Consider the following 144179-nt stretch of genomic DNA (forward strand, 5'->3'; position numbering starts at 1 on the left):
TGGGTTGGCGGGGAGGCCTCTGCAGTGAAATTTCCAGGCGCCGAGCTGTCGGCGGCGCCCACAACAGGCAGCATAAGATTTGGTGACTATGAAGAACTGCATGGTGTGGAGTGTTGAGCCTCCGTGGGTTGGCGGGGAGGCCTCTGCAGTGACATTTCCAGGCGCCGAGTTGTCGGCGGCGCCCACAACAGACAGCATAAGATTATGTGACTATGAAGAACTGCATGGTGTGTAGTGTTGAACCTCCGTGGGTTGGCGGGGAGGCCTCTGCAGTGAAATTTCCAGGCGGCGAGTTGTCGGCGGCGCCCACAACGGGCAGCATAAGATTTAATGACTATGAAGAACTGCATGGAGTGGAGTGTTGAGCCTCCGTGGGTTGGCGGGGAGGCCTCTGCAGTGAAATTTCCAGGCGCCGAGTTGTCGGCGGCGCCCACAACAGGCAGCATAAGATTTGGTGACTATGAAAAACTGCATGGTGTGGAGTGTTGAACCTCCGTGGGTTGGCGGGGAGGCCTCTGCAGTGAAATTTCCAGGCGCCGAGCTGTCGGCGGCGCCCACAACAGGCAGCATAAGGTTTGGTGACTATGAAAAACTGCATGGTGTGTAGTGTTGAACCTCCGTGGGTTGGCGGGGAGGCCTCTGCAGTAAAATTTCCAGGCGCCGAGCTGTCGGCGGAGCCCACAACAGGCAGCATAAGATTTGGTGACTATAAAGAACTGCATGGTGTGCAGTGTTGAACCTCCGTGGGTTGGCGGGGAGGCCTCTGCAGTGAAATTTCCAGGCGCCGAGCTGTCGGCGGCGCCCACAACAGGCAGCATAAGATTTGGTGACTATGAAGAACTGCATGGTGTGGAGTGTTGAGCCTCCGTGGGTTGGCGGGGAGGCCTCTGCAGTGAAATTTCCAGGCGCCGAGTTGTCGGCGGCGCCCACAACAGGCAGCATAAGATTTGGTGACTATGAAAAACTGCATGGTGTGGAGTGTTGAACCTCCGTGGGTTGGCGGGGAGGCCTCTGCAGTGAAATTTCCAGGCGCCGAGCTGTCGGCGGCGCCCACAACAGGCAGCATAAGATTTGGTGACTATGAAGAACTGCATGGTGTGGAGTGTTGGGCCTCCATGGGTTGGCGGGGAGGCCTCTGCAGTGACATTTCCAGGCGCCGAGTTGTCGGCGGCGCCCACAACAGGCAGCATAAGATTTGGTGACTATGAAAAACTGCATGGTGTGTAGTGTTGAACCTCCGTGGGTTGGCGGGGAGGCCTCTGCAGTGAAATTTCCAGGCGCCGAGCTGTCGGCGGCGCCCACAACAGGCAGCATAAGATTTGGTGACTATGAAAAACTGCATGGTGTGTAGTGTTGAGCCTCCGTGGGTTGGCGGGGAGGCCTCTGCAGTGAAATTTCCAGGCGCCGAGCTGTCGGCGGCGCCCACAACAGGCAGCATAAGATTTGGTGACTATAAAGAACTGCATGGTGTGGAGTGTTGAGCCTCCGTGGGTTGGCGGGGAGGCCTCTGCAGTGACATTTCCAGGCGCCGAGTTGTCGGCGGCGCCCACAACAGGCAGCATAAGATTTGGTGACTATGAAAAACTGCATGGTGTGTAGTGTTGAACCTCCGTGGGTTGGCGGGGAGGCCTCTGCAGTGAAATTTCCAGGCGCCGAGCTGTCGGCGGCGCTCACAACAGGCAGCATAAGATTTGGTGACTATGAAAAACTGCATGGTGTGTAGTGTTGAACCTCCGTGGGTTGGCGGGGAGGCCTCTGCAGTGACATTTCCAGGCGCCGAGTTGTCGGCGGCGCCCACAACAGGCAGCATAAGATTTGGTGACTATGAAGAACTGCTTGGTGTCGAGTGTTGAACCTCCGTGGGTTGGCGGGGAGGCCTCTGCAGTGAAATTTCCAGGCGCCGAGCTGTCGGCGGCGCCCACAACAGGCAGCATAAGATTTGGTGACTATGAAGAACTGCATGGTGTGGAGTGTTGAGCCTCCGTGGGTTGGCGGGGAGGCCTCTGCAGTGACATTTCCAGGCGCCGAGTTGTCGGCGGCGCCCACAACAGGCAGCATAAAATTTGGTGACTATGAAGAACTGCATGGTGTGTAGTGTTGAACCTCCGTGGGTTGGCGGGGAGGCCTCTGCAGTGAAATTTCCAGGCGCCGAGTTGTCGGCGGCGCCCACAACAGGCAGCATAAGATTTGGTGACTATGAAGAACTGCATGGTGTGGAGTGTTGAGCCTCCGTGGGTTGGCGGGGAGGCCTCTGCAGTGAAATTTCCAGGCGCCGAGCTGTCGGCGGCGCCCACAACAGGCAGCATAAGATTTGGTGACTATGAAGAACTGCATGGTGTGGAGTGTTGAGCCTCCGTGGGTTGGCGGGGAGGCCTCTGCAGTGACATTTCCAGGCGCCGAGTTGTCGGCGGCGCCCACAACAGGCAGCATAAGATTTGGTGACTATGAAAAACTGCATGGTGTGTAGTGTTGAACCCCGTGGGTTGGCGGGGAGGCCTCTGCAGTGAAATTTCCAGGCGCCGAGCTGTCGGCGGCGCCCACAACAGGCAGCATAAGATTTGGTGACTATAAAGAACTGCATGGTGTGGAGTGTTGAGCCTCCGTGGGTTGGCGGGGAGGCCTCTGCAGTGACATTTCCAGGCGCCGAGTTGTCGGCGGCGCCCACAACAGGCAGCATAAGATTTGGTGACTATGAAAAACTGCATGGTGTGTAGTGTTGAACCTCCGTGGGTTGGCGGGGAGGCCTCTGCAGTGAAATTTCCAGGCGCCGAGCTGTCGGCGGCGCCCACAACAGGCAGCATAAGATTTGGTGACTATGAAAAACTGCATGGTGTGTAGTGTTGAACCTCCGTGGGTTGGCGGGGAGGCCTCTGCAGTGACATTTCCAGGCGCCGAGTCGTCGGCGGCGCCCACAACAGGCAGCATAAGATTTGGTGACTATGAAGAACTGCTTGGTGTCGAGTGTTGAACCTCCGTGGGTTGGCGGGGAGGCCTCTGCAGTGAAATTTCCAGGCGCCGAGCTGTCGGCGGCGCCCACAACAGGCAGCATAAGATTTGGTGACTATGAAGAACTGCATGGTGTGGAGTGTTGAGCCTCCGTGGGTTGGCGGGGAGGCCTCTGCAGTGACATTTCCAGGCGCCGAGTTGTCGGCGGCGCCCACAACAGGCAGCATAAAATTTGGTGACTATGAAGAACTGCATGGTGTGTAGTGTTGAACCTCCGTGGGTTGGCGGGGAGGCCTCTGCAGTGAAATTTCCAGGCGCCGAGTTGTCGGCGGCGCCCACAACAGGCAGCATAAGATTTGGTGACTATGAAGAACTGCATGGTGTGGAGTGTTGAGCCTCCGTGGGTTGGCGGGGAGGCCTCTGCAGTGACATTTCCAGGCGGCGAGTTGTCGGCGGCGCCCACAACAGGCAGCATAAGATTTGGTGACTATGAAGAAGTGCATGGTGTGTAGTGTTGAACCTCCGTGGGTTGGCGGGGAGGCCTCTGCAGTGAAATTTCCAGGCGCCGAGCTGTCGGCGGCGCCCACAACAGGCAGCATAAGATTTGGTGGCTATGACAAACTGCATGGTGTGGAGTGTTGAGCCTCCGTGGGTTGGCGGGGAGGCCTCTGCAGTGACATTTCCAGGCGCCGAATTGTCGGCGGCGCCCACAACAGGCAGCATAAGATTTGGTGACTATGAAAAACTGCATGGTGTGTAGTGTTGAACCTCCGTGGGTTGGCGGGGAGGCCTCTGCAGTGAAATTTCCAGGCGCCGAGCTGTCGGCGGCGCCCACAACAGGCAGCATAAGATTTGGTGACTATGAAGAACTGCATGGTGTGGAGTGTTGAGCCTCCGTGGGTTGGCGGGGAGGCCTCTGCAGTGACATTTCCAGGCGCCGAGTTGTCGGCGGCGCCCACAACAGGCAGCATAAGATTTGGTGACTATGAAAAACTGCATGGTGTGGAGTGTTGAACCCCGTGGGTTGGCGGGGAGGCCTCTGCAGTGAAATTTCCAGGCGCCGAGTTGTCGGCGGCGCCCACAACAGGCAGCATAAGATTTGGTGACTATGAAAAACTGCATGGTGTGGAGTGTTGAACCTCCGTGGGTTGGCGGGGAGGCCTCTGCAGTGAAATTTCCAGGCGCCGAGCTGTCGGCGGCGCCCACAACAGGCAGCATAAGATTTGGTGACTATGAAGAACTGCATGGTGTGGAGTGTTGAACCTCCGTGGGTTGGCGGGGAGGCCTCTGCAGTGACATTTCCAGGCGCCGAGTTGCCGGCGGCGCCCACAACAGGCAGCATAAGATTTGGTGACTATGAAGAACTGCATGGTGTGTAGTGTTGAACCTCCGTGGGTTGGCGGGGAGGCCTCTGCAGTGAAATTTCCAGGCGCCGAGCTGTCGGCGGCGCCCACAACAGGCAGCATAAGATTTGGTGACTATGAAGAACTGCATGGTGTGGAGTGTTGAGCCTCCGTGGGTTGGCGGGGAGGCCTCTGCAGTGACATTTCCAGGCGCCGAGTTGTCGGCGGCGCCCACAACAGACAGCATAAGATTATGTGACTATGAAGAACTGCATGGTGTGTAGTGTTGAACCTCCGTGGGTTGGCGGGGAGGCCTCTGCAGTGAAATTTCCAGGCGGCGAGTTGTCGGCGGCGCCCACAACGGGCAGCATAAGATTTAATGACTATGAAGAACTGCATGGAGTGGAGTGTTGAGCCTCCGTGGGTTGGCGGGGAGGCCTCTGCAGTGAAATTTCCAGGCGCCGAGTTGTCGGCGGCGCCCACAACAGGCAGCATAAGATTTGGTGACTATGAAAAACTGCATGGTGTGGAGTGTTGAACCTCCGTGGGTTGGCGGGGAGGCCTCTGCAGTGAAATTTCCAGGCGCCGAGCTGTCGGCGGCGCCCACAACAGGCAGCATAAGATTTGGTGACTATGAAAAACTGCATGGTGTGTAGTGTTGAACCTCCGTGGGTTGGCGGGGAGGCCTCTGCAGTAAAATTTCCAGGCGCCGAGCTGTCGGCGGAGCCCACAACAGGCAGCATAAGATTTGGTGACTATAAAGAACTGCATGGTGTGCAGTGTTGAACCTCCGTGGGTTGGCGGGGAGGCCTCTGCAGTGAAATTTCCAGGCGCCGAGCTGTCGGCGGCGCCCACAACAGGCAGCATAAGATTTGGTGACTATGAAGAACTGCATGGTGTGGAGTGTTGAGCCTCCGTGGGTTGGCGGGGAGGCCTCTGCAGTGAAATTTCCAGGCGCCGAGTTGTCGGCGGCGCCCACAACAGGCAGCATAAGATTTGGTGACTATGAAAAACTGCATGGTGTGGAGTGTTGAACCTCCGTGGGTTGGCGGGGAGGCCTCTGCAGTGAAATTTCCAGGCGCCGAGCTGTCGGCGGCGCCCACAACAGGCAGCATAAGATTTGGTGACTATGAAGAACTGCATGGTGTGGAGTGTTGAGCCTCCGTGGGTTGGCGGGGAGGCCTCTGCAGTGACATTTCCAGGCGCCGAGTTGTCGGCGGCGCCCACAACAGGCAGCATAAGATTTGGTGACTATGAAGAACTGCATGGTGTGTAGTGTTGAACCTCCGTGGGTTGGCGGGGAGGCCTCTGCAGTGAAATTTCCAGGCGCCGAGCTGTCGGCGGCGCCCACAACAGGCAGCATAAGATTTGGTGACTATGAAAAACTGCATGGTGTGGAGTGTTGAGCCTCCGTGAATTGGCGGGGAGGCCTCTGCAGTGACATTTCCAGGCGCCGAGTTGTCGGCGGCGCCCACAACAGGCAGCATAAGATTTGGTGACTATGAAAAACTGCATGGTGTGGAGTGTTGAACCTCCGTGGGTTGGCGGGGAGGCCTCTGCAGTGAAATTTCCAGGCGCCGAGTTGTCGGCGGCGCCCACAACAGGCAGCATATGATTTGGTGACTATGAAGAACTGCATGGTGTGGAGTGTTGAGCCTCCGTGGGTTGGCGGGGAGACCTCTGCAGTGACATTTCCAGGCGCCGAGTTGTCGGCGGCGCCCACAACAGGCAGCATAAGATTTGGTGACTATGAAGAAGTGCATGGTGTGTAGTGTTGAACCTCCGTGGGTTGGCGGGGAGGCCTCTGCAGTGAAATTTCCAGGCGCCGAGCTGTCGGCGGCGCCCACAACAGGCAGCATAAGATTTGGTGACTATGAAAAACTGCATGGTGTGGAGTGTTGAGCCTCCGTGAGTTGGCGGGGAGGCCTCTGCAGTGACATTTCCAGGCGCCGAGTTGTCGGCGGCGCCCACAACAGGCAGCATAAGATTTGGTGACTATGAAAAACTGCATGGTGTGTAGTGTTGAACCTCCGTGGGTTGGCGGGGAGGCCTCTGCAGTGAAATATCCAGGCGCCGAGCTGTCGGCGGCGCCCACAACAGGCAGCATAAGATTTGGTGACTATGAAGAACTGCATGGTGTGGAGTGTTGAGCCTCCGTGGGTTGGCGGGGAGGCCTCTGCAGTGACATTTCCAGGCGCCGAGTTGTCGGCGGCGCCCACAACAGGCAGCATAAGATTTGGTGACTATGAAAAACTGCATGGTGTGTAGTGTTGAACCTCCGTGGGTTGGCGGGGAGGCCTCTGCAGTGAAATTTCCAGGCGCCGAGCTGTCGGCGGCGCCCACAACAGGCAGCATAAGATTTGGTGACTATGAAGAACTGCACGGTGTGGAGTGTTGAACCTCCGTGGGTTGGCGGGGAGGCCTCTGCAGTGAAATTTCCAGGCGCCGAACTGTCGGCGGCGCCCACAACAGGCAGCATAAGATTTGGTGACTATGAAGAACTGCATGGTGTGGAGTGTTGAGCCTCCGTGGGTTGGCGGGGAGGCCTCTGCAATGAAATTTCCAGGCGCCGAGTTGTCGGCGGCGCCCACAACAGGCAGCATAAGATTTGGTGACTATGAAAAACTGCATGGTGTGGAGTGTTGAACCTCCGTGGGTTGGCGGGGAGGCCTCTGCAGTGAAATTTCCAGGCGCCGAGCTGTCGGCGGCGCCCACAACAGGCAGCATAAGATTTGGTGACTATGAAGAACTGCATGGTGTGGAGTGTTGAACCTCCGTGGGTTGGCGGGGAGGCCTCTGCAGTGACATTTCCAGGCGCCGAGTTGTCGGCGGCGCCCACAACAGGCAGCATAAGATTTGGTGACTATGAAGAACTGCATGGTGTGTAGTGTTGAACCTCCGTGGGTTGGCGGGGAGGCCTCTGCAGTGAAATTTCCAGGCGCCGAGCTGTCGGCGGCGCCCACAACAGGCAGCATAAGATTTGGTGACTATGAAGAACTGCATGGTGTGGAGTGTTGAGCCTCCGTGGGTTGGCGGGGAGGCCTCTGCAGTGAAATTTCCAGGCGCCGAGTTGTCGGCGGCGCCCACAACAGGCAGCATAAGATTTGGTGACTATGAAAAACTGCATGGTGTGGAGTGTTGAACCTCCGTGGGTTGGCGGGGAGGCCTCTGCAGTGAAATTTCCAGGCGCCGAGTTGTCGGCGGCGCCCACAACAGGCAGCATATGATTTGGTGACTATGAAGAACTGCATGGTGTGGAGTGTTGAGCCTCCGTGGGTTGGCGGGGAGACCTCTGCAGTGACATTTCCAGGCGGCGAGTTGTCGGCGGCGCCCACAACAGGCAGCATAAGATTTGGTGACTATGAAGAAGTGCATGGTGTGTAGTGTTGAACCTCCGTGGGTTGGCGGGGAGGCCTCTGCAGTGAAATTTCCAGGCGCCGAGCTGTCGGCGGCGCCCACAACAGGCAGCATAAGATTTGGTGACTATGAAGAACTGCATGGTGTGGAGTGTTGAGCCTCCGTGGGTTGGCGGGGAGGCCTCTGCAGTGAAATTTCCAGGCGCCGAGTTGTCGGCGGCGCCCACAACAGGCAGCATAAGATTTGGTGACTATGAAAAACTGCATGGTGTGGAGTGTTGAACCTCCGTGGGTTGGCGGGGAGGCCTCTGCAGTGAAATTTCCAGGCGCCGAGTTGTCGGCGGCGCCCACAACAGGCAGCATATGATTTGGTGACTATGAAGAACTGCATGGTGTGGAGTGTTGAGCCTCCGTGGGTTGGCGGGGAGGCCTCTGCAGTGACATTTCCAAGCGCCGAGTTGTCGGCGGCGCCCACAACAGGCAGCATAAGATTTGGTGACTATGAAGAACTGCATGGTGTGTAGTGTTGAACCTCCGTGGGTTGGCGGGGAGGCCTCTGCAGTGAAATTTCCAGGCGCCGAGCTGTCGGCGGCGCCCACAACAGGCAGCATAAGATTTGGTGACTATGAAGAACTGCATGGTGTGGAGTGTTGAGCCTCCGTGGGTTGGCGGGGAGGCCTCTGCAGTGAAATTTCCAGGCGCCGAGTTGTCGGCGGCGCCCACAACAGGCAGCATAAGATTTGGTGACTATGAAAAACTGCATGGTGTGGAGTGTTGAACCTCCGTGGGTTGGCGGGGAGGCCTCTGCAGTGAAATTTCCAGGCGCCGAGTTGTCGGCGGCGCCCACAACAGGCAGCATATGATTTGGTGACTATGAAGAACTGCATGGTGTGGAGTGTTGAGCCTCCGTGGGTTGGCGGGGAGACCTCTGCAGTGACATTTCCAGGCGGCGAGTTGTCGGCGGCGCCCACAACAGGCAGCATAAGATTTGGTGACTATGAAGAACTGCATGGTGTGGAGTGTTGAGCCTCCGTGGGTTGGCGGGGAGGCCTCTGCAATGAAATTTCCAGGCGCCGAGTTGTCGGCGGCGCCCACAACAGGCAGCATAAGATTTGGTGACTATGAAAAACTGCATGGTGTGGAGTGTTGAACCTCCGTGGGTTGGCGGGGAGGCCTCTGCAGTGAAATTTCCAGGCGCCGAGCTGTCGGCGGCGCCCACAACAGGCAGCATAAGATTTGGTGACTATGAAGAACTGCATGGTGTGGAGTGTTGAACCTCCGTGGGTTGGCGGGGAGGCCTCTGCAGTGACATTTCCAGGCGCCGAGTTGTCGGCGGCGCCCACAACAGGCAGCATAAGATTTGGTGACTATGAAGAACTGCATGGTGTGTAGTGTTGAACCTCCGTGGGTTGGCGGGGAGGCCTCTGCAGTGAAATTTCCAGGCGCCGAGCTGTCGGCGGCGCCCACAACAGGCAGCATAAGATTTGGTGACTATGAAGAACTGCATGGTGTGGAGTGTTGAGCCTCCGTGGGTTGGCGGGGAGGCCTCTGCAGTGAAATTTCCAGGCGCCGAGTTGTCGGCGGCGCCCACAACAGGCAGCATAAGATTTGGTGACTATGAAAAACTGCATGGTGTGGAGTGTTGAACCTCCGTGGGTTGGCGGGGAGGCCTCTGCAGTGAAATTTCCAGGCGCCGAGTTGTCGGCGGCGCCCACAACAGGCAGCATATGATTTGGTGACTATGAAGAACTGCATGGTGTGGAGTGTTGAGCCTCCGTGGGTTGGCGGGGAGACCTCTGCAGTGACATTTCCAGGCGGCGAGTTGTCGGCGGCGCCCACAACAGGCAGCATAAGATTTGGTGACTATGAAGAAGTGCATGGTGTGTAGTGTTGAACCTCCGTGGGTTGGCGGGGAGGCCTCTGCAGTGAAATTTCCAGGCGCCGAGCTGTCGGCGGCGCCCACAACAGGCAGCATAAGATTTGGTGACTATGAAGAACTGCATGGTGTGGAGTGTTGAGCCTCCGTGGGTTGGCGGGGAGGCCTCTGCAATGAAATTTCCAGGCGCCGAGTTGTCGGCGGCGCCCACAACAGGCAGCATAAGATTTGGTGACTATGAAAAACTGCATGGTGTGGAGTGTTGAGCCTCCGTGGGTTGGCGGGGAGACCTCTGCAGTGACATTTCCAGGCGGCGAGTTGTCGGCGGCGCCCACAACAGGCAGCATAAGATTTGGTGACTATGAAGAAGTGCATGGTGTGTAGTGTTGAACCTCCGTGGGTTGGCGGGGAGGCCTCTGCAGTGAAATTTCCAGGCGCCGAGCTGTCGGCGGCGCCCACAACAGGCAGCATAAGATTTGGTGACTATGAAAAACTGCATGGTGTGGAGTGTTGAGCCTCCGTGAGTTGGCGGGGAGGCCTCTGCAGTGAAATTTCCAGGCGCCGAGCTGTCGGCGGCGCCCACAACAGGCAGCATAAGATTTGGTGACTATGAAGAACTGCATGGTGTGGAGTGTTGAGCCTCCGTGGGTTGGCGGGGAGGCCTCTGCAGTGAAATTTCCAGGCGCCGAGTTGTCGGCGGCGCCCACAACAGGCAGCATAAGATTTGGTGACTATGAAAAACTGCATGGTGTGGAGTGTTGAACCTCCGTGGGTTGGCGGGGAGGCCTCTGCAGTGAAATTTCCAGGCGCCGAGTTGTCGGCGGCGCCCACAACAGGCAGCATATGATTTGGTGACTATGAAGAACTGCATGGTGTGGAGTGTTGAGCCTCCGTGGGTTGGCGGGGAGACCTCTGCAGTGACATTTCCAGGCGGCGAGTTGTCGGCGGCGCCCACAACAGGCAGCATAAGATTTGGTGACTATGAAGAAGTGCATGGTGTGTAGTGTTGAACCTCCGTGGGTTGGCGGGGAGGCCTCTGCAGTGAAATTTCCAGGCGCCGAGCTGTCGGCGGCGCCCACAACAGGCAGCATAAGATTTGGTGACTATGAAAAACTGCATGGTGTGGAGTGTTGAGCCTCCGTGAGTTGGCGGGGAGGCCTCTGCAGTGACATTTCCAGGCGCCGAGTTGTCGGCGGCGCCCACAACAGGCAGCATAAGATTTGTTGACTATGAAAAACTGCATGGTGTGTAGTGTTGAACCTCCGTGGGTTGGCGGGGAGGCCTCTGCAGTGAAATATCCAGGCGCCGAGCTGTCGGCGGCGCCCACAACAGGCAGCATAAGATTTGGTGACTATGAAGAACTGCATGGTGTGGAGTGTTGAGCCTCCGTGGGTTGGCGGGGAGGCCTCTGCAGTGACATTTCCAGGCGCCGAGTTGTCGGCGGCGCCCACAACAGGCAGCATAAGATTTGGTGACTATGAAAAACTGCATGGTGTGTAGTGTTGAACCTCCGTGGGTTGGCGGGGAGGCCTCTGCAGTGAAATTTCCAGGTGCCGAGCTGTCGGCGGCGCCCACAACAGGCAGCATAAGATTTGGTGACTATGAAGAACTGCACGGTGTGGAGTGTTGAACCTCCGTGGGTTGGCGGGGAGGCCTCTGCAGTGAAATTTCCAGGCGCCGAACTGTCGGCGGCGCCCACAACAGGCAGCATAAGATTTGGTGACTATGAAGAACTGCATGGTGTGGAGTGTTGAGCCTCCGTGGGTTGGCGGGGAGGCCTCTGCAATGAAATTTCCAGGCGCCGAGTTGTCGGCGGCGCCCACAACAGGCAGCATAAGATTTGGTGACTATGAAAAACTGCATGGTGTGGAGTGTTGAACCTCCGTGGGTTGGCGGGGAGGCCTCTGCAGTGAAATTTCCAGGCGCCGAGCTGTCGGCGGCGCCCACAACAGGCAGCATAAGATTTGGTGACTATGAAGAACTGCATGGTGTGGAGTGTTGAACCTCCGTGGGTTGGCGGGGAGGCCTCTGCAGTGACATTTCCAGGCGCAGAGTTGTCGGCGGCGCCCACAACAGGCAGCATAAGATTTGGTGACTATGAAGAACTGCATGGTGTGTAGTGTTGAACCTCCGTGGGTTGGCGGGGAGGCCTCTGCAGTGAAATTTCCAGGCGCCGAGTTGTCGGCGGCGCCCACAACAGGCAGCATAAGATTTGGTGACTATGAAAAACTGCATGGTGTGTAGTGTTGAACCTCCGTGGGTTGGCGGGGAGGCCTCTGCAGTGAAATTTCCAGGCGCCGAGCTGTCGGCGGCGCCCACAACAGGCAGCATAAGATTTGGTGACTATGAAGAACTGCATGGTGTGGAGTGTTGAACCTCCGTGGGTTGGCGGGGAGGCCTCTGCAGTGACATTTCTAGGCGCCGAGTTGTCGGCGGCGCCCACAACAGGCAGCATAAGATTTGGTGACTATGAAGAACTGCATGGTGTGTAGTGTTGAACCTCCGTGGGTTGGCGGGGAGGCCTCTGCAGTGAAATTTCCAGGCGCCGAGTTGTCGGCGGCGCCCACAACAGGCAGCATAAGATTTGGTGACTATGAAAAACTGCATGGTGTGTAGTGTTGAACCTCCGTGGGTTGGCGGGGAGGCCTCTGCAGTGAAATTTCTAGGCGCCGAGCTGTCGGCGGCGCCCACAACAGGCAGCATAAGATTTGGTGACTATGAAGAACTGCATGGTGTGGAGTGTTGAACCTCCGTGGGTTGGCGGGGAGGCCTCTGCAGTGACATTTCCAGGCGCCGAGTTGTCGGCGGCGCCCACAACAGACAGCATAAGATTTGGTGACTATGAAGAACAGCATGGTGTGGAGTGTTGAGCCTCTGTGGGTTGGTGGAAAGGGCATTGGAGTGACCTGTCAACAAATTTAATTTCAGAATTAAAAATTCGATCAAATTATGGTGGGTTGAAATATGTAAAGAAAACTGTATAATTATTGTAGGACCCGAGGCTAATATAGGGTCGATATCTGTATAGATATTGTTGAGACTTTAAAATAGACACAAAATGGAGTTACTAGTTTATAAATATTGGCACAAGTGTAGTAAAAGAGTGCAATGGCAATATATTTTATATTTTTTTTTGTTTTCCAGATATGGGTGTAGTGAAAGGATGTCTCTGTCTCCCCTACTCATCAGCTCAACATTTCTAAGTATTATTGAAACGTTACAGTAGTTTCCGCTCTATAAGCAGTAGGTTTCGCTGCTCGCTCGCACCGGCAAATAGAAACAGAGGCGGCTCCGCAGCCAATTTTATTATACGACGCGGCTGGCCGCGGGTGCAACAGGACCCATGTGGACGAGTGGAAGGAAATGTGTGAGGCTTGTTAATACGTATTTAGATGTGTTGTGTATTACGCATTTCTTGTACGTGGATGTGAATCTGCACATGAACTTTCCTAATCCTCCTCACACTTTTCCGTAAAGCGTGGCCAAATCTTTGTTGGGAAGTAGTTCTGTAGTATAGTAGTGCCAACCTTACTCCTGGCTAGGGGATCAGAGAGACAGCACAGGCAGGTAAAAGTCAAAGACTTTCCAGTGTCGCAAGATTTGGGGTGGAGAGGTTGGTCACGGCCAAGTGATTCGACCACCCCCTCCACCGGGGCCCAGGAAGACCTCCGGGTGCCCGCGATATGCAAGTGGTGTGTTACAGATGACGGGTAAGTGAGCAGAAGTGCCGTCAGTGCGTCTGTCTCAATGTTCACGCATGGAAGAGAAGTATTTGAATATTTGTACTATTTCTTTTTATTTCCAGCTTCGGATTGTGTAAGGTAATGAATGTGCTCGTTTAATTCCGGAAATTTGACCCTCTGTGTTAAAGTATCTGGTCCCCAGTTTGCCCGTTATCCTCCTCACATAGTAAATGTCCTATGTAAAATATTGGGAGGCTTAGGTGGTATACATTTGGCCAACGCAATTCCGCCTTACCCGTATAAATGTGCGTGCCGATTAGTATATAATATACTCGAGCTATAAGTTGTAAAATTGTAATATCTGTAAACTGAAACAATTGCTGCTATCGCTGTAAAGTCGAGTGATAATGTTTAAAATAAATAGGAAATCAACTGTCATCAATCTTGAACATACCTTAAAAATCACAAAAAAGTCAAGTTAAAGGAATTTATTTGAAATAAAAGCTATAGAATGCAGGGACCCACACATCTGCTTGTGAGCCCTCCAGCCCCTTGCTTAGCATCGTACAGGAAGGACAATCTCTCTAGGTAGCGCTCACAAGCTCCTCTCACCAGATATCGGTTGCGCAATTTTGATTCAGGGCTTGACATCAACTTTCATTTGGCGTCGCTAGGCAAGGAGGTAAGACGATAACTTTCATTATGAATAAGAATTTAAATGTGAGATCTACCAGCAATTACTGTTTGCCTCTATCCTGTTCCCTGAGTACAGTTCCTTCTGATCATTGTATCATGATGGCAGGTGGCTGTCACAAATATGAGAATAGTTCTACCTTTATACCTAGCATTAGACTAAAATGTGTTTTACTCATAAAGTAACCAAGGCAACTGAGACAGCTGGTATATGCACTTATGCCAGAAACGTAGAGTTTATTAAACAAGTTCCCAAAATGTTGAACTGAAATACCGATTGTGTCATGGATAATTATGTGACTGAAAAGAAAACCTTGATGCAGTGTAATAGAACAAAACCAAAAGACCAGCGTACGATAAACAGCGTGAAAATGTACTGAAAACTTGGTAACACTTCCATGGACAGTAGGAGATAAGATTGTTTTCTGAAACCCCCTCATTACTGTGAAAGGTTAAGCAAGCATATTGTACCGTTCATTTCTAAGATTACGTAGAACCTAGCAATAGTAGGGCGAAATAACACAGTCGAAAATGGCTGCGTATCAACTCACAATTCAAAACCGTTACAGAAGAAAAGTATTGCAAGCACCGTGATAACCTCCTACACAGCTCAGTACAACAGAATTTACGGTTCGACCACAGAATTTTGCATTTTGTAGGCTTGTCTCTGTACCTAAGGTGACATTATGCCAGTGATATTGAAAACGTACAATTGTAGAGTTGGAAAACTAACGCAAACGCAGGTTACCGTTCTGAAGGTAGTTACGACGTGACCATAAAACCAGATATACTCTTAGAAACTAAAATCTGCAGATTGAAGTTTCACTCACCGTAACAGTGTGGCTTTCCTCTTCTCACTGCAGACGTCTCTGCAGTAACTCCTCATAAAACGCGTCAAGCGTAAACTGACGCTCCTGTTGGAAAAGAACTTATTAGTTTTCTGATATCCAACATGTAGAGTAATACATAACATGTGCTAGACTCTAAGATGGCCGCTTTTTACGAAGTGTTACATTTATCAATAATTTTTCTAGCTACATTTATTGATAATATTTATACAGTGATCGGTTTTAATATTCAAGTAACATCACTACTCAGTCCATATCTGACCAACTATTAATACTAAACAAATACTAATTTCTCATGATGTACATGTTTTTTGTTTGCGCGATTGGTTATTGAAGTTCTTCTGGGAATTATGCCGACTTGTTGTTCTTGTTGTATGTAGAATATTTCAATGACCGACCGAGTCGTGACCTTCAGGTCGTATGACATTCCCTAACTAGATGGAGTCCAGGATCGAGTGCACATAACGGCAAAGCTCGCTGCACTCCATTCGCGGTCATCGAAGCATTTTGCGCAAATCGAAATAACTCGACAAAACATCTGAAGGAGGGCACTAAGTACTATCACTTTCGTTAGAGAATATTGGTCTGAACATGAAACGAGTAGTACACGTTTAAACCTAATGCCATTATTCCCTATATTGAACTAATTTACACTCACCGGAGCAACACGGACTTATTCTTCTTCCTGCAGCCGTTTCTTCAATAGCTCCATGAAAAACTCGTCAAGTGTAAATTGACAGTCCTGTTGGAAAAGAAATTTTTAGTTGTATGATCTCCAACGAGTGTAATTATACAGGATATATGCTATTTGCTAATATGTCCGAGTGTAATATAGTTTTATATTTATCGCGAATTACGCAACCTTCAGTTATTGGTTTTTTGGTTGGTTTGGACAGTAAAGAGAGTGAACTACATGCTCATCAATTCCCATTTCCTTATTCAATAGGGTCTCGGATTAAAAACATTCCCAAAAAGAATCTAGAAAAGTAAAAAAGTCGTAAAAGTAACGGGGCACATTACTCAAAGAGGAAACGGAAGAAGGAAATCAAAAGAGGAAAACGAGCCCTGAAGGAAACAAATGCCGTAGGATGTATTAAGAAATACATCAGATGGCGTCGGCTGGCTGATCACAAGAATAAAAAAGGATGAGCCAGCCACTCTGAAACACACTAAAATCCCAAGCATAAAACCATAAGGTTAGAGAAAAACAGATAGGGAAGAGACGAACATCAAGGCGAAAAAACAGCAAAGAAAGAGCGGGGAAGAGTTAAAATGGAGGGAGGATGAAGCCCTGGCAGACAAGGGCACAATTGTATCCTTACGTTGATGCAAACAGTGATTCACTTTAATATCCAGGTAACGTCACTCTTCTCCACATCTCGGCAGATAGTAATTCTAATACACAACTAATATCCCGTGATGTCTAAGGTTTTCTACGCGCGATGGATTAATGATATACTTCCGGGAATTTAGCTGTGTTTTTATCCCTATTTTGTGCACAATATTTCAACGACTGATGAAGCCGTCTTCTTCATGTCGTGTGGCGTTTCCGGACTGGTGGAGTGCAGGCAGTGAGTGCACGGAACAGCAAACCTCGCTACACCCGAGGAAGACGCCTGGGACGATCATCGAAGAATTGTGCACAAAATACAAACAACAACTCGGCAAAATACCCAGAAGCACAGCATCAACTAGTATCACATACGAGAGTGAGTGATCATGTGAACAGGGAACGAAAAATACACTTTGAAACCAAACGCTATTATTCCACATAGAGATCTGATTTACACTGACAGGAGTAGCACGGATTTCTTCTTCTTCTTCTTGCAGCCGTTTCCGCAGCAGTTCGACAAATAACACGTCAAGTGTAAACTGACGCTCCTGTTGGATAGGAAATTATTAGTTTTATCATAGAGAGCACTTTTATTATTGAGATATAGCGCTACTTCTTAATATGTACAGGTGTTAAGAAGTGCAACACTTATTAAGAATTTATGGGCCTTTAGGTAGCGATAGTGAGTATTCATTGTTTGGCTGTAATAGCTACCATTATGTTATGGGCGAACTGTTAAGCTAGAGGCCTACAGAGGAATTTTCTGAGGTACAGTGTCGTCATGACCTTTTGATTCCATGTTTTGGTGTGTTCTTTCTCTGGAAAGGAATGTAACTGGGACTGGGACAATTTTTACTGCCAGTTCCCATTTCTCTGTTCTCTGACTCCTCCGAAAACAACACTGTGGCGTAAATATTCTTATACGCCATGTTTTGCGAGCACGTTATCTTTTAATCAGAAAGCAGAAGTCAATTTAAGAGGTGGCCAGTCATTTATTTTCTTGAAGTCGAGATATGGTAAATACGAAAAATTTTGTGTATTTCTGGAGACGATGTTGAAGGCTTTGCTGTGTTGCTGAGTGACCAGCAAATTTCATTTCCCTCCAGTGATGAAGAAATCCCTCCATTCGCCACTGACGTTCACCTGTGGCTGTGTTTTCGATACGCTCACGGAAACTGACAATGATCCCTCCATATCTGCAGCCAGTGAAGCCTATCTGTTGAGTGTGACGTGGCGGTCGGTCAATACCGTTCGGCTTTCAGAGGCTCGTTCTGACGTAATAAATTTCTTAGTTGGTACTTAAGATCATTCTACTTAACTAGTGAATCGCAACCACATTTATTACCAGGTCGAGAAATCGTATTAAATATAATTTTTTAATTATGTGTGTGTGTGTGTGTGTGTGTGTGTGTGTGTGTGTGTGTACGTGTGTGTTGTCGCGCTTCCTTGCGTGTGTGTCCGTATGTAAGTAAGGGTTTTAGACATATTTTACATTTTATTATTTGATGAATTTTTACTGTTTTAGAACATTGCTCCTTACTCTGCTCATAAACGTACTGTTTCCTTGCACTGAAACCAACGTCATAGTCAGTTCTGTAGTAAGGGTTCCTTTCTTAGATGTGTTAATCGTAATGACTTGTCACATGGGATGTTTATAGCGAACCGCAGATTCATTTACAGGAAATCGTGACAGTCTATAATACCTGTTGACCAACCCATGTATAGTGAAGTAGCTCTAAAACTTTGGTGCTTTGCTTATTATGATATCAGTAATGCAACGTGACGTGGCGCACCTCAAAGGTACGTCGAGCAGAGACCAATGTCTTGTCCAGTCGCAGACCTTCGTCTTTCTCCCCTCCCACACACCGGGAGGAAAACGTCTTGATGCTTCGGAACATTGCTGCAACGATAATGGGCAGCAGGTTAGATACGACCAGACCGTGTTGATGAATAAATCTTATTGCGATGTCTCACAAGTCTATCTCAAGGAAAAACTTGGGACCGTTATGTCATGTCTTGAAATTTAACTTCTGTAATAATAAGCGCTGCCAGTGTTACTAAGGATCTCTAACATCCAGATCGATTAAATGTCATTGATCTGTTTGAAAAATATTATCCATTTTTGACTGGTGAGAAATTCATTATTTTAATTCAATTTCACTAATTCATAACAGATGAATTAAGATAATACCTGTTCTTCGATGACAACCAAAGGTATGTTCATTACGAGGTAAATTTATTCTGCAATGAATAATTTTGTTTAGATAGCAGTTATTTAAAGCTATCACTATTAGACAGAGAGATAGTACTATTAGCAAGACAGTGCATCGCAACACTAGTTTCAGATATACACCAAGTATAGTTATTTAAACTTCGCATTCGGGCAGACATTAAGCAGCGATTTGGTTACTACTATCCGTTCGTTCAATATGGCAACGTGAGGCAGGATCGGTAATTTAATTAGTGTGTACTTAAGGGAACATCTCGTTGATGATATGAAGTTACTGGTAAATAATCTATGCAACAGTGTGGTGGTTTAAATCCCAAATCTCACCGCAGTGTCTGAGGAGATTACGATTTTTACAAATACCCCTTGTCTGAGTCAGTGTATTCTCATCGGGCTGCGCCTTTCCTTCTTTGTGGCAGAGTCATCAACAACCTAAGCTCAACAGTAAACCTAAAATTACTCGTCAGCGCCATGTGAACTATTCAACTATATGTACGGCGTAACAAAAACAGTTAGGATTAAAATATATCCAGCGACATTTGAATGTAGAAAACCCCAGTACAGCTCATAAACTTCCATAGAAATTAACACTTAACGATGTTCAAAGGTATTAATTTAATTTCGTAGAGTAACAGAAACAGAAAATACTTTTGATATGGTGCCATGACAACTCATTATGACTACAAGCAGCTGGAACTTGTTTACGTATTGCCTTCTTCTTCACTGAAGGTAGAATATAACAGATTTGGGAACAGAGATAGGTGACGCCGCTCTCGTTGTGAAACTAAATAATAAGTTAAAGAATAGAGAATTGCAGCAACTAAAATTGTGGAAATCTCAGCAAAGAGATCTGTCCCTAAAAGTCACGCTCCCTCGTAACCTTTGTAGCTGCATGACGTATTGAAACAATGCACTGGAATGTGAATGGGACTGTTACTTTTTTTTTTATTTTACATACCGCGAAATCACATCACTTTACTTCGTGACGTTTCAGTGTTCCGGTACTTCGCCGCTACACATCCAGTCATTTATTATAAGCTTATACGATATTGAAACAATGCACTGGAATGTGAATGGGACTGTTACTTTTTTTTTTATTTTACATACCGCGAAATCACATCACTTTACGTCGTGACGTTTCAGTGTTCCGGTACTTCGCCGCTACACATCCAGTCATTTATTATAAGCTTATACGATATTGAAACTTCATCTGATTCTGTACGGCAAGTAAAGAGAAGACACTTAAGTCAGTAGTTCATACCTCACCCGACTACATTGCACCTCGCTTCTGAAGCTGGGCGTCCGCTTCGTTCAAAGCTTCTAGAAGTCATCAAAAACTTTATAATGTTTCGTTATTTGAACTCGAAACACAGTGTAAGAGTACAATATATGAATCAAAACTGGAACCTCTTTAATTCAATAACTCACACGACGAATTCGTATCGTTATTTCAAGTGCTCGGGTTAATACGCAAGTAACTGCTAGGCAGCGGTCCTCTATGGTTTAGGTAATAGCATCGGTGTTAGCATATCCTGTGAACAACATTAAACAGCAGCGCCAGTAGCTGCAGAGCTCTACACTGTTTAGCAACGTCGATAGGAATGGGTAAACGAGGAGTGCCGAAAAATTTTAAATATATCATTGTATGTACCACAAAATAATGATATTTTACATGTGGGAGGTATCCAGCAGTATCTAATGAAAAACCTGAATAGCTAATCAACTCCCAATGGGTTTAACAGCTAACTACATTCCAAGATATTAATTCAATTTCCTGGAGCAACAGGAGATGAAAACTCTTTTGTTACAGAGCCAGCTCGACTAAATGTTACTCTACACAGCTGCCATCACTTTCCAAAGCGTCTTCTTCTTCACAGACGGAAGAAGGTTCCAAGGGCACGACTGTGGAATGATTACAGCCAAATTGTATGTACAATTGAGAATCAAGGACGTTGATGACACTTATCGTTGTGCAACTAAGTGAAACATTTGTGAAGGTATGACAAGCGTAAGTGAACTTCGTCAGGAACTCAGTAAAGTGGTTCGTCTCTACATGTCAAGCACCAAACTTATGAACTTGTATGAAAAATTGTGACAAAGTGTTCCGAAATCATAACACGGTCCGTCGTAAAACTTCAACTTGGCAGTACTTCTCCACTAAATTCACAGTCATTTAAATGCTTGTAAGATATTCTAACTGCAGATGGCTTTGTATGGTAAATAAATAGGGTACATTTCAGTGAATGTCTCATACCTCTTGCGGGTTCAATGCACCTTGCCTCTGTAGCTGAGCGTTTGCTTACTTCAAAGCTTCTAAGGGTTCGCAAGAAATTTAAAAAGATTCCTTAGTTGTTCTTAAAACACAAACTTCGACGCTGCAACACTTGAATCAAAGCTGAAGCTTCTTTTACTGAATAACTCACAGAACTAATTCGTATAGACACTTCTGGTAATGGAGAGAATACGGAAGTAATTGCTAGGCAACGGTCCTCGATGGTTTAGGTGACATAGCATTGTTGTTAGCATACCCTGCGATCAACATTAAATAGTAACCCCACTAATAGCAATCGCAGCAAATACAGAGCACATTATTTTATAGGAACGTCGATATCAATAGGTAAACAAGCACTGCAGTAAAATTTTTTATTAAATTAAATGAACGTCCGAGGAAATAATCATACCTTGCTATTGAAACATATACAGCAGTGTCAAAAGGATGAAAACTCCAACATAACTAATAAATTCACAAAGAATTTATAAATTAAAAATACTCCAAGCTCTTAATTCAATTTCTCTCTTGAGTTGCACTCCTTTGTTACGATGGAAAGTCAACTCAGTATGACACAAAACCGTTGGCATCAGTTTCCAAAATGTATTCGTTATCACTGAAGGAAGAAAATTCCAGCAGCATGACCCTGTTATGACTACAGACCCTATGCATGTGTAATCGACAAGCGAGAAAGATCGCTAACATCGTTGTCGTTGTGAATCATAGCAACTGAAGTGAATAGACCATAGAGCATGCTACAATTCTATCCGTCTGCTCTGACCCACGACGTCATATTTGGAGTAAAGTGGATAGTTTACACGAGATACTACGACAACCACAGATAACATTTAATAAGAGCACGATGACATTTTTCAAGACGGCGATGGCAATATTGACCAATATAATTAAAAAAACATAAAACAGTTTGTGGAGGTTGTTTTGTACAGCTTTAATGAGTGTTAAGAACTGTCATACGCATCACACAACTATAACGGCACATTTTGTTTTTACAGACGATCGATTTCGGTCTAGAACCAGAAAATCATAGGGTCCAAAATCCATCTCTCGTATGCGTTTCTTTAATTGGAATAGCAGTTAGCAGATGTACAAAGCTCCATCATTGATATTATCTATATACATCGAATATTGGGGAAAAACGTTGCCGAGGTAAAATGGATTTAATGTTAAGAACGTACAGCTAGTATCAGTGACGGAACATTGTACATCTGATAACTGCGATTCCATTTACATAGACGGATACCTGAGACGGTTTTTAGACACGATGACGGTCTGCTGCTAGACCGATATCGATCGTTTCTGTTAAAACATACCGCTGTGTACTGTGCAAATAACAAATAAAAAACTATGTGAATTATTTGAATCACCATACGAAATGAAATTATCGGGACAATAGCAGGAATGCGAGAGTTGAGAATGGGGACATACTAAAATGCTTACTAAACCGAAGATCAATTAAGAACTTCTCTAAAATAAACCGAACGAAAGTATGTAGTAAACTCAAAATTGGATTCGAATAATTCGCTTGACCAATGCAGATGAAGTGAAGACAGTGGTACTAGACACCTCCTCAAAGCTACATAACTGGAGAACAGCACACACAGACAATCTTCCAGAATGATCCAAATAAAAAAATAAAAAAAGTCTATTCGCAGCGTACGTTGTGCCCATATAGCTTTAACAGAAAGTCATAACAGATACCCTACAAATGTCTCTAACTTAAACAGAAGAAAACTGCAAAAATGGCAGAACTGGAATCGAATTCTTCGACTGACCTGTAGCTCAAAGGAAGACAGCGATGTCACACACAGGTACACAAAACGACATAATCGAAAAATATCGCATAGGTACTTTTCCGTGATAAACCTAAAAATATAAAAAAATAACACACAAACGGTATCGCAGTATATACAAGACTCTCCCCCGAAACACACACACGCGCGCACACTCACTCACACACACACACACACACACACACACACACACACACACACACACACACATGAATCTCATTATGCAAGGATAACGCACATGACTTTCTCCAGAATAAAGAGAACAAAAGAAAAAAGAAAGACATACATGGACAGTTGGTATCATATTTCGAGTGAACTCTATTCCTAAACCGAGGACAGAGATATAAAGCAAGACCCACATAACATCAACTTAATCGAAAAATTATGTACACAAATTCCTTTAGAATAAACCGAAAGAAAAGTACAAACAACTGGAATCACACTAAAAACGGAAATAAATAGCTCGAAAACCGAAAACAAATAATTCACCAATAAGTACCAAATCCTCGATCCAATTCAGCTAAACAAATACTACGAACCACAAAAAAAAATAAATAATTATGCAGTGCGAGAGTGAGCGACCGCTAAAAACAAATTGAGCCTCTTGGGAACAGTGAATTTCATTAGCGCAGCGTCTCATACGGTCACATTCGAAAAACGGCCAAATATTTGTAAATTAAAAAATTATGAATAACATTACCACGAGTAATGCAATTTCGTTAGGGCTAACCTCACCCTCAACGAACTTCGCAAATTAAAAAGACAGCTAAATAAATATAAGAAGCAAATGATTATCATAATCACTAATCGTTTCACTCAAAAAAATTATCTTATGCTCTGAACGTTCTGCTTACCCTTACGCTGGGAAATCGTGCGATATGCAGAAAGAAACAGACAAATATTTGTCAGGAAACAGAATAAAAATATAATCGTTACTGGTTTCTGCACGGCAGTTTAATCTGTGGTGTCAGGTTCCACTCAAACCAAACCCTCGTATGTCGCGACGTATTTGGAAAACAGCGTAGTTTACAGACATCACAGATTACACTGGTAAGTAACACAACCACAGGGTAACTTTTAATAACAGTCCGCTTACATCCAAGTCAACATAAAGTCATGACGTCACATAGGGTATCACGGGTCAAAGCAAACGGGTGGAAAAGGACAATGCGCTTGACACATTTGCCATTGAGGATCTAAGAAATTCGTTCTAGAATACAAAATGAAAGTGCATGAACTACGCCAAATTTAAGGTATAGAAATCTGCGTAGAAAAGCAAGCACTTAATATTTGAATCTCCATGAGAAACTGAAACAAAATGATGTTTCACGTTATATACTGTTAATAACATCAGGTTGTGTAATCACATCAGGCTCTACCACATGCTTCTACCTGCTAGTATTTGTCCACTAAGTACGCAGACAATTAAAAGCTTCTCGATAGTCTGACTAGATATGATTCCGAAAGGTGAATAAATAAGTGACAGAGACGTGCATAGCTCATACCTCCTGCAGGTACAATGTACCTCGGGTCTGAAGCTCGGTGTTCGCTTCGTCAAAGCTTCTAAAGCCACTCAAGAACTTAAAAATGTTTCGATAGTTGTTCTCGAAACACAAAATTCACTCTACAGCACTTGAATCAAAGCTGAAGCTTCTTTCACACAATAACTCACACAGCGAATTCGGATAGGCACTTCTAGTATTCGAGAGAATACGGAAGTAATTGCTAGGCAACGGTCTTCGACGGTTTAAGTGTCATAGCATTGTTCTTAGCATACCATACGACCAACATAAAGACAACAGAGGACAACATTTTATAGGAACAACGACAGAAATAGTTAAGCGACCACTGAAACAAAATTTTTAATGAATTAAATATATGTTGCAGCTTTTCAGATTACAGCATCGCTTCGAAGCGACGTCGCACGCTCGTGTCCTCGATCCCGCATCACGTAATATGTTTAAATGTTTTCACACGCTCAAAAATTAATTCTCTCAGGGCAGCGAACATTCACCATTTTTCTATGTCCGTTTGTGTAATACCACAAACACATTTTCTTCTATATTAACTCCCTATATCTTTCGGTGAATCTCTCCGTCATGAAAATAGGAGATTTGTCACTGAGACGGATCACATGAGCAATAGGTACTTTTATTCCACATACACTGACGGAAAAAAGCTGAGACAACTCAGTAGCGCCACTACGAGAGTGCAAATCATGTTTGTTTTAAATACACACTGAAAATTTCGTGAGATTGAACGAGGTGAGTTGATGTTAGTCAAGAGATATTATCGGCTCCACAACCAGTAAGAATGAGAAATGTAGTAGGAGTACGAAAAGCTGGATATTCCTTCTGCGATATTGCTGTCTGTGGTGTGATTTTGTATGGGAGCACGAGCGGTATTATGGTTATCCCATTAATCTTGACTGCAATGCTATACGCCAGTCATGAACAGCATTCCGGCCTGTGTAATGTAACACGATAACGCTCTGCTACCTACCGCTTCTGTAACCCAAAGTGCTTTACAAAATGCCGTCATGTTGCTTTGGACTGTTCGATCACCAATTCTGTCTCCAGACGAGCAATGTGGGACATCACTGGGAAACAATTCCAGCCTCATTCCACTACCAGGAGTAACCGTCTGTCTATTGTCCGACTAATTGCGACCAATACCAATAGCAATAGCAAACGCCAGAAACTGAGAGAAGCCAAATATGCATTAAGGAAAGATTAGTCACCTCAAATGGTGGGTCTTGTTGCGACCGTTTTCCACTCCTTGCAGTAACTCATTTGACTAACTACTACGAACAAGGGGAACCAACTGCCAATACGACCATCCGTCGGCACGTGGCACCTGGCAATGGGAGAAGAATAAGATGAGAGAGGTGTCGACACGCAGTTAAGATAATTTTGCCATCTCTTCCAGCTTCTGTAACGCAGCACCACTACCACAGTAGTAATAAACGCTTAACAGGGATATGTGAACTAGTGAGGGCATCACGCAAATCGCCGGCCGAAGTGGCCGCGCGGTTCTGGCGCTGCAGTCTGGAACCGCGAGACCGCTACGGTCGCAGGTTCGAATCCTGCCTCGGGCATGGATGTGTGTGATGTCCTTAGGTTAGTTAGGTTTAACTAGTTCTAAGTCCTAGGGGACTAATGACCTCAGCAGTTGAGTCCCATAGTGCTCAGAGCCATTTGAACCATTTGAACCATCACGCAAATATCTACGTCGACTGCTCCAGCAAATGCTATGCAACTGCTAACTGTAGACAATATGTACGTAGATGTGTAGAGCTTTCCAACTGCAATGAGAATCCGGGAAAATATAACGAAGTTGTTCTGAACAGCCAACGAAAAAAAAGGAATGTATTTTCATTCGAAACTCTCTGTGCAGAGATTATTAACTCCAAAGAAAATTCAGTTAAGTAAGGAAATGTGGAAAAAACTTAATGTAAGGCCCTTTTCTAGAGAACATCTAAAATGTGAATAGTCGACCATTAGTCACATTCACCCAACCTCAGTAGAATTACTGCTTCTTTATGTAACGACGAATTCTGAACCTTTCAGACTAAGAAACTATTAAAAACAGTAGTTGCCTACACAGCTGATACAAATCGTAACTATAATTGGAAAAGAACAAAAAACCTACGGGTCTACCACAGTGGTATTTAGCCAAATGTTACGGCTTCGACGGTCCAAGTACCAGTCCGGGATAGTCCAAAGACTTTTTTTAAACGTAACTGTTCTTTCACGTTCGACAATGCTTTGTTACTGTTAGTAATCAGAGGTCCAATTATGACTCGTATTCCCTGTTAAACTGCACGGCCGCTTACAGCAGACTGGGTAAATGAGTTGAGAAGTCACAGAAAGCAACGGGACCATGGCTAGAAAACTACTGTGGAGTTCGAACCACTTTCCCAGGTTGATGCCTGTTTTATCGCTATATGTGTACGTGGCATAGATTTCCTTTGTATCCTTGGGTAACATTATTAAATACTTTTGAGTGATAAACGAAATATATAATCCCACCAACCAAGCAAATGAATAAAATTACACTAAATAAATATCCTTATTTTCTGAAAATTCGGATAAAATAATATATCTGGGTCGTGCATTAGATAATACCTCAGAAATAAACGAAAACTTAACTGCATGTCTTGAGGTTTATACAACACTCATCCACTTTTCCACTTCTTAAATTGTTAATAATATAAGTCAGATTAACGTTATCAAATAATAAAAATAAACTCATTACTGGTGTAAAATAGACAATTATTTGCACCAATACATTTACGATGAGGAGTAAAGATGTAGAGGAAAGTCACTAAAACCACGAATATTAATATGACAAAGATGGTCGTTTTTCACTCTAGTCCACTACATTTTAACTGGTATCATTTTCATGATTTTACATTTTAAAGCCAGATAACATTTTCCAAATCATATTTTTTTCCAAATAGAAGTAAATTTCATTTAATCAAGAAAGTAGATAAAAAATACGGTTGTGCTTCTATAGGTACCACACTAGACATGCATATGTTACTGAGAGGGGGATTTTCATCCGTAAACGACAGAGCAGTCACTGTAAGACTCAAAGTTTATTATCATGAAGCATCAACATATTTTTCACTGAGATAAGCAAGTGAACATTTAATGAAAGAATGAAGGATTGTATTCACGAAATCTAACTTTGTGTCAGGAGAGAGAGCCAGTAAATGTATAATCATGAGAATAAGTCATGGATACTGCAAGAATAGGATGTGGTTAAAAGCAAGAAACCGGAAAAAAAGAACGAACACCAGCAGAATCATTAAAGTGCGTAACCGATGCAACTTTATGGCTGAGAATGTTAAAATTATGCAGTTAGGCCCTCATGGAAGTTAACTACAATCGACTTGGTGATTCTATTGAAAGCTGATTCTTACCACTCTCATGCAGCATGAATGCAGCAGGCAGTGGTGGTAACAGCTGAGTCTGGCTTGACCTCTGCACTCGGAACTACATACGGGTGCAAGTGTTATCTGGCAGCAGGTATTTTCTTCTCAGTCGCCTGTTCACAAATATTTATTCTTCATTCTGCTAGCACAAAGTGTGACCTGTCTTAACCACATGTAACTTACTGTTTGTACAAGTGTAGGAAAATCACTGGCAAATTGCTGCGGACGCTGCGAGTTCCGTTCAGTAATGGTTTTGTACATAAGGTAAACAAACTCGTACTCCTGTGGATTTTGTTATCGTTAATCAATAATTACAAGGTGTAAGGAGGAAGAAAGAAAACTTCTTCCAGTCCATGACAGGATTCTGAAGCTGAAGAATTGAAAGACTTACTTATAGGTACACACAAGAATGAACGTGCTCTCCATTCTGAAAATCGGTTACCAGTGTTTTATACTAACATTCCTCCGTAGCACGTCTGCTGAGACAACAGGTTGTACTGGGGGTCTACCTTCTCTGAAAGCTGGAGCTCGCTTAGGTTTCAATCTTTCCTGAAAGGAATCCCCTCAGGGCCTCAAGCAAGACTGTTTTTTACGCAGATAGCAGCTCCTCAGTCGCCTGTAGAGGGGAATTGGGACCAACCGAATTCTACATTCTTTACCGGCTTTCAAGGGTAGCTATTAGGCAGCATTAAAGGGTCGACTACATTGACCATGATGATGTGCATATAACATTAAACGCGTCGTAAGAGTTTAGGGATAAACTTCTGTGTAACATCATCTTCTCATTGTGAATAAAGTGGATGCTGATGAAATTGTGCTAATGATTTATGTTTTGTTTGTGGGACGCTCAGCTGCGTGGTCATCAGCGCCCTTACAGAGTCCCAATTTTTACACAGTCGAATTTCTACAAAAGCCAAGCCACCCGCTGTCACGAATAATGATGGTGACGATGGAATGATGAGGACAACACAAATACTCAGCCCCCAGGCAGCGAAAATCCCCAATCCGGCCGGGAATCGAATCCAGGACACGTGGACTAGAGGCAGCAACGCTAACCACCCAATCACGAGCTGCAGACAAATTGTGCTGAGCTTCAACTGTAGCACAAGTTCGTCAAGTACATTTTAACTGGGACATGGGTATCATTTTTGCTTTTCGTTCATGTACTCATCATCTGATGAGTATCGTGCCTGGATTATAAGGGTAAAGCTCGTTCCAAAGTAAACGCCAAGAAATTACACAAGCGCACTTCTCTACACGCCTCCTCACATTCGCTTTTATGTACTGGTGTACCGGTAAATTTATTTCTGGATACATATAATAAGAAGAAGAACACCAGGCGCACAATATTACACAGACTCTGATGGTTCTGAGAATACTCATGAATGAAGGCAGTGGGTTGATAGCCTCACATACATGGGTGGCTGGTTGTCACAATCTACAGATACTCAAATCCATCTACAGTTAATTACTCCTTTCACAGTCTTCATACTGCAATAGCAAATCATTCACTCAGTTATAACCACAGCCTTAGGTTTGACGACCTCTGAAGCATAACCTCGTTGCCTGACAGATGGTTGGCACGAAGCTGTCTTAAATTTGTCAGGCAAGTCATATGCATCTGTGGTGCAATGAGGGTCTGAAGTCGAGTTGAGTTAGCTGCCACTCGTGGCAAGGAACCAGTCACAAAGATGTCACAAAGGTATGAGCCGACAGATACATGGCTCTCTCCAGGCAGCTGAGGTGAGAACGGGTATGTTTACTGCACACAAGTCGCTCTGTGAGGTGCAACCTCCATGGTATGTCACTCAGTCAAGGTCGCATCACTTTCACTGATCTCACGCGCACACATACACATACACGCAAACCCACCTACCCGCCCACACACACGCACACACACACACACACACACACACACACATACACACACACACACACATACACATGTGTGTGTGTGTGTGTGTGTGTGTGTGTGTGTGTATGTGTGTGTGTGTGTGTGTGCGTGTGTGTATGTGTGTGTGGTTTTCTGTTCAGAACATCTGCCTCATGTTTGCGTGCAGGTAATGTGCCTTATATGAGTTGTACAACCCTGAAGCAGCAGTACTTGAGAACATTTGACAAATAAGATTTACGTAAAACCATTACGTACAATTATCTCGTCTAATGCGACTACCAAATTTTGGCCACTTATTCGAAAATAATAAAAATGAAGTGTTCATTACTTTATAAACGTGACTGGATTCCAGGGCCTTTAAAATTGAAACATATAACCTTAGCCTTCTGGACCTCTTAAAAATGAAAGAAAACATTTAACGAGCAAAACATAATACTGGCTCTATATTAATTAAACTGTTATAACTCTTACCGATGAGGATCACTGGAAGAAATATGACAAATTTCGTACACGTATTTTGTGCATTCACGATATATAAATTACTGGTGCGCCATGCAGCTAAACACTAAGGCAGTACTTTGCATGTACATACTACCTGTTTAACATGATGGAATTTCCTTTTTATCTCTCCCTCTCCTTCTCTCTCTCTCTCTCTCTCTCTCTCTCTCTCTCTCTCTCTCTCTCTCTCTCTCTTCTGATGCTTCCTTTTGTTTATTGTCTTGGAGTAAAAGTATTCTCTTTAATAGGCATCTCGTACCAATTTTCTGAAACACATAAGGGTAAATGTACAGAACTTTGATACTATAAAAACGCATAATGTTTTATCTTGATATTCATTACATCTGTAAAATATTTCCTTATTGTAGTTACCGTACCTGTATTTGTGAGCTCAAGTTACCTCCTTTTTTCACATTATAGTGTTCCTCACCAAACCACTGCATTCAAGGGTGGTATTCGTATTGCTGTTAAACTCTTCTAACATCATAAAGGTGGGCTTCCACCGGATGACAGTTGCATTCCCTGTGAACAGTAGATACAAAATAGTGAAACAAGTTCTGCATCTTCAGTTTCTTGATCACACGTACCTATATCTGACGTGGCAAGTTAGTACGCAGCAGCTTGGTGCCTCATACTACCGGAGTATTTTGCACTATCAATCCACATTTCCCCGCCGCTCAGTGCATCTCACTAGTGGCATCAAATATTAACTACAACACGCAATTCGTCCTTGTGAGGCAAACGTGTCCTACGTCTCAACCAATACACTCATTGTCTTTCAATACTGCCTCAACTTACAAGTACTCCACATACATTCGTCTTCTTCATCTTCCTTCTGCACCAGCCCAGAGTTATGAAAGTGGTTAACACTCATTAAACGAATCTCTTGAGGTGTTAGATGTGTAGTCGACCTTTTGATCTGATACTCCTGAGGGTCGCACACTCATGATGTTATTACGAGAAAGTTTCCTCACTCTACCTGCACAACAGCGTACATAAAGAATTTTTACCTTAGAAACCAGCATCAGGTACGTCATTTTAATTTATTACGTATTTAATATCCGCTTTTTGCAACACATGTATCAGAGAGTATCCATATATACCACTGAATGTACGTACCTTAAGTGACGTATTACATTTCATAAATAGATACGATGCCAGTAGTTCTTGTAGAATATCTCAATAGGTCTCTTCGCTATGACTGCTGACGCTTTTGAGAGACACCCATCCCTTCTTTCATCATCACTCTACAAATCAAGCGAAATATCATCATAATTTAACTTCTTATCCAGCATATGGAGCATCGCGTTGTTCTGTTAAGGGGATGTAGTTCTTTCAGTCGGTCTCTGTGTACAAGCGTCACTCATTTACACAGAAATCATTGCCAAGATTCTTCATAATGGACTCGACATAACTACAAAATTCCATTTACCTTCTTTGAAGGAATAAAAATAAAACAGTATCGTATTTAAGCACACTTTGGAATTGTAAAACAGATTTCATCCTTTAAATCAAAAGCTAAACGCCCGATTTCTTGTTTCAAAGAATGTAAATCAAGAACAAGAATCGTATACACCCCGTCGAAAGAGAAAACTGATTTCGGTTTGAATATCTCCCTCACTGTCCTCAACATGGTCGCCATTGTATTCGTCTTTATTCGCTATCTCATTTGCTGTATCTGCATTCTTCCACTGTCGCATACAGCCCATATAGCAGGTGGTAAAGTGTACGATAAGGATCCGTTTCCCTTCGAGATGATTCCATCTACATTTGTCAGACAAAAATACAAGTCCGTCGTGTCGTCCATTGTTTCAGCCCAAATACTGTGAATGACAATGGACATGTGGCGCACTCATTTTAACCAACCTGTCAGGAGTGTAGTACATGACGAACAGCATATATGATGACAGAAGTTTTATCCTCGCCCTTGGGCTGATACCTTAATTACAGATCATAGCACTTGTTTACAAGAGGGCTTTGTTACCATTTAAACATTTTACACCGTTTACATATGCATTTGTTCTTGTCATTTAACACAAAACATGGACCATAAGCTCACAAATTAGAACAAGCAGTCAAATAACACACCTATCTAAAGTGTCAAAAGTCAGATGCGTAACTCTACTTGTTCAAATGAGGATCATCCGCAGAGCTGCTAAATCACTTTCATTTCTTGGAGGTAGCTTTCCAAATTGAGGATAAAATGTAATAATTGCTTAAATATATTCAGTTTACATTTCTGGAATGAAATTTGTAGAATATTTATGCTAAGACACAGAAGAATAACAAATACATAAAAGTTTCAAGGATGTAGATAGTCAGTAGGAAGGGTGTCGCAAGAACACTGATCCTGAGGACCTAAACCTGATTTCATTTTCAAATTCACCATTTATGACGAACAAGGAATTCACCTACATTCTTTGTAAGAAAAATGCTCCTAATCCAGATGATTTTCTCTCCAGAACAAAACTTAATGTCGGTAAATTTTCTTACACAACTTCACTGGTCTCAACACAATGTCATTAATTGACATGCCTGCCTGCTAGGTACCTTGTGATCTCATTTTCATTCTGAATATGTGGAAATAAACTAATTTCAAATGTGTGATGGCTGTGTGAATGATACATTAAAACATACATTTGTTGAACCCTTTTAAAAATAAAGGTGTTATGACTGATGTCTATAATTGTAAGAAATATACGAAAGTGATGTCAATAATTACCAAGTATTATGAGAAAGTAATGAACTCTATGGAATGTTCCATCTTCACAGGAATAATATACTTAGCAAATGAAAATATACATTTCAGAAAGTTTTCTCAGCAGCTAACGCTGTGTGTACATTCATCCACCAGGTTTTTAACGATTGTGTCTTATCATGTATTACAAATTGAATGATGAAATTTATACCTCATAATTCATCAGCCGTATAAATGGAATATTTTTCTTATTTGGGAAAATAATTAATGAAGACCAACACAGTCCATTAGTGGGTTTTATAACTGATGCAAGTAATACAGTGAGCCCCAATAAGATACAATAACGGAGAAATATTTTAAAAAATAGGCTTAGATGTGATATTGACTCGATTTCTGCAAACGGCCTCTCTCTCAGCAACGAGGTAACGCTCCACTTACAACTATTAAGCAGGATAAAGGTTTCAAAATTTCTGGAAATTTATTTTCATTGAAATTTAAATTGGAAATAAACATTTTAGACCTGCTAAAATTTATTTTTTCTGTGACTCTTGAAGTTCCTGTTACTGTAATGCTTTGAGATGTGATTAACACATATTGGATGTTTTAATCCAGTGATGCCTTATGGAATCCTTCCTCTGGCAAAACAAATATTTAAGACAGAAAATCTTCATGTCTCATCAGAATAATACTGGTGTACAACTAAAATCATCTTGTAGACAAGTTTTTGCGGGGCTATGTATTTGAAATACTGCATAACAGTTTGTATCTTCTCTCACGAAATTGTTGTAAGTAGTCTGTTATAAAGTTTTGTTGTAAGTAATCCATTATAAAGTCTTGACGTAATGAAGACTCATAATTACACTACTGCAATGTGAAATTCCCTCCTTTAACTCTGCTCTGTCCAAAACAGGATATCCATGACAGTAGTCCTGCAGTCTACAAATCTCACCCGAAATCAAAAACCAAACAGGTATCTTAATCTATAGGATACTGCACGCCGAGAATTAGTACATTTTTTTTGAAACTTGAAGAAATGATAAAATGGTGGACGTTTGAAACGAAGATGTACTTTTTTGGTGTATTTTTTATCACTTTTCGCAGTAATCGATGGATAAATTAAAAGAATTAGATCATCCCTCACTGGAGAAATTCATAAAGAGTAATGGAGCCAAATTTCAGAAAGATATCTTTATTAGTGTGCCCGCAGTTCATTTCGTCAGCTTGAAATATATTGTGTGGTAGGTACTAGTAAAATTCGAAGATAGTTTCAAGTGTCTGACTGTGTTTTTATTTCGTGGCTCTGTTGGTCCAGAGTGAACTGAAGAAAATCATTGCATAGAACGCAGGACTAAAGAGGTGGATTAGGTGTTTGGTGTTTTACAGTGTGGGTAGTAATAGATTAGAAGTTTCCAGTGTGAGTAAGGTTTGGTCATTAGTATATTCATATACTACCTTTAGTAGTTCCGTATCAAGTGTAGTTGTATCATTTCCCTAAATATTGTATATGTGCTCTATGAGAAGCATTCAGTGTTGATGTAAAATTTGGAACATTAATAAAAATGAGAACATTAGAAAATTTTCAGTACCTTTTGGTTAAGTGGGCAGTAAAACGACGGCCGGAGAGAGCATGGAGAGACGAGAGGAAAAGTAGGACGGTTCTACACGCTACAGTCTGGAACCGCGGGACCGCTACAGTGGCAGGTTCGAATCCTGCCTCGGGCATGGATGTGTGTGATGTCCTTAGGTTAGTTAGGTTTAAGTAGTTCTAAGTTCTAGGGGACTGATGACCTCAGATGTTAAATCCCATAGGGCTCAGAGTAATTTGAACCATTTGAATTTAGGATGTTATGTTTTTCACATAACTTCTTCACCAAAACCCGCAAGTAATGGTCCTATGTTCTCTGTCACACGGGTAGTACCTGTACTTGGTTTCACAACAATTGTGACCTGGTAAACCGAAATTTGTTGTTCAGTTCCGACCAGGGTAAACTTCGCATCAGACATCTATATAGCAGGAGCATTAATTTCCTTCTAATTCTTTTCTTTACAGTTCCGACTCAGTCCTATATATGCTTCTGTCGATCTGCGGCACTATACGGGTTGTCTCTCCTATCAGACTTGAGGCACATTTTCTCTGTTGTTTCAACAAAGATTTATAAATTCCTTTCTGCATTGTGCAGAGGGTGTCAGCGCAGACAATTGCTGCTCATCACGTCTATCATGCCACGCTTATTGTCGGCAGAAAACGTCGTTTTTTCTTACAAAAAGAATCTTTCCTAAAACTGAAATTACCTCACCCTTTCCATCGAGCGCTCCATGTTTAGCCTAGTGTGATATTTGTTTTATCAATATGTATTAACAGACACAGTAAAACGAGAGGAAGAAACAACAGCCCAGTAGCGACTCAGAAGCACTGCGTGCTTGACTGTAACAGACAGCGCGGGCCAGGGCAGTGCTGTGGCTGCTAGAGCTCTGGTTATTCTTCGAGTTTTATTTCCATTGGCGGCTATTGTGTAAGAGTACATGAACACCTTAACTTTTGAAAACTTGTGGATTCGTTTCTTATTTTTCTTTGAATGCTGTTAAACGTAACAGAGATGCTACCAGCTGGAAGATACGGCACTTAAATCTACCGCGCTATTCCTCCTCTGGTCTAGCATCAGGGACGCAAGGAGACCTTCAGCTGAGCACGTCTTGAGGAGCTTCTGTGCATGCGCTACTCGCGTGATATAATTGCGTTACGGATCAAATAAAGACGTATTTGATAAAGAAAGCGCTCGGTTCACGATGCGCACTTAACTAGAAGTTTACGTCAGTGCCACCAGGTGGTAAGACATTGCGTTAGACTTTTATCCCCGTTCGCTCGGCATAAATCCTGTTAGATGATAGGACATTCCTGAGACACGCTAATTCGCTCACTGTATACTGTAATAAAATTAGGTCAGACGTCAGTATGTGTTAAAGTTGTACTATAATATATGTATTTTGTGGGTTTCTGAATGATTTATAGTTTACTAAGTTGTGAATTTTATCATACGGTGATCCATTTGAGGCACTGAGAATCTTAAGGGCTTAAAGCACATGACTGTATACTGTGAGGTTGTGGCATTTATTCATGCTTCTGAAATCTGTTGATCTTATGGTGAGTCACTTTATCTGTGCTGAAGGCCCACATTGTACATACTAAAATTCACGAAAAGCTGTATGACTGATTCCCCTGATATTCACTTACATGTCGGACCGACGGCGGTGTGCTTTAGACCTTTGTGGATCTCAGTGTTTTATTTGTCTTCTAGTCAAGTGACCATGTTGGTAGACTTTACTACTTAAATTTAATCATTTCCAGAAACGGCACTTTGTGTTTGCAGCTGGTTGTTTATTGTGTAGGAATCGGCTTTCATGTGCAGTGTAAACATGAACTATGTTGAAGGTTTTTAAATTCTAACAGAAAAGTAAAGCTGTGAGAACGGGTCGTTAGTCGTGCTTGGGTGGCTCAGTCCGTAGAGCACTTCCCCGCGAAAGGCAAAGAACAAGAATTTGAGTCTCGGTCCGACACACAGCTTTAATCTGCCAGGAAGTTTCGTATCAGCGTATCTCCACTGCAGAGTGAAAATCTCATTCTGGGAACCGAAAAGGAAATTTCCAGAAAAAACTAGCTGCAAAGCAGCTTGATCATTTGATTGAGACGGTGACGAAATCGGATAAGCGTGACTACAAGCGAACGTTTAACAAGGAATTGAAAACCGATTTAGATAAGATATCGGTATGGTGCGAAAAGTGGCAATTCACCCTGAATAAAGAAAAGTGTTAAATTATTCACATGAATACTGAAAGAAATCCTCTAAATTTCAATTACGCCATAATTCACACAAACCTGAAGGCGGTAAATTGAACTGAACCCTTCGGGGTTACAATTACAAATTACCTAAATTGGAACGATCACGTAGATAATGTTGTGAGTAGAGAAAAAAAAAGACTGAGATTCAATAGCAGAACACTTAGAAGGTGCAACAGGTCTACTAAAGAGACTGCTTACACTACACTTGTCCGCCTTGTTCTGGAGTATTGCTGTGTGGCGTGGGATCCGCATCAGGTAGGACTGACGGATGACATTGAAAAAGTACAAAGAACGGCAACTCGTTTGTATTATCGTGAAATAGGGGAGATAGTGTCACAGGTATGATACGTGAATTGGAGTGCAATCATTAAAACAAAGGCGTCTTTCGTTGCGATGGGATCTTCTCATGAAATTTCAAAAAGGAGTTTTCTCCTCCGATTGCCAAAAAATTTTGTTGGTACCTACCAACTTAAGGAGAAATAATCATTACGATAAAATAAGAGAAATCACGGCTCGTACAGAAAAATTTAAGTGCTTATTTTTCCCGTGCGGCTGTCGACAGTGAAACTGTAGAGAGACAGCTTGGAGGTGGTTCATTGAACCCTCTGCTAGGCACTTTATTGTGAATAGTATAGTAATTGCGTAGATATAGATGTAGATGAAGTTGTTGTGAGGGTGCAGCGTAAGAATATCTGATTTTTAACCCGGCAGTAAATTCGTGAACTAATACATCTGTTAGGGATCTTGTATATTTGTCCGAAAAAATGGTAAAACACGAAAACTCGCACCTAATCAAAAACGCGAAATTGAGAGTTGCGACAGCTTGCACAGTTTTTCGTTATTGCCCTAATCTATCCTTAATTATGTTCAAAACAACATAATTCCACAAACAATATCTTTCTTTTGCCGCATAAGTTATGCGTCTTATTTCTATTATTATTATTATTATTATTATTATTATTATTATTATCAATATTATCAATACTGTTGTTTTTATTACTGGTGAAACATCCCCTTAGAAAAATCATACAAGACTGTGCTTAAAGTGACACACAATATTTTTAGCGCAACGCAATCTGACTTTCAAAAATCCCTACAAAAGAATGGCCCTGACTAACATTAACCTATACCTTTCACAAATCACTTACCTCACAAAAATCTTCGTTACTCAAGCTACTGTAATACAGCGAGCGCCTCTACTGCCAGCTAAATAAAAGATTCAGACTACTGAAGGCACTAACTACTGATAGGCATAGTTAGCAAATCAAAGATTTTGATAGAGAACAAACAATGTATTTACCTTAATAGTCATAATTGACATCCAGTCTTACAAATTTCAAAACTCCGCCATCTCTCTCCCCACATCCACCACTGCTGGCGGCTCACCTCCAACTGCGTAACGCTACGCGCTGTTCACATCCAGCTGCCCAACACTACAATGGCAGACAACAATGCAAACTAGCCACAGACTGCACACAGCACAACCAGTGATTTTCATACAGAGCGCTACGTGGCGTTACCAATAAGAAAACCTAAACAGCCTACTTACACTGGCTGTAGTTGTAGTATAAACTTGTTGATAAGCATTTTATACAGCAGATGCTTTTAATTTCACACTTTCAAATTTATCTGAATCAAGAAATTTGTTAACACTCGGTACTCAAGATCTGCCACTGTTTATTTTCCCTGTTAATACATGTCGACAGTAGAAATTTAACACTATACTAATCAGGGATCGATCGATCGAATGGGAATATTAACTAATGCTTTTGAAATAATTCTGTTTGTAACCAGAAAGAAACCGACGATTTCCGTCGACAATGCGTGTCGCATTCAATGCACGAATATTACTATTTGTTTAGGTTGACTCCAGGTATTCAAAGCACAAACGAAACTGCGATTTTCTGCTTAAACACCAGAGAAAACGCACCAGAGCACTCTTAGGAGAGACAGCCTGTGTGTCTCTGATAGGTCTACATGAATCTCCTCTCAGGACTGACGTGGCGTACTCCACGTGTTTCTCGGCAGCCCTACAGCTTTTCCACACCGCGAGTGACGGTGGGGCACACACAACAAGCGAGACTTGAGGCACGTGCTGTAGCGCGATGGCGCCTAACGTGGAGACACCGAGGCCTAAGTTAACAACAACGCAACATGCTTCACGTTGTAGGCCCTAATGGAACCCTCTGCCTGTGCACCGTCGCTGCACGTTGCGAGTAAACTCTGAAAATTGGGGCAGTTCGCTCACGTGCGAGAGTCGTGTCCGAGTAGCAGAGAAAACTTTCTTAGCCCGTTTCACTACACGTTACGCAAAAAATTCGACTGCACATCAACACTAATTCACAAAATTGTTTAAGAGAGCCGTTGTTTCAATAACACAATATAAAAACAGCGACAAATACTTCATAATTGTAAAGTGTAGGAACTATATATCGGTTAAACGTCTGAACAACGACTTGACGACTGCCGTATTTTTTTAATAAACTGAAGGGACAGGTGGGTAATATACAATATGCACAAGACGCAAGGGGAAACAATATGAGTGGAAGACTATGAATGAAATGCTCGGATTAAAACGTATGTGACACAGGGATGCAATCTTTCACCGCTGTCGTTTAAAGTGTACACGGGAGAAGCAATTACGGAAATAGAAGAAAGATTCAAAGATAGGATTAAAATTCAAGATGGAGGGTTCAAAATGGTTCAAATGGCTCTGAGCACTATGGGACTTAACTTCTAAGGTCATCATTCCGGTAGAACTTAGAACTACTTAAACCTAACTAACCTAAGGACATCACACACATCCATGCCCGAGGCAAGATTCGAACCTGCGACCGTAGCGGCCGCGCGGCTCCAGACTGTAGCGCCTTTAACCGCTTGGCCACCACGGCCGGCTCAAGATGGAGGGATATCAGTGATAAGATTAGCTGATGACATTGCTGTCCTCAGTGAAAATGAAGATGAATTACAGAATTTTGTGAATGGAATTAACAATGTAATGACTTAAAAATGTACTGAAATCAAAACGGAAAAAGACGAAAATAATGCTATGTAGCACAAATGAGAGTATCGAGAAACTTAATATCACAGTTGATTACGACAAATTAGGCTAATTCAAGGTATTCTGGTACCTTGAAAGCTAAATTATTCATGACAGATAAAGCAAGGAGCGCATAAAAGGCAGATAAGTCCAAGTAAAGCGGGCGTTCCTGACCAATAGAAGTCTATTCGTATCAAACGTACGCCTTCATTTGAGAAAGAAATGTCTGAGGATGTACGTTTCGAGGACTTCACTGCATGGCAGTGGATCATGGACAGTGGGAAATTCGGATCAAAAAAGAATCGCAGTGATTGATGTGTGGTGTTACGGAAGAATGTTGACAATAGGTAGTAGGCTGATAAAATAAGGAATGAGGGCGCTCTGCGCAGAATCTATGAAGAAAGAACACATGGAAAACACTAACCTGGAAACCGGACACGATGAGAGGACATACGTTACGATATCGGGGAATAATCTCCATGGTACTAGAGAGAGTTGGAGAGGGTAAAAACCCAAGGGAACAGACGATTGATGACTCAAAAAAAAAAGTGGTTATAGGTAGTATTGTTGGGTTAATTAGATTAATCACGACCATGTATTCTTATAAAGCATGCATCTCAATTAACTGAAAGAAGTATTCTTATAAAGCATGCATCACAATTAACTGCAAGAACTGTTAACGGGTGAAAGCATACTATAATAGAGTAGAAATGTTCCGGTAAACATTTGTCCACAAATACGATATTGCAGTGCCTGTGACATTCTGAATTACGATGCAAAGTTCCTTTGGACATGCATGCATCGTAATTATGAATAACTCAGACACTGGACTATCGTATTTATCTGCCGACACCGGGCAGGAGACGTTCAAGTACAAAGTCTCACCTGTATATGAATATATACAATGGATGTTCGAGTACAGGTTGTAAATGCATGGTTGATGACGTGGAAGTTTGGGTCTGGCTGTTAGTCGTGCACGGGTAGTGAAATGGTTCAGTCCGCCTTTGGCATCGGAGCATCTCGGACGTGTTTGCGTCCCGGCTCGAACGTTCGCGGAAGATGCGGTGTTCACACCGTCGTTACTCGCGTGTATTACTGTTTGAATCGAACGCAATGGCACACAATTTTCGAGAAACCACGATACAGTTCACGTTCTGTAACGAGTATGCACGACCGAAGGCTTTCGAAATCCAACGTTTCTTGAGGGACAAAGTGCATCTTAACTACACTGAGCTTATTGGAATTCACTTATCAATCGAGAGCAGTACTCTTTACGTAAAGGTGACTGATGTCGCAGCATGCGAAAGAATTATTGAAGCCGCCAAACGAGGATTCCAGTTCCGACACTCCAATGGTCATATTGGCGAAGTTTTAGTAGCTCATTCGGGTCTGGGCGTGCGTACGATTCGAATCTTCGAGCTGCCTTTCGAGGTACCCGAGTCATTGGTCACTGAATCACTCCACCCATACGGCAGAGTTATTAGTCATACGACCGAACGTTGGGCAAGTTTTAGCACGTATCCAGTGCTCAATGGTGTCCGACAGGTGCGAATTGCCCTTACGGCTCTGAGCACTATGGGACTTAACTTCCGAGGTCATCAGTCCCTTAGAACTTAGAACTACTGAAACCTAACTAACCTAAGGACGTCACACACACCCATTCCCGAGGCAGGATTCTAACCTGCGACCGTGGCGGTCGCGCGGTTCCAGACTGTAGCGCCTAGAACCGCTCGGTCACTATGGCCGGCTGAATTTCCCTTACGAAATTATGCCATCGTACATAAACATCGGTGGCTCTAGAGCTGTTCTCATCTATGATGGACAGCCCCGGACATGCTCCGGGTGTGGTAGTGAAGGACATCTTCGATCTGCGTGTGTGCAGATGCGACTCGTGCAACTGTCCAGCGGAGACTTCCAGAATCCTGCTACACCAACGTCACTGGCGCTGACTTACGTGACGGCGCATCGCGGTGAGGTGACGCCGAGGTCGGAGCGTAGGCCTACTATCGAACCGACGCCGCCGTTGGTTGAAGCGCCTTCGGGCCCCACTGAAGAAGGACTGGCCCCGACGAACCTCCAATCCCTGAGACTGTAGGTGTTGGAGAAAGAGGATGATAGCATCACGCAAGGCATGGAAGCTGAAGTGGAACGGCCCCAAGACGTTGTGGCGGTGGCGGGACAGCAGGAGATACAAGATTCGACAAGACCACAGGCCGAGGTTAGGACCCACAAACAACGCTCGCCGAAGCGCCGCATGAAGAGCCGACTAAACTCTGCCGAGACGCTCCCTTTTCTTCTTGGGAGCCCTAATGAGTCTAGCCCTATGGACCTGTATGACTTGAAACCACAAGCTCTCGGTTGTTGCTGACCGTATCAATTCGCACACTGAAAAGATGTCACTTCAGACGAAGCATCCGCTCATGGGCCCGACACCCATTCTGCGGCGGAGTATAAAGCTGCGATGCGCAGGACGAAGAAATCACCGATGCAGACCCTTCCATTGATGGGGACTTGCATCCGTCCGCATCTCAAGAAACCTTATGCCGCAGAGAGACATCCGTCTGGCGACCCTCTGCGAATGTACATAGGGACTATCGATACGCCGAATTTTCGTCATTTCAACATTATGAGGAGATGACAGCTGATCGAACCCAGGCATACAGAATAGGGACAGTGAACGTAAATACCATTGATCTAATTGTGAATGGTGGAACACCAATTGTTTAGGGACACGATTACGCGTCGGATGTTGATATACTAATGGTGCAGGAAATTTACATTCCTGAGTTCCAGTAAGTTCATGGATACATCTCCTATACCTCGCCTCACTCGGACAACGACAGTGGAACAGCGATATTGGTCCGGGACGGGATTCCGGTTCGCGACCTGGATTATCTGCCTTTGGCACGAGAACTGGTGATAACTGTTAATGGAATTCGTATTCTAAATGTTTATTCCCCTTCCTACACAGTCAAGAAGGGCGCGTGCGAGATATTATTCGTAAGAGATTGGTCCCTTATTTACCGGCAGATTCGATCATTTTATTATAGGAGGTGACTTCAATTGTGTTTTAGCCCCAAAAGACCAGACTCCACATTACTATACCTGTCGTGAACTGCAAGTGCTATGCCAGGACCTGGAGTTATGCGACACCTGGGACAGGATTCATAGGAACAGTGAGGGATATACTTTTTTTTACCAGTCACTCGGCGAGCAGACTTGATCGAATATATGTTTCTGTTGGCCTACGGGATAAGGTAGTCTACGCGGAACGATGGCCTGAGGCATTTCCTGATCATCTGGCTCACATTTGTACCATATCACTCCCTCAGCAAACTGTGTGGAGAAGCCGGGGAACATGGAAGCTCAATTCGTCACTTTTGGCGGAACCCGAATGTCGTCAGAGAGTCGAGGAGGTATGGGCCACATGTCAACGCCGTCTACCAACATATACCTCAGTGCTCCAATGGCGCCTCGAGTATACTAAGCCAGCAATAAGAAGAGCTATCATACAGTAGTATGGTCGGGATAAGATGAGATGACAAAGAGACACTCTTGATTATTATTACGACATGCTCCGTGAGCTGTCATTCCAGGTACCGTCTGCAGAACGTCATTCAGAAATTCATCGTGTCAAGGCACAAATCCTATCGGTCACGCAACGACGACTGGGTGGCATCCCGATACGGGCAAGATGTCTCGACACCATCATTGGGGAACGTAACTCTCTACATTTATACCTACATCTGCATATATACTCCGCTAGCTACCAAGCGGTGTGTGGCGGAGGGCACAATTCGCGCCAATGTCATATTCCCCCACCTCCCCCCCCCCCCCGTCCCGTTCCACTCGCGGATCGCGCGAGGGGAAATGGACTGTATGAACGCCTTGAGTACGAGCTCTAATTTCCCTTTTCTTTGAATGGTGATCATTGCGCGATTTGAAAGCTGGTGGTAATAATATATGCTCTACATCCGCGGTGAAGACCGGATTTCGGAATTCAGTGAGCAACCCCTTCTGTTTATGTGACCATTGCGCGATTTGAAAGTTGGTGGTAATAATGTATGCTCTACGTCCTCGGTGAAGATCGGATTTCGGAATTTAGTGAGCAACCCCTTCCGTTTGCGCGCGGTCTATCTACAAGTGCGTCCCACTTCAAACTTTCTATGAGATTTGTAACGCTCTCTCGTTAGCTAAATGTACCTGTCACAAATCTTGCCGCTCTTCTTTGGATCTTCTCAATCTCTTGGATCAGTCCCAACTGGTAAGGGTCCCATACAAAGGAACAAAACTCTACGGCTGGACGAACTAAACGTATTGTAAGTTATTTCCTTTGTTGAAGGACTGCATCGCTTCAGGATTCTACCAATAAACCACAATCTAGAGTTTGCCTTACCCGTTACTTGTGTAATCTGATTATTCCACTTGAGATCATTTCGAATAGTCACACCCAGGTACTTGACGGATGTTGCCGCTTCCAAAGACTGGGCATTTATTTTGTACTCCTACATTAAAGCGGATTTTCGCTTTCTTATACGCAGTGGATTACACTTACTAATATTGAGAGATAACTGCCAGTCATTATTCCACGCATTAATTATCTGCAAATTCTCATTGATTTTTTCACAGCTTTCGCGTGATACTACTTTCCTGTTGACTACAGCATCATCGGCAGACATTCTAATGCCGCTGTCAATACCATCAACCAGATCATTTATGTAAATTGTAAAAAGCACCGGACCTATACGCTGCCCTGGGGCACACCTGAAGTTACGCTTATTTCTGTTCAAGTCAACCCGTTCAGGACGACATACTGCTCCCTGTCTGTTAGAAAACTTTCCATCCAACCACATATATCATCTGATATACCGTAAGCGCGCACATTTTGGAGCAAGTGACAGTGCGGAACTGAGTCGAACGCCTTTCGAAAGTCGAGAAATATGGCGTCAACCTTGGAGCCGGTATCTAGTGCCTGTTGTATATCTTTCACGAAGAGGGTCAGGTGTGTCTCGCCGACTTCTGTTTCCTAAAACCGTGCTGCTTTTAGCAGATGAGCTTCTCAGAGTCTAGAAAGGTCGATGCACCACGTGTCGCGGGAACACAAACGTTACCGCCTGGCATTGATAACAGTGCTCCACGTGTAACTTATATTTGAACTGTGCACAGATAAAGGACAGAGAGAGAGAGAGAGAGAAAGAGAGAGCGAATGGAATTCTAGAAGTTACTCAGAATCCTCCCATTAGTAGAATTTTTTTGTCTGTCTTTGCACGGATAAGCCTGATAAGAAAACCTAAGCCCTTGACTTTATTGTACAGAATTGTGTATGAGGGTGAGAGAGCGATAAAGGCGACAGATACACTTCTGTACAGACAGAACATTACACCAAGTTAGCGGCTAGCTGCATTAACACACACACATAGACTTTCATCAAAACCAAAGCAGTAAGAGAATTCATTAGACACGGTTTAGATGGCCGTCACCTGACAACACAACAGGACATTACCAATGAATTTTTAGAGAATTTTTATACCGGAACAACGACGGACCGTCGAGTGGGGAGGACATATTGCAACATCTGCAAACGACACTGACAGAGACGAATAACGCAGCACTTACGGAACCACTCACAGAAGACGATATAAAGGTGGCACTCAAAAAAGTAGCAGCCCATAAATCACCAGGGCCAGATGGGATTACGTTACAGTTTTATCGAGAATTAGCGGATATGATGATGCCACGGTGGGTGTCAATGTGCAATGAGACGATGCGTCCTGACATGCGCCTACCGTCGGATTTTGTGGCGGGCTTTCTTCTTCCCATCCCGAAGACGGTGGGGAGTCGCAGTGTTAATCAATATCGGCCTCTCACTATCCTAAACACTGACTTTAAAATATTTGTACGACTACTTGCGTCTCATCTCAAACTGACGATATCAAGGACAATATCCCTTGATCAGGCTTGCCTAGGGGTGCGAAGCAACACCTCCTCGGCGTTAAGTGAATACCGTGACGTTATCACCCTTGCGGAAACGTGTAGAATGCGAGCAGCGGTGATATCTGTGGACTTCGATCGTGCGTTCGACAGGATAAACCATGACTTCTTGGTGTCAGTCATGAGCCGAATGGCGGTTCCACCTGTTTTCATCTCCATAGTTATAAGGCTACTACGAGGGGCACATCGACGGTGATTGTAAACAGTCGGGAAACGGGCTCGATTCTCATTAAAAGCTCGGTTCGACAAGGGTGCCCACTCTCCATGATGCTATTTGCGATAGCACTCGAGCAGCTGATGTATGTTATGAGGCGCTCACTTACTGGGATAGCGCTTAATGAGAACGTCTTCGTTTGTCACGCAAATGTGGACGACCTGATCCTCCTTGTCAGATCAGGACACGAAGTGTGTCAGGCTGTCGACATCTAGACTCTTACTAGACAGCGGCAGGCAGTGTCGTTAACATGACGAAATCCAAAGTTATGCACATTGGACGGGGTCTGGAAGACGTACCGGCACCTTTTCAGACGGTGGAATCGCTGAGATGTCTGGGGATCAAATTTACCCGTTTACTACGGCGGTCAGCTGCGGCGAGTTCACGGCGGCTTCTGCAGGATGTTTGTCTGTCGATACGCAACAACTAACTGAGAGCCTTTGAAATCATCCAAAGTGTAGCGTACATCAACGTTCACATAGCGTCAAGAGTGCCTCATGTAGCGCAGATCCTACCAATACCGAAGGGAATTACGGACTGCCTCATGACTGCCTTTGGTTATTATGTTAGCACGGGGATGTTATTTAAGATCAAATATGACACGTTAACCCTACTATTCCGGAACAGTGGCCTCAACCTCACAAACATGCGAATCAAAATTTTGGCGCTTTGCATGCTAGCGATGTTACGAAAGTGGTAACAACGAAAGCATACCATAACATCAGCTCTGATAGAAGTACTTGTTCTGCCTTCGTACGAACCCCCTATAGCGGTGGGCAACATTTCGCCTTCTCTTGCACGCGTTGCCTCATTTCTTGTTGATTGTAATTATGTTCGTCTGAAAGTACCTTCGACGGGAATACCCACGTCTCGGGAGATCTATCGGTGCTTAATGGATCACAATTGCCACAACTTAATGGAATTGAAATACCTAACGAGAACTTGGAAGCACATTTGGTGTGCAGTGCATACCCCATTACTGTCAACAGCAGCGAAATAGATGTGGTATATTCTACAATTCATATGGTCGATTCACCTCTCTGCACAAACTGTGGACTGTTAGCAACGGAAGAACATTTTTTAGTGTGTGGCGCAGCGAGTGACGTCTGGATGCTGATGCGTCGAATAATTGCCTTCCTTCGGCGCACTAACTACACAGAAATCACATCGAATGTACTTTTTCTACCGGACAATACTTTTTTTCCCTAACAAAAGATTTATGTGGTCAATTGGATCGCTAGACGTCCGACGAAATATTTGTTTTCGTACGATATCAAGTCCGTGATGGATTATTGGATACACTTACAACAATAACACGAGCTCATACAGACTCATGCGAAATATAGGACTTAGTTTTCCAACTTTTCAGGAAGTGTTTTTCAATCCCCTTCGACAGCTGAAGTGTCCCAGAAATGAGAAGACTCCTGCAGCAGAACGACTAGAGACGGTACTGCACGGTTCAAATAAATTGTCATATTGCACACTGAGAAGCCAACTTGCCCCCACCTGTTGACGCCTGATCTGGCTGGGTTATGTTAACGTGACCAAAACAAAAGTATGCCGCCCAGGTATGGCTGGATGCCAGATTCAAGTTGCGACACCGCGTTCTGCAGGGATTGTGATACAGATGATAACTTCGTTTTCACTCCCACCCTAGACAAGGATTTTCATTTACTTTATAGATGTAAAAATAAAGCAACCTTTACGTTGATTTTATGGTTTCAAAATTGTTAGTTTATTCTGCCTTCCTGTTCCACAAAAGAAAAAATTAAAGAAGTGATTCTAGATGAAAAAAGAAGCGGTTCTAAGAAAATGGTAAGGCGACCACCCGAGATAAGTGGGGAATCCGTGTTCGAGTGCGAGTCCGGCAGAAATTTTCATTGTCGTTATTCCATTCTATAACTGATGACTGTCTGTATTCTCAATTCCGAATACATATAATATATTTGTCAACAAATGTTTACGAGATAACTTCCGAGGCTGGTTACGACCTGTCGTTGATTCTTTCAGAAAGCGATTTTGTTTTCCTCAGCATTAGTGTAACTGAACTGCAAAGATTTCGATTATGTTATAAAATAATAGGGCTCAGATCTCATACGTGGCCTAAGGTTGGGGAATTTGATAGTTCTATGATGTGACAGGACACGTTTTATTTCTGATGTGATATGTGTAACGTGCCTATGTGGCCCACGATAGACCTTGGCGTCCTCGATCACATGATCACTATCTTCTGGTATTTTCTCTCTGGATTAACTCAAAACTGAAGTGTACAGCACTCCCTTTAATGTAGTGGAAGGATTGGGGGTGAGGATTTTATAATTTTGTCATGAGTCACTAGCTGATCCATGCATTCTGAAAGAATTCGTAACTCGCTGCTGAGGGGAGTGTAGTATTGCGCCGAAATGCGAGGAAGACACGCGGAACACTTGCATTAACAGGTGTGAATTGTAATATGTATTACGTGCTGTAGTGGTATTGTATTTGTTGTTAAGGTACACCATTTAAGATACTCTTGTCTCAACTAGAACAATATTTCGATCAGCAGTCTATGTCAACCCACTTTCACACATTGGCGATAACTGGCAAACAGTTCGTATGTGGTCACATGTTTACTGGATCGTTCCTCTTTCTATTATTGTTACTCTCATCCATGTTCGTTTCACACTTTGTACATACAGTATTAATTCACACTTCATCACAAGTTACTGGACGCGATAAAGACATTGAACAAACCACTCGTAAGCACTGAAAAACACAGTTTCCACAGATATTAACACCATGACTATGCCCCTGGTTTAAGCGATACACTCATCACGATTTCTCATTTCGCAGACCGAAACTTCCGTCATCCTCCTTAATTAATAATATGTTAAACTGAGACAGATTACAGCAGATGTACACTCCTGGAAATTGAAATAAGAACACCGTGAATTCATTGTCCCAGGAAGGGGAAACTTTATTGACACATTCCTGGGGTCAGATACATCACACTGACAGAACCACAGGCACATAGACACAGGCAACAGAGCATGCACAATGTCGGCACTAGTACAGTGTATATCCACCTTTCGCAGCAATGCAGGCTGCTATTCTCCCATGGAGACGATCGTAGAGATGCTGGATGTAGTCCTGTGGAACGGCTTGCCATGCCATTTCCACCTGGCGCCTCAGTTGGACCAGCGTTCGTGCTGGACGTGCAGACCGCGTGAGACGACGCTTCATCCAGTCCCAAACATACTCAATGGGAAACAGATCCGGAGGTCTTGCTGGCCAGGGTAGTTGACTTACACCTTCTAGAGCACGTTGGGTGGCACGGGATACATGCGAACGTGCATTGTCCTGTTGGAACAGCAAGTTCCCTTGCCGGTCTAGAAATGGTAGAACGATGGGTTCGATGACGGTTTGGATGTACCGTGCACTATTCAGTGTCCCCTCGACGATCACCAGTGGTGTACGGCCAGTGTAGGAGATCGCTCCCCACACCATGATGCCGGGTGTTGGCCCTGTGTGCCTCGGTCGTATGCAGTCCTGATTGTGGCGCTCACCTGCACGGCGCCAAACACGCATACGACCATCATTGGCACCAAGGCAGAAGCGACTCTCATCGCTGAAGACGACACGTCTCCATTCGTCCCTCCATTCACGCCTGTCGCGACACCACTGGAGGCGGGCTGCACGATGTTGGGGCGTGAGCGGAAGACGGCCTAACGGTGTGCGGGACCGTAGCCCAGCTTCATGGAGACGGTTGCGAATGGTCGTCGCCGATACCCCAGGAGCAACAGTGTCCCTAATTTGCTGGGAAGTGGCGGTGCGGTCCCCTACGGCACTGCGTAGGATCCTACGGTCTTGGCGTGCATCCGTGCGTCGCTGAGGTCCGGTCCCAGGTCGACGGGCAGGTGCACCTTCCGCCGACCACTGGCGACAACATCGATGTACTGTGGAGACCTCACGCCCCACGTGTTGAGCAATTCGGCGGTACGTCCACCCGGCCTCCCGCATGCCCACTATACGCCCTCGCTCAAAGTCCGTCAACTGCACATACGGTTCACGTCCACGCTGTCGCGGCATGCTACCAGTGTTAAAGACTGCGATGGAGCTCCGTATGCCACGGCAAACTGGCTGACACTGACGGCGGCGGTGCACAAATGCTGCGCAAGCTAGCGCCATTCGACGGCCAACACCGCGGTTCCTGGTGTGTCCGCTGTGCCGTGCGTGTGATCATTGCTTGTATAGCCCTCTCGCTGTGTCCGGAGCAAGTATGGTGGGTCTGACACACCGGTGTCAATGTGTTCTTTTTTCCATTTCGAGGAGTGTATATTAAACTTCACGGATTTTCCACATATGATTTACCTGTAAGAAGTATTATGTTTTTGAATGGCAGGTGTCGGATGCTGATTTTCGCAGATCCCGTAGCGTCAGCACATTTGGAATGAATCTATCTCGAAAATATTCTGTGTAGGTGAAAAGAGCGAGCGAGGTAAGATGGCAGGTCAATAATTGTAGGAGCGAGCAGATCAACAACATGCTGCATTTCCAGATGTACTCATTTGTGTTACATATGGGAAAAAAATTTAATAGTCACAAAGATGAATATAAAAATATTTAGATGGAATTAATAGAAAGTAGGATAGTTTTAACCTTCTTTACTGACGTCCTGTAGAGGAGTTGCCTTCGTGTAGAACATAATGAAAATGCTGCCATACTATTAAGAATTGAGCATTCCATTTGTTATAGCTGCATAACAGCGAGTCAACTTTAGAGACGACAACTTTTGGGCGATTTCGGAAGCTTCCATATACTTCTAGATCTTTTCGGGCAATCGGTTAGACTAACGCAAACAGCTTAAAGTGTATGGATATCATAGCACACTTTGTTTCAACCTTAATTATGCTAGTCAACATTATAAAATCAGAAGGATGGTAGTAATATAATAAATCCACTTACACGATCCAAAGTAAAGTTTTGTACTCAAACGAAATACTGTTCGCGCCATCGAAGTTTTACAAGTCATTTTTCAAAATTTATTACCGTTTTTTGTGATATGAAAAATATAAATCAACGGGATTTCAAGCTCGTTGCTTTTTGTTGATATCCAACTAGATTTCCCGTGTCGTCTGTTTTCATCTCTGTTTCCCATTATTAATATTCAACATCAGTATCATTTGTTTACAAATAGAAATAATATTTTCTGACTATCCTTAAGCTTTAATTGCTAACTCGTGGGATGCTCTTAACCCTTAAGTATTCACTTGGCAATTAGGAACGTAGGCACCACCATGAATTAGTTTGACACAGGTGTTGATTAAGTTGAATATATGTGTCTAGTCTTAGACTAAAAGAAAGGTTATGATTTACGAACTGTCTTTGAGCATAAAGCGATCAAAAAAGAATGTACCCAACATCATTTATTTACACTGTGATTTATTGTGTGAGGAACAATGGAAAAGTAACTTAATACTAAGTAAATGCTCTACACTAATGATACAAAGCTTGGATAACTTCTAAATACACGTAGCAAATATATTCCACACAAAGACCACACACTGTTGGATGCTTTTTGTCGTTTGTACTTGGATACTTGAGCTGATGTTGCATCACTTCTCTTTCTGGAATGCTAGTCCAGTACCTCTCTCATCGTGTGTTCGATGTTAACCATACAGCTGTCGCTGCTGTGGTACCACTGCCCCTCTGCCCATCAGAAACAACTTCATTGCCTCCATAACATTGGGGGGAAATACGTACGACTGTCACTAACTCTCCTGACAACGCTCTCCACAGCAAGATTGTAAGCTCCTTCAGAATAATTCTTATTTGTGTGTTTTGATCGTTTTCATACTATAAAAGAAGTTCAGAGACAGAAAGTGAAGGAGACAGAAAGGGGCCTTCTCCTTGTTCTTCGGCCAACAGTATAGTTGCTGCAAAGCTGCTATCATGTGTCCTTTCCTCCTTTAGTCAAATTGTAGAATGTCACAGTTTCTGATTTTTTTATCGGAACCTGCTTCTGCATTCATCTTGACATCACTGTACGTTGACAATATTACCACTACCGAGTACAATTTCCTGCGAGCTTGTGTTTACTGGGCAATAGATCGGTAGTACGGGGTCCTCAAAAAGTCTCTCCGCAATGCCGTATGATTGTTAGCCGCGCGCGCCGTAAGCCACAGTGAATATACCGAAATGAAACTCAGTGAAATACAAGTTATTAGTTTATTGAATATTCATTTTTAGTAACAAATTTTGACATTAAATGTAGAAAGTGTCACCCCTGTTGTTGAATACACAATTGAATTCGTATAATCATGTTTCCAAACACAAGCTGTAACATTTCTTCTGTAACAGGAACATTGAAAGTAGACATTGCAGTTTTCAATTCATAGATGGATTTTGGACGGTTTTTATAGACAGTTGCTTTGGCTGCAACCCAGAAGAAAAAGTCAGGTGGTGTTATGTCAGGCGATCGTGGAGGCCAAAGTCTCTGTGAAATTATGCGATCACCAAAGACATCAGCAAGCAGCGACACTGAAACGCGAGCTATATCCGCGGTTGAACCATCTTGTTGAAAATAACCGTTCAGTATTTCAGTAGTTCTCCTATGAGTGGGTGTGGAATATCTCTGCAGTATCGTTGTGCGTTTATTGTTTCGTTGAAGAACCCGGGCAGGCGAACAATCATACGGCACGAGCGGGCAAACAATCATACGGCACTGCGGAGAGACTTTTTGAACACCCCGTATTTCACGTTTATTTTTTCGTAATATTTTCACTAAAGTTGGCTTCATTCCCAGCAGTGCTCTGGCAAATGGGACACTGGTATAGCAGTTGGGTTTCTGAATGTCTAATGTGACCAAGAAGACATTGAACAACATCAGAAGGGCTATTAGAGGGCCTGAAACACCATGAGACTGAATTCCTGCATACACCTCAAATAACCGCAAGTAAATTGCTCTAGGAACTACTAAGGCAAGCACTGTTATACCACATTTCTCAGGATATTAGGGAAATACTGTTTCAATGAGTAATAACTCCAAATGGAATAAGTTGATCACCAATCGTCAAATAATCTGCATGGCGTAGGCTCTCATAATGTTTTTGCCTATTAGTGCCAGAAATTCATGTATAGCAATGAACATGTCAGAATTCTTTCTCCCAGTTGGTCACTGGTGGTATCACATCGACTAGAGCGAAGCCAGACGACAGTCTCTGATAAGATACGCCAATGAAAACCATTTCAGGTCTGTTCTGACACCCCCCCCCTCCTCTGCCGCCCCCTATTACTGAAGTGGAGATGGGAAGCTCTGTTCGTTCCATCAAATACTGGTGCCAGGAACTGCCTTCATTTCAACTCCATCTATAATTTGAGCGTCACGTCTCCTCTCAAAATGTGTGGCGATTTTCATAACGAACATGCTGTGCGTAACCAATCTGACAATTATATTCTAGTCGAAATAAGCAATGAGGCCTTTTCTAGTGTTTGATTCTGTGGTGTAATGTGAGATCCGGGTATATGTGTGGTAGTAAAATTGTTCATTTTAGCACAGTCCCACTGACTAAATGGCTGTTTATTCCATTTGGTTTTGAAAACCTCTGCCCGGAAAAAATTAGTCATTTTTCACAGTCAACTTTCATCAGCAGAAGCAGCAGACATGTCTGAATCAGTATCGTGCTCACTTTCTACAACACTGCAGTCTTCAAAATCAGGGAAGCTTGCCACAGATTCATCATGATGTTCGCGTAATAGTTCAATAGGAATTACTTCGTCAGTCGATATTTTAGTACTTCTGTGTAAGAAAAAAAGAACAGTCATGCCACATGACTAAGAACATAGTTTATGATATAATAATATAATTGGTAAATAATTAGAAATACAATTACTCCAATTTTTATAGTCTCTGTATTTTACGGCCGAACTCTCACACACGGGTCGGGTCACAGGTGCAAGAACTGCAGAACAGGAACACTCGTGTCGAGTCAGACGGGCGATGGTGACAGAACGCCAATAGTGGTATCTGTCAAACACTCCGTAATGGCACTTTAACGCGAAACAATGAAGTCAACAATGACTCCGAATACAGTATCATAAGAGGCTCAACAGTGAAGGAAACTAAGTGCATTTACCACGATTCAGAGTGCCACGTGCCAAAGAAATTAGGCAAAAGAAAAACCTCTAGGGTAAATTGACCCGTCGTGACTACTTAAATGTTAAGCATGTAATTTCAGATCATTACCTCCAAAAAAGTTTGCATGCATATCATATTAATCATTCGAAAGTAATATTTTTCCGATTCGAGTGATATAAGGATGAAAAAAATTAAATTCAGAAATATGCTGATAAATTAAATACCAATCTGGGTTTCGCTTAGGTTACTTCTCATGTAATTTATTTAATGGAGCACGATACGTCTTCAGTTGCACGACATTAGGAATAACAGGATCCGGCAATCTCTTGGATAACTTCTGCAGACACCCAGGACGATCGATATCTGTATGATTCTGGGAATAAGCAGAATGATATCTCTTTATAATGTCTAGAGATTCGTTTGCCTCCATTTGCTTATCAGTGTTGAATTCACCTAATTTTCGGACTCTCTTAACGGTGCAGACGCCAGCAACATACAGTCTCAACTACTCAGTGACTCGACAGAACGTCGAGGTTCCACCGCAGCTGGTACGCTGCAAGCAGAGTGAGAATGCAGGCTGTTCCGCTTTTCCGCTGCAGACCGTCCGCCGTACAAAAACCTCAGCGTGCCTGGTGGTGCTGCGCTGTTCCGTGCCGGATTACAAGATCGCGTGCGCAGCCCGCGCGTTTCGGAACGGCTACCTTGAGCCCACCTGTGGTTTAGTAGGTGATCCGGTGCCGCCAGCGCGCTGAAAAGAAAATATTCACTCGATTACGGCCCGCCGCTTTTATTGGAGCGTTTATTTCGCTTTCTGGGCTTAAATTCGGTTTCCCTGCCGATGCACGTACAGTTCGCTAGAGAATTTAAGTAACGTAATGAAAGGGAAAACCTAAATTATATACAACGGATTATGTACAACGTTACTTGCGTTGCCACGTAAAAGAACTTAAGCTATAAATGCCCGAGGTGCAATATGTCCTTCAGCAAAAAACATTACCCTCCACCGAATGATCTACTACTGTTTGATAATGACACTGTCAAGAAATTACTGGAACACATAGTTATGGAAAGTAACTTAGAGTACCCATCTGGGCACATCTACAGTGATTGAGCACTTGAAACTAATTGTAGGAAAAGCAAGTGTCTAAATTGTTCGACGGAAACCTAAACAAAACTTTTTTCTTTAGTTTATAAGTCCTACGGTCTGGGACCCTTACGACATAGGATTAACAGAAAAGATGCAGAGACCGACGAGTTTCGTTGCGGTTTCCTTTAATAGGCACCAGAGCATTAGCAAGGTGGTCAAAAAACCACAGTGGCAGACGCTAAAAAAAAGGTGGAGTTCCTCGTGAAGAAATTTACTCTGTAGTCCCGGTAGCTTACGCTCTACATAAATATCTGCATCCATACTCCGCAAGCCACCTGACGGTGTGTGGCGTAGGGTACCTTGAGTACCTGTATCGGTTCTCCCTTCTATTCCAGTCTCGTATTGTTCGTGGAATGAAAGATTGTCGGTATGCCTCTGTGTGGGCTCTAATCTCTCTGATTTTAACCTCATGGTCTCTTCGCGAGATATGCGTAGTAGGGAACAATATACTGCTTGACTCCTCGGTGAAGATACGTCCTTGAAACTTCAACAAAAGCCTGTACCGAGCTGCTGAGCGTCTCTCTTGCAGAGTCTTCCACTGGAATTTATCTATCATCTCCGTAACGCTTTCGCGATTACTGAATGATCCTGTAACGAAGCGCTCTGCTCTCCGTTGGATTTTCTCTATCTCTTCTATCAACCCTATCTGGTACGGATCCCACACCACACCGGTGAGCAGTATTCAAGCAGTGGGCGAACAAGTGTACTGTAACCTACTTAATTTGTTTTCGGACTGCATTTCATTAGGATTCTTCCTATGAATCTCAGTCTGGCGTCTGATCTACAGACGGTTAATTTTATATGGCCATTCCATTTTAAATCACTCCTAATGCGTACTCCCAGATGATTTATGGAATTAACTGCTTACAGCTGCTGACCTGCTATATTGTAAAGCATCTTTCTGTCTATGTATTCGCAGCACGTTACACTTGTCTACATTGAGATTCCATAAGGTCATATATATATATATATATATATATATATATATATATATATATTTATTGTGAATAGCAACGGTCCTACGACACTCCCCTGCGGCACACACCTGAAATCACTCTTACTTCGGAAGACTTCTCTTCATTGAGAATGACATGCTCCGTTCTGTTATCTAGGAACTGTTCAATCCAATCACACAACTGGTCTTATAGTCCATATGCTCTTACTTTGTTCATGAAACGACTGTGGGGAACTGTATCAAACGCCTTGCGGAAGTCAAGAAATACGGCATCTACTTGGGAACCCGTGTCTATGGCCCTCTGAGTCTCATAGACGAATAGCGCGAGCTGGGTTTAAGACGATCGTCTTTTACGAAACCCATGCTGATTCCTACAGAGTAGATTTCTAGTCTCCAGAAAAGTCATCATCCTCGAACATAATATGTGTTCAAAAATTCTACAACTGATCGATGTTAGAGATATAGGTTTATAGTTCTGCACATCTGTTTGACATCCCTACTTGAAAACGGGGATGACCAGTGTCCTTTCCCAATATTTTGGAACACTACGCTCTTCTAGAGACCTACGGTACAACGGTCTGTGTAAAATCGCACTGGTATCCCATCAGGTCCAGCGGGCTTTCCTCTTTTGAGCGATTTTAATTGTTTTTCTATCTTCCTGTCACCTATTACGATATCAACTACTTTGTCATCTGTGCGACAATCTAGAGAAGGAACTACAGTGCAGTCTTTCTTTGTGAAACGGCTTTAGAAAAAGATATTTAGTTATTCGGCTTTTAGTCTATCATCCTCTGTTTCAGTACCATTTTGGTCTCAGAGTGTCTGGACATTTCGTTTTGATCCTCCTACTGCTTTGACATTAGACCAAAATATCTTAGGATTATCTGCCAAGTCAGTACGTAGAACTTTACTTTCGAATTCTTTGAACGCCTCTCACATAGCCCTCCTCACACTACATATCGCTTCGTGTATTTTTTGTTAGTCTGCAGGGCTTTGGCTATATGTATGTTTGTTGTTAAGTGCCCTTTGCTTCCGTAGCAGTTTTCTAACTCGGTTGTTGTACCACTGTGGCTCTTTTCCATACCTTACGATCTTGCTTGGCACATACTCATCTAACACATATTGTACGATGGTTTTGAACTTTGTCCACTGATGCTCAACACTATTTGTACTTGAGATACAACTCTTGTGTTGAGCCATCAAGTACTCTAATATCTGCTTTTTGTCACTTTTGCTAAACAGAAAAATCTTGCTACCTTTTTCAATATTGCTATTTACGGCTGAAATCACCGATGATGTAACAGCTTTATGATCGTTGATTCCCTGTTCTGCGGGAACTGTTTCAAATAGTTCGTGTCTGTTTGTCACCAGAAGGTTTAACATGTTATCGCCACTGCTCAAGGTAGTTTTCCGATAAAGCACTTAAAAAAATTAACTGGGTTCTTTGTCCCTGCCACCCGTTATGAACGTTTGAGCCTCCCAGTCTATATCTGTGAAAATAAAATCTCCACCCAAAACTATAATATTGTCGGCAAATCTACTCCATGAGTTTGTAAATAATATTCTTTCTCAAACTGAAAGTAGTTTTGTTCAGTTGTCAGTCTGCGCATATCTGTTATTTCTTTTATTGCGTCTGTGGTGAGGTTGCTGTGGGATGAGAGATTTTGTTCTAGGATTTCTATAACAGATATGCTCAGACTGACAACTGAACAAAACTACTTTCAGTTTGAGAAATAATATTATTTACAAAGTGATGGACTGTCCACGGGATCCCCAATATCAGGAACACTAGCAAACATTTTCATCAGTCACCTAGAAACCAAAAAAGTTGAAGATGTCTACTCCATGAGGCATGTGGTAACTTGTTACTGTTTCAAATGGTTCAAATAGCTCTGAGCACTATGGGACTTAATTGCTGAGGTCATCAATCCCCTACAACTTAGAACCACTTAAACCTAACTAACCTAAGGACGTCACACACATCCATGCCCGAGGCAGAATTCGAAACTGCGACCGTAGTGGTGGCGCGTTTCCAGACTGTAGCGCCTAGAACCGATCGGTCACAACGGCCGGCAGCTGTTTCCCATATATATTTCTTGAAATTATCACGATGGGAAGATCTGTGAAATTAAACTCCATATGGAAGCTTATCGGGAGCCGTCTTTTGAAGTACAATCTGCGAATTATAGCCATGCTTTGACGGCCTTAAGCAGTAATTAAAACAAGTATTTTAATTAGTTTCAATGAAATATTTAAGTGTTAGTTGTACAAAAAGAATGTAATATGATCCTAAGAGAGGAAAAGGGTAAGAATACTCTAGATTAGAATCCACTTTTTCCTATTAACCTACAGGGTGATTTTCTCTGCTGTGTACAAACTCTAGGGATCGATCTATGAGAGGATACGGAACAAAAACGGCCTGATGTTCTTATGTTCGGAAATGCATGGTGCCGATACTATAGACCATTTATTTAATCGCATATTGTTAACAGAGACTTCGGTCTAATTCGAGCTGTGCGTGTAGCCACAGTTACGGTATGCACCCTTTCCTCCTAGAAGGTGGCACTGCCTGTTCCTCATACGTCGTGACCTGGAGCCCTCTCCTGCTATAGTAATAGGCAATGCTGTGTCCCATTCACTTCTCTTGCTCTACACTCACCTTGCAGTGGATGTGATACAGCGTTGTACACAATGGCCCCGTATTCGAATCGAGACCTTGCCGACATGGTGTTTACTTACGGAAAGGCAAATGGCAAAGGGCGACGGGCAGCGAGGTCGTATCGAGAGACCTATCCCGCATGACGACAGCCACAGCACTCAGTGTTTGTAACTGTGTTTCGACGTTTGTCTGAGACAGGGTCGTTCTAGGAAGCAGGAAATCATGAAGGACGTATGCAAAATATTCGAACACACCTGGCGTCCCGCACCTGGAGCAGTTTTGTCATTGGTTTCTTCATCAGACAGCCACGGGTCTTGAATTTGTGTCATCCATCCTGTTCACAGATGAGGCCACCTTTATGCGGAGTGCTACCTTCAGCTTTCGAACTGTCATCTATGTGATAGTGTGCAGAATACCCATGATATGATGACAGCGAATCATCAGCATCGGTGCTGCCGGAATCTGTTGGCCGGGATAATTGGCAATAGTCTTCCTCCCACGTCGCCTAACAGGTCGGAACTCTCGGCATTTCTTGAACGTAATTTTCACTCCTCTCCTGAAAGAAGTGCCATTGATAATTGAATGGGATATGTGGCTCCTACTTGATGGTGCTCCAGCCCACTTCACCGTTAACATCCGGATGCATCTCGATCGTGTCTTCGCTGGTAGGTGGATGAGACGAGGTGATCCAGTTACATGGCCTCCTTGTTCACCGGATTTCAGCCCGTGTGTTTTCTAGTTATGGGGCCACCTAAAAAGTATCGTATATGCAGGGGCCATTCCAGACGTGGAGACACTAGAGCAGCATTTATGCTGCCTTTGACAGTGTTCGGATGCAGCCTGCGTGATGTGAACGTGTGACACACAACATGCTATGGCGCATACACGCCATGTGTCGAGGCACAGGGAAACCATTTTCAACACATACTGTAATTGTGTGTGCATGGTACAGCGCATATTGGACCGCAGCCTTTGTAACAATGTATGATTCAATAAATGGTCTCTAGTATGGAAACCACGCATTTCCGAACATAAGTTAATTATTTATTTTTTGTTCAGTATCCTCTCATTGATCTATCCGTAGAGTTTGCACACGGCAGAAAAAATCACGCTGTATAAGTAAGAGAGACAGTAGTGACCCAATCTCACTTTTTTCAGATCATTCTCTTAGTTCGTTTTGGTTATATCAGCTTGTTTCCTCATTGAGTGCTAATTTCGGTTCAGTGTTTGCGCAAGTGAGTGGTATGCATATTGAGTTGTGAAAACATATGGGATCAAAAGGTTCAACAAACTTTTATTTCTGAAAATTACCCTACCTATGTTATGAAGACATAAAATGAAGAAAACTTAACCAAGAAAGAGTTTCAGTTTTATTTAAACTCAAGTTGAAGATTAGTTTTGTGGAAAATCACTATAATGAACCTTGCGTGATTCATTTTTTAAGTGTAGAGGGAAAGTAACTCTTAAATCCCTTCATAGTGCAGTGCAGCGATAGTCCTTTGTTCAGTAATTGGCCAATTTAGACTATCAGCCTAGCATCTTTGGTCGCTATAGAAACCAAGCATTGAAATCATTTTTGCTAGGAGAAAGTACTTTTAAAATATAACTAAAGTACATTTCAGTTTGCTAGTCCCAAGACCTTAAAACCAGATAATGAAACACATATTTTACTTGTGATTAATTTCTATCGGAGAAGTATATTGACGTTTAGTTCACTACAAAAGTAAGTTGTATCTAACCTGGATCCTCGATAGTTTTGCCTTTTTCCAAGTTCCTGATATACGTCGATGTGTGCTTCATTATAAAGTCTGTTGCTAAAACTTGACAAGAAAAAAGGTACCAAGTAAGCATATCGAGCTTTTAATACGACCGTCAATAAAATGTGTCCAAGAGAACACCAGGTTAATTATGGAATGCAACAGCAAACAAGACAAACAGCAGTGGAGCGAGAAGCACCATTCCACACTAGTCTTAGGAGCTGGATAGTTAGTTTCATACTGAACGGATCATTTGCGCTATAAAAGTCAATGGTGCGGAATGAGTCATTTTACATTTACATGGAAAATGAATTTGTAAATATGACCACATGCTGAACATTCTTAACACTTTTTTGTAATTTTTTAAATCTAGTTATTTAAGTTCGTAGTTCCTACCCACCTACTTTCACACATTAGGATAACAGAAATTCTTCTACAGAGTACAAGTTGTCGAGAAGCAATTTTTTTCAGTTTGTTTCCAGCGTCGCTCTCTGGCGGATATTTAAATCACTGGGTAACTTTGTAAGTAGGCTGTTTAGGTTTTTATATTGGTAACCCCACGTACCACTCTGTATGAAAATCACTGGTTGTGCTGTGTGCAGTCTGTGGCTGGTTTGCATTGTTGTAATACTCGCCATTGTAGCGTTGGGCCGTTGGCTGTTAACAGCGCGTAGCGTTGCACAGTTGGAGGTGAGCCGCCAGCAGTGGTAGATGTTGGGAGAGAAATGGCGGAGTTTTGAAATTTGTAAGACTGGATCGCATGAACTGCTATATATATTATGACTATTAAGGTAAATACATTGTTTGTTCTCTATTAAAATCTCTCGTTTGCTAACTATGCCTGTCAGTAGTTAGTGCCTTCCGTAGTTAGAATCTTTTATTTAGCTGGAAGTAGTGGCGCTCGCTGTATTGCAGTAATTCGAGTAGCGAAGATTTTTGTGAGGTAAGTGATTTGTGAATCGTATAGGTTAATGTTAGTCGAGGCCATTCTTTTGTACGGATTATTGAAAGTCAGATTGCGTTGCGCTAAAAATACTGTGTGTCAGTTTAAGCACAGTCATGTACAATTTTTCTAAGGGGACGTTTCATATAAATACTGTGTGTCAGTTTAAGCACAGTCATGTATAATTTTTGTAAGGGGACGTTTCATATGCGAGTATTACAACAATGCAAACCAGCCACAGACTGCACACAGCACAGCCAGTGATTTTCATACAGAGCGCTACGTGGCGTTACCAATATAAAAACCTAAACAGCCTGCTTACAACTTACCAGAAATTGTGATTGCAGCATTGTGCATTTCAGCATTCTGCACTCCTTTTGTGCTAAAGACTACCTTAGCGTGGAACGGTGAATGTCGTATTTCCTTCTGATATATTAATTATGTGCATCACTGCTCGGCTTGAAATGCAGTTATTTACAACAAAGTCCATGCGGCAGTAAATACACTGTGATTTAAAAGTCAGAATGCCCAACTATTTAAATAGATGTCCACGAGTAGATCATGGGTGACCACGATTTGTTTTTCTTACAGAACGTTATTCAGTACTCAATTTGAGTTGATCCAGAATATTATTCAATATTACATTATTGAGTGAAGATATGCAAGATTTGCAGTGATTCTAAATGCAAATGTGACTGAAATAAGTAGTTTTAGGACCTACGAGGTGCGCTTTTACAACTACAAATTCTCATCAGTATGGACATCAAAATTATTTTCAATTTTCCATTCAATTTGTCATTTCTGTACCACGTTGTACACTTACCACTGGTGTAGTAACCATAGATGTGCAGAACTGAGTATGTTGTGCCATTTTAAAACTGAGCATGAGAGCTTTAACAAAACCAGTCCATGATTCTTTTAAGAACATTGACTACCATTTGTTTTGGATCTGCAGGTATGTTTGGGTTGCTTACAATACTAGTGGCATCAGCAACATGAACTGTTCTGCTTGTTGAATGCCAGCCAGAAGATCGTGTACATTCGTAGGGAACAATAGTGGACATAAGATTGAGCTTTGGTGAACCCAATAAGTGATTTCTGCCCAGTCAGAACAGTGTCACCAGACTACATTTGTTGTACTGCTAAATATAACTTATGGTAATCTTTTTGTTAGATATGACACTATCCATAGGTTGGCTAAACCCTTAATCCTATTAAAACTGATCTATTTAGGCGAATACTGTGAATCATGCAGTCAAATGCCGTACGTGGGTGTAGCAGAAGATACCAATAATGATAGAACCAGTTGTACTGGTAGCTGTAGAGGCAGTATTACCTTTATAAAGATGCTGGATATGTAAAATCACAGTTTAGAAACAAGAAAACATAGTTCGTGTATACTTTTATTTTCATACTTTTGTTACATTTTCTATCAAAATCTTACCATTTTTAAAACATGTAGCCTGCACTTGACGGAACATAAAGACTAAGAATGGGTCCTTACCTACCTTTATATACCGAGCGAGATGGCGCAGTAGTTAGCACACTGGACTCGCATTCGGGAGGACGACGGTTCAATCACGCGTCCGGCCATCCTGATTTAGGTTTTCCGTGATTTCCCTGAATCGCTCTAGGCAAATGCTGGGATGATTCCTCTGAAAGGGCACGGCCGACTTCCTTCCCCGTCCTTCCCTAATCCAATGAGACCGATGAACTCGCTGTTTGGTCTCTTCCCCCAAACAACCAACCAACCAACCTGCCTTTATAATATTGTTATATTTACACTGCCTGACAAAGGAAGTCAAATAACCAGAGAGGGAAAAGGAAACCAGATTATACTTCTGGGATTGAGAGGGTACGTAATGTTATTAAGAAGATTACAAAATCGAGTCAAATTACCAAAGAAGTTGGCAATATGAGTTCAGTAGTACAGTTTCCTTCCACCATGCCCACATTGTACTTAAATGCAATACTGAATAACGCGATACCACGTCTGTCGTAATCCATGATGACTGCCATTTTACATAGAAACAACTGTGAAAACATGACATCACACGCCATGCCACCCCTGATGAATAACTTCATCATTTCTTACTTATTGCGCCATGTTCCAAGAAACCACGACTCTTTTCTTGGCATGGTTGTGGAAAAACAACGTACCAATCATTAAAACGAAACATTCATCACAAATCAGCAGCTTTTAATGCTATTCTGCAAAGAAAGTCACAGTTTTAGTCCCAGAGGCGCCATCTTGACCATGTTCAAAAGTATCCAAAACTTGTTAATTTTTTGAATCGTTTCAAAATTATTAATAAAAAAACTATGTAATGAAAGTTACTGCAGTGTTTCCAGGTATAAAGTTCCCAAAACTCGCTGTATCAGAAAACATCTATTTTGCATCTTACATCTACATCTACACTCCGCAAGCCACCCAAAGGTGTGTGGCGGAGGGCACTTTACGTGCCACTGTCATTACCTCCCTTTCCTGTTCCAGTCGCGTAAGGTTAGCGGGAAAAACGACTGCCGGAAAGCCTACGTGGGCGCTCGAATCTCTCTAATTTTACATTCGTGACCTCCTCAGGAGGTATAAGTAGGGGGAAGCAATATATTCGATACCTCATCCAGAAACGCACCCTCTCGAAACCTAGACAGCAAGCTACACCGCGATGCAGAGCGCCTCTCTCGCAGAGTCTGCCACTTGAGTTTGCTAAACATCTCCGTAACGCTATCACGTTTACCAGATAACCCTGTGACGAAACGCGCCGCTCTTCTTTGGACTTCTCTATGTCCTCTGCCAACCCGACCTAGTGCGGATCCCACACTAATCAGCAATACTCTAGTATAGGTCGAACGAGTGTCCTGTAAACCATTTCCTTTGTTGATGGACTACATTTTCTAAGGACTCTCCCAATGAATCGCAATCTGGCAACCCCCTCACCAACAATTAATTTTATATGATCATTCCACTTCAAATCGTTCCGCATGCATACTCCCAGATATTTTACAGATGTAACTGCTACCAGTGTTTGTTCCGCTATCATATAATCATACCATAAAGGATCCTTCTTTCTATGTATTCGCAATACATTACATTTGTCTATGTTAAGGGTCAGTTGCCACTCCATGCACCAAGTGCCTATCCGCTGCAGATCTTCCTGCATTGTGCTGCAATTTTCTAATGCTGCAACTTCTCTGCATACTACAGCATCATCCGCGAAAAGCCGCATGGCAGTCGAGTTTTCTTACATCAGTCACTAACATTACTGATATTACTGTCATTATTATTGTCATTATTATTATTGTTATTTCTCTTTCCTGTCTCAGGCGTCATGTCTGGTTAAAAATGGAAAGTGACGCGGTCCTTGATCAAGCGTGACTTCCTTTTAACTGTATGGTATATCTTACATTGCATTTAGGAACTTTCAGGTAATTGAACATGTATCAATAATTACAGATTTCTGTAGTTGTAAATATAAGTTAGGATGTAGCTGTATTGCGTTGATGTACTGGTGGACACTGTGTAGTATGACTCCTGTAGTTGATAGTATAATCAGTATACTGTCAACTTTATCCTGATGCCACATATCCTTGACTTCCTCTGCCAGTTGGATGTATTTTTCAATTTTTTCTCCTGTTTTCTTCTGTATATTTGTTGTATTGGGTATTTGATATTTCGATTCGTTGTGTTAATTTCTTCTTTTTATTGGTGAGTATGAAGTCAGGTTTGTTATGTGGTGTTGTTTTATCTGTTATAATGGTTCTGTTCCAGTATAATTTGTATTCATCATTCTCCAGTACATTTTGTGGTGCATACTTATATGTGGGAACGTGTTGTTTTATTAGTTTATATTGTATGGCAAGTTGTTGATGTATTATTTTTGCTACATTGTCATGTCTTCTAGGGTATTCTGTATTCGCTACTATCGTACATCCGCTTGTGATGTGATCTACTGTTTCTATTTGTTGTTTGCAAAGTCTGCATTTATCTGTTGTGGTATTGGGATCTTTAATAATATGCTTGCTGTAATATCTGGTGTTTGTTGTTTGATCCTGTATTCCAATCATGAATTCTTCAATCTCACTGTATATATTGCCTTTTCTTAGCCATGTGTTGGATGCGTCTTGATCAATGTGTAGCTGTGTTAGATAATGCAGGTGCTGGCCATGTAGTGTTTTCTTTTTCCAATTTATTTTCTTCGTATCGGTTGATGTTACGTGATCTAAAGGGCTGTAGAAGTGGTTATGAAATTGCAGTATTGCAGTGGTGTAGCCGATGTATTTATATGAGTGATTGCTTTGTGTATTTTGCTACTTTCTGCTCGTTCTAGAAAGAATTTTCTTAAATTGTCTACCTATTCATAATGTAGGTTTTTCTATGTCGATAAATCCCATTGCTCCTTCCTTTCTGCTTAATGTGAATCTTTCTGTTGCTGAATGTATGTGATTTATTCTATATTTATAGCATTGTGATCGTGTAAGTGTATTGAGTGCTTCTAGGTCTTTGTTACTCCATTTCACTACTCCAAATGAGTAGGTCAATATAGCATAGGTATTTATAGCTTTTGCCTTGTTTCTTGCTGTCAGTTCTGTTTTCAGTATTTTTGTTAGTTTTTGTCTATATTTTTCTTGTAGTTCTTCTTTTATATTGGTACTATCTATTCCTACTTTTTGTCTGTATCCTAGATATTTATAGACATCTGTTTTTCCCATCGCTTCTGTGCAGTCGCTGTGCTTATCCAATATGTAATCTTCTTGTTTAGTGTATTTTCCCTTGACTATGCTATTTTTCTTACATTTGTCTGCTCCAAAAGCCATATTTATATCATTGCTGAATACTTCTGTTATCTTTAGTAATTGGTTAAGTTGTTGATTTGTTGCTGCCAGTAGTTTTAGATCATCCATGTATAGCAAATGTGTGATTTTGTGTTGGTATGTTCCAGTAAGATTGTATTCATAATTTGTATTATTTAACATGTTGTATAGCGGGTTCAGAGCAAGGCAGAACCAGAAAGGACTTAATGAGTCTCCTTGGTATATTCCACTCTTAATCTGTATTACCTGTGATGTGATATTATTTGAATTTGTTTGGATATTAGGTGTGGTTTTCCAATTTTTCATTACTATGTTTAGGAACTGTATCAATTTAGGATCTACTTTGTATATTTCCAATATTTGTAGCAACCATGATTGGGGTACACTATCAAAACCTTTTCGGTAGTCAATGTATGCGTAGTGTAGCGACCTTTGTTTAATTTTAGCTTGATATGTCACCTCTGCATCTATTAGCAGTTGCTCTTTACATCCTCGTGCTCCTTTGCAACAGCATTTTTGTTCTTCATTTATAATTTTGTTCTGTGTTGTATGTGTCATTAATTTATGTGTAATGACTGAAGTTGATATTTTCTATATTGTTGGTAGGCATGTTATGGGGCGATATCTTTCTGGATTTGCTGTGTCTGCTTGATCTTTAGGTTTCAGATAAGTTATTCCATGTGTAAGTGTATCAGGGAATGTGTATGGCTCTGCAACGTAACTGTTAAATAATTTAGTTAGATGTGAATGTGTTGAGTTGAATTTCTTTAGCCAGAAATTTGCTATTTAATTTTTTCCAGGGGCTTTCCAATTGTGCGTAGAATTAATTGCATGGGTGACTTCATGTTGCAAAATTATCACTTCAGGCATTTGTGGTATCATCTTCTATGAGTCTGTTTCTGCTTGTATCCACCATGCATGCCTGTTATGTTGTACCGGGTTTGACCATATGTTGCTCCAGAAGTGTTCCATGTCTGTTATGTTTGGTGGATTGTCTATTTTAATGTGTGTGTTATCTGTTGTCTGATAAAATTTATTTTAGTTTGTGTTGAATGTTTGGTTTTTTTTCCTTCAATTTTCACTTTTTTTGTATCCTCTAAGTCGTTTGGCCAATGCTTGTAATTTCTGCTTCTTTTCATCTAATTGCTCTATCGCTTCTTGTTGTGAGATTTTACGTAACCTTTTTCGTTTTTTGTCTGATGTTTCATTTCTTATAAACTGTGTTAGCTGTCCTATATCTTTTCTCAGTTTTTCTATTCTGATCTGTAGCCTATGTTGCCATGCTGGTTTTGTGGGTTTCTTCTGGGTCTTGGTTGGTTCTGATCTCTGCCTAGTGTGTATATTTAGTGTAGTGAGTGCTCCTATATAAACCAGTAGTTGTAACACTTCCATAGTTGTATTTTCATTTATTTTGTTGTGTATGATTGTGTTGATAGTTGTGATTGTTGTTTGGACTTGTGGGGTATTTGGTGGTCTATGCAAGAATGGTCTAATGCCTGTATTTGTGTCTTTGTATTCTATATATTTTAGTTGAAATTTTTCTTCTATATCTAATATGTGTGTCACTTCATGTTCTATTTGTGCTTGTTCTGGTGGCTGTCTTTAAGAGTTCGTTTTCCTCTGATTGTTTAATTGATGCATCGTATTCTTTGTTTGTTTGCTCTGGGATGTTTGAGTCCATTACTGTATTTTCTTCTTCTTCTGATTGCACATTATTTTGTTCCAGTATTTGTTGTACTTGTTGTTTGATGTTTTCTAATTCTGACTGGGGTATCCTGTTATTTTTGATTATTACACGGATCTGATCAGCTGGTCGTTGTTCTGTTAAAAATTTTAATTCTGGGTATCTGATAATAAATTTTGTGTATACTTGTGATCTGTATCCAGTTGTGTTGGTTCCTAAGTTTGTTGCTAGGTAATAACAGAACTGAGGTGTCGGTTAACTTCATCTGACCATCTCATCCTCAGTCTTTGCTTTCCTTCTAGAGTGGTTGCAGGAAGCACATCCTGCAAAACACCTCTATTTGGATTTAAATCATATTCCGTGTGGCTAGCAGTGTTGTTACCATTGTGGACGGGCATAGGATTCAAGCGTCGTCCCCGACCATGACGGCGCTTGTCCGAGGCTTCATTAGTTCTGTCCTGAACCAACTAATCACACTAAAAGGGGGGTTAGTCCTATTAGTGGTTTGTTCTTTTCGTCGCCTTTTACGACTGGCAGAACATACCGAAGGCCTATTCTTTTCCCGGGCCTCCACGTTATTATTATTATTATTATTATTATTATTATTATTATTACACTACAGGTCATAAAAACTGCTACACGACGAAGATAACGTGCTACAGACGCGAAATGTAACCGACAGGAAGAAGGTGCTGTAATATGAAAATGATTAGCTTTTCAGAGCATTCACACAAGTTTGGCGCCGGTGGTGACACATACAAAGTGCTGATAGGAGGAAAGTTTTCAACCGATTTCTCATACACAAACAGCAGCTGACCGGCGTTACCTGGTGTAACATTGTTGTGATGCTTCGTGTAAGGAGGAGAAATGCGTACCATCACGTTTCCGATTTTGGTAAAGGTTGGATCGTAGCCTATCGCGTTTGCGGTTTATCGTATCGCGACATTTTGGCTCGCGTTGGTCGAGATACAATGACTGTTAGCAGAATATCGAATCAGTCGGTTCAGGAGGGTAATACGGAATGCCGTGCTGGATCCCAACGGCCTCGTATCACTAGCAGTCGAGATAACAGGCATTTTATCCGCATAGCTGTAACGGATCGTGCAGCCACGTTTCGATACCTGAGTCAACAGATTGGGACGTTTGCAAGACAACAACCATCTGCACGAACAGTTCGACGACGTTTTCAACAGCATGGACTATCAGCCCGGAGACCATGGCAGCGATTACCCTTGACGCTGTATCACAGAAAGGAGCTCCTGCGATGGTGTACTCAACGAGGAAACTGGGTGCACAAATGACAGAACGTCATTTTTTTGGATGAATCCAGGTTCTGTTTACAGCATCATAATGGAGGCATCTGTGTTTGACGACATCGCGGTGAACGCACATTGGAAGCGGGTATTCGTCATCGCCATACTGGCGTATCACCCTGCGTGATGGCATGGGGTGCCATTGGTTACACGTCTCGGTCACCTCCTGTTCGTATTGACGGCACTTTGAACAGTGGACGTTGCATTTCAGATGATTTACGACTCGTGGCTCTATCCTTCATTAGATCCCTGCGGTACCCTACATTTCAGCAGGTGTATGCACGACCGCATGTTGCAGGTCCTGTACGGGTCTTTCTGGATACAGAAAATGTTCGATTACTGCCCTGGCCAGCACATTCTCCAGATTTCTCACCAATGGAAAACGTCTGGACAATGGTGGCCGAGCAACTGGCTCGTCACAATACGCCAGTCACTATTGATGAACTTTGGTATCGTGTTGAAGCTGCATGGGCTACCTGTACACGAAATCCAAGCTCTGTTTGACTCAATGCCCAGGCGTATCAAGGTCGTTATTACGGCCAGAGGTGGTTGTTCTAGGTACTGATTTCTCAGGACCTATGAACCCAAATTGTGTGAAAATGTAATCACATGTCAGTTCTAGTATAATTTATTTGTCCAATGAATACTCGTTTATCATCTCCATTTCTTTTTGGTGTAGCAGTTGTAATGGCCAGTAGTGTATAATTAGTACTACTATTACTGGCAGCAGCTGCAGTAGTACACGCAGTGCTAGTGTCAACTTCCATATTTTATAGTATAATTTACTCACACTACCGCTTCAGACATTCAAATTATATTAATACTAGTAGTCACATTAAAATTGTCATTTCTTAGGAAACTGAGATATAAAAGAAGCATTGTATATGTGAAACCACAGTGTGATATAAGAGAGTGCCCCATGGTCCTAATGAGATAAGATTCAGTAAATTAATAAATAAATAAAACTGTGTACGATTTGTCATCTGGAAAGAAAAGAAAACACACACACACACGCAGTAAGAAGTTTCTTAGCAATGGAATTCAAAAGAAATAAACTTGAATTGGCCTTCCAACTAACAAAAACTACAAACAACGAAAAATCTCTTCATGGGGGTACAAAATTACACATTACAACATAGTGATTAAGCCAGAAGCACTGTATGCATCAGAAACACTAAACGTGAGTTTCAAAGACCGAATGCAGAAATTTGAAATAAAGGAAAGAAAAACTTTAAGAAAAATCAAAAGTTAAAAACTTCAGCACAAAAGTTTATATACATAAAAATGAAATTCTCTACAAGAAAATTGAAAATCTTTGAGAGATTATGTGAAAAAGGAGGATAAATTCTTATGGTCATCTTCTCAGAACGAATTCCAACAGATTAACCAAAGAAATCTTTGACGTTTTACGTAACCGCAAAGCGAAACCCGCCCGGTTTAAAGAAACTGAGAAAGACCTAGTAGAAGTAAAGGTTTCAAAAAATTCACTTATCGATCCAACAGCTTAATTAAATACTAAAGATGAAAACATAAGATTCCAAGACAAATCTACGTAAAAATCTAAACCCTTGATCTCGGAAAAAGAGAGGAAAAGAAGATAAGACAGAATGAAGAAATTCTGGGCCCTAAGAAAAGAACAACGCACAAAGAAATGATTGATCCAGAGTACGCCAAAGAGGATGAAGCGAAAGAAGAAGAAGTTTCTTGTGGCAGCCAATTTCGCAGTAGCTCACTATAAATTGCAGTACTTTAGAAGAAATGCGGCTTTTGCATGCAGCACACTATAATTTTTGTGTTTGTTTTACACGCCCCCTTGACATGATTAGTCTGATTAGCACGCATCCTCCTTGGTTGCCTTGATATATTACTTTATTTTTCGTTTACATAGTCATGAGGGTCATATATTTGAAACATTCAAGGAAGTTTGTACAACAAAAAGGAAATGTACTTGCAGATCAATGCCTAAGGCACTATTTGCATGCCATGCAGCTTTCACTCATGTGGAAAACTGGTTCAAGACCTGCACTTTACCTTGTGCTCGCTCTGTTTTCGAAACGTAGCACTGTATGTGTGTGTGTTTGTGTGTGTGTTTGTGCTCCTTTAATTGTTTGTTTTTATTTTATTTGTTTATTTTATTACTTTATCATTTTTTAATTCCATGTTTATTTTTAATTTTTCTGTATTATTTCTTTCTTCCCTTTTTATCATACTTTGCGATAATCCATTGAGATAGCTGTCTGTTAAATGATCAGTCCGTGTACATAGAGAGAGGTTAGTTATATTCACTTGGCCATTTAGAGCAAGTGGTCTTCATCATTTGCTTTAGATATGTGATAATAATCTTGTAAAGTTGGGAAGTGTCTTCCAATAGTTATTCTATTTACATGTCAGCCTGTTTTGAAGATTATTTACTCTTAAAGATCCTGCCAGTGTTGAATAGCTTGTCACATATTTCCATGCTTAGATGAATTCTTTATACTGGGGTCAAAATTACTGCTGACTTGTTCTGCATAGCTTTCCGCACATGTGTTGAATTGTAATTGGTATACTTCTGTTTTCTTGCACACGTCGGTGACTTCTCTAATTTTTGGAAAGAACTTTTTGATTGTACTGTCTATTTTTAATATACGTTTACGCCTTGTCTTTTGAATAAGTTTGTTATTTCATGTGCGAGTGTGTACTTGTATTTCAGTGTGCACAATCCTGAATATTTTTTCTTGTTTGTGTGTAGTTTCTTGTTCTTTCATTTTTGTGCTAGTTTGAGTAGTGTTTAGTTGTGTTGCTGTGTTTATTGATTGTATTTGTTGTTTCACTTTTTGTTTAGTTTTGTGACTAGATTAATGTTGGACCCATGTTCGTTGCTATCGTATATTCAGTGATGGTGTGTCGAGTCTACAAAGCACGTATGTGAGTGCTACTTACTTCAGTGAGTATGGGTAATTTGAAGAGTTATGTATGGATATGTCAGTTATTTTAAGTTTATGGGAAATTTTAAAATCATTTTGTTTTGTTTTTTAATTTCTTATGTCTCAGAAATTTATTTGGTAATCATGTTCTTTTTTTATGGTGAACCTTATCTTTGGCCTACTGTGTTTATATCTGCAAGCAAAAAGGTAAGTTTTGCTGAAGGTTCATGAAATAAACAAGGGATATCATACAATTAACGGACCCAATAGAGACTGTGTTAATTTTTTGAGATTATGTTTTAAAATCTCAATTTCTCTACATGGTTGTTTTAGACATTTCGATGGATTGTTATCTGTCCCTTCTGCCTTATTTGATCTGAATCTCTCTGAGCTCTTTTAAATTCTGAGTCTAATACTGGATCCCCTACGCGTTGTACAATGACTCCAGTTTCTTCTTCTCTCGTTCTACGCTCATAGACGTCTTCAGTGTACACTTTCCACCTGTTCACTCTATCTTCTGCCTTTAACAGTGGAATTACCGCTCACTGTTAATGTTGTCATTCTTGTTTTTAATTTCGTTGATGGTTATTTTGTTTTTTCAGTACGCTGAGGCAGTCCTCCAAACGATCATTTCTTTTTCTATTTCTTCACACATTTCCTGCGGCCACTTCGCCTTGGCGTCCCTGCAATTCCAGTTTATTTCATTACTAACGGATTTATATTGATGTATTCCTTTGTTTCCCTGAACAGTTCTGTAGTTCTTTCTTTCTTCGATGAATTAAAGTAGTTCATCTGTTACCCAAAATTTCTTCACATTTACCTTCCATGTACTACGTTTGTCTGTCCAACGCATGTGATTGCCCTTTTTAGAGACATCCCCTCAACAGAACTGAGTTCTGTGATACTCCTTATCGCTGTATCCATATTATTAGTATACTTCGAATGTATCGCACCATTCCTCGGGATTTCAATGTCGTACTTCCATCCACATTGATACTTCCAGACCAATACATTAAAATTCAGTCTAAGGTTTGAGTGTTGGTTTGCACCAGTATACGACTTACAATCCACAATTTATTTCGGAATCCTTATCTAACCATGATGTAATCGGGCTGGAACCTTCGAGTGTCTCCTAGCGTTTTATAGTTATAACTCCTCCTCTTGTGATATTGTGGAGTCTTACTATTACCACGTGAATCTGTCCTCTCCCATTCCTGTTACCTAGCCCATATTATCTCGTAACTTTTTTTTCTATTCTTTCGCCTAAGGCCGTGTTACAATGCCCCATGATTATTAGATTTTGATATCCTTTCCATACTCAGTAATCCATTCATTACCAGCATATACTTTCTTTAGCCATTCATCTGTTGCTTGCGCGTTGTCACGTCTACCAGAACTACGTCGCTCGAGTTTGGTTTTGTGCCAAATCTCATGAGAACTAGCTGAGCTAATCACAATAGCTAATGCTGCCCTACTTTTCTTATTCTTAATGAATAAAATTCTGGCAGGAAAATTTTCTGTTGCTCTAGATATTACCCTTATATTCGTCTACCCAGAAATACTTATCTTCTTTCCATTTGACTTCATCCCTCACTATATCTAGATTAAGCGTTTGCATTTCGAATTTCAGGTTTTCTAGCTTTCCTATTACGCTTAAGCTTCTGTCATTTCATGCTCCGACTCGTAGCATGATATTCCGTCGTTGGTTATTCCATCTTTCCGTTGTTACAGAACCGTTAACTCACGACAGTAGTGTGTTTCGTACTAAAAATCTTACATATTTTGAAAAATGATACAATTTTGTTTCGGTACAAATTTCGAATTTTTGCTAGCAATCAATGATCTGTAAATGTACTTGAGTATTAGCATAAGCAAGACGGATTTCTTTTGTGCTCGAAATCATTGTGTATTTTGATAAATGAGTTTATTTTGGTGCGATGAACGTATTTTTGATACATCAGATATTCCTCTGTGTTTGTGGGACCTTCTCCACCATTGTCTTTGGCCATGTTTTCATAATCCATGGAGAGAATAACGTATTTCTATTTGCTTATTACGAGAAGTAGCTCGAATGATTCAGTGCATTAAAGATCGCCTCAAAACATCGTCTTCCCCTAAATTGGTGCTTGGCCAGACTTGTTTCATTCATACTCTTGTACTCTCTTTTACGCCGAGGACGAAATGCCCACAGCATGCATAGAATGCTACTTGTGTTTTCTACAGTTATAGAACAATTTATATTTGAATACATTTTATGGTAATTAATCTCTGATTCCGCATTCAGGCTTTGACACGAGTTATTAACTGCATGTAGCTGACAAAAAGTCAGATAATCTTAGTACACCATAAAACTGAAATTTCAGCTGCCTGTTCATCATATAGTGTGAAGGCACTTAATTTGAGAGTCTCCAGTCATGTCTTAGGCATCAATTTTAATTGATATATGCGTACTCGTGCAAGGAAATATGTTTGTGACGTTTGACATTGACATTAAAATTTATGTGTTGTTATTTTTCCAGACGTTATAGATATGGAAATGTGTTCCACAGAAAAAAATTAAATTTTGAAATTTGTTATTTGTAGGTCAATTGCGCCTTATACTACATGTGGTACAGAGATTGAACTATAGCTGTTCACAATTATAGCTTGTGTGTGTGCGTGTGCGCGCTATAACGTGTGCGTATTTTTTACTGTTAACTAAGTTTACATGTTTTAGGTATGGTAACACTGTAACCTACCCCCTTTACGCAATTATTCATTACAAAAGCTCTTCAGATCCTTCGGATGCTTTTCAACATAAACAACGTGTCGACTCTGGCGTTACATTGTGATTGGCTCCCTCTTTTTAATGGCCAATAAATTATTGGAATGTTATACAAGTATCTGTTTCGTTTTAATTGCTGGCACCTGAATTTTCGCCTCTGTTGCATGAAAAAGGTTGTCCTTTTGTGGAGTGTGACATAGTAGATATGTGGTGAAGAGGTCATTAATGATGAAAACCTGGCTTGTGAGATTATCTGTTCAGGGTTATTTAAATACGAAGTACCCGCCATCTCAGACTCCGATTTCAGTTTTGTCGCGAACTTCAATACCATGTTTAAGTGCAAAATATGCCTAGTAGAAGGTAACTATACAACTGTTCGCTGATCAATAGGCAGTTACATCTCCTCTGCCTGGATGTATGCACGGATTCGTGTGGAAAGATGTCACAGTGTTGATGTATCCTGTCCTGAGGCAAGCTGGCGCATTGCTACTGTGACTGGCTTTTGATATCTTTTTTACTGGTACTTGGACACGGCTGCTGTACGAGATTGTCACACACACAATATATCGATAGCAAATAGCGGGATCTGGTCTTTCACATAAGTACCTCAGCTTTGATAAAATTCCCTTCATATACATTTGTGATCACAAACTTTCGATCCTTAGACTACCGATAGCACTTAGCGACGACCATCTTCACATCTGTCCTCGTAAAATGAAGCCATAGAGGCGTTGGAACTAAAACATTTCTCTGAGAAAGGCTGTTTTTCTGATTCCCCAGCGACGTTTTTTTCCCTTCTAGGATGACGCAGAACCGTCGGTTCTATAGCTAGGATTCTATAATTGTTACTAGTTGATGGTCCCTAATGATAGCATAGATTTTAAGTAATAGTGGTTTACTGTATCATAGGTGTCACTTACATAGGCGAGAGCCAAGCCTGTTATTAATTTATTTTCATACCTCTCCTCTATACGCTTTGAGAGGGCCAAGATCTGGACAGTACAAGAGTTGCCTGGCCTGACGCCAGTTTGTTGTGGGATTAACTGTGATACAATGATGTTATTTATTCGATTAATAATCAGCTTTTCATTCAATTTGAGATGTGGCACACAAGGCATATGGGCTGACAGTTGTTTAGTAAGTATGGCCCTTTTCCTCATGTTATGTGGGCTATTATCTTGGACTTCCTCTAAAATTTAGGGATTTTAAAACTTTCTCGGCAGAGGTTAAATAGGTTTAACACCCAAATTTTGGCATTCGGTCCGAAATACTTTACCTGTTCCACATGCACATCATCAACATCAAACGCCTTTCCGTTTTTCATAGATTTTTTATGTACGCATTGAGTTTTTTCCATTATGAAAAGAGAAGAGGATATCATGTATGTATGTGTGGATATCAAGTTCTAACTTGGTTTTCTTACATTTTTGTTGGCATTCAGTAGTAGCTGATGTGCTATTTCATCAGGTGCTACTGTAGCCATTTTTTTTTATTGCTTTTGTATCTCATCGATGTTTCTGATCAAATTCCTTCCAGTTTGGCTGCTATGTGGCATGTCCATTTTCCCCATTCTTTTGCTTTATTTCACTTAGTGCTATCATACGAACTGTGCCACAACCTATAGTATAATCATCTAGTCACTGAAAGTGCCTTTGGGAACAATTCGTCATATCTCGCTAAGATGTTTTTGTTACCCTTAGAGAGACATAATATGGTCTGTCTATAGCCTCTTGGAAAGTGCTTCTTTGACACTTCAAGGAGAAATTGTACAAAAACTGTGTAGTTCTCCTTTACAGAGTTTCTGGTGTGAATTTCCTTGTCTAATTCCCTGGAGAAATCCGTCCATCTTGCTTACTTAAAACTGAAGCTTCTTGTAAAGGGTATTTTAACAGTTTTGACTGCCAAGGAGACCTGAATTGTTTTAGAAAGAGGAGCACGGGAGGAGCCTCGACGTGTGTATTTTCACTCGAAGTCACCACAAGACTAGAAAATTCCGGCGTTTACTGGAGACGTGTCTATGAAACCATCGACCAATCCCTCCATCAACGGCGAAAATCAATTTAAAGGCGTTCTCCTGAAGGAAAATGGTACCACGATACGGTAGCATCAGAAGTAACACATGCGACGGACGTTCTATTGTGCAGTTAGAGGCCACTCATGGACCATAACCGATGACATGAAGTCACTTTCAATTGCGCCTACACCACGAGTTACAATGCTGTACTTCACCAGAACATTGGAAGACTCTGTGTTCTCGCAAGTCGCCACCGTACTGATCGGTGATGATCATCTGTGGTAGAGCAGGTACGAGATTCATTGCTGAAAAAAATGTGACGCTATTGATCAGCAGTCCATACTTCCCAGTCACTGCACCAGTCGAAACACAGTCATTTCTGTTGTCATGTTAACGGCACCCTATACATGAGACGGTAATTCCCAGCACCGACAGCTGCTTGCCTCTGACTGGTGCAGGATGACAAAGAACGTTGCACGGAGGCCGTTACTCGTTCTTGGGTAGCAGGTGCTGATGTGAAGGGCTTACGATATATTTCGTTTACATTAAGGCGAATCTCTCTTTTGGAAGTCAGATGTCATCTACTGGAAATCTTGACGATGAGTATTCCTGAACTAACGTGCCCATGAAATCAGTTACGGAACCCTGCCACAGCTGAAGGCCCCAAAAATTTGGATGTTGCATAATTTGTCCAGCCGGCCTAATGGAGACCAACAATGCAGCTACTTTCGAACTACTTTTGCTGATAATGCTGCCTTACACGAGTACACAGCGTCCATTAGGCCTTCATAGTGGTCACTCAGTATCTGACATTCTTCTGGTCACCTATACACAGACTGGTAACAGCACTAAACACGAAAAACACTAGTCGCAGAGAGCTGTACCTTTAATCGCATACGTCCTACCGATATATGAAATTACTTTCACATCCGACCATGTGTTCTGGTTGCGTGACCTTCTTTGATCGCTCGCGTATATCTACAGGGTGGCTCAGGAGGAATGATCAGTATTTAGGGATACGGCAGAAACGCTCATTTGAAGCAAAAACCTTTACATTGACATATGTCCTACACCGAATGATATTTGACACAGAACACACTCTATGTGCGTTTGCTTTATGTTCATTTGTTTTTGGGCTAGGGGCACACACATATCTGTCTTATCCACCGCAGCTCTTTGATGTTTTATTCTAGCCACATGAGATCAGTCGTGAATTAAAAACCATAGTGAAAATGACGTGAAATTCTGAGCAGACGTTTTGTGCAGTACCTCTGGTATGCCTGTCAACTGCATCATATTGCACAGTGAGTCTCCTACAAGTGCTCCAAGAATGAAGTCCTACTGAGGGGTTCGAGCTCTTTTAATGCAGCTCACGTAACGTAACTGACATGTGTTTTCTTCTTCTTGGCAGGTCACTAGAGTACAGTCAGCATGCTCTTCACAGGAGCCGTGATACCAGACACCATAGGCACTGTCAGACCAGGAACAGACGAACACGTGTTGAAAACCAATTGCTGTAGCCACAAACCCAAGCCCGGATTCCAAGTTGCCTTTAGTTCGGCTGGCCATGGGAACTTGTAGCTGGTCCACACTGCCTATAATTTTGTCACTTTGGTCCCTTATCGAGTCCTTTCTCATGATCTCCACAGGTTGTCTTACTTGTAGTCCCCAAGATACGCTCATAGGAAAAAGCATTGGACGAGATGAAACGGCATAAGATGTTCGAAATTCTGAGAAAGATACTATTAAGCTATACTTTGACTCCTACTGTTCAATCTCTGCATTGAAGAAGAATTCACGTAATTAAAAGAAAGGTTCAAGAGTGGGATTAATTTCAGGGTTTAAAGATAACTTCGATGATGTCATCCTATCCTTAATGAAAGTGAAGAAGAAGTACAAGCTCTGTTGCATGCAGAATGTCGACTGAGAGTAAACCGGAAAAATCCAAAAGCTGAGAAATAGCAGAAGTGAGAATAGCAAAAAAATTAAGATCCAAATTTGAGATTACTAGTAGACGAAGTTAAGGGATACTGCTACCTTGGAAGCAAAATTACTCGCAAGGGGCGAAGCAAGGAGGAGATCAGTATAGGTTTAGAGGGCTGATATCTTCTGGGGCAAAACAAAGACTTTAGTTCGAGGAGGAAATGTGTGTTGGAGAGTAGCATTGTATGATAATTAATCATGTACAGTTGTAAAACCCTAACAGAAAAGGACGCTGAAAACCGTGTGGACTGATAAGATAAGGAATGAGATATTTCTACCCAAAATCGTTGAAGAAAGGAACATACGAAAAACAGTAAGACGAATTGGGGGCAAGATGTTAGCACATGTGTTAAGGCATTAGGGAATAACCTCCAGGATATTAGTGGGAACTGTAGAGCATAAAAACTGTAAAGGAAATGGTTGGAATACGTCGAAAAAATAATTAAAGACGTAAGGTACGAATGAAACCCTTATATGGTGAGGTTGAAGCAGGAGAGGAAATTGTGGCGCAATGCATCAAACCATACAGATGAATGATGACTAAGAAAAAGGTAACATGCACTCTACAGAATGAAATTTTCGCTCTACTGTGAAGTGTGCGCTGATATGAAACTTCTTGCCAGACTGAAATGCGTGATGGACCGAGACTCGGACTTGTGACTTTTGCCTTTCGCGGACAAGTGCTCTACAACCCCCATGCTGTGGCAGAGATATGTCTCCACAATATCCTTTCTCCCAGGAGTGCTAGCCTTTCAAATTTCGCAGGACAGCTTCTTTGCAGTCTGTAAGGTAGGAGATGAGATGCTGGTCGGCGTATAACTGTGAGATCGTGGGTTGCGCTTGGGTAGCTCAGACGGTAGAGCACTTGGCCGTTAAAGGCAGATGTTCCAAGTTCGAGTCTCGGCCCGGCACGGAGCTGTAATCTGCTAGGATTTTCAACACCAATTCTGTCCTCCATACATACAGGGCCCCTATCACAGGCTGGCAGCAGTCACTAGTCTTCCGAGAAGGATGTTGTCAGGCTCTTAGCTCCGCTGGAGCACAACCAACTGTCAGTCCACCAGGCAATACTGCCAAGTCCATGCTTATTGCGTACAAGGACTTGCGTTGTCAGTATATCTGCTTTGTTGTCAGCTGTCGCACACCTTATTCCTTCGAGTTCCGCTCACACCTGCTCACCGGCTCGCGTTAGCACTGGGCTCGATTGCTTTGATATTTCATATGCTCTCTGCTGCGGCGAGAACACATCACCAGCCCTTATGCTTGCCGCTGAGCAAGCGGAACTTAAACTCTGCAGTTACCTAGTAAATCATGGCACAGTATTAACCTAATTTTATATCTATACAAGTACTGGGTTACTGCTGAAGGTAGTTTTTACAATTGTACCAATATCCAGATAAATTTTTCCTGTTACGATTGTCAGTTGTTTAAATGCAACGAAGGCAGCAGACCTGTTCGTTTAGCCCTTATTACTTGGTGTGAGATACAAGGATCCTGCTACTCGGCCTATGGTACAAGTTAGTACGGGCCACAGAACTGACCCATTTTCGAAGTCACCTCACTATAGATTCCACCCACTGATGAAAACCGTTTTTTGGGACATAAAGGGAGTACTTCAAATTGATTTTATGGAAAGAGGCATTGCAATAAATTCCGGTTTTTAGCGTAAAACCTTAAACAAGTTCTGCAAAACTATCCAGAACAACATATGCTACGGCGTCGTTTCTGTGCAATGTAATGCTAGGCCATGAACTGCCGCAATCACTCGAACGTTGTTTGACAGATTCCACGGGAAATTGGTATTACCCTCTGTACAGTCCTGGTCTGTCACCCTCTGGCTTTCACCAGTTTCCGAATATGAAAAGTATGAGCAGAGCAACCACTGTTTCAAAATTCCCCTTTAAAGGAGGGTGTCAAACAACGAATTAGCTCAGACGTGGCAGCGTTCTACAATGATGTCATAGAGAAACTCGTTCCTCAATACAACAAGTGCCTTAATGTAGGCGAAAGCTCTGTAGAAAAATAACTGACAGATGTATCTTTACGTTTTATATAAAGAAAAATGTTTTAATGTTCCTTAATTGTTTTAGTAAAGGAACTTACATCCTTAATAGCTTCACAATCTGCTCAAACAGAGACATACTGACAATTGGTATGCTACTCTAAATGTGCATTTCCTCGTACTACAAATGTCTGCTAATTGTATGATTAACACTCTCAGAAGAAGGTGTACCAAACTGTTGATCTAATCATTCAAAAAGTTATTACATTTTACATTGACAGGGATTAGAGGGGAACGACTGAGTGAACAACAAAAGAACTAGGAAGAAAAAAGTTATGGGAATTTCTTTTTCGGTGTGTCTGAAATTGCTAGTGTTTATTAGTGTTATGACAGTGTGGCACAGACTTGACAAATGTATGACAAAGATGCTGAATTCCGTAAATCAGCTAGGAGACATATGTCAGGAATAATAATTAATTGCGAGGGTTGTAAGCAATCTAATTGTTGTTCCAGCAGCCTACAGATAAAAGGAGTCTTATACATGGCTATTACAAATGATTGAAGCGATTTCATAAATTCACTGTAGCTCCATTCTTTGACATATGGTCATGACACACTACAGATACGTAGAAAAACTCATAAAGTTTTGTTCGGCTGAAGCCGCACTTCAGGTTTCTGCCGCCAGAGCGCTCGAGAGCGCAGTGAGACAAAATGGCGACAGGAGCCGAGAAAGCGTATGTTGTGCTTGAAATGCACTCACATCAGTCAGTGCAACGACACTTCAGGACGAAGTTCAACAAAGATCCACTAACTGCTAACTCCATTCGGCGATGGTATGCGCAGTTTATAGCTTCTGGATGCCTCTGTAAGGGGAAATCAACGGGTCGGCCTGCAGTGAGCGAAGAAACGGTTGAACGAGTGCGGCCAAGTTTCACGCGTAGCCCACGGAAGTCGACGAATAAAGCAAGCAGAGAGCTAAACGTACCACAGCCGACGGTTTGGAAAATCTTACGGAAAAGGCTAAAGCAGAAGCTTTACCGTTTACAATTGCTACAAGCCATGACACCCGATGACAAAGTCAAACGCTTTGAATTTTCGGCGCGGTTGCAACAGCTCATGGAAGAGGATGCGTTCAGTGCGAAACTTGTTTTCAGTGATGAAGCAACAGTTTTTCTTAATGGTGAAGTGAACAGACACAATGTGCGAATCTGGGCGGTAGAGAATCCTCACGCATTCGTGCAGCAAATTCACTATTCACCAAAAGTTAACGTGTTTTGTGCAATCTCATGGTTTAAAGTTTACGGCCCCTTTATCTTCTGCGAAAAAAACGTTACAGGACACGTGTATCTGGACATGCTGGAAGATTGGCTCATGCCACAACTGGAGACCGACAGCGCCGACTTCATCTTTCAACAGGATGGTGCTCCACTGCACTTCCATCATGATGTCCAGCATTTCTTAAACAGGAGGTTGGAAAACCGATGGATCGATCGTGGTGGAGATCATGATCCGAAATTCATGTCATGGCCTCCACGCTCTCCCGACTTAACCCCATGCGATTTCTTTCTGTGGGGTTATGTGAAAGATTCAGTGTTCAAACCTCCTCTACCAAGAAACGTGCCAGAACTGCGAGCTCGCATCAACGATGCTTTCGAACTCTTGATGGGGACATGCTGCGCCGAGTGTGGGAGGAACTTGATTATCGGCTTGATGTCTGCCGAATCACCAAAGGGGCACATATCGAACATTTGTGAATGACAAAAAAAACTTTTTGAGTTTTTGTATGTGTGTGCAAAGCATTGTGAAAATATCTCAAATAACAAAGTTATTGTAGAACTCTGAAATCGCTTCAATCAGTTGTAATAAACCTGTATTAATTGCGAATGACGTAAAGAGGTGTTCTTGTAAATTTTCGTGCGCAGTTACAACTTACTAACACGTAAACTACATTGTTTTGGTTCTAATTAATGTTAACATTCTCTGTAGAATACTGAATATCTGTAAAGGATGAATGAATAATAGCTACTTGGTATACCACCTTCATAGAAGCCAGAAAAGTGAGAGAAGTTACATTTTGAAAGCCATCAGATGTGGCATAACAATGCTGCTTGCTCAGCACCAACCGCAAAACATAAACTCTCAACTCATTATTAAGACGTGCACTGTAATAATGAAACCGTACGTTCTGTGCTCGCACAACGTGCAGTTTAAACAGTATTCGAGTATCATGAGTAAAGCAGACAGAATTAAGCACACACAGAAAAGTCAATCAGTAATATTTCAGAAGATCCATTCCTAAATGCAGCGAGATGGATAACAGTGACTCGTGCTAAAAATATCATGTGACCTAATGCAAACTATTAATTTAATGGAGCAAAATATGAGAACATATTTATTTTTCTACAGATAGCTAGCGAATTAGGGAACGAAATTCAGACTGATGCAGCTAAAAGCTGTTCGTGTAAGTCATGCAGAAAAACCGTAACATTGCAAAAATACCCACTACCATTACTGGAATCTGATGGTATTATAATTTAACCAATTACTTAGACAATATATAAAATCGACACAATAATATTTTTATTTGGAGCTCACAGATCATTGTTAGTACATGATTATTATGACAATAAAACCCTTAGGTAATCTGAATTATAGAGCTGGCCTGAAAATACATTTTATTTGATGGATCTAGTCATGTTTACAACACATGGCGTAAAGAGTATTATAATTTTCTTCCAAAAAGTTTTGTTACTTTCAGAGGGTTTAGATATTGTTTTCAGACGCAGTAGAATTCCGAACTCAGTGTTTCAAAGAGATGCTGCCAGCTGTATTACCTGTCTGCAGTGCGTTCAGTTACAAATAGGAATGCAGCAGGGCGATCTGAAGCTCAGAGAGAAATTCGAAACACATCACTGACATACCGCAGCGTGAAAGCCCTTCACTCCACGAGAGGGTCAGCCAGGAAGCGGATCACAACGTTATCCTTCGCTACAAATCGTTTATCACGTTGGGTTTAATTCATACTGAATTCAGAGTAAAGCGAAGACCGCGATTTGTTGAACTAAATACATGTTTATAAATAGAAGCGGAAAATCGGAGAATATTGTTTGGCAGAGGGAATTCTTTTGTTTTCTGGATAAAGCTGACAGAATTTGCATTTTGCGGAGTGTCGGTGCAGTCTTTGAGAAACAAAAGACCACCAAACCAAGAATCGAACTCAGCTATCAAAAGCGGAGCAACGAGAAGACGCTACAGCAAAACCCGGAGCACCTGAGAAAGTTTTGTGCTTAAAATGTAAATAATACCTCAGCAGAACTCATATTTCAATGAAATACTGATTTTAGATCAGTTAGATGGTACTGTAGGGCTTGACCATTAAAATTGTAAGTTGTGGCTATTAATAAATCGGCTTTATAAGTACGTAGATGGCTAAATTTGCTACTTTCGTTTCAGGAAATACAAAATTCGTTTGTTTGATACCTGCGTGTTCCAGATGAGCTACGAAGGAAAACTTGGTCTAAATGTCAAAATATTGAAGCACATGGCAAAGATAAAATATTCAAATTATGAGAGAAATACACACATGACAAAATACATGCTATACTAGAATTTTATAACCACTAATAACAGCGATGCTGCCGAAACTGGTCCTCTTTAGCTACTTACTACTGCCATCGGTCGGACAGCTTCCTATACAGAAACGTTATCTCTTGAGGCCCCCTAAATTGTATGAATTACGAACACACTGCCGACTCCTAAAGGACTGAAGTCAATTTATAGATAAATTACTTTTTATTACGCTGTATGAAAGAAAGTTTAGGAACAGCCCATTTAGACTTAATTCTAAACTGTTGACAAATATACGTAAATGTTCATTTACGCAACTGTGTTCGGACCAGTTTGTTGTAGATTCATTGTTACTGTAAGGAAAAGAAGAGATTTATGTCGATAAAGTTCTTTGTTCTCATCTTAAACGTGGAAACTTCGATTCAAATGACTTATCTAATTTTGAATAACACAGTCAAAAACATGTTTCATACTAAATTCTGGTTCATACCTCTATATCCACACTCAGTGAGCTACGAGGGCACTGCAAAAGAAAAGCACACTACTTTTGTAAAATTACAGTTTTCATTCTGCATATGTGAAAGTTTTACGGTGTGTAGATACATCCTTCCCGCTTATTTTCAAACTTAGTCCAACCTGTTCCCGTGAGTGGCGCCGACGCAGCGTGTCTTCAAGATGGCTGCTTGGCTGCTACACTTGACGATCGTCAAAAGCAACGTGCTATCATAGAATTCCTGATGTGTGAAAACGAGACAGTGAAACATCCGCAAGAGGTTGAAAAAGGTGTATGGAGATGCTGCTGTCGATCGCAGTACAGTTAGTCGCTGGGCAAGCAGGTTACCTGATGAAAGCAGGCACGGCAATATGGAGGAGTGTCCTCGCAGCGGCAGGCCTCGTACTGCACACACAATGTGAAGAGAGTTAACGAATTGGTGACAGCTGACAGACGCATCACAGAGAACGAATTGTCACGCTACGTTGGGCTAGGGGAAGGAAGTGTTTGCAGAATACTGAAAGGGTTGGCGTTTAAAAAGTTTTCTGCCAGGTAGGTTCCCAGGATGTTGACAGTGGCTCACAAAGAAACAAGAAAAAACGATATGCAGCGAACTTTGGGAATGGTACGAGAATGGTGGAGATGAGTTTCTTGGAAGAAGTGTGACAATATGGCTGCATCATTTTTCACCAGAGACGAAGAGGCAATCAATGGAGTGGCATCATGCAAATTCACCCAAGAAAAAAAAATTCAAAACAACACCTTCTGCTGGATAAGTTATGGCTACGGTGTTATTCGATTCCGAAGGACTCTTGCTTTTGGACATCATGCCAAGTGGAACCACCATACGTTCTGATGCATATGTGACGACACTGAAGAAACTTCAAGCTCGACTGAGTCGTGTTCGACTACATCGGCAAAAGCAGAATGTTTTGCTGTTTCACGAAAATGCACGGCCACATGTCAGTCAAAATACCATGGAAGCGATCACAACACTCGGATGGACAACACGGAAACACCCGCCTTACTGTCCTCACCTGGCTCCATGTGACTATCATCTCTTTGGGAAAGTGAAAGACTCTCTTCGTGGAACAAAGTTTGAAGATGATGATTCCCTTCTGCACGCTGCCAAACAGTGGCTCCAACGGGTTGGCCAAGAATTTTACCGTGCGGTTATACAGGCACTGGTTGCAAGATGGCGCAAGGTAGTTGAGAAGGATGGAAATTATGTGGAGAAATGAAAATATTGTTCCTAAAGGATGTATCTACAAACTGGAAAACTGTAGAATAAAAGATGGATTAAAAAAATAGTGTGCATTTCTTTTGGAGTGACCCTCGTATTATGTTATGATATGTAGCGGACGAATACGTCATGTTCTGCACACAAATAATGAGTAAAAGGAGATTATCATTAAACCTCCGTACGAGCATTAGTTTCTACGATTCTACAGTCGTTGACATTTCGAGACAAAGTAATATGTTGGCTGATTCATCGTGGAACGTACGCTACAGAAAGTTTGGCAGTAGCTCCCTCTTCCATTCACAACGCCTCTCTTGTAGCTTCTTCCACAGGAAGTTGAAGGGGCATCTTTGTAACGCTCTTACCCGTAATAAATAAACTCATTACAAAGCGTTTGACGCTAATATTGCGGTGTGCAAAATAAGCTGGTGCTACAAGATAAACGTGCTTGTGTTTAGCTTCTTAGCTCCTACGTACACTGGCATCAGTTTATGAATTGAAATTCTAATACACAAGTTTTGCATCACCTCGGTTCCGAGAGTTCTGGAACCTGTACAGAAAACTTGAATAGAGATTAATGTAAACATCATTGGTTCAAATGGCTCTGAGCACTATAGGACTCAACTGCTGTGGTCATCAGTCCCCTAGAACTTAGAACTACTTAAACCTAACTAACCTAAGGACATCACACACACCCATGCCCGAGGCAGGATTCGAACCTGCGAGCGCAGCAGCAGCGCGGCTCTGGACTGGAGCGCCTAGAACCGCACGGCCACCGCGGCCGGCTAAACATCATTTCCGACCCTTTTATTGCTCATGAAAACCACACACTGTATGTTGTACCACCTTACAGCGACACCTTCAGAGGTTGTGGTCCATATTGCTGTACACACCGGTACATCTGGTACCCGGTAGGACGTCCTCTTTCATTGATGCATGCCTGTATTCGTCGTGGCATACTACCCACAAGTTCATCAGATTGTCCCACTCCTCAACTGCTATTCGGGGAGGATCCCTTAGAGTGGTTGGTGGGTCACGTCGTCCATAAACAGCCATTCTCAATCCATCCCAAGCATGTTTGATAGAGTACATGTCTGGAGAACATGCTGACCACTCTTGTCTAGTCATTCACAAGATGAGCACGACGGAGGCGCGAATCGTCATCCATGAAGACGAAAGCCTCGCCAATGTGCTGCCGATATGGTTGCGGGATCGGTCGGAGGACGCTCTTTACGTATCGTACAGCCGTTACGACGCCTTCCATGACCACTAGCGATGTACGTCGGGACAACATAATGCCACCCCAAAACAGCAGGGAACCTCCACTTTTTGCACTAGCCGAACAGTGTGTCTAAGGCTTTCATCCTGACGGGTTTCCTCCTAACACATCTCCGACGATTGTGGGGTTGAAGGCATATGCGACACTCACCGGTGAAGAGAACGTGATGCCAATCCTAAGCGGTCCATTCGGCATGTTGTTGGGCCCATCTGTACAGCGCTGCATCGTGTGGTGGTTGCAAAGATGCGCGATAGGCTGCATTATGCGCAGCTTCATCGCCGGCGTCCAGGGAGAGGTCTCTCCACGGACGTCGTGAGGGAAGCTGCTCATCATGCAGCCTATTGCGCACAGTTTGAGTCGTAAAACGACGTCCTGTGGCTGAACGAAAAGCATTGTTCAACATGGTGGTGTTGCTGTCAGGGTTCCTCCGAGCCATAATCTATAGGTAGCGGTCATCCACTGCACTAGTAGCCCTTGGGCGGTCTGAGCGAGGCTTGTCATCGACAGTTCCTGTCTTTTTGTATCTCCTCCATGTCCAAACAACATCGCTTTGATTCACTCTTAGACGCCTCCACACTTCCATCGTTGAGAGCTCTTTCCGCCACAAAGTAACAATGAGAACGCAATCGAACCGAAGTATTGACCGTCTAGGCATTGTTGAACTACAGACCACATGAGCCATGTACCTCCTTCCTGGTGGAATCTCTGGAACTGATCGCTGTTGGACCCCCCTTCGTCAAATAGGCGCTGCTCATGTATGGTTGTTTTCATGTTGGGGCGGGTTAGTGAAATCTCTGACCAGTTAAAGGGTCTGTGACTGTGATACAATATCCTCAGCTAAGGCCTGTCTTCAGGAGTTCCCGGAATGGGGCTGATGCAGAACTTCTTTTGAAGCGTGTTGTATTTTCAGAATGTGTGGTTGGTTTTTAAGACTTGACTAGGCTAATGCCTAGGGGCCGACCAAACGCTTTTACATTCTAAATCATGTCACAAAGCGTCAAAATATATGCAGGCATGAATTTGATGTGTAATATCATGTCCACATTTCGATTTATTTTACGAGTTCTCTCTTGTACATCTAATGTGAATTGCTGAGTTCGCAAGTTGAAATATGTCAAACTATTCTTAACTGACAGATGCACATTTTGCAAAACCCCTTCTCAATACTTAGAAAAATTTCTGGCACTCTCGAGATCCACCCTAACCCATATTCCGGTCTGTAATTTAAAATACGTAACGATTACAGAAAAGCTACTATTATGCTCTCATAGTACTCAATGAGCCCTATCCGTTGAAACTTAGTTTATGAAAATCGTCCAAGCAGTTGTTGATATATGATTCTCAAGGTTCATTTTCACTATCAAACATTTGACAGTAAATAACTTAGGAACTACTTTTCTAAACGGGCGCTTTTCCACTACTACATTCGTCTTTTCTTCTTTTTATAGTTCTGTTATTGACATCTCAGCAAATAATCGGGTTCAGTTTCTATTGAATTCAGTTTTATTTAATAGCTATTCCGGCCTTTTAGAGCAGCCTTGGCGGTTACCCTCTCTACGTCTACCGCCACGGGTGGAGCGAATGTGTTTTCTCGTTGTCGCCTTTTTACCTTCCCGTTTTTCTGCGGATGTGGTGTTTCTCATACTGTGTGCCAGTCACAGACATTGTCGGGGCTCCTCTGGGCTCAAGCCGGCGTAGCCGGCACACCTTCGCAGCAGTAAAACGGCACACTCGCCCAGGTAAGCCCGTTTCCATGTAGCAGGGGGCGCCACAGCTGCGTCTGCTTTCATTTTGTTTTTCTTAAGTTTGAGGCCATTCTGATAGGGACGTACCCTCACAAACGCCACACTCATCTTGGAATGTTCTCTATTGCTTGCATTAATTCTGTCTAGTAACGCAACAGGACTGAGGAGTACTAAAGAAAAGTCGGTCAATGCAATATACACCAAATACACAAAAAGTTTCAAAACTGAAAATAAAGTTAATAATAAAGGAAACAAGTACGATCTTGCTTAAATGAATTAAAAATTACCGTTCCACGTCACGACCTCACACGGAAGAGAAAAAATAAATAAAAAGGTTTGTATTGTAGAAGAGTCCACAGTTACTATAACGTTCATGGAAGCTAAAGTTAGCACAACGTACGTTACGTCTCAAGAAAGTGTGTGATCACTAGCTAGGAAGCATCAAATTCTTACTCAGTGTGAATACTACTGAGCTCCACAAACCAAAATACTTCCCAGTACAGTTCGGACACACAGGAGGCCAATCAGTTTGAATGTAGCCCCTTTGTCATGCCAAGCGTAATTAAAAACTTTACTATAAATCGAATAAAGTTACATACAGTAACTCAAGTAGAATATCTGGTGATAAATATTGATATTTCCGAGATGATTAATACTGCTCTCGTGAAGCAAATTCGTAACTGAAAACCTGCAATAATTCCACAGAACACATTTTAGTTTCGCATAGCTGCAACATGGCAAATCACAGAGCATTTTGTTCTGTTCTTAACGTGAAAATATCCCGTTTCTTAAATGATTCTATTACTTTATAACACCTATGACTCAAACAACAGGAAAGTTTTGTTACTGAAGAATGGTGCTGTCATATCTACGCAATAAATGATTGCAGGAATTCATATCTAATACCGCTGATTGCTTCTGATAGAGGTCAAAGCGTGGCATAAGCAATTCAAGGAAGAATGAATGTCATTGGCAGACGAAAAATGATATGGAACGCTATTTCGAAGTACCATCCGACGTCTTGGGCAATGGATGGCATCGTGATCTGCCGATTGTCAGTAATGAAAGCTTCCAGCTGCCGAACAATGGTGTCGATAATGCTATAGAGGCCTGAGTTGAGTCCCCTACTATGTCGGTATGACGGACCATCGAGTGGTGTGGAAAAGGCCGGATGTTTCAACTTGCTTAGACAGGTCTTCATTTCCTTCCCATATGTTTTTCCTCGATCTTTTAAAGAAGCGACAATCTCACTGGTAGCAGTTTACGTTCTCATCATTTTGCGGCTTAGGCTACTGACTTTGAAAAATAAAGATAATGGGGAAACAACACTTACACTAAACAAAACACTACAAAAAATTAATTGATACGACGGAACTTAGCCCAACATGGCCCTGAACAGTAGTGCCAATCGTGCAAACTTTCCGTAAATGTCACACGTGACTCACACCGACTTGCTGCACTGCAGCTCATGGCATCTCACTGGCGTTAAATACATTTCCTTGGCACATACTTTAAATAATAATAACTCTGAGGTACCTGTGGTTTGACGACGCTCTCAGAGTGGAATTAATGATCCTTCATTTTCACTTGGTCACAAACAAGAACACAGTAAGGACGGCCAACAGCAAAATGCTCACTCATTGCAATACATTCCGTCAGGATGGAAGTTCAGATGGCGATGACGATGCTGCTGCAGACGTGTTCGTGCTAAGGCGGTGGCAGCCAACGTAAACACCTCTGACGCCAATTTTGTAGGGGCCTGAATTGACGGACCATGGAGTGCTGTGGAGCAGGATGCTCGGCGAGCTGGGAGTTAATGATACAACTCTAACAAAACAAAAATTTCTTACATTAAAGATTACCACCGTGTATTCTGCTCTGTGTGGGGGCCCCAGATAGGCGGCAGGGCAGTGCACGGCCTCAGGACTTGCTGACGCTGTCCCAGCAATCGCTAGCGGACGTCGCACAGATATCTGATGGATGACAGGCTGCAGTGGCCATCTGTGTGGTCTGTACAACAGGCCTTGCTGTCTAGGACGGAGACTGTGCTTTCACCAGAGCACTCGCGTAGACATGGAAGGGGTGCGCGTGGGTAATATCTCAGGAGTTTTGCACGACGTAGACGTGAGAAACAGCATAGCTCTTCCACCAAGAAAGGCTAGGATGTTGATGACTGCTTATATGGATTAGTCGGGGGAGCAGTGGTTGGTGAACTTCCAGCGTGTTGAGAAAGATGGGCAGTGTGCGAAACACCAACAGCTGGGCTTTGCAAGCCGGAGGTAGAAGTCTCCGAGTCTTCTCATCAGTGGCTGCGAAGTCGGCTTCTGATAGCGACCGAGCTGAGAAGACCTGACAGCAGGCTCTGAGGCAGAAGTAATCTTGGAGAATTGTAGCAGCACATCATAGGCTCGGCCTGATGGCTGGTGTATTGTAATGTAAAGAAGAAGAGCAGTGTCAGGATCTTGAGTATTTGCTATTAATTGTCAGAGGCAATGGCGTTACGCCTGGTCGGTGATGACTGAATGTGGCCTACTTTTCCAAGCTCATCAGACGTCCTCACTACCCATCTGCCTTGCAAGAATGGCTTTCAGGGGTCAGCTTGTTGACTTTCCGTCACATCAGGAAGCTGATAAGTGTTCTCGTGAAACTTCTGCCCTCTCTTACAAAGTAAAGCTGTGCTGTCAAAATCACATGATGCCTTCTCCTCTCTATAATCATGTTAATGAGTTTACAATTCATGCCTCTAGCTCTAGCGAGATGACACACCGTCTTGTTCTGCTCTCTGCAATGTCGACGTTCTAACTGTTTGTTTTTGTGTTTGGGACAGGGACGTTGACCTGGCTTGCCTTGCCTTTGTACTGGCTGCAGAGAAATTTGAGAAAAGTTTACATTTGATCAATAATACTTTTCTGTTGCGTAATAACGCTGATATACTTTCGAATTTTTAAACAAGTGAAGAGGAGTACTTTTGGAAGGTGATTTTTCTCTTTTGAAATTTGCTACATATGATGATAAGTTTGTTTTAGCTGCATGTATATCATAATAATCAGAACAGAGAATCAAGCAACACCGTTAACGAACAAAAATTTTGTATTGCTTGCAGTGTGAAGAAAGTCTCATGCTGTCTCGACAACATCACTGAAGCAGTAGGCCAAATGGTGTACAATATGGATAAAAGCCGGCCGCGGTGGCCGAGCGGTTCTAGGCGCTTCTGTCCGGAACCACGCGACTGCTACGGTCGCAGGTTCGAATCCTGCCTCGGGCGTCGATGTGTGTGATGTTCATAGGCTAGTTAGATTTAAGTAGTTCTAAGTTCTAGGGGACTGATGACCTCAGATGTTAAGTCCCATAGTGCTCAGAGCCATTTTTTTATGGATACAATCTGTTTAAGGAACCGTAGCTATATTCACCTGTAGCTATTAAACGCAACTACAAAACCTCAAAATCTGGATGGTTGAACGGAAAGTGATGCACTAATCAATACTAAGACGAATATACTGCTCCAATGCATTCGATAATTTAACCCTGCTGTTCTGTTCGGGTCTATATGACCCGAAACGAATATGAACGTTATTTTACATTATGTAAATACCAATATATATTTATGAAACTTTGTGACTTTGTCTGAAAATGGATGAGCAGCATGTGTTTTAAAAGGTTTTAAAAAAGTTTAAGAAGTTTGGGCTTCAACTGTAATAGTTGCATATGTAATGTTCGGGTCATAATGACCCGACACAAATATGTTTAGTGTAACTCGTATTTATTTCTAAAATCTGGAAATGGCGAAAATTATTTTTGTTGTGTTGTGTGGGAATAGTGACTGCATCATTCCAACTTACTCTCAACAATCACCTAAAGCTCCATGCGTTCACAACAATGGGCTTGTTTGTTGCTTTCCCCAGGAAATAATAATTGGCAGTTCTCAATAATTGGAATGCTTTGTTTCTGCCCAGTTTGACTTGTGACACCATGGCGATGAGACCATTGAATGATCGTGAGTTGGAAGAAATAGTAAATGCCTCACCAGATGAAGGATCACTTTCTGAGTTTGAAGATCACATCAGCAATGCATCTGAAAGCGAGTGTTCCGATGACAGTTACGACAGTCCACAGCCCATACAAAATAGTGTAGAGACTTTTCTTTCTAAAAATGGGAATATAGAATGGCAGTTGCATCCACCAGCACAACATGGTCGCCTACCAGCTTCGAACATCATCAAGAGTACCCCAGGAGTTACCAGGTATGCAGTCAGCAGAATATCTGATGTAAAATGTTCATTTGAAGCAGTATTTCACACAGCGCTTCAAAATGAAATAATAGAGATGACAAATATTGAAGGGCAGCGAGTTTATGGTGAACAGTGGACAGATATTGATGGTTCTGTTTTCCATGCATACTTAGGACTCTTACTCCTAGCGGGTGTATATCGATCTCATGGGGAGTCTACAAAAAGTTTGTGGGATAAAGATACTGGGCGAAACATATTTCGAGCAACCATGTCTCATGAAACATTCTGTAAGATATCACGTGTCCTGCGATTTGACAAGAAATCTACTAGAGAGGAAAGACGACGTACTGACAAACTTGCCGCAATTCGTAGTATTTGGGAGAAGTGGGTAGAGGTCCTTCCTCAACTGTATAATCCAGGAGAAAATGTTACTGTTGACGAGCAGTTAGTAGCATTTAGAGGTCGCTGTCCATTCAAGCAGTATATCCCAAGTAAACCGGCAAAATATGGGATCAAAATATGGACCATGTGTGACAGCAAAACTTCATACGTACTGAAAGCCCAAATTTATACAGGAAAGGTGAGTGGAGCGGCACCAGAAAGAAATCAGGGAATGAGGGTGGTATCTGATCTCACTTCTGAGTTACGTGGTCAGAATATCACGTGTGACAACTTTTTTACGTCGTACAATTTGGGGCAGCTGCTTCTGAAAAGGAAATTGACTATGTTGGGAACTATACGGAAAAATAAGCCGGAGCTTCCACACAAAATGACCAACAAGGAGGTACACAGCTCTTCATTTTACTTCACAAATGACACTACTGTGGTTAATTATATTCCTAAGAGACACAAGAATGTTGTACTTATGAGCACTCTCCACCATGATGCGGAAATCAGTGACAGGGCTGATAAGAAGCCAAAAATGATTTTGGACTATAATTCAACCAAAGGTGCTGTAGACACGCTTGATCAGTTATTAGGTACATATACATGCAAACGAAAAAGTAATAGGTGGCCAATGATAGTTTTCTACAATATTCTTGATGTTTCTGCTTATAATGCATACGTTTTGTGGATTTCGGTTGACCCTAATTGGAATGCAAGCAAATTGACTAGAAGGAGAATATTCTTGGAGGAACTTGGAAAGTCACTGATAAAAGAACATATTGCATCAAGAACGCATTTCCCAAGAACAGAAGATTCTTTGAGAATGGTCACAAGCATCCAAAACCCGAATGATGTGGGTGGTGTGTCAGAATCGGTAACAACAAGAAAATCTACAAAACGTGCACGCTGTAAGTTCTGTCCATCAAGTAATGACAATAAAACAAACATGGTGTGTGGAAAATGTAGTAAACATATTTGCAAGAAACATGTAACCTACTTGTGTCCACAGTGCAAGCAGTAAGAAAAGAACTGTAGTATTTTATAAGATGATTGTATTGAAAATTCTGTTGTTTCAAATTTATGTGAATACTTGTGCCTAAACTACAATCAGTAAGAAGAGAGGATTCTAAAGTTGTAGTGCTTTCTATGTTGGAATGTAATAAAAAAACTGTAGTGTGTTCTGTACTGTAGTGTGCTCTAAGATGAATATCTGTAATGACAACTGTCTGTTGTTAGAAAATGTCAATACTTACGTCTAAACTGTCAACAATAAGAATAGAAGTATGGAAAAACTGTAGTGCTTTCTAAGTTGAATGCCTGTAATGGAAACTGTCTGTTGTTTCAAATTTATGTGCATATTTAAATGAAAAATATCCCTCAATAAAGTTGTATGCATTGTTATTATTATTATTATTACCATTATTATTATTATTATTATTATTATTATTATTACTAACAAGGTACTGGAATAGAACAACAATGTCGATAGCTAAAACTGTACCAAAATTTATGTTTCTAAAGCATTTTGATATGTCGGGTCATATTGACCCGAACAGTATATATGTCAAGTAAAAGTGAACAGAACAGCAGGGTTAAGCGCGTCAGATTGTTTTCATTGAGAAAAACATCTTTACTATACTTTCTTCACATGTTTCGGCCAATCTTCAAGAGCTCATGACCTTCTAATGTCTCAACTGTTGTTTATTTTTGGTTATTCGGCAGTCAGTCGTTCTGCCGTAACAAACTCTGAGGACACAACGAGCAGATACCGTCAAAAATATTCATATTTAATACAGTAAAAAGTCATAGACAAAGCCACAGAAATGACGAAGAACATGTGATAAGATAAATTAAGAAGAGCAGTTTTCTTCTACAATTTTAACAACAGTCGACCTCCAATCTTCCCGGCATGCAAATTAACTAAATATGAAGCCGCAAGAGTTATTACTTTATAGTAAACGGATATCGCCAGCTTCTAGTATACTGCAAAACTACTTTATGAAATACCCTAATTACGTAGACATCGATCCGATTTTCCCTGCAGTCATGCCCCTAATGATCCCTGAAATCTAGACCTGGGCGTAAGTCTTGCCTAGAGGCGCGAGCCCTCAGACGCGCGGCTTACTGGTGTATTGCACGCCCAGTGAGGCGGGCGCGCGCCGCCGCCGCCGCCAGGAAACTGATTTACGCCTTTCCGGGCGGTGAAGGCGGCCCCTGCTCCACCATCCTTCAAGCAGCCCACCCGGCGCCCGGCCGGCATACAAATGAAACATTTGTCACGGCGGGGCGCGATCGCCGCGTCGAATACCAAACTGGCGCCGGCGCGGCGTGCGCCAATCGGGAAGTTCTGCGCGACCTGAAAATGCAGATGGTTTACACCGAAATGACAAAAGTTATGGGACCGATATGCAAATACACAGATGGTGATAGCATCCTGTTCATATGGTGTAAAAGGGCAGTGCATTGGCGGAGCTGTCAACTGTACTCACGAGATTCGTATATTATTGTAGCAGCGCGACGTCAATTAGAAGACTTTGAACGCGGAACGATGGTTGGAGCTAGAAGCAGGGGACATTTTATTTCCGATATGGTAGGTCAGAAGCGTCAGGAGTACGCCGAGAATACCAAATTTTAGGTATTATCTCTCACCACGGACAATGGTGTAGCCGAAGGCTTTCAGCTAACGACCGAGATCTGAGGTGTTTGCGTATTGATGTCAGTGCTAACACTGCGTGAAATAACCGCAGACATCAATGTGGGACGTACAACGAACGTATCCGTTACGTCAGTGCTGAATTAACGGGATGTGGCAGCAGATGACAGAAGCGAATGCTTTTATTAACAGCACGACATAGCTTTCAGCGCCTGACCTGGGCTCGTGACAGTATCAGCTGGCCCCTAGACGACTGGAGAAGCGTGAATTGTTCATTTGAGTCCTTATTTCAGTTAGTAAGAAGTCGTAGCAGGGTTCGAGTATGACACAGACCCCACGAAACCATGTACCCGAGTACTCTACAAGGCACTGGGCAAGGTATTGATGGCTCCATAATGGTGCGTACTGAGTATGCATGGAACGGAAAAAGCTACGTTGGGATACTCGGAGACCATATGTATCGATTGGAGTTTCTATGGATGACACTCTGCCTTGTCACCTGGCCACAGTTATTGACGATTTCTGGAATATTCGAGTGGACGATTAGACCTTCCAGATCGCGTGACATGAACCCCATCGAACTTATGGGACTTAATCGAGACGTTAGTTCGTGCACTAAATCTACACCGGCGACATTTTCGCAATTAGGGACGGCTATAGACGCAGCACTGTACAGTATTTCTGCAGGAGGCTTCCGAAGACGTCCAGTTGCAGCACTACGTAGGGCAAAAGGAGGCACGAACGCTTTTGGGAGGTATCCCATGACCTACGTCACCTCGGTATACACTGCAAATTCCTCCCGAGTCTTGTAACGAAACGTGGCGTGACTCTTTACCCGTCGCTGCCTGATCGACTTGCAGGATAATGCTGCCTCAGAAGCTTACAGTATTGGCCGGCCGGGGTGGCCGAGCGGTTCTAGACGCTACAGTCTGGAACCGCGCGACCGCTACGGTCGCAGGTTCGAATCCTGCCTCGGGCATGGATGTGTGTGATGTCTTTAGGTTAGTTAGGTTTAAGTAGTTCTAAGTTCTAGGGGACTGATGACCTCAGATGTTAAGTCGCATAGTGCTCAGAGCCATTTGAACCATTTTTAATCAGCTTACAGTATTACAGAGTACACCTCTTCCAGGGAACCCATGCATAGTCAGAGGTTGGCGTCGAGACGTGGTGTAGTACGAGCAAACGAACGTAAACGTATTCAAAACATCTTCTAAACCACTGACTTGAAAAAGATTTCGTTAGGCACATATAACCAGTTCTGTTCTCGATTATTCTGATCTGTCATGAATTATCTTGACTTTTCGTATAGATTGTCGTATTGTCTTGCCTGGACTTCAGTTATCTTGTCTCGACATATCTTTCAATATTTCACCGTGTCTCTTTGTGAATAATAGTTCTATTTCCTTTCCTGCACTACGTTTTCTCTGTCTCGCTTAGCATCATCACATATTGTCACGTTTATTTGAATAATTTTGTTTACGTAATTCTTCAGGTTTTCCCGGCGATACGCCGGCATCTCTAGGTGTCGGATGTGCTGCTGAATATCAGTGTCGTTCGTGCACATTATTTTGACAGCGTGACTCGTTCTCTTCATCTGATGCTAGATGAGATCGTTAATCGAGTGAAAGTGCTGCCACCCCCTACATGGAGAAGTCTCAAGGGGAAGTGCCTGTCGCCCTGGGCAGTTGTACGTCTCCTCAGCCTAGCTTCCCTTCCCCCTACAGTGGGGCTGGACACCGGATGCAACAGCCAATTGCAGTCGCTCTTTCATTGTTAGTATCCATGGCTGCCCAATCAGAAAGTGACTTAATACGAGTGTCATATAACTGGCTGGCTTTCAAGTGCACAGCCAGACTGTTACCCCCTTATTAACACTCCATCATCCACAAGAGTTTTAAGTTACGTCCTCACGCGCCGCTCGGTGATATCCAGTTCTTCCCCCAGTTCTCTGGCGCGCCTGTCACCTACGCTTGATCCTGACTAGGCTGCGGCTCTGTACGACGTTGTGTCACTGCGTGGCTAACTAAAACTAGCTTCCCCCTAGCGATGATTCCCCTTGTTTCTACTTAATTTAAACACGCAAATGTAAGTAAGTTATTCTTGTCACTCTCGATGCCACGTGTATTAAATCACAAACAAGTGTAATATACATACAAATACCTTTCCCATGTTGCAAAACCAGTCTCTTGGAACACTATAAACGACGTAAAACTGAGGCAGCTGACATGTAAGGTGTCCTGAATCCCGACGCTTCACAACATAACTAACCAGTCGTATGATTTTTTAGTATTAGAGTTCAGAACGAGAGGCTTATGACTCCCACCATCTATCCTGTCTCGTACTTTTTGTCAAACACGTCTCCTGCGCACAAAGTGACTCCTTTTTTACAGATATTGTCCACATTATCCAATGGAAAACACAAGGCAGTTAAGTTGGCGATGGCACGATTCATTGTTCTTAAATACAAACGTGTTGGGTGGCTTCTTCTCTGCTTCCACTGCAGAAATTTGTATCTTCCCATTGATATGCATCGAGTGTTTTGCAGAATGCTGACTACCTGCTAAGGTTTGGGAGCTACAAAAATGTACACTCCTGGAAATTGAAATAAGAACACCGTGAATTCATTGTTCCAGGAAGGGGAAACTTTATTGACACATTCCTGGGGTCAGATACATCACATGATCACACTGACAGAACCACAGGCACATAGACACAGGCAACAGAGTATGCACAATGTCGGCACTAGTACAGTGTATATCCACCTTTCGCAGCAATGCAGGCTGCTATTCTCCCATGGAGACGATCGTAGAGATGCTGGATGTAGTCCTGTGGAACGGCTTGCCATGCCATTTCCACCTGGCGCCTCAGTTGGACCAGCGTTCGTGCTGGACGTGCAGACCGCGTGAGACGACGCTTCATCCAGTCCCAAACATGCTCAATGGGGGACAGATCCTGAGATCTTGCTGGCCAGGGTAGTTGACTTACACCTTCTAGAGCACGTTGGGTGGCACGGGATACATGCGGACGTGCATTGTCCTGTTGGAACAGCAAGTTCCCTTGCCGGTCTAGGAATGGCAGAACGATGGGTTCGATGACGGTTTGGATGTACCGTGCACTATTCAGTGTCCCCTCGACGATAACCAGTGGTGTACGGCCAGTGCAGGAGATCGCTCCCCACACCATGATGCCGGGTGTTGGCCCTGTGTGCCTCGGTCGTATGCAGTCCTGATTGTGGCGCTCACCTGCACGGCGCCAAACACGCATACGACCATCATTGGCACCAAGGCAGAAGCGACTCTCATCGCTGAAGACGACACGTCTCCATTCGTGCCTCCATTCACGCCTGTCGCGACACCACTGGAGGCGGGCTGCACGATGTTGGGGCGTGAGCGGAAGACGGCCTAACGGTGTGCGGGACCGTAGCCCAGCTTCATGGAGACGGTTGCGAATGGTCCTCGCCGATACCCCAGGAGCAACAGTGTCCCTAATTTGCTGGGAAGTGGCGGTGCGGTCCCCTACGGCACTGCGTAGGATCCTACGGTCTTGGCGTGCATCCGTGCGTCGCTGCGGTCCGGTCCCAGGTCGACGGGCACGTGCACCTTCCGCCGACCACTGGCGACAACATCGATGTACTGTGGAGACCTCACGCCCCACGTGTTGAGCAATTCGGCGGTACGTCCACCCGGCCTCCCGCATGCCCACTATACGCCCTCGCTCAAAGTCCGTCAGCTGCACATACGGTTCACGTCCACGCTGTCGCGGCATGCTACCAGTGTTAAAGACTGCGATGGAGCTCCGTATGTCACGGCAAACTGGCTGACACTGACGGCGGCGGTGCACAAATGCTGCGCAGCTAGCGCCATTCGACGGCCAACACCGCGGTTCCTGGTGTGTCCGCTGTGCCGTGCGTGTGATCATTGCTTGTACAGCCCTCTCGCAGTGTCCGGAGCAAGTATGGTGGGTCTGACACACCGGTGTCAATGTGTTCTTTTTTCCATTTCCAGGAGTGTATTCTTTCAACGCCGTCTCGTGGTGTGGCCCTACCGAGGCAGCGGCCTGTTCACGTTAAGTACGATACAATCTTTTCACTTTATTTACACTACTGGCCATTAAAATTGCTACACCACGAAGATCGCGAAATTTAACCGACAGAAAGAAGAGCCTATGATATGCAAATGATTAGCTTTTCAGAGCATTCACACAAGGTTGGCGCCGGTGGCGACACCTACAACGTGCTGAAATGAGGAAATTTTCCAACCGATTTCTCATACACAAACAGCAGTTGACCGGCGTTGCATGTTGAAACGTTGTTGTGATGCGTCATGTAATTAGGAGAAATGCGTACCATCACTTTTCCGACTTTGATAAAGGTCGGATTGTAGCCTATCACGATTGCGGTTTATCGTATCGCGACATTGCTGCTCGCGTTAGTCGAGATCCAATCACTGTTAGCAGAATATGGAATCGGTGGGTTCAGGAGGGTAATACGGAACGCCGTGCTGGATCCCAACGGCCCTGTATCACTAGCAGTCGAGATGACAGGCGTCTTATCCGCATGGCTGTAACGGATCGTGCAGCAACGTTTCGATACCTGAGTCAACAGATGGGGACGTCTGCAAGACAACAACCATCTGCACGAACAGTTCGACGACGTTTGCAGCAGCATGGACTATCAGCTCGGAAACCATGGCTGCGGTTACCCTTGACGCTCCATCACAGACATCGGCGCTTCCGATGTTGTACTCAACGACTAACCTGGGTGCACGAATGGCAAAACTTCATTTTTCGGATGAATCCAGGTTCTGTTTACAGCATCATGATAGTCTCATCCATGTTTGACGACATCGCGGTGAACGCACATTGGAAGCGTGTATTAATCATCACCATACTGGCTTATCGCCCTGCGTGATGGTATGGGGTGCCATTGGTTACACGTCTCGGTCACCTCTTTTTCGCATTGACGGCACTTTGAACAGTGTACGTTGCATTTCAGATGTGTTACGACCCGTGGCTCTACCCTTCATTCGATCCCTGCGAAACCACACATTTCAGCAGGATAATGCACTACCGCATGTTGCAGGTCCTGTACGGGCCTCTCTGGCTGCAGAAAATGTTCGACTGCTGCCCTGGCCAGTACATTCTTTAGGTCTCTCACCAATTGAAAACGTCTGGTCAATGGTGGCCTAGTAATTGGCTCGTCACAGTACGTCAGTCACTATTTTTGATGAACTGTGGTATCGTGTTGAAGCTGCATGGGCAGCTGTACCTGTACACGCCATCCAAGCTCTGTTTGACTCAATGCACGGGCGTATCAAGGCCGTTATTACGGCCAGAGGTGGTTGTTCTGGGTACTGATTTTTCAGGATCTATGCACCCAAATTGCGTGAAAATATAATCACATGTCAGTTCTAGTATAATATATTTGTCCAATGAATACCCGTTTATCACCTGCATTTCATCTTGGTGTAGCAATTTTAATGGCCAGTAGTGTACATTACTACACAGGTGGCGCCTCTTTGGTGGACATCAGCCCGCGTGCAGTATACTGTCCCTACTTCCTACCTGCGTTCTTCATTCACATCGTGACACTTGTTCTTGGACAAGCCTGTGGCTCACCTGATAACAGAAGCTGATTATGCACCCCGGTCTCTATGTCCCCAGCCTATGCTCAGCATGATTCTCAGTTACACTGAAACAGAAATCTGGAAGAAGGATGAAGAAGAGGATATTAGTTACAGGATCTGGCAATCACTGACAACTTTAATCATACTGGTACTCTCGTTTCTAGTTCGGTTTCAGTTTAGACTGGCTGGGGTTCTTAATTTATTGGAATTTAATTGTTATTCATGACAGTTATGCCAAAAATGGTTGTGTAACAAGAGAAACAGTACTACATGTGGAATAGACAGCCGATGGTATTTCCAAATGTACATTTGAAAAGGCATTCGCTTTCACTGACACGAATCAGCATTATTCCAACTGGAATATGTTGCGTAGACCGAAAACATTTGCCACTCTGGTTTAATAATAAGGACAAACGGCAAAGGCTTCTGTCCGGCACCTCCGAAATATTTGTTACCTCTCATTGTCACATTGTTAAGCTCTAAGAAGTTTGTTATGATTTAAAAATTGTCGATTGATTGCGTCTGACCGCTACCGTTATGTTCATCTGTGACTCCAAGGGCGTAAATGCATGTCACGAGCTGCATGGATGATTTTGATATCTCTCCTCTTATCGGAAATTCTAGTGTCGTTCTCTGAGTATCACACGCTCATAAATTATCTCTTTGTTATAATGTACCATTACTGAAAGAATAACATAAATAAACTGAAGACCATGACAGGAGACTTGGCAATGTACACCCTAAATACTTTTTATTAGTCGCGAGTAATTGCTCTAGGAATGCTATCCACCGCCAACAGTTCTCACTCATTTGGTTTGAGTGGTGTGTGGCACAACAGCAGGATCGTTTTTTCAGTATTTCAGCGAAGCGGAGCGAAGAAATTATGCACAAATGTAGTAAAGTTTTGAGAATTATTTTCGACGATGTTGTACAAAATTAAAGAAATTCGTTTTCTCTTTTTTACACAAGTTTCCACGCAACATTTCATCCTTCTGCAAATCATTTGTGATTTGCCTGGAACTCATTTTGGCTCGAAAGGTTCGACTCACCCTTTCCGAGCAAAAGCGTTCATGCGATAGGTATGAGGCATCCTATATTCAAGCGTAGCACAGTATTTTCAAAAACTGGGCATCCGTGTCTTGGCGAGAACATGAGATCTCAAAGCTCCACGGACGCTACCGATTAACTTACACAATGTGGAACTGTGGATTCAAGCGGCTACTAAAGCTACTGGCATTACGGACATTATGACGTCATCGTTGTATATATGCTATTCGTACAGCTGAGCCTACACACAACGTTAGTGGTGTTATACCTAGTGGAAACAGCATAGATGTTCCATCGCCATAGTAATATAATCATACAAGTTAAAATTTTTAAGGTAAATGCGGAAAATTTGCAAAGGCAAGACGTAATCATGTACCTACATGAGGGGAGAAGTGGCCCACCTCGAATGGTTAATCACGTAGCCTACCTATCGGATATAACCAAGCAGAATGAAGATACCCAAGTCTTGAACATGGAAGTCGACAACGTGAACTTAGTGGTAAACGCTTAAACAACGGAGAGGACATTTGGCAAAAGAGATAGCAAGTCTCACCAAAGAAGTTTGTGTGTAATTCAGTGTACGTTAATGCACAAGTAGAGTGTTATTGTAACACTGTACCTGTGCAATAACTTAGAACGCTGTGTAGAATCAGATAGAAGATATGCTGAATTGATGCAACACTAAGCTTAATAATCTCTGTGATCAACAGTGTTGCCTCAGAATGTAAATCGGATCACTGTGTGTAGGATATATTAAGTGAAACGACGCACACAAATTCGTATGGTCGACTTTTACGTAACTACGTACACACACAGGAATAGGCAGAAGATGATGGCAGGTGACACCAATGATATAACGAAAATTTATTAAAAAAAAATGAAACTAGAGTGCAAGTGGCACACAAAAAATATGCCAGGTAGAAGGAGAAATATGTATATCTAGCGCTTTTTGTCTATAGATGTGGTCGCCCATGAGAGGCAACAGCTCGTGCGATAGAGATGTCCATGACGTAAAAGGTGAGAGAAGTAGTAGTAAACTAGAAACTACGGCTCGCCATTGACAACATGTACCCTTACGTTAGTTTCAGATGTAGGTGCAATGTCGAAAGAGGACCATGTTTCGCTTCGAGGAAAAGGAAATTTGCAAGTGACGTCTTTTCTCTTGGGACCTGTTTTATCACCGCGATGTCTCCGATTGTCTACATTTTTGGAGTGGCTAACTACCTTCCTAAGTTTTACTTTTATTTAGAACACATAGTATGTCTGTGTGATAATATATAGTTTTCTTCGTTTCTTCCTGCATTATATCGCAGTTTGCATGAATACATCTTTAATAACCAATTCTAGTGCATTTGATTCTGCTGATTTCATTAACTGTAGTCAGTTTTACACTTTTCCCAAATTAGTGAAAAGTATCTTATAACAATAGTATAGCTAATACGTTTTGTGTCCATGGGTCTTATGTTCCACTTGTCCTATTACTCTTCTTGTTTTTAACGCGACTTTCATTGAGCTGAGTCTTAAGTATCAAACGTGAGAAACTCATAAATGAACGCGGTAATTTGTATGGGGGTGTGAGGTATCGTCATTGTTTCACGTCATAAATGATCACTGTTGGCAATCACGACAAACTAGTGATTTCATATGGTCGTGTGATGTTATTAGTATACAGTACTGTTTTAAAATTATAGTGTTGCCAGTTCCGTGTCTTATTACAACATAACAATAAAATGTAAAGTAAGGAAGTCACAATAGTTTGTCATATAAGTAGCAATACAGTTGTAGTTATTTTAGGAATAGGTGTTTGTTATTTCATTTTTGTTACAGCGTTGTTTAGGAATCTTGGAATCTTCTACGAGGAACTGAATAAACCAACTAGTTTATTAACCTCAAACACGCACGAATAAATATATTACACTCTTTATCCCTCTATTAACCAGTCCTTCCGTAATTGCATCCTCTAATTATCTTTATAACTATATCTGCCCTTTCTCTCTTTTCGGTGGATCCTCCTTCTCCAATACCTTTCTTTGGTTTATTTATATTCTGTAAACAACTCTTTAGTGTATAGCATTCAGATTGAATATTTCCCTATGAATCGGCTGTACGCTATGCTTCGTTTAATGTGCTAGTGAGGGCGGATGGTTTAGAATTGCAGGATGCCAACGTAGTTGTTAGGATGATTGCAGGAAGTACCCCCGGTGGTACTGGTACGGCTTCGCACCATGTAGGGCACAGAAATGGAAACCACAGCATCGATATCGAGAACCCGAGCACGCAGAACTTTTGCGGTTTCGGGCTATTTCCTAGCCACCGAACGACCACAATGCAAAGCGCAAGGAAGGAAACGCTACCCTTTGTGGTCTGCTCTTTCCCAGAAATTGATAACATTCTCATTTCTGGTTTCACGTATCACCAAACGTACCTCTAACACGTACCTACATTGAGTCTTCATTCTCTTCTGCTTGTATACAGCGGCGTATTTCACAATATTGCAGGTTTTCAGTGTGCTTTTTAACACATTCGTATGTATAATCTCTGCGATTCGCTTGAACTTCATTTTATTATCGTGTCTTCACTGTCAAATATCGATATGCTGTTTCTTCTCAGCACCATGACCAATGGCTCATCCCTTAGTATTAACATTCCCTTACGCTAAATTTCGGAAGGGGCAGGGATTGTTTGGACAGCAGGCGAAGTTCAGTGTACCTGAATCTTGCTGTAAGCACTTGTGATTACAGTTTCCGTTAAGAAGTGCCTTCGCTCTCTATTTTCCCTTCTGAAGAGAGCATTATAATATTGAACAGTGAGGTATTTTCACCTCACTCTGAGATATATGTGATTATTCATCAAGGAAACGGAGGTGTATAATATAATCAGTAATATGAAAGACGGTGAACACAGTGCTCATGTTGGAGGTATAATGCTCAGAAACCTCTACTAGGAAAAAAAACAGAGTGGTTGGCTAATATCACACGTGCATTTCACTTGAATTTGGTTAAAACCAATCTAGAAATGTCAGTACCTGCATCTAACAACTCTCTCATGTGAGTTGCTTCTCTTGCGTTTTGCACCCTGTTCAAAAGTATTTATCCAAATGGCTCTGAGTAATATGGGACTTAACATCTTAGGCCATCAGTCCCCTAGAACTTAGAACTACTTAAACCTAATTAACTTAGGGACATCACACACATCCCTGCCCGAGGCAGGATTCGAACCTGTGACCGTAGCGGTCGCTCGGTTCCAGACTAAAGCGCCTAGAACCGCTCGGCCACAGCTGCCGGCAGTATTTATCCATAATGTAACATAAGGCAGTACTTGCATATCAACCAAGTTAGGTTTCTTTACCATTAAAGGTTTAAGGCATAACGTATATCAAATGTTATATGATGCTTTTCATGTGTCACAAGGCAGGCAGGACGACATTAGCAAAATTACACTAACTGAGTGGTTTGCTTGTTCCGACAAGTGTTGTATCGCTCACATCCTATGCATCTGAGCTCATCTACAGAGTCTCAAAGAACGCTCATGGGCTCTTGTTGAAGAATGAGAATGGATACCGCAGGCTGATCTCCATAGACTTACATGGAGGATGCAACATAGGTGTCAGGCATTGCTCACGGACGGCATACACATTATTGAAGCTCTCAGAATCCAATGAGACGCATCCCGGATGACAAGATGAATGGTAGTTTCCACTTTGTTTTCGACTTCTGTTAAACATTTCAATTCTTCTTATGTAAATGGTCAAGCATGTAACGATGTTTAGTTGCACACTTGCACAATTAAATGGTGGTAACATATCCAGTCCTCTGTTATTTCTCGGTGGAGTGTGGCAGATACCTAAACACCTCTTCGCCTATTTATTTTAAGCAGTGTATGTATGTTTCCCATTTGGCTGAAGCCCTGTTATTACCTTAGGTGAAAATGTGTATCTCAGAAGAAAAGAATGGGGGATATTTACGGGCACTCGGAGCACTTTGCAAGCAAAGTAATTTTTGTAGAATAGTAGTACTGCTTAGCTATTGTTTCTAATTCATAAAGAACTCCAGTGTTATTACTATGTTAGCGATATTTTTTAATTAATCATATCTAAGACTATTTTTTTGAATCAGTGTGGGCTATGCAAGAAAGGCACAGGAAAGGTAAATAGAAAAGCTTGGTTTGCTTGATGCAGTTTGAGAAAATGTGTAGCATCTGCAAGTGCAGTACTTAGAACTCCCTCGTGACTCAATCTTAAATACTCATCCATGGTTTAGAATCCATACGAAGTCAGACTTAAGAGAGAGATACTAAGAAATTCATGGTATCATTCTAGTGGATAGCTCTACCAATACGAATGGCATAGCGGTGCTTAGTGAATTTAATGGCAATCAGGGGGAACCTGCTTTTCTAATGTTGGGATGCTTACATAACTTGACCTTTACCATATGGCATTCTTGCTGTTTTGACCGGCAAATTCACTTGGCTTTTCCGATAAAATATACATGTGAAGAGTAATAAGCATTACAAAACAAAGCTAACTTGCAGCACACAGAACTACAGAGAGCCGTGTGGTGCTATGTCAGCATATTTCTCGAGTGTGAATTTGTGTATTTACTTATAAAGCAGATAAACAGAGCGTAGCGCCTCCACCTACTAGCATGTTACACCCTATTGCGAAGTAAATTATGAACTGTTTGTTTTTTCGAAACCCAGAAATTTCGCGAAAGCTTTACTTCTTTTTTCTTCTTGTGATTTTTTGAAGTATTTTGTATTAACAGTGGAAATAGTGTCACAGACATGATACGTGAATTGGAGTGGCAATTACTAAACAAAGGCGTTTTTCGTTGTGGCCGGATCTTCTCATGAAATTACAATCACGAGTTTTCTCCTCCGATAGCAAAAACATTGTGTTGCCACCCACCTACATAGGGAGGAATGATCATCACGATAAAATAAGAGAAATAAGGGCTTTCACAGGAAAAATTCAAGTGCTCGTTTTTCCCTAACTTCAGGAAACAAAAGACAGTCAATCCACGCTTTATACTTTTGTCATCATACTTTCATTGGATGTTTCATTTGAAGAATCTGCACAATAATAACCATATCAGTTGAAATTTGCAGCATGCGTTAGTGGCGACGAGACACGCACATGATTAGCACATCACAGCAGAGAGGCACATCACGGGTGCCAATAGCGCCACTTGCAAGCGTTAAATAAGGGGGGAACATACGGATGTGTGAGCGGACTGGAATTGTTCTTTCGTGCTATTGCTGTGGCCTCATAGAAGACGGAGAGCGACCTTCAAACACATTTCAAAGTTCGACCGAGGAATACTAGCTAATTATAGGGATTGCGGATTATCCTTCAAAGAAATGGGTGATCGTGTCGGACGGGACCAAGCAACTGTGTTGAGGCTCCGTAATCGCTGGATGCAGAAGGGAACGACGGAACGACGGGACCGATTGTTCGAGGCTCGTTGCATCAAGCATATTCTGTGTATGACGGTGATGGATCGCTCTACCGCACCACGAACCATATCGCAGCAAATTCTGTTTGTTGCACATGAAGCAGTTTCTGCGCGCGTACCACTGCGTACGTCGTTTGAAACGGATAGGACTGTCCATAAGGCGTCCATTTCTGCGTTTACCACTAAGTGAACACCACAGGCGTCTGCGCCGGCAGTGGTGCGATGAACGACAGACATGACAACAAAATGGAATAACACTGTTTTCACCGACGAGTCTCGAGTCTTCCTGCAGCACCACTATGGTCGGAGAAGAGTCTGGAGACACCGTGGCCGCGCGTGATTAGCCAAGCGGTCTCAGGCGCTTCAGTCATGGACTGTGCGGCTGATCCCGGCGGAGGTTCGAGTCCTCCCTCGGGCATGCGATGGTGTGTGTTTGTCCTTAGGATAATTTAGGTTAGGTGGTGTGCAAGCTTAGGGACTGATGACCTTAGCAGTTAAATCCCATACGATTTCACACACATCTGAACATTTTTGAGACACCGTGGTGAGAGACTGTTGAACTATTTCCTTATGGATCGTCACACTGGTCCTGCGTCCGCTATTGTGGTTTCGGGTGGTAATAGATTGCACGCCTGCATTCCCTTAGTACGCATTGCCGGGACGCTAACTAATCAGCTTTACATCTCTGAAGCGATGGAGCCTGTTGTCCTCCCATGTCTTCGTAGCGTGCCGACGTCCATACTGCGACAGGATAATGCGCGACCAACGTGGCACGTGATGTCCAGTACTTCATCATGGCCCATCATATTTCATCGCTGCCTTGGCCTCTCCGTTCTCCCGCTCTCTCCTACTGTAAACGTCTGCTCGATGATTGGGGAACGTCTGGCCAGGGATACACCACCCGCTGCCCAACGTATCAGCTTCGGCAATATGTGGATGCAGCATGGACTGCGATTCCCCAACAACACATCCAGAGCGTCTTTGAACTAGTGCCGAGGCCTATAGGAGTGGTTGTAGCCAACAATGGCAGCAACATTCAGTAATACTGTGCGGATGATCCCGGGAGAGGTTCGAGTCCTCCCCCGGGCATCGGTGTGAGTGTGTTTGTCCTTAGGATAATTTAGGTTAAGTAGTGTGTAAGCTTAGGAACTGATGACCTTAGCAGTAAAGTCCCATAAGATTTTAAAATAAAAATAAACATTCAATAATGATTTCATCGTCTTCCTCACTTCGCATCAGGGGCTGTATTTTCAATCATGTGATCTTTGTACAATGTGTTATGTCCTAAATCAATTTGGCTGTATTATCTCCGACTCTTCTTGGTAATGGTCAGCAATATACGAGTACTAGGCTCTGATTAGAGGTGGGGGCGTGGGTGGGGTCAGTGTGGAGACGGACGGCAGGGACGGTTTCGTAATGTGTTCAAGATCTGTGCCTCTTGCCCATGCAATTGATTTCGTCTATGTGATAATTAAAAACCTTCCAGAAGGTTTGCTAGGTAGTACATACTATACTACTAACCTGGCGTAATGTGGTTGCATTAAAGAACGGTGGATAGCAATTATTGTTTGGTTTTGACCTTTCGTGCTACGAATGTTTATTGTAAAAGGCAATTGATCCTTTTTAAATTTCTTCAAGCAATGAAAGCTCGCCGCGCGGGGTAGCCATGCCGCCTGAGGCGTCGTGCAACGTCTTGCGCGGCTCCTCCCGTTGGGGGTTCGAGTCCTCCCTCGGTCATGGGTGTGCATGTTGTCCGCAGCGTAAGTTAGTTTGAGATGGATTAAGTAGTGTGTGTGATTAGGGACCCATGACCTCAGCAGACTGGTCCCATAAGATCCACCCACAAATTCCCAAAATTTCCAATGAGAGGGCCACGTCATCCAAGATAAAATTCGTAGTTTGTACGTTCAAAAGCAAATCTTCTCTAATCTTCTTGAAAAACGTGACCATGCCTGCATTGACCACGCGTAATTTCCAGAAAAGTTAGAAGATGGGGCTCACTGAGCCGGACGCGGACAGGTCGGACCTCGGCACCGGAAGCTGCTGCAGCGCTGTTGTCTGCTCCAATTAAACGCCGCGCCGGCCGTCGCTGGCCTCGTGGGCGGGGCCGCGCCACGGTAATTGCGTTACATTATTCAGGCCGGTCGATCCCTGCATCAGAGACCCCCTGCACCCCCGCCCGCCAGTCCCTCTTCCTCCCTGTACCGCATCGCAGACCCCTGGTCGACCGTCCCAATTGCATTGCAGATCGCGCTCCACTAGCCGCATTCTTCTTGTTTCTCTGCCTTTTGCACGGGGAGGTAGCGCTCTGGTTTCTCCACACAAGTCAGAAGTTGCCTTATTCCAAGAACAAGCGGCAGTTCATACAGTTTGCATAGAATGCCTCTTTCCGATCGCGAATTAGGGAGGAAGTGCCACATGCGAAATAACTGAGAAAGTTTAGTGTGGTGACATTTTCATAGTTCTGACGGATGAAATCGACCTATTGTTTGCTAGTATTTTACGGTAATCCCTAAAAACTTGAATTCCGGTAATTTCTTTTGAACAACAAGAAGTCACCCATGGTCTTATAGAAAGCCATTCACATTCTCTCTAAGTACGAACTCAGATTTGTTACGATGAACAACTAACATTTGATAAGCTCCTCAGATCGTTCCCTCCAATATGTTCGTCTTATAATTTACAGCAGGTACGTGACAATAAGTATTGCTTGTCACGGTACGAAGTTGAACTCTATGAGAAGCATAAAAAAATTAGTTTATTTATAGCGTGTTGTAGATACATCATATTATGTTTTGAAAGAATTCCTCATTCCCTCTCCCCCCACACTTACTATGTGTTCATAATGTTTGTATCTCGCAATAAATGCCCATAGTCTGTCATCACAATTGCATTAGGGTCTATATTTATCAAAAAAATATAATTCTGTGCCCGCCGGTGAGGCCGAGCGGTTTCTAGGCGCTTCAGTCAGGACCGCGCGACCGCTACGGTCGCAGATCCGAATCCTGCCTCGGGCATGGATGTGTGTGATGTCCTTAGGTTAGTTAAGTTTAAGTAGTTCTAGGGGATTGATGACCTCAGATGTTAAGTCACATAGTGATCAGACCCATTTGAACCATTTTATAATTCTGTAGATGAAAAACTCAAATATCGTAATAACGAAATTGTTTACTTTTGTCCCAAAAATTCCTTCTGCAGTATCCGGTTTCATCCATCTTTCCAAAAGTCAAACCTAGAATTGCTCTTCTTCATCTGAATACATTTCCGTACATCACTCGAATATTCATTTCTGTCTTCAAGTATATTACTTTTACCACCAAGCATCAGAGACCACAGTACCGAACCAACGTCATCGTCTTGACTCCTCTTTACGATACTGGCACGGACAAAATATGCCACAACAACAGATGATCAATGGTGAGAAACGAAGTCCAAGCAAAACCAAGCCTCAGGACACACCGTGTCCTCAACAGCAGACTCTGATATTTATTTTAGAGCTAGTGTTATGTTAAAATACCCATCATCGATTTGTAATTACATGATACGAGCAACATGGACGCTATCATGTTTCCTCTGTGCAAGGGTGTGTACATTTTAAAAATTCTGGCAAGGAAGACGCTGTACAATATTCTGAGTACCATCCAGTCTAGCCTCGCCTGTTCTCATTTTATACTATCCAGACAATGAGACGAATATATTTTAAAATTCACAATGAGACGAATAGTCAATTGATTCCTTCCATCTAAGTGAAGCATACTTTGGCGTTTGGAGGAAGTCTTCTGCTACTGATAAACTGCACACGCTCCTTTCACGAGAATCCATCACGCTGTTACTTAGCATCAGCTTGATTTGAGGCCCACGTGTCGTCAAATGACTAACAGTTGTGCTTGCTAGTACAACTGGTCAATATATCTTCGATTTGCAAAGTACTTCCAGCAGACCGATCTCGTTATCGGTTTGCGTGCTCCAATCACTGACACTACTTTTCCAGGAAATACCTTTACTTCGACGTAGATGGTATACAGATGTTATAAGACCTTCCCCTAACGATATTATTAATGCTGTCACGGAAGAAGCCAAGTATAATACTACAGTCTATTTCTAAATCAGCAATATACTAATAATGTTATCCTGTGGAATGATTTTTTTATTTTGTCGTGGCTGTGTGTAATGTTTAACTTATTAGATAATTTTTGTTTTTCAATACTACTATTGAAGGGAACCAACAGCAGAACTAACTGTATTCGAATCAGGATTCTAATAGTTGTAAGTAATGTTACTATTGAGGGGAAACAATAACACAACTAACCATATTCGAATCAAGATTCTACACTCCTGGAAATGGAAAAAAGAACACATTGACACCGGTGTGTCAGACCCACCATACTTGCTCCGGACACTGCGAGAGGGCTGTACAAGCAATGATCACACGCACGGCACAGCGGACACACCAGGAACCGCGGTGTTGGCCGTCGAATGGCGCTAGCTGCGCAGCATTTGTGCACCGCCGCCGTCAGTGTCAGCCAGTTTGCCGTGGCATACGGAGCTCCATCGCAGTCTTTAACACTGGTAGCATGCCGCGACAGCGTGGACGTGAACAGTATGTGCAGTTGACGGATTTTGAGCGAGGGCGTATAGTGGGCATGCGGGAGGCCGGGTGGACGTACCGCCGAATTGCTCAACACGTGGGGCGTGAGGTCTCCACAGTACATCGATGTTGTCGCCAGTGGTCGGCGGAAGGTGCACGTGCCCGTCGACCTGGGACCGGACCGCAGCGACGCACTGATGCACGCCAAGACCGTAGGATCCTACGCAGTGCCGTAGGGGACCGCACCGCCACTTCCCAGCAAATTAGGGACACTGTTGCTCCTGGGCTATCGGCGAGGACCATTCGCAACCGTCTCCATGAAGCTAGGCTACGGTCCCGCACACCGTTAGGCCGTCTTCCGCTCACGCCCCAACATCGTGCAGCCCGCCTCCAGTGGTGTCGCGACAGGCGTGAATGGAGGGACGAATGGAGACGTGTCGTCTTCAGCGATGAGAGTCGCTTCTGCCTTGGTGCCAATGATGGTCGTATGCGTGTTTGGCGCCGTGCAGGTGAGCGCCACAATCAGGACTGCATACGACCGAGGCACACAGGGCCAACACCCGGCATCATGGTGTGGGGAGCGATCTCCTACACTGGCTGTACACCACTGGTGATCGTCGAGGGGACACTGAATAGTGCACGGTACATCCAAACCGTCATCGAACCCATCGTTCTACCATTCCTAGACCGGCAAAGGAACTTGCTGTTCCAACAGGACAATGCACGCCCTCATGTATCCCGTGCCACCCAACGTGCTCTAGAAGGTGTAAGTCAACTACCCTGGCCAGCAAGATCTCCGGATCTGTCCCCCATTGAGCATGTTTGGGACTGGATGAAGCTTCGTCTCACGCGGTCTGCACGTCCAGCACGAACGCTGGTCCAACTGAGGCGCCAGGTGGAAATGGCATGGCAAGCCGTTCCACAGGACTACATCCAGCATCTCTACGATCGTCTCCATGGGAGAATAGCAGCCTGCATTGCTGCGAAAGGTGGATATACACTGTACTAGTGCCGACATTGTGCATGCTCTGTTGCCTGTGTCTATGTGCCTGTGGTTCTGTCAGTGTGATCATGTGATGTATCTGACCCCAGGAATGTGTCAACAAAGTTTCCCCTTCCTGGGACAATGAATTCACGGTGTTCTTATTTCAGTTTCCAGGAGTGTAATAGTCGTAAGTAAAATGCAATTACATAAGAGAGAACGTCGCCATTCCAATTAGGCATTTTAAAGAAATTTCCTCCATTTGAATATTAATTCTTCGTTTATTTTACACAATAATGATCTCAGCTTAGTAACCATTCTTAACTGCATCTTGAAAACTTAAAATATGTCTTGGTTATCTATGACATGTCATCGTCACATAGATAAGACATATTTTAAGATATCATCCTGAACTTGAGAATGGCTGCAAACCGAAACCATAATTGTGCACAATAAATGAAGAATTAACAGTCAAACGCTAGAAATTTCTTTCCAAAATTCTATGAGTCTATGGTCCTCCACGAAGGAAAGATAATTAATTCAGGGAAGTTTTACCAAGTTAATACAGCAAGTTAACTATAGGAATTCACTTTACTTGATGCTAAAATTCTGTTTTCCAAGTAAGAACAAGGCAGTAGCACAATTTAGCAATTAATTGAAACAGTGCTTTGGCAGGAAAAATACAGAAGTAATTTTGAACATTTTGTGACAACTGGATCTCAATGACACTATCTATACTTTACGGTAGGAAGCAACTGACCATTACTGGTAAATGATTATAATTATGGTGGAGCAAAACTAACATGAAGAAGATGTTCTCTTATCAACTTAATTTTGGAAAGTGCGGTCCTTGAAATGGTTTCTATGTAATTCGTTCTTAAGGACTATTTACTTCTTTATACCATGTAGCTCAAATTAAACATTAGGTCCTTAGGCTCTGTTACTGTTTGTAGATTGGTAGTCAGGTGGTTTTTATAGCATACATCAGTTATAATAATGAAAGTTACGCTTCTTTATTACTTTTATTTTAATATATACCGAAAAACTGGCTCAACAACTGGTATGAGCACCCATAGATTATTATTTTAACTGAGTCAGACGAAAATTTAACATTTCACTTAACGCACAATATGAGAAATACTTTTAACTATATTTACACGAAAATATAAAACCGGTGACTTACAAATCTGTATAGTAATTATTTTTTGTTATGGCCCTTCAAGTTTATTAGCTAGTAAACCATTCCGAATAATCTCAGTTTTATTCATTAACTTTAACACCCTACAGGGATTTCAATAAAAACAACATTTAAACTAAACGCTTTAAAACATCTCTTTGCAGTTGCACTTTGACGTAATTTTAATTATCCTAGTACAAAAAACACATGATTTACTTCATAAACTAGGCTCACTGAATGATTATGAAATTACTACTTCGCAAATGTTATTAAATTTTACTGTAGAAAGTAATAATTTTTCATTTCAATAAAAGAGGACGCATAGCACAATGTAGTAGCATGAAGAGTAGGCTAAAGTCTTAGAGATTAATCAGGAAGAATCAGTACGCCGAGAAGTGAGATGCAGAAGTAATAAAGATTAACGAGATCCGATTGAAGTTCTGTAAAGCTATTGTTATGTCAATAAGGAATAGTTCAGTAGGCTGTACAGTTGAAGAGGACTGGACATCTCCAGAAAGTGCACTCACAGAAATTGGAAAGATAAACATAGGTACAAAGAAAATGACTGCAAAGAAACCATGCGTAACAGAAAAATACTTGAATTGATCGATGATTGAAGGAAGTATAAAAAATCTCAGGAAAATCATGGAATACACAAATACAAGTCACTGAGGAGTGAAATAACTATGGAATGCAGGGAAGCTGAAACGAAATGGCTGCATGAAAAATGTGAAGAAATCGGAAAAGAAATTACGGTCGATAGGTCTGACTCAGCATACAGGAAAGTCAAAACAACTTGCGGTGAAATTAAAAGCAAGGTAGTAACATTAAGAGTGCAACGGGAATCCACTGATAAATGCGGAGTACAGAGCGGGTAAGTGGAAAGAGCACATTGAGGGCCTCTATGAGGAGGAAGATTTGTCAGATGTGAGAGAAGAAGAAACAGGAGTCTATTTAGGAGAGATTCGGGATCCAGTGTCACAATCAGAATTTAAGAGAGCTTTTCAGAACTTACGATCATATAAGGCAGAAGGATAGATAACATTCCATCAGAATTCCTAAAATCGTTGGGGGACGTGGCAGCAAAACGACGATTCACGTCGGTGTGTAGAATGTATGAGTCTGGCGATATACTCTCTGACTTTAGGAAAAATGTCATCCACACAATTCCGAAGATTGCGAGAGCTGATAAGTGCGAGAAGCATCACACAAGCAGCTTAACAGCTCATGCATCCAAGTTGCTGGCAACAATTATATACAGAAGAATGGAAAAGTAAGTTGAGGATGTATTCGATGACGATCAATTTGGCTTCTGGGAAAGGTAAAGGCACCAGAGTGGCAATTCTGACGTTGCGGTTCACAATGAAAGCAAGACTAAAGAAAAATCAAGGTACGCTCATAGGATATGTCTAGCTGGACAAAGGTTTCGACAATGTAAAACGGTGCAAGGTGTTCAAAATTCTGAGGAAAATGGGGGTAAGCTGTAAAAAGACACGAGTAATATACGTAAGAGCCAAAAAGAAATTATGAGAGTGGACGACCAAGAACGAAGTGCTACGATTCAAATGTTCAAATGTGTGTGAAATCTTATGGGACTTAACTGCTAGGTCATCAGTCCCAAAGCTTACACACTACTTAACCTAAATTATCCTAAGGACAAACACACACACCCATGAACGAGGGAGGAATCTAACCTCCGCCGTGACCAGCCACACAGTCCATGACTGCAGCGCCTTTGATGCTACGATTGAAAAAGGTGTAAGACAGTGATGTAGTCTTCCGCTCCTACTGCACAATCTGTACATCGAAGAGGCAACGACGGAAATAAAATAATGGTTAGGAGTGGAATTCAAATTCATAGTTACAGAACTCTGTTGCCTAGGCAGCAAAGTAACCAATGACGGACGGAGCAAGGATGACATCAAAACAGTATAGAACTGGCAAAAAGGGCATTCCTGGCCAAGGGAAACCTACTAGTATCAAACAGACGCCTTAAATTGAAGAAAAAATTTCTGAGGATGTTCGTCTGGAGCACAGCATTGTGTGGTAGTGAAATATGGGCTGTAGGAAAACCGGATCGGGAAAGAATCGAAGCAACAGAGCTGTAGCGTTGAAGAGGAATGTTGAAAATTAGATGGACTGATAAGGTAAGGAATGAAGAGGCTTTTCGCAGAATCGAAAGGAATATGTGGAAAACACTGACGAGGAGAAGGGACAGGATGGCAAGACATCTATTGAGACATCGGGTAATGACCTCGTTGGTACTAGAGAGAGCTGTAGACGTCAAAACTGTAGAGGAAGACAGAAATTAGAATAAATTCAGCAAATAATTGAGGACGTAAATTGCAAGTGCTACTCTGAGATGGAGTGGTTGTCAGAGGAGAGGAATTCGTGGCGAGCGGCATCAAAGCATTCAGAAGGCTGTTGACCAAAAAAAAAGTGAGCGAGAGAGAGGGGGGGGGGGGGCAGAAAGGGAGGATACTCAGAACTTCTGTAAATGACTAAGAATTAAATGTGGGCCTTCGACATAAATTTAAAGAAAGTAGCATTATTATTTTGATTGGAAACAAAATAACTACTCCACGCAATAACATGGTACTCTAATAATTATTTCAGACGAAGGTGGTTTCTGTGGCGGTTTCCTGTGGCAACCCAAAAACCGCCAAAGTTATCCATGGCGTCTGCTGTGTGACAGATTCTGGAAACTCTCTTGTTAGCGTCGGATTTTCGTGGTACAGAGGTAACCGATGTATGCCACGAATAAGTAACCAAATTGCCCCACATCCGAGGGTATTTTACATAATCTTGTTACTCTTGTTACCTGATAGACACCGACTTCTCCTTGCCACAAAGGACCCCCGCAGTTCTATAACCAAATGTACCAGTTCCGTTACCATCAAGTCAGTATTCATGTTTTCCACGATTGCGAACCTACTTTCCCAATACATGAGCCACTATTACAATTAAAGTTTAAAATTTCCATTGCTTTACAGAACATTAGTTTCGAAATAAAATCTGTACATTAATTACAGTGACATAAGCAACGAATAAACTATTTACAATGATGTTACATCAAATAGTGTGACTACACAGATGAGACCTTAAGTAAAAACAAACAAAGAAGTTATGTGAGATGAGTCTACATAATATCGATATTGGTGTTAGAATTTCACACACTAAACCCATCTCAAGAGCAAAGCTGTTACTACAAGGTAAACTCAAATTTAAAATAACACAGTATGACATACTCATTTAGTCTTACAGATTAGAAACATGTTACAAATAGGTATATCTGTTTGACAGTGGGTCTGCTTCCTTCACTGAGTGGTCAGTACGTCTGACAGACATGGGAGAGGACCAGGACTGAATGAGGCCATATCATTTATGTAAGCGAGGAGCAAGACTGGTCCCAGCACTGTTCCCTGAGGCTTCCCACATATGAGTGTGTCACACTCTTACCCCACATCACATGTGTTCTCAGTAGTTTGGAGAATAACCACTTTCTGTCAATTATTAAAGTACGATATGATCTAATTGTGAGCTAATCCCTGCATTCCATAAAGGTCCAATATCTGGAGCAATATTTTGAGATCAGCACAATCAAACGCCTCAGTTAGATAAAAAAAAGATGCCTAGCGTTCGAAACCTTTTGTTTAATCCATCCAGTACCTCACAGAGAAAAGAGAATATACAATTTTAAGTTGTTAAACCACTTCTAAGACCGAATTCTATTTTGATAGCAAATTATGTGAAATAAAATGATCAATTATCTTTACGTACACGATATTTTCAGTAGCTTTAGCAGTTACTGATGGCAGAGAAATGGGTCTAAAATTGTCTGACTTATCAGTAACAGAAACATTTTCGCTACAAACAGACTTTATATCGTCGACTTTATGCTGTGACCAGGTCTTTTTGTCTCGACTTACCATATGGTTCTAATTTTATCCTGTGAATTAGCTACTCTATTTCCTCACAACATAGACTTAGCCTTCCTGAAAACATTTTTAAGTCCCTTACAATACTATTTGTAATGGGCCACTGTAGCTCGATTGTGACTACTTCTAACATTTTGATATCATCGACACTTTGTTTTACATGATACCCTCATCCCACAAGCTAGACACGCAGGCTGCCATTTACCGCTAGTACCCTGTCTAGAACGTTCTAACGGAATGCAAGAGCATGAAAAATTTCTTAAGGAAAGCATTGTATTTGTCATCTATGTTGTTGTTGTTGTTGTGGTCTTCAGTCCTGAGACTGGTTTGATGCAGCTCTCCATGCTACTCTATCCTGTGCAAGTTCTTCATCTCCCAGTAGTTATTGTAACATACATCCTTCTGAATCTGCTTATTGTATTCATCTCTTGGTTTCCCTCTTCGATTTTTACCCTCCACGCTGCCCTCCAATGTTAAATTTGTGATCCCTTGATGCCTCAGAACATGTCCTGCAAACCGGTCCCTTCTTCTTGTCAAGTTGTGCCACAAATTCCTCTTCTCCCCAATTCTATTCAATACCTCCTCATTAGTTATGCGATCTACCCATCCAATCTTCAGCATTCTTCTGTAGCACCACATTTCGAAAGCTTCTATTCTCTTCTTGTCTAAACTATTTATCGTCCATGTTTCACTTCCATACATGGCCGCACTCCATACAAATACTTTCAGAAACGACTTCCTGACACATAAATATATTCGATGTTAACAAATTTCTCCTCTTCAGAAACGCTTTCCTTGCCATTGCCAGTCTACATTTAATATCCTCTCTACTTCGACCATCGTCAGTTACTTTTCTCCCCAAATAGCAAAACTCCTTTACTACTTGAAGTGTCTCATTTCCTAATCTAATACCCTCAGCATCGCCCGACTTAATTCGACTACATTCCATTATCCTCGTTTTGCTTTTGTTGATGTTCATCTTATACCCTCCTTTCAAAACACTGTCCATTCCGTTCAACTGCTCGTCCAAGCCCTTTGCTGTCTCTGACAGAATTTCAATGACATCGGCGAAACTCAAAATTTTTATTTGTTGTCCATGGATTTTAAAACCTACTCTTAATTTATCTTTTTTTTCCTTTACTACTTGCTCAATATACAGGTTGAATAACATCGGGGATAGGCTACAACCCTGTCTCACTCCCTTCCCAACCACTGCTTCCCTTTCGTGCCCCTCGACTCTTATAACTGCCATCTGGTTTCTGTACAAATTGTAAATAGCCTTCCCTCCCTGCCACTTTTAGAATTTGAAAAAGTGTATTCCAGTCAACATTGTCAACAGATTTCTCTAAGTCTACAAATGCTAGTAACGTAGGTTTGCCTTTTCTTAATCTCGCTTCTAAGATAAGTCGTAAGGTCAGTATTGCTCACGTATTCCAACATTTCTACGGAATCCAAACTGATCTTCCCCGAGGTCGGCTTCTACCAGTTTTTCCATTCGTCTGTAAAGAATTCGCGTTGGTATTTTTCAGCTGTGACTTATTACACTGATACTTCGGTACTTTTCACATCTGTCAACACCTGCTTTCTTTGGGATTGGAATTATTAAATTCTTCTTGAAGTCTGAGAGTATTTCGCCTGTCTCATACATCTTGCTTACCAGATGGTAGAATTTTGTCAGGACTAGCTCTCCCAAGGCCGTCAGTAGTTCTAATGGAATGTTGTCTACTCCCGGGGCCTTGTTTCGACTCAGATCTTTCAGTGCTCTGTCAAACTCTTCCCGCAGTATCGTATCTCCCATTTCATCTTCATCTACATCCTCTTCCATTTCCATAATATTGTCCTCAAGTACATTGCCCTCGCATAGTCACTCTATATACTCTCTCCACCATTCTGCTTTCCCTTCTTTGCTAAGAACTGGGTTTCCATCTGAGCTCTTGATGTTCATACAAGTGGTTCTCTTATCTCCAAAGGTCTCTTTAATTTTCCTGTAGGCAGTATCTATCTTACCCCTAGTGAGATAAGCCTCTACATCCTTACATTTGTGCTCTAGCCATCCCTGCTTAGCCATTTTGCACTTCCTGTCGATCTCATTTTTGAGATGTTTGTAATCCTTCTTGCCTGCTTCATTTACTGCATTTTTATATTTTCATCTTTCATCACTTAAATTCAATATTTCTTCTGTTACCCAAGGATTTCTACTAGCCCTCGTCTTTTTACCTACTTGATCCTCTGCTGCCTTCACTACTTCATCCCTCAAAACTACCCATTCTTCTTCTACTGTATTTCTTTCCCCCATTCTTGTCAATTGTTCCCTTATCCCCTCCCTGAAATTCTGTACAACCTCTGGTTTAGTCATTTTGTCCAGGTCCTATCTCCTTAAATTACTACCTTTTTGCTGTTTCTTCAGTTTTAATCTACGGTTCATAACCAATAGATAGTGGCCAGAGTGCACATCTGCCCCTGGAAATCTCTTACAATTTAAAACCTGGTTCCTAAATCTCGGTCTTACCGTTATATAATATATCTGATAACTACTAGTATCTCCAGGATTCTGCCATGTATACAACCTTCTTTTATAATTATTGAACCAACAACTATGTTATCACCACTATAACCATCCTGACATTCTTGTTCTATATGAATTTTAGAAAACTCTCTGTTGCTGGTTGATTAGTTGTTCTTCATAATTTTCAATTGTATATAGCAATTGTTTGAGTACAAAAACCCCTTAGTGTTAAAATCTTTGCATCACTGTTTGAAAGGCCATTCACCCATTTACTGTCACATTGACCATATAGTAATTAAGAATGAATAAATGTATCATCTATGCAGAATGAGATTATCACTCTGCATCGGAGTTTCATATCATCTGGTTCGAGAAAACTCAGTGTGAATCACATCATATGAGTTTAGGAGATCTTCCAACATCCTTTTCTTGAACAGTCACACACAAAGTCAATACTGAAGTCATTACATCTTGGTACTTTCTACAAAATGAACCAAGAACCCTCTCTGGGTAGAGCAGAAATGCTCTGTAGTCAGAATTAGGGAACCTACAAACAACAACAATTAGATGTTTAGCGTCCTAAATTCTGCAGCCCCAGCACAACCTGTTCAGTGCAGTACAGTGATCCGTCTACAGACTCAAATCAGATACTGATTTTAACGTATATGGCCGATCCCCCACTCCGCAAAGAGCTCCTTGAAAAACAGAAAGCTAATAAGCTCGCATTGTCTGAGACGGGCAGCAAGGTATATCTATGTCACATCAAGCAAGCAATATTGACATAAGAGTGCTGATTTTGGCCAATAGCTGATCAAAATAACTTGCTCTTGCTTGGTTCCTTGTGCGCGTAGAAAAATTGTACTCCTTCAGTGCAACATATCCCCCCAGTTTGCATGAAATTGCAGTTCATACCACTTGCAACCAACGGACAAATTCAGCATTTGGATTTTTGTTTTCTCTCAGTCTAGAAAACATATTATCACACTGTCTTTAGCTACAAGTTAATTGAGAGCCACTTTGAAAATAAACTCGAAGGAAGACTGTTATGTATTCGGTTGCATTCCATCACATTCCATCAGTTCTCATAACTGCGTTACACATATGCGTTCCTCCAATCGGATATCTAATTGAACATCCTGCACTATTTGTAGTTCCCAAGGAGTTCGCCTTCGATCTTGAAGGTGAGAACTTTTATGATCATAGTGGAGCGCCATTTTTTATTTGGTGTACGTGGTGGAAGTTAATGGTTTGTTTTTAACATTCCTTGAATGTCTACTGTCTTGACTGTTAAGAAAATACCTTCAAATAAGCCCTTCAAAAGACTGAACCTGCAACCTCACTCTCTCTGTGCTCCTTGTTAGTCTTTGAAAATCGTACTTTTACTCCTTCCAGGTATTTATCAGATTTAACTGGATCTCATACTTAAGTAGACCCCAGCAGGTTCACCATCGATGTAGAAGTAGCACTTGCGTTGGGAGAAGTTTATCGTTGTGTCATTGTCCCCTAGAAACTCAATGGCAATCAGTCAACTACAAGCTTCTTTAAAATTAGAAGCGGGCATGAAGTCATTCCTTTACCTATAGAAATATTTTCTTGAGTTTGCCATTTTTCAGACAGCTACTTCGCAGCAAGAGCTGCTATTATTCGACAATTCCATACCAGGTATATTGGTACTTAGTTCACTCCTATAATAATATTAAATAGATTTTGAAACATGCCATACACAGAGGCAGAGGCACTAGTGCTTAGAATAATCGTTGTAGGAATAATTGCTATAATAGCATTTATAGATGCTTGCACCTTAACTTGCATTTAGTTCGAATGTGTATGCTGGTTATTGCACAGTTCTTCTCTAATATTATTACCTTCATTATAGCACAACATTTTAACGTAACTATCAGTATTGCCGCCACCTTGTATTACGACCATCATCGGATGGCTTATGAGGTGGAGACTAGCTTGTTGAACCTTCAACATTGACAGCTGGTGGTGATTCACTCATTACTTTATTGATTTTCACGGATTGACATTAATTTGGCCAACTGTTGTCAGGCGAATTGAGTGCCATCTGGCCATGTTGTGAGAAAGTACAGTTTTCATTTCTCTGGTACTGAGCTGTATATTGTGCATTTCATTAACCGTTCAGTAATTTTGTCCACCGTCATTTCCTTGACTCTCGGAATGATACCGGTAATGTTTGCCATACCTGCTGTTATTATTTCTGTTCAGATTCTATGTCCGATAAACTGATCGTCTCACGCGATACCAGTGTCATGATTTACTGCGACGGCACAGGAGGACAGCAGAAGCCATTCGGTCCGCCGTTATTGTGTTGCTTCACGCTCGACTGCCTCCTCGACGGTGCGCTATTTTATTTGCTTTCACATCTCCGTGTATAAGATCAACCAAACGTGTTCTAGATTGACTTCCGGCACATATATTAAATTTCCACAATTATGTAACTGCAATTTGACCTTGGAAATTCTCAGCATATCCCTGTGCGAGATCGACTCATCCCAGTGACGGGTTTTCTTTAAATACTTACGAAGTATCGGCGGAGACTGCCCTGCTTACAATGGAGTTGTTCGTGACTATAAATCTGTTTTCTAAGTTTTTCTTATGACCAATATATAGACAACAAGGCTTTTTGAACTGTTCAGAAGTTTGACAGTAGTCAGCCATTTATGTCGCCCATACGCCTATATCTTCTCATATGTATGGCATGAAGCACATCTTTTGCGCTCCGACTAGGATAACGCAACATATCTTTGTAGGGGCTTAATGAACGCAAGCGGACTAGGAATAGTATTTGCTGTTATAAGAGGCCTTCATGTACGGTGTACGGCAGGCTCTCTTGAAGCAAGATGTTGTGCAACGTTGGTGTTGCCGGTACTTCGTACGGTATATTACTCAGTAAGAAACAACTAGACGTCGCAGCAGTATAGGAAGAACAGTGAGATTGACATGTTCATCACATACTGCCTTTGTAGTCATCGGTGCACTTCGTCCTAAAACCCTTCACTGTTGATATTTTTTGTTGCTTGCCAGAAACCTGCGTACTAATAGGCGAACGCCATTCTCTTAAAGTTTCACTTAAAGTCTATTGAATCTTTTCGGCCCCTGCTTTAACAGATTCATCAGAAATGTCACAGCTCGACACGGTGGTAGTGGCTTTCCACTCACAAGTAGCTCGAGTTCGCAATTTACTTGAGCATTCATTTCCGTATCTTTCTTTGTTAGTCATTGCGAAAAATCATCAGAAATGTCTTTACGATTATCCTTAAACTATTTTTCCCCTTGTCTCCTGCTCATCAAAGAAAGTATTTACTTCATTCTCTAATTTGTTTATGGTACCGCATATTTACTTTTGCTCTTTCATCAAAACTATTATAGCTTGGTGAATATCACGATAAGATGTTTTCAGCTGTGGCATATCACATGCTAAACTATTGTATTTCAGGGTACAATTAAAAAATTAACAGTTACAGTCACGTTAGGAATTTTTTTGTTTTGTGTTTTAAAACTCTCAAAATCGCTACGCAACTCTTGCAACACTAGCATAATCGGAACAATAAGGCGATTAGTTATTCGCAAAACACATTCACATAAAGCATTGTCCATAGGGACACTCGCCTCACGCGCAGAATCATTAGTTTCAAAGTCTACGTTTGGTATTCCACTGTCTGTGTGAATGTCGTCTTCACACGGAAGATATCCAGCTAAAGTATGTACCAGCGTTTCAGGGATCGATTATCGTCCGGCCTCCGAAGCATGAGAATTTTCTACGTCCGTAGAGTAAAGATCGTTTCTCTCGGGGTTCGCCCTAACATTCTTGCTATCGTATGAAACTATTTTCTTTACTTTTATTATCTCACCATAACAGTTACACTGAAGAAAATAATTCTGAAAATAGTTTGAAAGAAGCCGAGACCTGAGACAGTATCTACAACATTAAAATCAGAGTAAGTAGTAGTTAGCACAAGCAACTTACTTCAGGACGCACAGGACGCACATTATGAAATTTGTCATTCGCCATTAAGGGATGCCGGCATGGTAGCTCAACGTGTTCGGTGAGAGGGTTGGCTGTCTTCTGGAAAAAAAAAGACTGAGTAAAGGGCTCAACGATGAACATCAGCCAATGTCACGTGACGTCCACTTAAATCTAATGCAATACAATACTGAACAAAATAAGTTTTAAAAAAGTGAGGGGAGCCTCTTTGGCAAGAAAAGACAGTTTAAGATTTGGTTAATAATCAACACGGTCGGCCGAAAATTTCTGGCACAAGAAGCCACCCACATTCTGTCAACGGCCTTGTTAAAAAGGGCGGAGGAAAGGACAGAGGTTCAAGACTCTCTCTGGCCCTTGGGAAGCTGCAACTAAAGGCGGCTATGATCGACGGTATGAGGTTGCAGAAGGCAATGGAATTCACAGCGTTAAAGACGCATAACATTATAGACGCATAAAGTATGTGAACATACTGAAAATGTTAATACAGTCCGTAAGGGGAAATTAAAATGTAATAGCTATGGAGGACAGGAATGCAGTAGTAGGAGAAGAAGTAGATGATAAGATTCCGGAAGAATATGAGCTTCGGACAAGGAATGAGTTCTGTAATAAATATCACCCGGTAATAGTGAATACTCTGTTGAGGAATTACAAGAGGAAGGGGTACACTTGGAAAAGGCCGGGTAATATGGGAAGATTCCAGTTAGATTACATCAAGGACACGCAGAGATTCCGAAATGAGATACTGGATTGTAAGGCGTCCCAAGAGCAGATATAGACTTAGATCAGAATTTAGAAGTGGTTAAGGGTAGGCTGAAGTTTTTTTTTTTTTTTTTTTTTTTTTTTTTTTTTTTTTTTTTTTTTTTTTTTTTGAGTCGTCAGTCTTCTGACTGGTTTAATGCGGCCCGCCTCAGGGTAGCACTTGCAGACTACGTCCCAGTTATTTGCTGAATATATTCCAGTCTCTGTCTTCCTCTACACTTTTTGCCCTCTACAGTTTCCTTCTAGTACCGTGGAAGTCATTCCCTGATGTCTTAACAGATGTCCTGTCATGCTGTCGCTTCTCCTTGTCAGTGTTTTCCACATATTCCTTTCTTCTCCGATTTTGTGCAGAACTTCCTCATTCCTTACCATAACAGTCTACCTAGCTTTTAACATTCGTCTGTAGTACCACATCTCAAATACTTCGGTTCTCTTCTGTTCCGGTTTACCCGCAGTCCATGTTTCACTACCATACAATTCTGTGCGCCAGACGTATATTCTCAGAAATTTCTTCCTCAAATCAAGGCTTATGTTTGATGCTAGTAGACTTCTCTTGGCTAGGAGTGCCCCTTTCTCCAGTGATAACCTGATTTTGATGTCCTCCTTGCTTCGTCCGTCATTGTATATTTTGCTGCCTAGGTAGTAGAACTCCTTAACTATATCTACTTCGTGACCATCAACCGTGATATTGAGTTTCTCGCTGTTGTCATTCCTGCTACTTCTTATTCCTTTCGTCTTTCTTCGATTTACTCTCATTAGACTGTTCATTCCACTCAGCAGATTCTGTAAATCCTCTTCGCTTTCACTAAGAATAGCAGTGTTATAACATTGGTATCCTTCCACCTTGAATTTTAATTCCACTCCTGAACTTTTCTTTTATTTGCGTCATTGTTTCTTCGATGTACAGATAGGACAGTAGGGGCGAAAGACTACATCCCTGTCTGATACCCTTTTACTCTGCGCACTTCATTCTTGGAGGTCGACTCTTATTATTCCCTCTCGGCTCTTGGACATATTGTATAATTACCCATCTCTGCCTATAGCTTACCACTACTCCTCTTAGAATTTGCAGCACTTTCCATTGCTGAACGCTTTTTCCAAGTCTAGAAATCCAATGAAAGTGTCTTGATTTTTATTTAGTCTTGCTTCCGTTATCAATCTCAATGTTAGGGCTGTCTCTCTACTGCCTTTACCTTTCCTAAAGAGAAACTGATCGTCATGTAACATATGGTCAATTTTCTTTTCCATTTTCTGTGCGTTATTCTTGTCAGCAAGTTGGATGCATGAGCTATTAAGCTAATTGTGGGATGATTCTCACATTTATCACCTCTTTCAGTCTTCGGAATAGTGTGAGTGATATATTCCTGAAAGTCAGATGTTACCTCACCAGACTCATGTATTCTACACACCAACGTGAATGGTTGTTTTATTGCCCCTTCCCACAAAGATTTTAGAAATTTTGACTGAATGTTATCCCTTCTGCTTTATTTGATCTTAAGTCCTTCAAAGCTTTCTTAAATTCTGATTCTAATACTGGATCCTGTATCTCTTCTAAATCGACTCACGCTTCTTCTATAAATTCCAACAAATCTCCCCACTTATAGAGCCTTCAATGACCTCTATCCATCTATCCGTTCTTTCCTCTGAATTTAACAGTGGAATTCCCATTGCACTCTTAATGTTACCACCTTCGCTTTCAATTTCACCTCAGGCTTTTTTGACTTCCTTATATGCTGAGTCAGTCCTTCCGACAGTCATTTCTTTTTCGACTTCTTCACATTTTTCATACAACCAATTCTTCTTGGTTTCGCTGTACTCACTATTCATTTCGGGGACCCGCCAGGGTATCCGAGAGCGCTAACGCGCTGCTTTCTGGACTCGGGTAGGTGCTCTGGCCCCATATCGAATCCGCCCGGTGGATTAACTATGACGGCAAGTGTGCCGGCCAGCCTGTATGTGGTTTTTAGGCAGTTTTCCACATCCAACTAGGTGAATACTGCACTGGTCCCCACATCCCGCCTCAGTTACACGACTCGCATTCATTTGAAAGACATTCACCTATTTCACGATTTACACTGGACGCAGACAGCTGGGTTACACTAATTCCGTCCCGGGGGTATGGGGTGGCGGCAGAAAGGGTATCCGGCCACCCATTCAAATTAACCATGCCAAATCCGCACTTAACCCTGCCGACCCTGTGCACAATGCGGGATAAAGGCGGTAGCAAGAGAAAAAAGAAAGGTAAAAGACTATTCATTTCGTGCTTCCATAACTTGTATTTCTGTATTCCTGAAATTCACTGAGCATTTTTGTACTTCGATTTTTCATCGACCAACCTCTGTTACCCATGGTTTCTTCGCAGTTACCAACTTTGTACCTATGTTTTTCTTTCCAACTTATTTGATGCCCTACTTAGAGCTGTCGATTCAACCCTAGAAAATAGTAGTTGGAATGGAACTAGGATGTAGCTTGCTGCAGGAAGGTGTTGACAAGGAGAAGGCTGGGTTTGACGAGGAACTCGGCGTCGCCGCTGTAAACTGTCTGTGTGGCCAAGGGCAGTGGGCAGTTGGTTTTCATAAATGAGGCCATAAACGCAGCAAAAACCGTTGGGGAATCTGCATTCTGTTCAACATCAATTACAGGTTGAGAATACTGGTGATTCAAGATATATTTTCTTGTTTATTGGGCCTGCGCTGAAATATATGTCTTGAAAGGACGTTGTAAGTAGTATTACAGTACCACTGCTTGAAACATTTATTGAGTATTACGATAACTGTTTTGGAAGATATCCAATTTCAAGTACTTCTACGTTGTCCTGACGTATATACAACATGTGGTACGACTGCACATGGTGATTATTTTAGTTAAATTTCACATTAAATTCTAATACATCGATTTCATTTCCACTTTTCACTGTTTTAACAGGGTGGTGTAATATTCCGATGTAATCATATACATATTTCCTGTAGTTTTTGACATTCACGCCGTACATTTTTTATATTTGATAAACTTGTAAATATGTATAAAACTTTTATGGTCCAAACTGACGATAATTACCGGAAATATCTACAGATTTATAACAAAATATGGCACCACAATGTATAAAACTGTACAAAAACCTCACTTACAGGATACATTTCTTCGTGTTAAGAGCGTCCCTTGGAGTTTTGGGGCTCACTTTGTGCTGCTCAGTGACGTTATGATTTTAGTAGTGAGGGCTTTTGCCTGGTGTATTTTAATTAATATTGAACTGAAGTCATTTGCGTAACTGTATCGGCCTTTCTGCGTTTAAAAGAAGTGCTGCTGGTAAATCAAGCCGGATTGTTAATTTGCCTTGTGTTTTTAAGCTTTTCTTCTTTTGCGAAGGCTGGCATCAGAGTGCCAACAGTATTAAACTCCCAGTTGTAATTATTGCATAATAGGATGGACTTCTAGCTGCCATGACCGTTATAGTTGCAGTGAATGGTGTCTTTGGCGCTGGATGTCATTACCAGTGAAGTCTCGTGAACAAAACTGATGGCCACTCTGTTGCTGAAGAGCGAGGGGAGAGAGGGTGGGCACAGAGCGCGGGGCAGGTTGTTGGTTTGCAAGTAGCGGTCTCTAAAAGTTATACTACTACGGTGAAATGGTCACACGGAAGTATAATCAAACTTCGCCCAACGATCAACTCCCACAACGACTAGAAAAAATTATAAGAAACTGATTCCCTGTAATGATTCATGTCAACTCCCATAATAGAGAAAACTGTAAAGCATTGATTCCCTATAAAAAAATTTGTCTACACAATGAGTCTTTTTCGTACTTTTTCAGTTTTTAGTAACGATATCAATAACCAGGTTCTCACATACATCGGGCTCTTTGGCTTCTACGAATGGCCATTAAGTCACAAACTCTCTTATAATGTATTGCTTTGTAAAACAGAAGCTCCGACAATTCCGTATTCAGCTCTAATGGTCGCGACACACCTCTCTCCTCAATTGTTGACTCCGCTACCACCTTTACGTCTTCCACGGCGGACTTGCATTTCTTTCCAGGGAAGTTCTCCATGCTTCAGCGGTGCCTGCCAATCTGTTGCCTTGCGGTAACTACAGTTCTGATTGGTCGTCGCAACGACTGGCACCACAGCAGCTCTGGAAATGCTTTACCATGGTTTGCCATTTTCATAACAGGCAGCCCAGTCCTAGTAATTTTTCTGTCCTTGAGTCGCCGAAAGCCTTCAAGTATGAGCGCCACGTTAAATTTGAGCAAAATATAAAACTAAACGATTAAAAGTAAAAAAGACATAAATCAACAACAACAAATTGTGCACATTTCTTACGGTTATTGGAATTCTAATTTAATTCTTCATTCTTTTTGGAGGAATTTCTTGATGAAGTCTTTGTTGGATTTGGATTTATCGTTATGTCTCAGCTTCGAAAGCAATTGTTTCTCGTTGGACATGAGGCTGAGCTTATCAGTGATATGTTGGGTTTGTGTAGCACGGCATAATGCGTGAGTTTGGGTTGAGGACGAAGATGGGCTCTTGATAGATGATGTCACTGATAGAACTATTACAATGATCAATGCGTTTTATAAATTTCTCAAAACCCGTCTCCAGATTAATTTCTGGTAAATGATTAATAGTGTAACAGGTGTGTTGCCCGACCCTTCGTCAGAAAAACACAATATTGAAGGTCACTCTGGAGCTTGCTCAAATGAAAAATATCTCCTTAGATTTCCTGTAGTATTTCAGTAAAATTTTTCTTTTTTCTTAAAGTTACTCATTTTTGTTGGATTTATCAACCTGAATTGTTGCAACGTCTCAAAAAATCTTAATCTAATTTGTATTCAATTGCTGATACTGTTTATTATTTTGAAATACAGTCTTCGAAAATAGTTCTCAAGCGATTAACCTGTCGAGCGTTCCTATTGTTACTGGTGTAAGTTCTCCATCCACAGTTTTATCCTGAATGAATGACCATAACAATTCAAAGTTCTCTCTTCACTTTAGCAGCTGTTGTTCAACGCCAACTATCTTATTACTATAATGTAATACGACAACGTTCGTGAATTGGTGTATGCTTGTAACACTTATATCGATTAGAAGAAGGTTTGTATTATGTAAATGTGTATCTGCATTTATGAAGTGCGTATTCTGTGTTACTTAAACCCCTTGATCTGTGGTAAGAAAATCAGTTTTGTAATGTATATATGAAAAATGCAAACGGTTATGAATGATAAATTATTACGATATGCATACGTCCATAAAAAGAAAATGTTTATTGAAAGTTGGTTTATGCTTAGCGCACTTTTATTTGTAACATGTAAAAGCTGTAGGCAAGTCCACCCGCAACGAAAGTGGCATGGTGCGATGTAAAAGGTGGTTTGTCGGTCGAACTGAACGGCCCTCTTGTGCGAGCGGCACTCAGTATGTGGCTAGAGGTAGCACAGTACACTTCGACGCTACTAAGAGAGGCCATTGGAAGCTGCTTTATAAAGAATTTCGCCTCGGATGTGAATGTGGCTATTATTTGTGCGTAAAGGAATGGCGTTAATATGTCGAAAATCCCACGCCTAGAAGAGATTTTATAGAGCATTCGAACACCAAGAGCCGTGACTACAGTTAGCTGCCATGTCGCTTGCCACCAATCTTCGCCACTGATACACTAACTTCATACATTCAGTAATGTGTACGGGCATGGACCAGTTAATTTATGTGTTGTTTTAATAATAACTTCCTATAATTTACTAGTGTGTGCGTTGTTGTTGATACACACAATTCAGAGTGCATTATGTTAGTTTGTATCCTGTTCGCTATTCAAAGGGAAATCTCAACGATAGTAACTTCAATTACCAATAGTCAAATTACTGAAATATATATTTCCAAATTAATGTGCCTAATTGGGCTGGCGACCGTTCACCTTTTTTTCATTCATTTATGATTTTACCTCTTTCATTAACTCCCAAGGTTAAAGTCCGTTTGGATTTTCTGTTTATTTCACCAAATTCCAAATTATAGTTCAATACCTTTCTCCCTCAGACACACGCACGGTCAGTCTTCGAAATTCTCTCAGAGGGTAATATTAGCGTGCTCCACGTTAGAGTGATATACGTTAGTGCTATACACTGAACCGTACAGTGAAAATGCCAGCAAGTTTAACAACACTTCTATTAAAAATATTTTTCAAATCCTGCAAAAAGCCAGAAAATCCTATATCTGCCATTTCAGTCGAGTTTTCGAAATCTTCACTTTCGCCGACATGTTCGAAACCATTATCAGTGCTTCTTTTTTGTTACCTACCGTATGGATATATTCTACAGTTTTATTTGTGCTTACGTCAACAATTCCAACGACTATTTCTACTACTTCTTGGACGCGGAAAGTATCGCAACACTGTCATAAGCTGAGACTTGATTTTCATATCTGTTGTCTCATAAAGCTTCATGGCGACAAAACCATTTTTTTGAACTTTATGGTACATCTCATGTCTCACTATATCAGAAACTGAACTTATTAAGTCATTCTGAATTTATGTTGAAGTCCCTCGGAAGACTGTAGAAGCTGTTACAGTTCTTTCAGTGTACAATCACACTCAACTTTTGCAGGAAGAAATTCCATCTAATTCTCCCTACTGAAGGACTCTTCATTTTAGTTGTTTCCCATGAATAAGTCTTCTTAATATCTCCCTGTCCTTTATCACTTTTTCGCTGTGCACCTCCCTTTCGGCTTTTTGTTGGCAACCTAGTAAATTATCGACTCTAGTATAGGCGAAATAAATTTGTTATATTTAGAAAATTAGAAAGATGAAAGTAAGACTCACTTTGCTTTTGCACTGAAGTCTTCAGATGGCTCAGTTCTCTCCACATAATTTTTTGTTTAACAATAGTGAACATGTGCAAACCTAAAATTTGTTCCCACATTACACCTGCAAAGCTATTCCGCATCGTCATACAATTCTCTACGAAAACGTCTTTGGAACCCTCCTCTCGCGCTGTGGGCACGTGTTGACATCCTGAAAGCTGGGCGTGGTCGGCCACTATCAATCACTTTGTTTTCGTTATGAGGAAATGATACGAAACTGATGTTTAATAAGGGTCTTACTATGCTTTCACTACCCATGTTAAATATTATATTTCTGACCTGACTGCTTAAGCAATAATATACTCGCGCGCAGCTCAGAATCAACAATCAACACCAAGCTTCGAAAGCGAACCAACGCCTAGGCCAAGTTTAGCTAGCAGAAGGCAAGAGGACTGAGAGCATATGTATGCACGCGCTTTTACAGGGATCAAAGCTGCCGTCATCTTGGAAACAGATCCAGCGCCTTTGAGGCAGACGTGGCAGTAGCAGAAGACTCCGCAAACTGCTTGGAGAAACTGTAGTATATGGAGTGGAACAATGAATTATAATGGAAGGTAAACGCACTGTAATGAAATACTATAATAAAGAAATGAAATACGATAGTTTATTGTTCCTCTTCTGATTTTATTTGAAACGTTCACACACAACTACCATAACCTGATAAAACCGGACTGATCATTTCTTAAATTAAAGTTTTATTTAATGGTAAACGGTTTGAGCCTTAGGTTCAGCTGTAAGGACACGTGTTATGTGGCGATTCGTGAAGTCTTTGTTTGCCGTTTTATGTATGCGGTTATGAGATTCCTTAGTGGCTGGTGCGTAGTTCTGATGTATTCCTCAATTGAGACCTGTTATGCCGTTTGGTTACGTAAATATTTTGCTTGACATTAGCGATGTGTAAGTTCACCATAACAGCCTATTACGTGAGTTACTTGTGTAAGGACGGTTATTATAGTTATCGGAGTTCATTCAGTTACGTATATTTGAATAGTTTGCATTTAACATCGTCTGCTAGCCTGTGTACCTGTCTTGGAAATTCTGACTATTTAGCTGAACTCGGCATTGTTATTCATCAACTCTACCGGACGTACAGTCTTGAGGTATTTTGTTCGAAATCGCTATAAGTGTTGCTATTAAAAGCTGTGAACTGCTCAAAGTGTCGGTAATTGGTAGTTTTTAAGGTTATTGAGTAAAATGTTTGGGTTTGGGTCACGTTTATTAAGTGTACTGAGCTGATAAACAGTGGTTACAGTCTTTGCTTAAGATTCAATCTCATGTATGTTCCCCAGAGCCGTTGCATTTATTTAGTTACTATTCTTTGATGAGACTTGGGAAGGGATTCGCAAACGGTTGTGCTACGTGATATGAAAGATTTGATTCAGCTACCCAAATCAGAAGCGCATAAACCACATGGGACCACAAAAATTCTAAAAGCGTGAAAAACGCATATTGCGAAATTCTGGAACTCATTCTTTGTTCTGTGTAAATCTTCGGCAGTCCTTAGGATAAATACCGAAAGTTAAAACACAGTTCCCTATATGTGGCATGTATCGGCGAAAGAAATTTCAGTGCACACCTCATTAAGTTCTCTGATTTTTACTAACTAGCGACATCTGAGAATTTATGTCTCCGTCTCTAATGTGCTTTCTTGTTCGTTTTACTTTTATTGCTTTTATGTGGTTTTAAGCGATGTGAGCTAGATAATACCCATTCGTGAATACTTGTTCTCTTCTTTGTAATGACATTGTACTCTGCGTTAATAAATAAAGTTTTATTACCTGAGCCTAGTTGTTTGTTTAACTTGTAATTTTAGAGGCATTGTCTGGTTTTAATATTATTACCACAAAGAGGGATATAAAACTGACTAATGTTAAATTAAATAAAATGTTTTTGAACATGTACCAGTACATTACTACTCCCAAATTAACCACTACCCTACCAAATCACGAATAATAGGCAGGAACACCCAGTCAAAAATTAAAAACACAAAAACACCTTCTATGAATCCGGGAAGTACAACAGTACGCCTCACATAACCAGTTAACCATTAGATTGAGGGTAACAACCTTCCACAAATGCCTAGAAATTAATTTAAAATGTAGGAATTATCGTCAAGAAACAGCTTGATAATACAAACAGTATAAATCCGGTAAGAGACGGGGAAATATCTGTGCTTATAAAATGACATATTAGTCTGGGTTTCGTGAGACTAGAGATAGAGTGTCAGTGACAGAGGGAAGCAAAGGTCATACTTTTCTCAGGGATGGCGGGAGGTGATGTGACACTTTGTGGCCGCTGGAGTGGGTTATTTCCTTGGCTCAGTGGGTGATGTGTGAGTGAAACACTGGTCGTTCCACTATCATTCTTTTATTGATACGCAAGACCCTTTAACCAAACAGAAAAACACAATGTGTTTTAACTCTCTCAATTCCTCGCCCTCGCGGCAGCGGTGCTGCGCGGATTCGTAGCGTGCAGATTCCGGTGACGGCTGGTGCGGCGACGGCTCGCGTTGAAGCGGAGCGCCGGGCGGCGTTTTCTTCCATTCAGTGCCGTACGCATAACCCACTGAGGCGGCGGCGCGGGCTTCACCTTGTGAATTCGCTCGTTGTGATACTATCAAGTAGCTATGGCACGAAGTGCTCCGTCCAGGAATCGAACCAGCGACACTCAGGTTCGGCGTCTTCTTGCGGAATTCATCAACCTCTACGTTCATAGGTGGCCCATTCGGTGAGGCCGCAGTCCCTTCGTTCTCACCAACCCCCACGTTAAGCACCCCAGGAACTTCTTCCTGGTAACATCTGGGAAGGCATCTTCTGCGTTGACCTACTGACACGGTACCGATATCTTCTTCTGTGGTGCAGCGTAGTGACAGAGTCGTTGAAGTGCAATCGGCTGTCTTACCATAAGCCTGTCTGCCCAAGCGACGTTTATTCGTCTCCTCTTTCTCTCCTCGAAGGACCAACTCATGCCCGTTTGTCGGAGGTATTTATTCGGTGTTTTCGCCAATGTCGTGAAGTTTCTTGGGCGGCGACTGACTCTCCGGTCGTTGATCTATGCTTCTCACGTTGGGCAGAAACGTGAGCAATGTCGGAACACGTGCTGGCTTTCCTTGTTTTACCTCTATGTTGGTGTGGTTGGGCATTGCCCTCTCGTCCTCCTCCGCATCACCAGATACGTCAAGCTCGTCACTTAAGTATGATGACACTTCAAGCAACTCTCATCACTGATGTGCAAACTGCACTAGTCGTTGTTCTCCATGGAAGCATTGCCCATCTGCTCAGTCATTGATATGTTGAAGTGCTGACGCTGCGCAAACTCTGCTGGTCACTGGCTTCCTTGCTCGACTTCCGTCACTTCCCATTATTGTGGTTTAAGTCTCTAAAATGATCATTTACATTATAATAAGTGTTTACGTAGTCTTCTACCTATTCTCTGCTATGTGACAACCATAAATTACACATTATTACGCATACACAGTGTGATCAAAAATATCCGGACAACTGGCTGAAACTGACTTACAAGTTCATGGCTTCCTCCATAGATAATGCTGGAATTCAGTATGGTGTTAGCCCACCCTTATCATTGATGACAGCTTCTACTCCCGCAGGCATACGTTCAATCAGGTGCTGGAAGGTTTCTTGGGGAATGGCAGCCCATTCTTCACGGGGTGCTGCACTGAGAAGGGGTATCGATGTCGGTCGGTGAGGCCTGGAACGAAGTCAGCGTTCCAAAACATCCCAAACGTGTTCTGTAGGATTCAGGTGAGTACTCTCTGCAGGCCAGTCCATAACAGGGATGTTATTGTTGTGTAACCACTCCGCCACAGGGCGTGCATTATGAACAGGTGCTCCATCGTGTTGAAAGACGCAGTCGCCATCCCCGAATTGCTCTTCAACAGTTGGAAGTAAGAAGATGCTTATTGGAAATTTTTGGTAAGGTCTTATGGGACTAAACTGCTGAGGTCATCAGTCCCTAAGCTTACACACTATTTCATCTAAGTTAAACTAATTAACCCTAAGGAGGGAGGGCTCGAACCACAGCCGAGGGAGCCGCGTGGACTACGACAAGACGCCCTAGACCGCGCTGCTACCCCGCGAGGCCTTAAGACATCAACGTAGGCCTGTGCCGCGGTAATGCCACGCAAAACATCAGGGGGTGCAAGCCCTCGCTATGAAAAACACGACCAAACCGTAACACCACAGCCTCTGAATTTTGCTGTTGGTACTACACACGCTGACAGATAATGTTCACCGGGCATTCGCTACACCCACACCCTGCTATCGGATCGCGGCTTTATGTACCGTGGTTCGTCACTCAACACAAAGTTTTTTCACTGTTCAGTTGTCCAATGTTTACTCTTCTAACACCAAGCAAGGCGTCTTTTGGCATTTACCGGCGTAATGTGTGGCTTATGAGCAGCCGCTCGACTACGAAATCCAAGTTTTCTCACCTCCCGCCAAACTCTCATAGTACTTGCTGTGGATCCTGACGCTGTTTGGAATTCCTGTGTGATGGCCTAGATAGATGTCTGCCTATATCACATTACAACCCTCTTCAACTGTCGGCGGTCTCTGTCAATCAACAGACGAGATCGGCCTGTAACCATTTATGCTGTAAGTTTCCTTCCAGTTTCCATTTCTCTATCACATCGGAATCAGTGGACCTAGGGACGATTAGGCGTGTGGAAATCTCGCGTATAGACACATGACACAAGTGACACCCTATCACTTCAGGAAGTTCCAAGACCGTGAGTTCTGCGGTGCGCCCCATTCTGCTCTCTCACGGTGTCTAATGACTATTGACGTCCCTGATATGGAGTACCTAGCGGTAGGCGGCACCACACGGCACCTAATATGAAAAACGTATGTTTTTGGGGGTTTCCTGATACTTTTGATCACATAGTCTAATTATTACACACTATAATATACCATAAAAGCAGCAGAAAATGGCTCTGAGCACTATGGGACGTAACTTCTGAGGTCATTAGTCCCCTAGAACTTAGAACTACTTAAACCTAACTAACCTAAGGACATCACACACATCCATACCCGAGGCAGGATTCGAACCTGCGACCGTAGCGGTCGCGCGGTTCCAAACTGTAGCGCCTAGAACCGCTCGGCCACCCCCGCCGGCAAAAGCAGCAGACCGCAATGTATAGAGGTGCAGGCGTGAGTCACATGAGGTTGGGCGGTGTTTCTTGGAGTCCTTACTGTTATTTTTTATTTTATTTTTCATTTTGTATATTCTTGGGCATGTTTAGGAAATAGTGGCCAATGCTTTCTACTTACCTGACGAATGAGTAATTGCCTCATTTCTTCATAGACGAGGAATGTTCGGTTCTGTCCATGTCGCAAGTTTTATGTCATGATTTAAGATGTAAGTAATATGCTTTATTTCAAACTACTGATAGTAGACCACAAATGTAACCAACGCCTTTTGCAGATCACGTTTCTTCTAAGTTGCGGAACCGGTAGTTAATATGTTGTTTACAAGAACAGCCCAGCGGTTATTATTCAAGACGTCTACTTACGGCTGTGGTTGTCGCTCATATACGGTTGTAATGTCAATATGCTCTCGGTATGTCTGGCGGGGTGCCTCATGGGAGATGTGGAGAAGTCCTTGCCTGTGGCTACAGAGCTTGCAGGGAACCTTGGTCTGCAAGTTTGGCTTACATCAGCACCAATGACACTCGTTTCATGCGTTCCAGTACCATCCTGAGTTCATACTGGTGGCAGGAAGAAGTAGAGAACGCTGCTGTCCTCATGCACGGGATGCAAGCAGAGCTCGCAATTTGCCATTGTCCAGGGTCCTCCGGTTTGGAGGCGACTGGAGGGTCCCAATGAAGAGGTTTATCGACTCTGTGACGGTGTTGGCTGAAGGTTTTTGGACCTGCGTTGTCAGGTGGAGAGTTGCAGGGTTCCCCCTGACAAGTCAGGGTTGCATTACACAAGGAAGCTACTACTCGGACAGCAGAGTCATTTCGGAGTGCAAATTGATGTTTTGTAGGCTAGCTGTTAGTTTGAGGTACTCTGATAATTGCTCGCCAGTCAACACGCAGACAGCGACATCGTTGTAAAGACAGTTCGATACCTACATATTATCAGCCAGTTGTCGAACCTACGTAAAAAAAGTTCCCGAAATTACTGTCCTTCAGAAAATCTGGCGGGCTACAACTATTCTCGGGAGGAAAAGGTGGCTGAAATCCGAAATTGAAAGCTCTGAAATATTTATCGAATCGTGGAACGTATATCGCAAAGATAGGTTAGACACCATAGGACGGAGAGTGCTGATTGCAGTCGAAGACATATTGTCTCCAATGAGATAGATTTTCAGGGTACGTGGAAAGATGTCTCGATTCGTGTAACAGGTCAAGATGAAATCAAGTTAATTGTTGGATCTTTCTACGGGCCATTCGATTCCGCGGTGACAGTTTTACAGTTATTCAAAGAAAGTGTACGATCAGTAGAGCGGAAATACCATATCAATCAATGTTATTTGCAGATGACCTGGAACTACTTTCTGACATGTCTATGGGTACATTACAGGGTTACGTACAGTCAGTACTTACAAACTTTCCGAAAATTGTCTTGAGCAACTAGTTCGACAGCACACGCGCAGTGGAAATATCTTAGACCTTGTAACTGAAAAGAGGCCTGACCTTGTCGATGCTGCCAGTATACAGACAGGGATTATTGATCATGATGTCGCCTTTGTGACAATGTTTGCGAAACTTAAAAGATCACTCAAGAAGGCTAGTAGAGTGTTTTTTGCTACAATGAGGAGATTAGCGGTTGCTAGCATCCCACTTAGACAATGAATGGATATTAATTCCTGTATGATAGAAGTAAAGAAATTATGGGCAAAGTTTAAACGGATAGCCAAGAACATGAGGAAATTCTGGTCTTTCGTAAAATCGATAAGCAGGTAAAGGGCTTCTATCCAGTCACTAGTTGATCAGTCTGGTGTATCAATAGAATGTGGCAAAAGGAAAGTCGAATATTTAAATTTCACATTTAAGAAATCTTTCACACAGGGGGGTAGTACGAACACATGGTCGTTTGAACATCGCACCGACCCATGTATGGTGGATGTAGTAAGAGGTCCCTCGCGAAGAAAAGCAACTGAAGGATTTAAACACAAATAAGTATCCATCAATTTGCTTCGGACGATCCCCGTTGAAACCTTCCCGTCTCCTCTATACCTCTTTTGTTATTGATAACCTTCGCTTTTACAATAAACTATGAAACCTTTCCTTAGGATTTCTATCTCTTGCTTAATAATAACAAATGAAATCTTCCCTTTGAAATTTATTCTCTTTCTCTATCTTCGCATACAAATTTAATTGATGCTTATTAAAAGTGATTTTCTGATTATTTCGACGAAACATAGAATGTGTCGTCGTGGTGGCCCTCAGTCGTTATCTGCAATAACCCAAAACTGTTCCTTACCTTTTTTACTGTTACTGGATCGCCATCTGACTGATACATCAAACTGCGACATGAATATACTTACTCTGTTTTACTATACTCTATTAGCTGCTGGTGGGCTTTCATAATAAGTGGCTGTATTTATTTCCAAAGCTGACGTTATTCTTTAATAGCAAAGCTGACGTCATTCTTTAATTAATTTGACTGAAATTACGTAATTCATAGTTAAACTCTATCTTGACAACAATAAAATTTTGCAAAGTTTTACGTTGATCGTTTTTGGGATGGATTATAATTAGAAATGCAATATTGCTGGCAAAAGTTAATTATATTCTGAATGAAATGATTTTACAAACGTTCAAATGGGATTTACTTTTTACAATAATCTTACATCCAGCGATGCGCAAACATACCTTCAGTAGTCTTGAGTTTCTCAAGAAAATTAGTTCAATAATATTAGTTCCTCTTATGATAATAGTTAGCTGATGTCTCTGTACATCCGTTTATAATTTCTTGTAAATCATAGCTAGTGGCTGGCAAGCACACCGCTCCTCTCAACCTCTCGCTTCAGACCTGCTACCGACTCGCTTCACTTCTCGCTTACTACCGACATCCTACGAACGCTAAAGTGCGGTCTCTCCTGCCAACAATACTTTCTGGTGCAGACAATACCTGCTACCATTACAAAATGTATCAATGTGCGGTCTTTCCCAATATTTTCTTAAAATGTATCGATACGCGGTCTCTCTTGTCAACAGTACTTTGGTGCAGACATTCCCTGCTACCACAATTATTTCGAACATGACAAATATTAATTATTCCTACTTAATCCTATTAATAAAATATAAACATCTTTCATAAATTGTGATTTGACGATAAACAATAGAAATATACACGTCTTACACCGTCTATGTGCAATCATGATTCAGTAGGAAATCGTAAACGTATTTCCACTGTCTCTCACAGTGCGGTAAATGTAATAACAATTATTTCGATTACTTTAAAAATAAAAAAAACAGTTTATCAAATTTTGTCCATGTGTCTAGCATTCATTTGACTACCTGTTACACATTCTTCGTCAGTATATTTGTTCATTTGTCTTATTTCAATAGTGTCTTTTGTCCTATACAGCGTCCAAGTACCATAACATAGAGGGCTATGCACTTTTCTTGGTTGTTGGACATGAAAGTATTGTATTAATAGTAGCGAAGACGCGTTCATCTCCTCTTCTTCACTTTGTTTGCTACTAAATGTATTCTTACTTCAGGTAGATTCTGGGATAGATTTTCTTCGCGTGATTAGGTAACCAGTTACACTTATTCAAATAACTCTCTTTGTAAAGCTATAACTAAGAAGTCGTAATTTTATCTTCTTCTCGTAAATTAACGTGTGACGAACAATTGAATTCCAGTGCGATATCAACATGTACTCGAATACGTAGCCACACACTAGTTCATTGATAATTACCCTCTCTAAATGTTTTATCATTTCCGTGGGAACTCTGCAGGAACTTCCTTGCCAAAAAAAATGGATCTAAGATACCGTTAAAAAATTAGTAAGCAGGATTAATTTACAAAGTACAAACTAGTTAGTTGATGAAATATTGTCACGCTAACGCTAAATTCCGCCGCTTCAACAAAGATAAGCTAGAACAATGTTTTCTGAGAATCAGACAAATAAAGGTTAAAACAGCGCATTTCATGAAATTACGGAAGTGAAGAGATGTCAACTTTTACATAAAATGAGAATTTCCAGAGCTTTTTGTTGATATCAGCACCGCATCCCCACGTTTATGTGCATGAGTTTGATTCAGTATTTATGTGTTTGTGTGGAGACTGCAAGTGTTTGTGTGTGTGTGTGTGTGTGTATGTGTGTGTGTATGTGTGTGTGTATGTGTGTGTGTGTGTGTGCGCGTTTGCGCTTACACGAGTAAGTCTACTGCATTTTCGGTAGGGTGAGTGGAATTTAATTTAAATTCCAGGGAGGGGAAATTACGAGCCACGCATTTATCTTTCGAGGGCGTATAAAATTGTTTCGGCAGTGTATTTAAACGAAAGCATGAAAGCTCTGTACAAATTTTGCGCTTCGCACACGCATGAGTAATTTTGCACATTTATTTCCAGCTAATTTGTGGTTCTGAGAGAAATAAAGAATACGTCAACAATAGGTCAAATGTTACAGAATTGGCTAAATATTTCATGGCTGGCGGAATTTATGTCATATCTGCTAGTTTATTTATGACAATTTTACTCTCGTTTGTTCACTGTTTGTGCTACACATTAGATATATAAACAGGTACGCTATTAGACATAGAAAAATATTTGCTTTTATTGCACTACCTAGTCCTAAAAGTAGAAGTAGATCACGTTTCAGAGCCGCTCACCAAACATTAATCAGTAATGAACTAGTGAAGAAATATTTAAAAAGTGTAACAGAATTTTGCTAATGCTATGTTAATAACAGCAGACAACAAACTAATTCAAGTTCTTTAGACGATTTCTCCTACATACCCATAGAGTCTTAGGCATTCTTTCATTTGACGGCACCATACGAACAAATTTTCATAATAGAATTGTTGGTTTTGTTAAAATTATTCACCTGTCCAGTTTTCATATATCATCGAATTCTCTTGTTACTCTGTGTTAACCAGTGATAGAGCAACTCTTGGTTTGGCTTCCAGCGATTAAAGACATAATTAGGTACGACTGGCCTTCTTTGCGTCTGTGGCAATCGAAATCTGGGTTTGATCGACAAAGGTATGTAAAGCATTTCGGTACCTTAGATTAAATACAATCCTTATTTTTCTCTTTCCAAACTTCCCACTGTTAAACTGCGCATCAAAAACTCCTTTATAAAACACATGTTAAAATATGTATTTTTCTGTAATGGACGCATATTTGCATAGAAGATGTCAGTTATGTTTCCTTTCAGTAACAACCTCCTCATTATACTTGTATGTCCTTAGAACTAGAGGAGTGTAGCTACCCTACTGTGTCATATAGTAGTGTTCTATTCCAGACATAGCTACAGTATAGTCCATCACGAAGAATGGAACATTGACTGTTTTATTCGATAAGATTAAAAAAAAATCTCACGTAGGATGAAGTTCAAAAGGACAAAAAGTGCATGTAGGAAGAGTTTTGCAGTTCTGTAACTCACAAGAATAACACACATTTTTAATTTCCCATAACGATAAGTGTTTTCGCAGTATATACGATACAGAGAACATTTTCATACCAATGATGACAAACATCGTGGAACCGATTGGAGTTTAAGGGGAATTTTATACTATATTTGTCATTTTGTGATTAGCTTGTAATATGCTATGCAGAAACGGAGTAACATCCTTAACGGCTCTCTCAGATTACTGATTATTACATATTTATCAATAGTTAAAAGGCATTATGTATATAGAAAACCTGTGTTCATTCCATTGTGTTTGATCTATTCGGAATATTTTATAGTGCTTTCAGTTCAGTAATAATTTTGTCGAGGTGCTTAATCAGACAGGCAAATTAACATGCAAATCACCTAGACAGAATGCATTAATCGGAAGTAACCCATTCACATAAACCCGCTTTAGGCTATCTGCTTTGTCCTTTTATACAGCAATACTTCGACGTTGGCCGTCGCGACCTGCGACGTATGGAGGAAATTGCAGAGGAAAGTTCTTTACCATAATG

This window comes from Schistocerca cancellata, chromosome 6, assembly GCF_023864275.1.
Source record: "Schistocerca cancellata isolate TAMUIC-IGC-003103 chromosome 6, iqSchCanc2.1, whole genome shotgun sequence".
Lineage (NCBI taxonomy): Eukaryota > Metazoa > Arthropoda > Insecta > Orthoptera > Acrididae > Schistocerca > Schistocerca cancellata.